General features: G+C 43.2%; 3 protein-coding genes across 4 annotated transcripts; 2 read left to right on the top strand and 1 right to left on the bottom strand.

The window, feature by feature from the left end:
• Nucleotides 1-33,168: 33,168 nt before the first annotated feature.
• XKR9 (XK related 9) lies at nucleotides 33,169-59,079 on the bottom strand. Its single transcript, XM_061604192.1, has 3 exons — nucleotides 58,820-59,079; nucleotides 35,805-36,019; nucleotides 33,169-33,794 (listed from the first exon to the last, which is right to left on the bottom strand). Exons 1-3 carry the CDS (start codon nucleotides 59,077-59,079, stop codon nucleotides 33,169-33,171), a joined length of 1,101 nt encoding a protein of 366 aa, XP_061460176.1.
• Nucleotides 59,080-66,828: 7,749 nt separating this feature from the next.
• Nucleotides 66,829-83,879, top strand: LACTB2 (lactamase beta 2). Of its 2 annotated transcripts, none has more exons than XM_061601131.1 (7): nucleotides 66,829-67,072; nucleotides 72,104-72,267; nucleotides 74,231-74,357; nucleotides 75,868-76,046; nucleotides 79,141-79,289; nucleotides 81,244-81,325; nucleotides 83,639-83,879. In XM_061601131.1, exons 1-7 carry the CDS (start codon nucleotides 66,951-66,953, stop codon nucleotides 83,680-83,682), a joined length of 867 nt encoding a protein of 288 aa, XP_061457115.1. In that variant the 5' UTR covers nucleotides 66,829-66,950; the 3' UTR covers nucleotides 83,683-83,879. The 2 variants fall into 2 exon arrangements, with proteins under 2 accessions (XP_061457115.1, XP_061457106.1); XM_061601122.1 differs by lacking the exon at nucleotides 66,829-67,072 and adding an exon at nucleotides 67,122-67,463.
• An 8,771-nt stretch (nucleotides 83,880-92,650) lies between these two features.
• On the top strand, nucleotides 92,651-122,931 carry TRAM1 (translocation associated membrane protein 1). Its single transcript, XM_061601109.1, has 11 exons — nucleotides 92,651-93,027; nucleotides 95,813-95,876; nucleotides 96,830-96,951; nucleotides 97,107-97,223; nucleotides 102,433-102,491; nucleotides 102,844-102,928; nucleotides 111,195-111,265; nucleotides 112,483-112,587; nucleotides 118,069-118,212; nucleotides 119,719-119,876; nucleotides 122,329-122,931. The coding sequence occupies exons 1-11, from the start codon at nucleotides 92,905-92,907 to the stop codon at nucleotides 122,400-122,402; spliced, it is 1,122 nt and encodes a 373-aa protein (XP_061457093.1). The 5' UTR covers nucleotides 92,651-92,904; the 3' UTR covers nucleotides 122,403-122,931.
• The last annotated feature ends 21,248 nt before the right edge of the window (nucleotides 122,932-144,179 follow it).

Genomic DNA, 144,179 nt, shown 5'->3' with positions numbered 1-144,179 from the left:
AGCTGACAAGCAGTGCCACCCCTGGACTATTGTAAGGCAGAAGGCAGGCATGTGAGAGCTGGCTGAAGGTAGACTGAGGTTAGTGGGTCACTCTAATGAACCAGCCTCCATTGCTATTAGGGCTAATGGGGCACTGTTCCACCAACTTTGGTCTGCAATCAGCCAGCCCCCACAAGCCTGTCTTCTTACTCCTTAGTCTCACTCTTCCTTAATCTCAGTGTTACCCTTGTAGAACTCAGTAGGAAGGGGGAGAAACCTAGAATTAGGTGGTTCTGCCTGTCAGTGTGTCTGGCTCCACCTACTGTTCATCTCCCCACCTTCTGTCCTACCATTCCCAACAGGCACCAGCCACCACTGCCAACAGCATCTGGAGGGACTCTGATTCCCCCTATCCCTGCATTAAGGACAGTAATCTTTGCATTAAAGGCAGCCTAAGAGTCTAACCTACTGCTCTGCAGGAGATGTAGCAGGTACTGAGGATGAGATATTGTTCACTGTTAACATTAAGCTCATTCCAGAACTCTATGTGTGGTTCATGCTCTGGCTCTTCTTTTAAAGCTAGGCCTCAGCTTACAATACCATTATTCTAGCAAAGGGAATGAAGGTACTGCGATTTTCCTGTTATTTTCTTGGCTTACCTGGTGTGGAGCCTCTGTAGGTTCAGAAATGCAGCACAGCTATTTGCAGTGTCACTCAGGATGCTAACTCCCAGTGCTTCTCCCGAGAAAATCTCATGTGGCTTCATGGGGAAGGACAAGTTGGCTCAGTTGTAGAGCATCTGCTTTGCATGTAGAAGGCCCCAGGTTCAAACTCTGCATCTTCAAGCAGGACAGGGAATGTCCCATGTGTGAAACCTTACAAAGCTGCTGCCAGTCAGTGCAGACAATACTGAGCTAGATGGCCCTTTGTAGGACAGCTTCTTATGTTCCTATGTCAGCTACATCTGACTGTGACAGTACCCTTTCTGCATAACAGGCCTCTTACCTCTCTGCCCTCTTTCATGCTTTCCTTTACAACCACTATTGTGCTAGACCGAAATTTCAGCCTACATTTCCAATAAAATTAGCTTGGCTTCCATTGATATACATCATAAGAATGGACCACAATTGGGGGGAGGGGGAACCAGTCCTGATCATGATTTATATAACATTTTGCTGTTCTCATCACATACGGATGTTTGGCAGTGAAATAAAAACGTTAACCACAGAACATTTGATTCAAGCCAAAGCTGGTTTGTAGCTCTCTGGGAAATGAATTTGCTGCTGAACTTGCAGGGGGCGGGGGTTTAAGCTGCCTTAATTCAGTCTTTCCTTTTATCACTGCAATGTTTCAGGGCAGTTTTTCATAAACCTAGACATGGGGTCCTTGAATGTCTGACTATCTAGTCTGTGCATCCAGCCACACACAGTGATGCGTGCATGCCCTCGTGTGCACTTTTGGCAAACTGCATCTTTATTAATCCAAGAACAAATTGAGTATTTGGGGGGGAACCCAAATACTGAATTTTTTCAATCCAAGAAACAAATATTCTTGTTGTTGGCTTGGTATAAACACTTTAGCTGCAGAAGATAATGCAGAGTTGATAAAAAAACAGCCTCACATTTTGACATTTTTTTTAAGTGACATGCATGACAGTCCAATCAACATCAGGTGGAGGCTGGTCTGGTAGAGCAAATGGGTGACCGGCTGATGTCTGCCTGCTTTCCTACTTGCAACCAGCCCAAGGTATTGCACTGGCTGCCAGCTTCCTCCTCCTTAGGCTCAGTGCTGCCTGCGGTAGAACCCAACAGAGAAAAGAATGGGGACAAAAGTAGAATTAGTTTACTTTGCATGTCACTGGGTCTGGCTCTGCCTGTCATTGGTTTTGGCACCACGTACTGTTTGCCTCCCTTCCTAATGGGCACTAGCCACCACTGATGCCATCCTTCCTCTCCTCGCATAACTATGGCAGTCGTTCACCCATATGAGGAGTGGTTGTACCTGAGTGGTAATAGAGCACATGTTCTGCATGTTGAAGGTCCAAGGTTCATATCCTAGCATCTCCAGTGAAACGGTTCTCAGGTAGCAAGGCTGAGAAAGATCCCTGCCGGCAACCTTAGAGAACTGCCAAACTAGACAGTACTGGACAAATGTTCTGACTCAGTATAAAGCACTTTCATCAGCTTCACCTGTTCATGAGATACTGAGCTGCGACGTTACTTTAGGACAGGTAGTGAACTTCAGAGGCTGAATACAGTTCTCCAGAGCTCTCTGTCTGCCCACCAGGATTCTGCCCAGGCCCTGCCTTTCACTGGCCCTACTCTGCACTCTCCATTACTGCTTTTACCTGGCTGGAATGTGTTCTTCAATCAGGGATGGGGAACCTTTGCCCTGCATACCTAACTAAGGATGGCATGGGTCCCCATTTGGCCCGTGATGTTGTTTTTATGCAAACTCCTGTAGGACAGGTAACCACACAGCTCCAAAGTGAGATCCCAATTGTTCCTTTGCTTCAAGTGAAATCCTGAGTGTTCCTTTGCAAGGAGGGCTCTCTAACAATACCAAGTACACATTTTCTACCTGCAGTAAGTGACGAGGGGAGAAAATTCATGAGACAAAATGTGCTGTCTTGTCAGGGAGATTCAGAATGTTAAGGTTGTTTCATGCTTCTGTACGTTTGGGTTACACATGATTTTATTCAGACTGGCAAACATTCGTTTTATTTTATCTATTTTTATTTTTTTTCATATTTTATTTTCATAAGAAGGACTTTTCTCCCACTTTTAATAGGGCTGTTATGGTCTGCCAGGGAAATTAGTCATTTGAAGTTTGTCTATGTTGTAGTTTAATCTGGGTGTGAATTAACCGCTCTTAATGTTAACTCTCTGTTACTTTCATACTGTTAAACTTTTGCTTTCTGATGGTCTGATGATTAGATGCAAATAAACAAATCTGATCTGACCTGACAGCAAGCCACACTGGGATCATCTGCACAAGGAAGTTTGCCTGGATGCTTGCCTGGACAGAAGATGGAGAGATAGGGTGTGTAGAGTGGCTACTAGCTGTGTAGCACAGTTTCTGTGTTCCTAATCTGCTCTGAAGGCAGCTGGTATAGCACAGTGGGGAGGAGAGCCTGGCTGGGAGTCCAGAGTCTGTGAGTTCAAATCCCTGCTCATGTCTCCTAGGTGTAAAGCGCCAGCTAAAGATCACCCCACAGTGAGTGGCTGAGGGGTTATGTGCCCTGCCACCTGTGCAGCCGTGGGCAAGCTGCATAGTCCCAAGAAGCCCAGTTGCCCCCCAGCTGGCAATTGCGGACAAGGAAGGGGCTGTCTTGTGCAGCTGTGGCAAGCTGAGCAGGCCCTAGCCAGCTGGGGAGGACTAGCCTTAGAGGGAGATAATGGTAAACTCCCTCTGAATACCACTTACCATAAAAACCCTATTCATAGGGTAGCCATAAGTCGGGATTGACTTGAAGGCAATCCGTTTTCATTCTGCTCTGAAGCCATCTTAAGATGGATATATTTTATATTCCTACTCACTTCTTTTGGTGCAGCATGGTAAAACTCATATACCTGAATCTATAGCCTTATTCAGACATTATCCTCTTGAGTAAGTAGAACATGCAATTAGGACAAGTGGGGGTGAGTGTGCTAGGTCCATCACCACCCTCTTGCCATCCCCACAATCTTCCATAAGTTAGAGAGTATCCATTTGCAGCAGAAAGCCTCCTGCACTAATGGAGGTTCCTTGTATGATGCAGAATCCTAATTTCACATGGTCCTGTATCACACAGGTAGCCTATGCTAGTAGAGCAGGCTCCCTCCTGCAGATGGTCACCCTCCAACTCATGGATGGATGATGGGCACATGGGTGCATGTTCTACTTATGAGGATAACGCCTGAGTATACTAATTAAGCTGATATATGACCCTGGGGATGAGTAGTGGATGGTTGTCTGATTCTTTCCACAGTTACAATTCTGCACATTTCTAGGGAGAAAAAAAACACCAGAAAATTATAACTGCAACCAAATTTAGCAACCAATTTCTGTGCCTTCAGTTGTCCAAAATAAAGCATCAGAATGGATTGGAGCTTTCAACAAGTAGGCCCATAGCTACATTTTGCTACTCAGACCTTTCTCCATTTCCTCTCAGGGAGCCCATTCATCATTGATGCTGACATATCTCTGGCCCCTACTGCAGCTGCCAGAGAGTTTTTGTCATTTTACGATAAATCTAATAGGAGTTGGACATGACACGCAATGAGGAATGAAGAGGCTTCGCTGCTTTAAAATGAGTTGCCGCGAGTGCCAGAGTGACATGCAGAAACAGAAGGGGCAGGAGGCGGGAAGAAAGACTGCAGAGACTTTCCAAGTTCCACGTAAGGAAATGTGCTGATTTTTTCCATTTAACAGAGTCCAAAGTATTTCTTCCCCCCTTTACTCTGATGCAGCTACTGCTACTGCAAAGAAATTTCGGGGGGAAATTGCCCTAAGAGAATAGAAAGAGCTTGAGGCCAGAGAACACATAAACAACAGCTCCTGAAGGGACTGTCAACAGCCTGGGAGACCTTTGGGGGCAGTCCCAGCTCCACCTTCTCTGCGGCTACTGAAGATCTGTGTGCCCTGAGCTAAGGCAGAAGAGGAGAAACCCAGTCGATGGAGCTAGTGCCATCTGCCTCTGAAATCCTGGTGAAGTTTAGACTTGTGGCTCCAATCCTGCCCTGCAGGGGTGGCGGACAGATTAAGATGGTCCACCCCTGGAGACTAATGGAATCCACAGGATTCCTGAATGCCCTGGGGGAGTTCCCAGTAAATAAAGCAGGTGACCCTGCTGAAGCTCTTGTCATGCTATGGAACAACGAGATGCATCAGGCTCTTAACTCGGTTGCCCCTGAGCGCCCTCTCCGGCATTGTGGAGCCCAGTTTGCAGCTTGGAACACTAGTGAACTAAGGGCAATGAAACAGGCTGGATGGCAGCTGGAGCACAAGTGGTGAAAGACGTGCTGTGAGGCTGATTGGGCATAAAACATCATATCTGTACCTACTGTGTGACAGCAAGGGTGGCAAAGAAGGCCCACTTCTCTGCCTCCATCGCATCCTCATCTAGCCATCCAATGGAGCTTTTATGTATTGTCAGGGGACGTCATCTCCAGGAAATGGAGTTTTAGACCTTTCAGAGCCCCACTGTGAATTGTTTGCAAGGCACTTTGAGGGTCAAGTTGCTTGCCTTCATAGCAATCTTCATGCCCCATCCACATCTACTGTAGTTGTCATGAGCCATGCTAGCCAGGGGTGGACTGACGCACAGGAAGGGGGGAGGAAGACTTGGACTGAGATGTCGTGGCCGGGGAAGGACCCAGCAAGGGGCAGGATGTCGAAGCAGCCCCCACTCCGGGTGTTGACAAGCCATCTCCTGCCATCCCAGACACCCCCCAACAGGGATCCCCCAAGACTGGCCCTTACTACTACTACTACTACTACTACTACTACTCCACCGCTAGACAGCTCTCCCCCCATGGAGGGAGAGGACAGGACTGACGCTGAGACTGCCTTCACCCAGGTCTGGGAGGCAGGCACAGAAAGAGATTCAACAAGCCCAGCTCAGCAGGAGTGTGCGCTTACGTGCCCGCCTCCAACCGTGACTCAGTGTACACACAAGCAGGGGACCACCCAGCCCTACTTGAGCTGGGCAAGGGCGAGGGTTAGTTGCTGAGTCAATGTCTTTATGCGACCACGTTGTGCCTAATTAGTCAGAGAGGGATGCTGAGTTCTGAATAAGCAGTAGGTAGACTCATGAAGCGCACTGAACTGAAACTTTCTCTTACTTCAATAAAAGAAAAAACTACAGCTGTGTCTGAGTCTGAGTTCCTTGAGTTCAGGCAGGACAGTAGTCCCCAGTAAAGTGCAACATCTGCTGCAACTTCTTGGGATTAGTTTCAGTTGATGCAGCCTGATGACGTGAACAAGGTGCTTGTGACAATGCGACCAGCAACATGTCCTCTCGACCCTTGCCCTTCTTGGCTGATTCAAGTTTGCCAAGGGGATTTGACCAAGGATCCAGGGTGTGGTCAACCCAGCTTTGCAGGAGGGAGTGGTCCCAGCTGCCCTGAAAGAGGAGGTGATCTGACTGCTCCTGAAAAAGCCCATCCTGGACCCATTGGTTTGTGACTTCCCAGCCACAAATATCCCCCTTTTAGGCAAGGTAGTTGAGAGGGTTGTATCGCAGCAATTGCAAGTACTCTTGAATAAAACAGATTATCTTGACCCGTTCCAATCTGGGTTCAGGCCTGGTTATGGGACTGACTCAGCCTTGGTTGCCCTGATGGATGATCTTTATTGAGAGGACAGGGGGAGTGCAACTCTATTATTCTTACTTGATCTCTCTGTGGCTTTTGGTACCATTGACCATGATTTCTTTCTGGACTCACTGTTTTACTGTGGTTTCAATCCTATCTCCAGGATCGTTTTTAGAGAATAGCATTGGGCGATTGTCTTTTGGCCCTCTGGCAGTTGTGCTGTGGGGTGCCACAGGGTATAATCATGTCCCCAATGCTGTTAAACATCTATATGAAGCCCTTGGGAGTGTTCATGTGAATTGGGAGAGGCGATTCAAGCCCTGGACTGGTGCCTGCACTCAGTGGAGGTCTGGATGAGGGCCAATAAAATGAGTCTGAATCCTAGCAAGACAGAGGCACTGTGGATTGATGGTTCCTGAGTTTGGACAATTGGTCAGTTGCCAGCTTTGGATGGGGTCGTACTCCCTCTAAAGGAGCAGGTTTATCATCTGGGGTGCTCCAGGATCCATCTTTGTCACTAGATATCCAAGTGGCCTCAGTGGCTAGGAGTGCCTTTTACCAGCTTTGGCTGGTAAAACAACTGTGGCCATTTCTGGACTGGGATAGCCTGACCATTGTTGTCTAAGCTACATTATGTAATGTGTTCTATGTGGGGCTGCCCTTGAGCTTGGTCCAGAAGCTGCAGCTGGTGCAAAATGCAGTGGCACGACTGCTCACTGTGGCAGGGTATTGCCAACATGTTACCCCGCTGCTGAAAGAATTGCATTAGCTGCCCATTAGCTACCGGGCCAAGTTCAAGGTGCTGGTTTTGGTGTACAAAGCCCTATACATAGAATCATAGAATCATAATATAGTAGAGTTGGAAGGGGCCTACAAGGCCATCGAGTCCAACCCCCTGCTCAATGCAGGAATCCAAATCAAAGCATTTTACATCTTAGGACCAGTATGCCTGAAAGATCGTCTCACCCGTTACATACCCAGTCGATCACTGCACTCTGCATTTGAGAGCCTCCTGCAGATACTGTCTTATCAGGAGGTCAATTCCGAACAACATAGGAGGAGGACCTTTAGTGTTGTGGCACCTACCCTTTGGAATTCCCTCCCCTTAAATATTAGACAGGCACCATCTCTGATATCTTTTTGGTGCCTACTGAAGACCATCTTTCATCAAGCCTTTTAAGTAGAAACCTTATCCCAGTCTACGTCTGTGTTGGAACTGCTTTTTAAGATGTTTTTAAACTTTTTTTAAAAGATGTTTTTAAAGATGTTTTGTTTTAAAAATGCTTTGTTTTTCAAAGATGCTTTGTTTCTATATGTTTTAAAGATGTTTTGTTTGAATATGTTTTGTTTGTTTGTTTTTAAGATATTTTAGAGTGTTAGTGTTTTTGTTTTCCCCTGGGATGCTTCTAGGAGGAAGGGCAGGATATAGATTTAATAAACAAACAAACAAATAATGTCAGCCTGGGAATATTTTATATCAGGTGTGGAGAACATTTGGCCCTCCAAATGTTACTGAACATCAGCTCCAGCAGGCATGGTCAATGACCAGGCATGGTGGGAGTTGCAGCTCAGCAACTTCAGGATCGCCAAAGGTTCCCCACACCTGTTCATATCATTTGTTTGTGTTAATTAGTTAAATTACATTGTTATTACATTTGTATTCATTGAGCTAGGCTCAATAAAATTCATTCAATGCACGCTTTCAAACGTTGGAAGTATTCAGCTATAAATGCACCTTTGTAACATTTGCACATTTGTGGTAGAATTGTCAGAAGGCTTATGATTTTGGGAAGCTGTCAGAACTATAATGGAAACTGCAATTCAATACTCACTTCAATATGCACTTCAATACTCGTCTTGTTATGGGATGTAAAAAGGCAGCGATTTCCATTCCCACATATCTTTGTCACAATCAGTGCTGGTTTTGTTCTGCTGTTGTTTCTGCCAAATACGACATTATTCATATTGCTGTCTGCTATTTAACATAATTTACATAAGTATTTATATAAGCTACACATTTAACATAATTATGTAATAATTTCCATACTATTTGTTTCAGTGCAAAAAACCCACAATTTATATGGGAGAGGGACCATCATCAATTTCACATCATTTGTGGATGAAACGACAACAGCAGCCAATACTCATCAGTATTCGCTGGATCGATTTCCATTCCGAACATGGGATGATTAAGTGAACATCAGCAATTTCTACTTCTGTTTCCATTTTCATTTAAATTCTACAACATCCCTAAACTTGTTTAATGTGATTGAAGAAAACATGCCTAACAACCTGAAATGTTAGTAGGAACAAAACTAGTACGGGTGTATAAATGAAAAAATCCACAAATCCTGTCTGGAGTGGATACTGAAATGGCAGAGATGGGCAAATTGACTGATTTAGTTCATAAGAGAAATGGAAGTGTTTGGATTGGTTCATTTGCAGTGAGATGGACCTGTCTATCAATTACTGGAGTATAAATGATAGAAATATACAACTCTTGAAATACACATTTCTGTAAATAATTGTTTACTTGCAAATGGTTGACTTTCTGTTTAAAAATAATGGTAATTGTAAATTTCCTTGACAGAAAGGTGGTATTGAAAATAAAGAGCTTGAATTTCCATTTTGTTGAAATTTGAATTGTTTTGTTCATCTCCATCTTTATACCATTGTAGAGTTTATTTATTCATTGTCTCTTTTGCTAATAAAATTTTACAAGCAACCTTTGGGGGGAAAACACCAAACAATACTTTTTCTTATGCCTTTTTTTAAAAACAAACAAACAAACCCTGACATAAATATTCCATCAAAGAGACTTTTATGTTTCTCAGTGGCAAGTCTCAAGTGACTTGAATGATATCGTGTTCAAACCTGTGGTATGATCCATTTTTACAGTAGATTTACTCTATCACAGTAACTAATCAGATTAGTACTACTTTTATGTCTGACAAGCTTTTAAAAGTTGAGAGTCATTAAAGAAGTTGCCTATAACAACAAAGGAACATGTGGTGCAGGGATTTGCTTTTCCAGGTAACTGCTTTTGCTAACTGCTTTGTCTCTGAAAACAGTTTTCAAAAGAAAATGCATTGTGTACGGCAGAACTCTGCTAGGCAGAACCTCTAAGAAAAATATGGGGGTCTGATTCCCATTATGCCACATTCCTAACAGAGAACAAGTTGAATGCTTTGGCAGCACTGTCAGGGCAAGGATGCTCACCTTTCCTTTCAGGAAGCAATGACACAAGTCCTAGCCCTCTTCAAGTGTGCAGATTCTGGATTAACAACACATGAAAGTGAACGGTGGGGACAAGCACTCTAGTTCTGCCCCTCCCACTGGTCATCATTCTCATTGCCCTCCAGGACTTGGAGGGCCAACAGTGTGAAGTAGGGAACCTTCTGTATTCAAATCAAAATCAAATCAAATCCTTTATTTATTTATTTGTTATTACACTTATTTATTTATTTTTTATTACACATGCCATTGCAATTGGAATATATACAGTAAAAACAATAAAAAGCAGATATACAGCTTAATCAAACGATCCTGCTAAAATTCTAGCATTTATGTAGGATACCGACCAATAAAGTGATATATCCAAAATCCATAATCATGAGAGAAATGGACAAGTAAAACTATCAACTAAAAAGGGAGTTGTGTCAGATTAAAACTCAAGGTACCATTGTAGATCTGGTTCTAATGGCACCTGCTAAAACTTTTGCAGACATTTCTGTCACCCTCTGCTCTTGGTCTGCAAGAAGAAAAACCACATAGAAGTTAACTGAACGCCCTGGGAAAGATGACAGCAGCGGGGTAATCAGCTCAATTCTTAAATCTCTATAGAAAGAGCAGAACAGCATTATGTGGGCTACTGTTTCAGCACTGCCGTCTCCGCATGGGCATACACGATTTTGCAGTGGAACTCTTTTAAAATGCCCTTCTAATAGGGTTGATGGTAGTATGTTCAATCTTGCTCTAGTAAAAGCTCTTCTATATTTAAGAATTATTAGATTTTGTAAATATGGTGCTGGGGAATTAAGATAACTAAGCAGGAAGCTGTTATACCATGGGCAGAAGTTCTTATAGCAGCCAAATTGCTTTTTGTTGTTCAATGTCATAGAGGCGCTGTTTAATTAGAACTCTTGCTTTACTAGCCCCTAAGATTAGTAATTGCTGTGGAGATAAACCATAAGAGCAAAGCCTTAAGATGACAGCCTTCATCCAGCTGTTCTCACGAGGGTCACACAGAACTTGAGAGATCAGACCGGTAGAAGTTCAATTTAGCTGCAGCCAATAATTGAATGTCCTCAGCCAGGCCTGCGAAGTAATAGAAGGAAGACCAGCTTCCATTCACAATAAAGCATTAGGAGGACAGCATGGAACAGGAAAAATTTGTTTAAGAAATGTAGACTGAACAACTTCCAGTGGTCTTAACCAAGTCTCAGCCCAGTATAGTTTGTTGTTGTTATGTGCCTCCAAGCTGACTGCGACTTATGGCGACCCTATGAATCAGCGACCTCCAAGAGCATCTGTCACGAACCACCCTGTTCAGATCTTGTAAGTTCAGGTCTGTGGCTTCCTTTATGGAATCAATCCATCTCTTGTTTGGCCTTCCTCTTTTTCTGCTCCCTTCTGTTTTTCCCAACATTATTGTCTTTTCTAGTGAATTATGTCTTCTCATTATGCGTCCAAAGTATGATAACCTCAGTTTCATCATTTTAGCTTCTAGTGACAGTTCTGGTTTAATTTGTTCTGACACCCAATTGTTTGTCTTTTTCATAGTCCATGGTATGCGTACAGCTCTCCTCCAGCACCACATTTCAAATGAGTTGATTTTTCTCTTACCTGCTTTTTTCACAGTCCAACTTTCACATCCATATGTAGAGATTGGGAATACCATAGGCTGAATGATCCTGACTTTAGTGTTCAGTGATACATCTTTAATTGTTCTAAAGGTTTAGCCTTAAAAACCTCAAATCTTGGAGGTATGAAATTGCCACCTTTTGTGCAAAAAAACCCGCATTAAGACTTTACAACTCTGCAGGGCTTTTCCAGCTACATTTTTCTGTTGGGCTAGCCCTGTTGATTGAAAAACTGTGCCCAGGTATTTAAAAACTCTAACTTGGCTGCTTGTCCAGAAACTATCTATGAGGCCTATAACGTTTAGAGAATATCATAACCTTAGTTTTGTTATGATTAACAACTAAGTATTCTTTTGGCAATAATCAGAAAATGCCCTCATCAGTCTTTTCAAGCCCACTCTTGTTTGAGAAAGAAGCACAGCAGCATCTGCATACAATAAGACAGAGATAGCTTTTGTAGCCAGTTTGGGGTCATGAAAGTCTGGAGATCTTAAATGCTCAACTATGTCATTAATATACAAATTGAACAATACAGAGGCCAAAATGCAGCTTTGTTTAACCCCTTTTGCCACCGAGACAGAATCAGTAAGATGTCCATCTATAGTACATAGCACCTTCAGCCAAGTATATTATATAAACACTTGATCAAAAAGAGGAGTCCTTTATCTATAGATGAGAGGGCTAAATTTTCCCAGAGTCTTGTACAAGAGATTGAATCGAATGCTGCCTTCAAGTCAATGAATGCTGCATATAATATGCCACCTGGTTTCCTTTTTGCATATTTATCAATTAAATTGTTAAGAATGAAGCAATGATCTATAGTAGATCTGCCCTGCCTGAACCCCGCTTGTTCATCAGCCAAAATAGCTTCCTCAGTTATCCAATCAGTTAATTTATCATGAAGTTGTTTTGCATAGAGTAGTAATTACACATAACAAACTGATTGGGTGATAATTGTCTGGGTCAGATTTGGATCCTTTTTTAAATATAGCAACAATTATGGCAGTATCCCCAACCTTGGGCATTAGCCCTGTTGAGTTAATAAATGAATATATAACTGCCAGCAGAGGACCCCATCAGTCACTGTTAGATTTTAAAAGTTCTGGTGTTATTGGTCCCAATGAATGGAAGCAGTACTATCAATCACTATTCCTTGACCATGGAATTGAGAGCCAAACACTGGATGTTCCAGAAAAATTACCAGATTGGCCGCCAGTTTCTGTAACCTTCTGTATTCATTAAAGTGCCTTGCTCATTTTAGAATGCTGGAAAATCTGGGTTCTAAAGGACCTGGAGAGCCTGCACAAGAAAAGCAGGCTCCTTGCTGCACACAGACACAGTAATGACAGTGGAGGGCATGGAGCTAGTGCACTTGTGCCTATTCAGTGGGAAGGGCCTTTTAACTGGTGGCTTCTACTCCACTGAGGTGTACCTTGCCACTTCATTCTTTTAGATGACAGGTAAGGATGCAGCTCTTCCACTGTTGTTTTCTGAAGTTGCTCTTTTATGTTATTGTAATTTTAATTTGGTATAGTTTTTATCAAGTTTGTATTTTTTGTTTTGTACACCACCCTGTGACCATAAGCTGCAAGGCAGCATATATAAATATTCATATAAAATAAATAAATTCCTTGAGATCATACACCAACTTGCTTGCACATTTTGCTTGAAATTATTGTATAATTCATATTTCAGTTTCAGTTATTAAGATTGCACCTGAATATTTTGATGACCTCCCACTGGCCTTTGTAGCCTAGTACATGTTCCCCTTCACCTATGCCCTATTTATATAAAATATCAGATTAATGGACAAGGGTTCTCTGTGCTTAATCATTTTCTGGAACATATGCATCACAAAAGACATCAGTTTGTCATGAACTCTCCCTTTCCCATCCACAACACCAACCCATTCTTGAATGAGGATGACTAAATATCCAAGACTTCATTCAAACATCACATATACCTCGGGCATGGGAGATGAGTCCTTGCCTGACAATGATGAGGACCTTTCTAAGCCCAACAACTTGATCTCAGTTGAACACCTATCTCTATCATCAAGATCCAGATGCCTAATTCCTGCGTTGAGCAGGGGGTTGGACTCGATGCCCTTATAGGCCCCTTCCAACTCTATTTTCTATGATTCTCTATGATTCTATGAACCCCATCAGTGCCAGGAAAGGTAGCAAAGGCAGAAAACTCAGTTTCAGGCACCTTGCAGAAGATACAGTATATATATTGGTATTTCAAAAATCCACACGGAACATTGAACTATAGGCCTATGTATCCACAGAAGCATGCCCACGGAGTCCTCCAGGAAGAATTGGAGTACAGGTGGCATCCAAGAGCCAGATACAAAAGGGATCAATCTGGCTCAGAATCGTGTTAGCGCAGCATCTTGCAACACACTTTGGTAGGAATAACTCAGCAGTGTCCTCCTAAGCTTGAAAATGAGCTATGGTTGTTGCTGGATAGGTTCCAGTCTAGAACTCCATGATGGTGAGTCAACACTTTCCTACATCCTGGAACTACTTGAACCCTATCCCTGAACCAGGGTGTGTAGACACATAGGTATGCCCACAGCTAAATCATTTTCTCATTGTGATGGGGTTATTTGAGAGCCTTTTCTGCCCTCCATGTACATTTGTTTGATATTCCCTGAAGCTCAGAGCATAGAAGTTTGGGGAAGGCCATAGCTCAGAGGAGGAACACATACCTTGCATGCAGGAAGTCCCAGTTTCAGTCTATGGTCTGGCCTTTCTTAGTAGGGTTACTATAAACTTCCATCTGAAACCCTGGAGAGCAGCTGCCAGTTATAGTAGACAATGTTGAGCTAGTTGGGCCAATAGTCTGACTCAATATCAAACAGCTTCCTAGTTGTAGTCTTACAGTTCTACAGAGAAGTATCAACTAGTTGTTGTTGTTGTTGTTCATGGCATTTATATGCCACCTTTCCTCCAAGGAACTCAGGGTGGTGTCCATGGTTCTCCCTCTTCATTTTATCCTCACAACAGATCTGTGACATTGGTTAGGCTGAGAGATTGTGACTGGCCCAAGGTCACCCAGCAAGCTCCATGGTTAGATGGGGATTTGAACCCTGGTCTCCCAGGTCCTAGATGAGCACTCTAACCACTATACCACACTGGCTCTCTGATGGCTATACACTACCTCCAGGTTATTTATTTATTTATTTATTAAATTTATATCCCACCTTTCCTCCCAGTAGGAGCCATGGGGAGCAGTAAGACAATTGCTGGGCAACTTGAGTGGGGGAGGGCTACTGTGCTCATGTGCTGCTTGTGCACTTCCTACGGTCATCTGATTGGCCACTGTGGGAAATAGGATGCTGGACTAGGTGGGGCTTTTGTCTGATCCAGCAGGGCTTTTTTATGTCCTTAATGGCTCCAACCAACTAATTAAAATAACTTTTGGGTATCAAAACTGATGAAGTCTTTGGTCATAAACATGTTTTACTAGAAGAGCAGAGCAATCCAAAAGCTGGGGAGCTGGGAGAAGGGAGGCCTGCAGAGGAGGAGCTGGCAGAAAGCCCTGTGGGATCCTCCTCCCACTCAGGAGCTGCTGAATGCTGGCTCTGCTGGGAGCCACGTGCGTGAGCCGGCCAGGAAGCGCCAGCTTCCACGAATCGGTCTCCCAGGGAGTAGGTGCCCCCTGTAGAGGCCCATTACAATTTTTACTGTGCCGGCCTTTCTCAGCAGATTGGGAGCAAGGGGAGAGCTCAGAACATGAGGAGGATCTTGTGTCAGCCCTCCCTCTGCAGCTCTGCTCCGCCATGCCCCTGGAATGCCCCATTTGGGGGCTTCTGCCAGTTTATGCCAGCCCCTCCATCCACTGGGCTGGACATCCTTACAGCTCCCTGGCGGTGGCATGGATCAGCTGCGGTGGAAGGCTGCTGCTGGCGAAGGCTAGTGGCACCAGGAGCCCACCAGTGCAGCTGGGGGTCCACGGAGGGCTGCTGCTGGTGAAGGCCAATGGATCCTCGTGGCACTGGGAGCCTGTCAGTGCACTGGGGGTCTGCGGCATCCAACTTCCCCCAGACTGGCGGAAAGGTAAATTGGATTGCTCCCTAAGCCTCTTTTGATTTTATATCCTGAAAATTAGTAAACAGTGAAAGGCTAAGATCACCTAGTGTTTTTACAAAATAATCTTTATTTATATGAAAATATTTTTATATATTTGTTTAAATATATATTTATATGTTTATATTTGTTTATATATTTGTTTAAATATATTTATATATTTGTTTAAAATGCATGTGTGCGTGTGCACACATACTTTATATTAAAATAGATATTCTACCTTTCAAGGAAAAATGCCCAGTCAATCACAATATCCTAAAATAAAATAAACATTACAAACTAAGATAAAGTATAATCAAACAATAAACCAACAACAACAACAATAAAAACAGCAGAGAAATAAGAGCAAAAAAAATAGTCAAAGGAAAACAAACTTTAAACTGGCCACTGTACTAATACAGTTTTCCATGTCCACTTAAAGGCATTCAATGAGGGGGATGAGCCAAACTCTCTGGAGAGAGTATTCCAAAAACTAAGTGCTATAATGAAAAAGACCCTTTCCTTCATCCCCAAACAAATGTCTTCTAAACTGCAAGAAACAGCTCCTGTTGCAGTAAACAGGAGGTTCTTTGCTATGCTAATTTCCAGCAGGAGGGGCCAATCCAAATCAAGGTCATAGTGGAGGTCAAAAAGTTAAAACCTCCCTACCCACACACTAAGGTCCTGATCCAGACTTGGGGGACCTGAACTGGAAATGTGTGTTTTTTAAAAGAAAAAATGTGCACTTAAGGGCATAAATATGGAGCTAATGTATCATCTAGTTTAGTCCGCATTCATCTCAATGGGCATTTGTCTAAAATAGAAATCTGACACTGATGCGTACTTCTTGTCAGACAAATTTTGATCAGAGTCCTTATGATAGGCATGCATGTGCATGCGGGAGCTTTCCAGTAAGTGCTTGGTTACAGCTAAACTTCGAGCCATCTTTTCTTGGCAGGGAGTAGTTATTTACAACAAGGCTTCTTTGATGTTCTAGCCATTGCAAACCACTCAATAAATGAATAAATCATTCTACCTCCCTCTGTGCATCAAGCCTTGTTTTTTTAAGAAAAAAAGGGGAATTAAGTGTTACAAGAAGTCTCTATCAGTATGTCAGTTTCATCAATATGGATATAGATAGATGTAGATAGGCACCCATTTTCATAATAAATCAAACTAGTTCAATAAGGAATAATATCTCATTGTCCCTTTCAAGCAAATTACAAAGTATTCAGTTTATCAAGTATATTTTTATCCCATCCTTCCTCCCCCAATTGATAGTGATAGTCATCCAGCATGCTCAAAGACTGGGCAAGCGCTTGAACCCAAGTTTTCCCAATTCAACACATTACGCAGGCTCTTACACTTGGTTTGCTGATAGACTTACACTTTCCTGTGAATATTCATTGATCAGGTAGCTCAAATGAGCCTCTTGAGTGATCAAATCAATTTGGCAACCCTCCACAACTCCTGCCACTGTCATGGAGTGCATAAGCAGGAATGCCAAGTAGCTCTTCCCCCAGGACACTTATCAGGGTAAGTATAGGATAGTTTGAAAGTATAGTGTACTAGGGACTAACCTCCTTCCCACTTGGATCACCAAAGCCCCCTCCCCCCATAGTGTGCCATAATTCTTCCCACTCCCTTCCCCATCACCACCACCACCACCCCAGGGGTCCCCAGAGCTCCCCTTCCCCTTCTCCCCACAACCCCCATCTCAGGGGTCCAAAGAGCTCTTCCTTCTTCCCCACCCCCAGGAGGTTCTAGACCTCCTTCTCCCTCACTGCCACCACCCCATGGGTTGCCAGAGTCCCTCTCCCCCCACCTCCACCACCCCAGGGGGTGCCAAACCTCCCCTCCCCTTTCCCCACTACCACCATCTGTAGAGGTGCCAGAACTCCCCTTTCCTAGCTGGCCTCCCACTCACCTAGTAAGGCCAAGCTCAGGGCCTCGTTGCATGGGCCCGCCATTATGCCAGGACTCATTGCCACCCACCACATGAGCCTGCCATTGCTCCTCCCCACTCCCAGGCAGCACCCTAAACCACCCGCCTCCACCACATACCTTCTTGCTGCAGCCCTCTTGCTGCAGCAGTTTGCCTCACCTTGCCTGCCTCACCTGTGTCATGCTACCTGTGAACGCTTCAGGACAGGCACACACCTGTGCAGAAGTGTTCACAGGTAGCATGATGCTTACAAAAATATAATATAGGTAGATAAGTTACCTAATAAGTTACTGTATACCTAACACTTGGACTATATTTGCTTCTGAAAATTAGGCTGGTCAGCTGGGAATTGCTCAGGCTGGACGGCTGGGATTGGGAGCACTGCAAGAGCATCCCTATTCTCTGAAATGAAAGCTGTCTGGATTTGAGTTCAGAAGCCTATGCAAAGCCATGCTTCTCTGTACCACAGCTTCCTTTAAGACACAGATGGGGAACCTGTGACCTTTGAGGTATTGTTACACTCCAACTCCCATCAGCCCCAGCCAACATGTCCAGTGGTCAGGGATGATAGGAGTTGTAGTCCAGCAACATCTGGGTTTTCCATCTTTGATCTACCATTTCTGAAAATCATTAGTACTGCTGCAACTCTCATCCAGACTACTCATGGCCCGCAAGATTGCCTGCAAACAGTTTCTAGACACTTATAGCAATTGGTTATAGCACACTGAATTTGCTTCTGGAAGTGTAAGTGAATAAATTGTGGCATGATGAGCCTCTTTCCTGAGAGGACCAATGACCAAACTGTTCTGGACTCTTTAAGTTATTTAGATCAGTCATAATCGCCATGGTGCTTAATATGTAAATGATGCTTTACTTTATCCCATTATCCTGCCCACAATGATGTGAAGTAAGTTAAACAAAGAGGTATTAAACTACCAAACTGGTTAATTTCTTTTTAAAAGGAGAGATGCCGAGGCACATGGAGAATGGATGGCAAAAACAGGAAAGGTCAATTTGGCAAAATATCTTGATTTGATGGAGCCTGGAAAATCTATCTGCCTCCGTCAGCCAGGATTAAAATTTTTGCTGACACTTTGGCTCCACTTAACTGATTTGTATTGTATCCATGGACAGTTTTTCCTCCTTAAGAGCCAATGTGGTGTAGTGGTTAGTGCTGGACTAGGACACCACAGCAGCTATGCTTTGATATTTGACAAGCTTCATCCAATCAGAAAGCCTAACAAGCCTGAACATTTCCTCCAATTCTGCCAAGAATAACTAAAAAGTTATAAACCAGGGTTGCTAACCCCTGTCCCAGGCGACTGTTCCAGCTCCCCAAGCAAATTTTTCTGCCCCCCTGAGATCCCACCATTTTTGATGGCAGCAGTGGGGGAAAGGAAGAGCAGACATAATGCTGGGGATATCTCTGCCCAGCTCAGTGTCCTGATGAGGATGCAAATTGCCTCCTTTCCAGTCCTTTGATGAATGGCGAGGGGACAATAACCCTCCACCTGAGCCTAGATCACTAGAAGAGGAAAAGGAGGGCTGTGTGCCTCTGTGTGTGCATGCCATCTATGTACGTGTGTGTGTGCACACAAGTGACAGTAGGGTGGCCACTCTCACCACTGGCATGTGGTCCCCACCGGGTTGGCCAAGGATAAATGCAGCCCTCAGGCCCCAAAAGGTTAGTGTCTCTTGCTTTACTGTGCAAAGTCACTCAACACATGAGTCATAATTTGTGCAGGGAGTGGTTTGCTGCAAAGGGCAAGTGGGGATTTAAAGAGATAAAAGACTGTCACCCCATAAACCAGAGTTCACACAATAAATAATGGCAGGCTTCGTGACACAGCAACAACCATCTGCTTTCAAAAGACGTGGATAAATTTCGTTTGGTGAAGGCATACTGTGGTTTAAACATCTGTAGAGGGACAAAAAAAATGTCCCCAAAGATCGGTACATAAAAGGACTCATTCTGCCTCATGGTATATGAGATGCTGACTGCACTGTGCCCCTTATTGGTTTTTGCTTAGAGCATAAAGTGTCACTAGCAATTGTTAATAAAGGTGGACTTGGCAGCAGACAAAAAGTTCTCAGAAGTCATGTGGAGATGACTATGCCGGCTGATCTCCAGCCTTCCTTTCCAAGAAGACCAGCTTTTGCTGTAGGCACCAAGTGCTGCTTTCCTCAGGATGGAGAGCTAGGAAGAGGGACACTGAAATTATTGCATGCATATCTTGTATGCATCCATCCCATGGCGAGAAGAGGAAGTCTGCTGGTTGGCTGTGGGAAGCCCAGCATCACTGAAATATTCTTAGGCATCTGCTGGGGCTTCTGTAAACCTTAGGCTTCACAACAAACATGCTGATATACCTCCCTCTTGTTTCTCAGTAATCTCATTCTGGCTACATAGCATCATAACCCAGCACCTAAGTAAGTTGATAGCTAAATAGAACCCTGCTGTACATAGGAAGTATGCCACTGAACACCAGTTGCTTGCTGGAGAAAAACACTGCAAGAGAGGCATTGCTTTCAGATCCTGCTTGTGAGCTTCTTGAGGACTCTTGGCTGTTGCCCACTGGTGAGAAACAGATTGATGGGTTGATTTAGCAGGGCTTTTTTAAAAAAAAATTCTCATGCACTTTTAAAAGGAACAAGCATTGCTTGAGTGGTTTTAAACAATACTAGGAAGCCAAACTATGGGGGCACAAGTCTTCACTAGGGATAGGCCAAGCTGTCAATTTTGGTTTCTCTCAGTTTCACAGTTGTTTAATCTTAAATAAAGTCCTCCATACTTCCACATTAATTTGTGATTTTTTTTAAGCTCATGAAAATTCATCAGCATTTAATGCGAATTTCTCCCTTTTTAGAAAGCAATTTCCCTAATATAATACATATTTGTTTGTCATTTTCACTATGCATTTACATGCATACCTTACCCCAGTATATGCATTTTTGTGCACATTACTTGGCTAGAGAGCTGCACTGCAAAATTCAGAGAAGTGCAGATTTCAAAGGATGGCTGGCGTATTGTTTTGATTGATTGTGGATTTGGTAGGTTCACCTTTCAATGCGAAATGAATCTGATTTCTCTTCCATCCCTAGTCTTCACACATATCCAGCCTGATGTAGCAGCCACAGAAGCAGCAGTAGCCACCCCTGAGATACATATAAAGGGAGTCTGAGCCATACTCATACTGGCTATAGTTCTTGGGAAGAAGAGAACCAAATACTGTAAGACTTCAAGGCTGTGGGCATACTACTCATTTTGAAAGCAGCCAGAATGATTTTTCGGGCTGATTTTGAAGCAACACTGCCCTCTGCTGGCCACATATCCCTTCCCCACTGTTGCACTCAGGACTGCCACAGCAAGGCATTGGGCCAATCATTGTTTCTGCCTCAGCCTGCAGCAAAGCGTTTCCATTGGCCACACCTGGAAGACAAAGGGGTTGATCTACCAATCAGTTGTCACACCTCCCTGAAGCTGAATTAAAAACAACAACACTGGAGCTGATCCAACAGGTTTCAAGAGTAAAAAGGGACAGAGTTTGACTAGCGTTGTGTGCCCCCAGTTTTTAGAAAAGAGAGGTCAACACACTGGAACCGGCACAATAGGAAGTGTGTCTCTAACCTAAATGGGGATTCAGTTGGGGGCTCTGTGATGTTCATGTATTAGTGTATATATGGTAAGTGCTGTTTGTATAGGAGATACATGGTAAGTGGAATGAAAGAGGAGGGGGGAGTGAATGGGCAGTAGAATGCTGGATGATTGGCTGAGTGTTTAGAATGGCTGAGGGTATAAATGGAAGGATGACAGTTAAATCTGGGTGGACGGTGAACGTGAGTGGGTTGTTTTGGTGGGTTTTTGAGAGGAGATTGGGTGGAGAGTTGGTGGATGTGAGGAGAGTGTGGAGTTCGGATTAATACTAAGATCAGTACCTCAGGAATAGATGAAACCATATGCTTAAGTGCCTTTATAAAGTAATCTTGTTATCTCTGTTATTTAATAAATATATTTGGTTTACCAAAGGCCTGATCCTTGGCTGGGGTTCCACAGACCAGAAGGGAGGGTAAGGTAAATACCAAGGCTGAAGGGTAACAAATGGTGGCAGCGGTGAAGAGAATAACACCACAAGTATTCAGAGCAAACCAGGATTATCTGCATTGATACAAAGGGATTGGGACAGCTTAAGCACGCAGTCACAGAGGTAACCTGATAGAGAGACTCAGGCAGAGTCTCTGGGAATACGGGTTATAGGACGTGACTGGTGGTGCTGCCTAGCAGGGGGATCTGGTGAGGTCTATGCTAGACCGGGAAGAGAAACCATAAAAAAAGGACAGTCCGGACTGGTGGAGTCCCTGGTGGTGCCTAGTGACAGGCAGTAACCACGAGCAGGTAGGAACCTGACAGGGAGAGCCAGGGAAGGGCGTCACAGGCTCTAGCACCAACCCCCTTCTAGTGCACAGCTCCCTCTCAATTGTTTTATAGCAGTCTGGGGAAGAAAAGGCTTTTTAGCTGCAACTGTCAGAGTGCAATTCTAGGGGTTTTTAACTTTTTAATCTTTTAATGTTTTCTGTCTATGTTTTATAAGGATTGTATTTGTGTTTTGGTTGTACATGGCCCAGAGTGGCAGACTAATCTCTGCCAGATGGGCGTCTAACAAATCTAATAAATAAATAAATAAACTGGAAGAGACAGGAAATGACTCCTGTTCACTGTTGGCACCAAGGCAACCAGATCTTCCAATGCAGATGAAGGCCCTTCCCATAAGTGCTGAGAGGTGGCTGATCTCAACAGGGGGTAACCTATAGGTTGCATACCAGCTCTTTGCAAATCTGTATTGCATAGCTATCCAAAACAACAACAGTCCTGAAGAAGTCACATTTCCTTATTTTTCTTTTTTTAAAAAAAGCTTGTAGAAGCAGTTCCCTATGTTCAGAATTATATTTGCTTAAACTTTTGACAGTCTACCACGAGGAAGTTATTTCTGCATTTAAAGTACACAAAAGTAGCCATAGCAAAGGTATTTGCGTACACATACACACATACAAAGCTAAATTCTTAGGGCCAAAAGTGACATAGTATGGAAGATCCATTACGCAACTGTTCAGATATGTTTTAAAGTCACTATGACATTTTGATTACAGCAGCAGCAGTGGTGTAGTGGGGGAGGAAGACGCAGGAGAGCATAGCTCCAGGACTTTTGAAAGAGTAAGAGTGATGATGTTCTCTAGAAGAGTGGCAGACTAATTGACAACTTGTCTTTGCTCTGGCAAGTGAATTAAGTTATAGTGAGGCTTTCAAATTTATTTGTGGCAGTTTAGCAGAAAGGAAATCAGAGAATGAATAAAACCATCAAGCAGATGCTAGGCGCTTCTGTCCTTTTCTTTTATGGGGTTCCACTTTCATGCTAATAGTTTAAATGGTAACACCTCTTTCCAATATCACTTGCATTTCTAATTAAAAGCTAAAAGTTGCATTTCAGCTGGCTGAAACTCTTTTGCTCAATATATTTTACTAGTTGCCGTCAGAAGCAAGCACCCTCAGTTTATTCCCAGATAAGGAAGCATAGGAGTGCAGCCATGCTGATCCTAATTGATTGGGCATTATACCTGGCAATAGCTTTTTTTCAGTGGGAAGATCAGAGGCTCCAAGGCCACTTTGTATCCAACTCTAAGGGCTGCCTAATTTGCCGTACAGTCCTATCTTGCACACAGGGTTGCCAGGCTCAGGGCCTGAGACTGATCCTGTATCTTTAGGAGAAGAGAAAGTCAGCCAAGTGCAGGTGTTCTTGCAACTCTGTAATAGGAAAAACCACAAGGTGGAATTCTCCCTTCCCCCTGCACAACTTTTAAAGATACAGGAGACCTCTTGGTTGCCAGGCCTGGCCTCCTGCACTTGGCAGGCTTTCTCTTCTCCTAAAGATACAGGATCAGTCTCAAGACCTGAACCTGGCAACCCTACTTGCACAGGATGCCATTTTAGCTGTTAAGGAGCAAGCAAGGATATATGCTGAAATGGCTACAGCAGGGATGGGAAACCTGTGGTCTTCCAGATGTTGTTGGACTATAGTTCCCATCATCTGACCATTGGCCATGTGGGCTGGGGCTGATAGAAACTGTAATCTAATAACATCTGGAGGGCTACAAGTTTCCCATTTCACAGCTAAAGTGTCAGAAAAGATAAAGACCAGGTTCTGTCTTGGTATGGCAAGATATATAGATAATACAAGGAGCCTTTGTATTCAGCACATAAATATTATTATTATTATTATTATTATTATTATTATTATTATTATTTACCCACCCTTCACCCTGAGGTCCCAGGGTGGGTTACAACAGTTTAAAATACATACTTAAAAGCAATTTAAAACAACTTAAAATCACAAACATAACAAAAAATAGTGTGGATCCTAAAAATATATCTCTCAAGTTGGAAAGGCCAGGGTAAAGAGGTGTGTCTTCAGCATTCACCAAAAACTGTATAGTGTAGTTGCCAGACACACCTCTGTGAGGAGGGAGCTCCACAACTTAGGGACTGCCACAGAAAATGCCCTCTCCTGGGCCACCAGCCTCCTCAGGCTTCTGAGGGCGGTGTCCCACCTAGAAATGTAGCTGCCCTATCTAACAAGGCAGTGGGACTACCAAGCGGGGTCCCTTTTCTACTGATCTTAACCCTCACATCCTCTCCTTAACACTCAAGAGGATCTGTAGGGAAGGGGGCAGCCTTTCAGATGTTTGGGCCCTAAGTCATTTAGGACTTTAAACACTAACATGAGCACCTTCAATTGAGCCCAGAAATGAACTGGCAACCAATGCAACTGTTTTAAAACAGGGGTGGTGTTAGCCATGGCTGCATTTTTAACCACTTGTTTCTGAGTTTCTGAGTCATCTTCAACGGCAGCTCCACGTAAAGTGCATTGCAGTAATCCCATCTAGAAGGTTCCAGAGCATGGACTACAGTGGCCATGTAATTTCTGTCCCAAAGGGACCATTGCTAGCAAACCAACTGGAACTCGGAAAAATCACTCCTGGCCATCGAGACTCCAGTGACAGTGTTGAATCCATGAGCATCCCCAAGCTGCAGTCCTATTTTTCAGGGAAGTACAACTCCATCCAGAACAGGCCGTTTCCCCACCTCCCGGGCATGAGAGCTCTGGATATATAACACCTCTGCTTTTTCAGGATTCACTCTCAATTATAACAAAGGACTTGACAAAGCATTCAAAATAATCTTCCACTGACTTCAGTCAGCTATCCTTAGGACTGATGTGAAAAGCACACGTGTCATAGAACAGCATCAATACCCAACAGTTGCTGTAAACCACCCAGAGAGCTTCGGCTATGGGGCAGTATATAAATGTAATAAATAAACAGTTATTTTGTGTTGCCTCATTAAAGTGCCTAATCATGGATGTCAGACTTCTATTCCTCCCTAAATATTTCTGTGCATTTTACTAACTGCTTCCTTTGTTAAGTGAATAAATGCATTCAGCAGAAAACGTAACAAACAACATTACTGTTGCACTTGCTCAAATCATAGCCACAGATTGTGACTGCAGATTTGAAAAGGCCAACCCAAACAATGTTCTAAATGTTATTCAGGGAATTGTTTTTCGCACACTCTGCCCCACCTGACTCTTATTCCCAGCGTTATGTAACTGTACAAGAAAGCACAAAAGCAAGGTCAGTTCCAGTGGCAGTTCAGATAAATATTCATATTGCAATAGGAAACAAGGAGGATTGACTTTATGGCAGTGTCTTCATTGTAAATGGCAATAACTGCTTTGTATACATCTGGCTAAACATTTAGGGGTGTGGGGGTGCAAATAATTCCCCTGCAGTTTAAATTAATGGTGATCACTACAGCTGGTATAGCACAGTGGGAAGGAGAGCCTGGTTGGGAGTCCAGAGTCTGTGAGTTCAAATCCCCGCTCATGTCTCCTGGGTGTTAAGGGCCAGCTGAAGATCACCCCCACAGTGAGTGGCTCAGGGGTTATGTGCCCTGCCACCTGTGCAGCCGTGGGCAAGCTGCACAGTCCCAAGGAGCCCAGTTGCCCCCCAGCTGGCAGTTGTGGACAAGGAAAGGGCTGGCTTGTGCAGCTGTGGCAAGCTGAGCAGGCCCTAGCCAGCTGGGGAGGACTAGCCTCAGAAGGAGGCAATGGTAAACCCCCTCTGACTACCGCTTACCATGAAAACTCTATTCATAGGTCAGCCAGAAGTTGGGATCGACTTGAAGGCAGTCCCCATTGCTTCCCCCATTGGAGTCTCATATCACAACCCTAGACTAGGGCCATAAATGCCTCATTAACAGTATTTAACCAGCACTGCAAATAGCTGGAGAGAAGCTTAATCTACTCTTCAGCTGCACTGTGTCCTCCTCCTTCTCCTCTTCTGGCTGCTGGTCCAGCCTTTGGGCCATTGTGATGGGAAAGGGCTGCAGCTCAGCAGCACAGAACTTGTTTCGCATGCAAAAGGTCTCAGGTTGCATCCCCAGCACCACCAGGCAAGGCTGGGAGAGACCCGTCTGCAATGCTAGAGAGCTGCTGCCAGTCAGTGTAAAGAATACTGAGCTAGATAGAGCAATGGTCTGTTTCAGCGTAAGACAGCTTCCTATGTTCCTGTGTACAGTATACACTAGGGTGTAGTCAGAAACCAGTACTGGTTAGGTGGTGTACTAATTATTTATTTAACTGCATTTGTATCCTGCCTTTCTTCCAAGCAGCTCAAGGCAATGTACGTGACTCGGTCTCTCCCCCACCCCACCCCCCACACTCATTTTATCATCACAACACCATGAAGCAGTTTAGGCTGAGACTGGCCCAAGGTCTCCAGTGACCTTCATAGCTGAGTGCGGATTTGAACCTGGTCTCCTTGGTCCTCCTTTCTAACACAAGATAGGTTAGGATCAAGATTATGGGGAAGCAGTTTCTTCCTTCCTAGCTATAAAAGCAGTTTGCTGATAAAAGACACTGATCTGAGAGTTTGCAGATTCTCGTTCATTGGGAGTTTTTCGGGAGTGTTCAAGGAAGCTGTAGGCCAGGGATGGGGAACCTTTGGCCTTCCTGGTGATGTTGGACTCCAGTTCCCATCAACCCAGCCAGCATGGCCAATAATCAGGGATGATGGGAGTGGTTGTTCAACAGCATCACTGTTCTGCATAGAACATTCTGCCTCTGGGTAAGAGGGCTAAGATTAGATGACCCATGAAGTTGTTTCCATTCTGGTATTGTTAACATTTCTGTGCCACTTTTCACTGTGCAAAGTGCCATGCAATTCTTATGGCAATGCGGGCCTAGGACCAGAGACGATGCTTGGCCCAAGCCCAGCTAATGAGCTTCATTCCTAAGGAGGGGTGCCTCCCATTGCAATACATTGTCAATAGTTGTGCACAGAAATGGTAGCTAACTAGTAATAGTTAAAAAATAATAATGATTCAGTCTTACACAGATTTATTAGCAGTTCCCTTGCAAACAATGGGAGATACATCTGCTCAAATAAGCTCAGTAATTAAGGGGAAATTTCCTTCCAGTTAATCACATTTGCCCTTTATTGCAAGTTTGTTATATCTGTCATATATTCCTACTTTCCTTCAGATGACTCAGTAAATTATTAATGTTGAAAAAATAGATTTCTATTTTTATACCAGAATATGGGGGGTAAACCTGGGTTTTCAGTATAAGTCTTGGGGAGAGGGAGAGAGATGCCTATTGTATCCGTAACTAGCACACAGCAGACCTCAACACTCCAAAGGTTCAAAGTGAACTTTACTCCTCCAGTGATCAACCTTTAGTACGCAGTCTTCATAAATTTTCCCCATTTATAGAGTGTTTTTGATGGCAGACAATTCTTTGCTGAAAGTTAAGTGCTCTTTTATATGAACATATAAAGCAGACTTTGGTTTGAATGAATACATTATTTTGACAAATGTTTATTGGAAAGCCAATTACAGCTTCATAAATCAGGGCTTTCTGTGGCACATCAGGTATGCTCACCAGTGCCACCAGATGTCACAGTTGAGAGCAGCAGGGTAGTTAAAATAATTTGGTGGGATCCTGCCCCTCATCCACAGCACTGACAGTAGTCAAAACAGGAAGAAATTGTTTATTATCTTTCATTTAACTTATTAAAATACTTATTGCAAGATGTCATGGCCATACTGGAGTGGGGATAGAGGATAACATTTGCTTTCAATCTGCAGTTAGATTAAAATGACAAGGTCAAGCACAATCTACTGGCTGACTGGCAATTGAATTTTAAGGGCTGCCCAGAATAGAAAGCGGAAGTGTTTGTGCATCTGTAATTGATTGAAATCTAAAGAAGTCTTTGTCATTTTATTTTCAAGATGGCCATTTTTTATTTGAAATGCTGCATTAATAATGTGAACATTTGTAGATTACTGCTTGGCCTCACATACATTGGTACTAATTTAGACACAAGCAGTTGACACGAGAAGGCTTAAACACATCTGATTCATACAAGATTATAGCCGTAGGGTTTATTCTAGGCAATGTTTATGGGAAGTGCCATTGTTACATTTTGCTGTAATTCTGCAGCTACTCAACTCTTATTTCTTTCAAAGAAGCCCTCATGTGGTGAAATAAAGATATAACATGACAGAATGACTGTCCTGCAAGATGGAGGCAGGGGCGAAGAGAGAGAACTGAAATCACACATACATTTTTAAGTACTTTAATTATTATTCAGGATCGTCACTGCATCTGTTAATAAGTGTTACTACTATTTCCCACTTCTCCATGAAATTAATAATACTGGATAAAAAAATTTCACAGGTGCCCATTTTACTTCCCTGCTATTCATAGGGTCGCCATAAGTCGGAATTGACTTGAAGGCAGTACATACTGAAATACTGTTGAAGTTTTAAAGGAAAAAGCAACTATCCAGTGAATTTAATAAAGTTTCCCTTACCTTGTCAGTTTCATGGGAGAACAGAGTGGGGAGAATAGCCCTACTCTGGATGACCAGATGTGCAGAAAATGAAGAATTTTATTCTTCAATTCACTCTAAAATAGGAGTAGCCAACATGGTGCTCTCTAGATATTGTTGGCCTCTGACCATTGGCCATGTTGGCTGGGGCCGATGGAAGTTTTAGTACAGCAACATCTGGAGGGCACAATGTTGGCTACCCCTGCTCTAAAGCTTGACATTAGCCATTGTTTTAAGGTTCTTCCACATGAAGTAGTGTGCAGGCAATTGGTGTCTGAAGGGGGAAAGTAATCACCACAAACCACAAGTGCATGGAGGCAGCAGTCAGAAACAACACAATGGCAGAGCTATTCTTGTTATCAACAGGTGTCTTTTTTTGTACAATAAACTATTGATCATACCTGTAGCTTCTGTTTCCCAGGGGATGAGAGCTAAACATCAATATGTAACCATTTGAACATCATCTAGTGAGCTAATGAGGTCTTTCCTCAATTTCACACATTTACAAAAGGCATATTCACTAATAGGCAAAAAACCTTGCGGTTTAAGAACGTACCTATAGTCAATAGATATTTCTATCAAACTTTAAAAAGCAGGGAAATTGGGCAGCTATAGTGAATGCACCGGGGAACAGGAGACCTGAACTCCTCTCTGAGATATTGGACTGCCCTACAAATCTGTGAAAATGCAAACACAATTTGGGTTGGTCTTTCACAGTTCAATCCACTTCCTGTGTAGCTTAGAAGAATTTGGTAACATGTGCCTCTGAGCATATGGTGAGTGGTAGCAACACCTGCCATCTCTAAAGATGGAGAATGATATTTTTGTATGTTTGTTGGTGTTCTTCTTACTTTGCTTCTTTCCTGTGTTACTAATGTTTCTACAGAGAATCTAATCTAGAAAATTTTATTTCCCTCATTATTCATCCTAGAAATCTGTATCAAATTTATTTTTATTAATTTCAAAGTCTTTTTATTGGTCAATGTCATATGATGGTGAAGACAGTCTTTTGTATTTCAAACTGGAGGTTATGTTCTATTTCTATTTTGGATGCATTAACAGTTGGATCTGAAACTGGAGTTTAATGTAAAATCAGACGGATTACAGTATGTTGCTACTTCAGCAATGACTCTAGCTGTTGGAAAAAAGAGGATGCATGTTTTCAGCCTGCTATGTTTAAACCACTTCATTTAAGGCAAGGTGGGCACGGTCAATTAAAAACATAGAGCACACCTAGAATTTGCTAGAATGTATTTCACCTCCCACTGTTGTATCCTCTGCAAACTGAGACACTCCTGATGCCCACTGGAGACTATTGTGCAGAATAGTCAGTGCCATTATTCCACAATTATTTTTGGACTTTTTTTAGTGTAAATTTTGCAAAGTGTTGCTGTACTTCACATATTCACAGAAATAGAAACAAAAGAAAATGATTTACTATAGGAAACTTCACTACAATTGCAAAGTAAATCAGACATATTTAAAGCGACCATCTGAACTATATCCACTATCTTAATAATGTTGCTTCCTCTCTGCTAAAACAAGATCAGCACAGCACATGTCTTGTTTGTGTTATTTGGGCTGATTGCAGGTGTTGCCACCACTCACCATATGCTCAGAGGCACATGTTACCAAATTCTTCCAAGCTACACAGCAAGTGGATTGGACTGTGAAAGACCAACCCAAATTGTGTTTGCATTTTCACAAATTTGTAGGGCAGTACAATATCTCAAAGAGGAGGTCAGGTCTCCTTCTCCCCTGGTGAATTCACTATAGCCTCCCAATTTCCCTGCTTTTTAAAGTTTAATAGAAATATTTGTTGGCTATAGGTATGTTCTTAAACCACAAGGTTTTTTGCCTATTAGTGAATTTCTCTGCTTTTTAATCCGGGAGGTAAGAAATGGGATCCTGTGCAAATTTGCTGTGAATGGATTTATCATTTGCATGCTTATTGAGTTCAGTGGGATTTACTATCAATTTGTTTGAATAGATATCTCCCCTCCTATAAAGTAAGACCTCAGAATGGCATGGGGGGTATTTTCAACTTAACACTGCGGAATGTGAAACATCCATGCTGACTATAGTATACAGCCACTCTCATGGCTGTATAATCAAAAGAATTAAAGAGAAAAGTATCTTGATGGAGACCTATCCTTTTAAAGAGTATATAGAACATCTTCAAGAAAATATAAAGCCAAACCAAATACAACACATATAATAAAATTACATACGTACAAACGCACATTATATCACAACGGAAAACTGCTCTGTACATAACATAATTCCAGGCAGAAAATGCCAGCCTGCCACAAACATGAAACTTTTACAGCACAGAAAAGCTATGTAGGGCTCAAGCTGTTTACATATTCATAGATCAAAACTACCATCACAGATTGTGCTATAAGAATACAAGAAACCATTGCACATTCTGGATTACTATTGCGATGAGTAACTGCCCAAAGCATTATTAATCAGCCGCACTCGTCAAGAAAAACACAATGTAGAACATCCATGCAATTAAGTCTTAGCATTAAGAAGCATGAATGAAGTTGTCAAGACTGAACCTGAAAGTGTTGCATGTTTTCCCTTGTTGAAGTTGCTGAAAAATGATCTAGCCACAGAACCTACCTGAATATCAAGAAAACCAAGCCTGCAATTCTATTAAATGTCCAAACATTCTTTTTACTGTGCATTCATGATTATTTGCCCTCTTGATGGTATTGAGGCAGCTATATGCAAGCCTGCTTTCAATACTGGTTGTGTCTGCAAAAGCTTCAAGGCAGGCATACTGCTTCATTTCCAATCAGTGTATATCCCCTAGCTTCCAGTTGAAACCTTATAACTTTTTATACCACAAATGTTCTGGGATATTTTTCATCCCCCTTCAGCTGTGCTATAGTGCAAGAGTGCCCTTCCAGATGGTAATAATGTGGTAGCATTGGGGAAGCATTGCAGAACAACTAATAAAGGAGAATGATAGTCCAGTATAAATCCATTACCAAAGCACTGTTATTGCACCAGTGGCATGTTGCAGAATACACTCCCAAACAAATACTAGACTCCACTATTATAGCAGTTGGACCTAATGAAGCGTCCAGAGCACGGTCTTGTCCTTATTTCTTGGATGAATTTCAGTCTGTGCAGCTTGAGGATGTTGACAAGATCCTTGGAATGGTGCAGGCGCCACGTCTGTGCTGGACCCTTGCCCCTCTTGGCTGGTGAAAGCTGGCAGGACCGGAACCGCCGTCTGGGCCAAGGAGGTGATAAATGCCTCTTTGAGAGAGGGAGTGGTCCCTGACTGCCTAAAAGAGGCAGTAGTGAGACCACTCCTGAAGAAAGCCTCCTTGGACCCAGATAATTTGAACAACTATAGACCTGTGGCGAATGTTCCGTTCCTGGGCAAGGTGCTGGAGCGGGTGGTTGCCGGCCAGCTCCAGGGGCTCTTGGATGACACTGATTATCTTGATCCATTTCAATCCGGTTTTAGGCCCGGTTTTGGTACCGAAACAGCCTTGGTCGCCCTGTATGATGACCTTTGTCGGGAGAGGGACAGGGGGAGTGTGACCCTGTTGATTCTCCTTGATCTCTCAGCTGCTTTTGATACCATCGACCATGGTATCCTTCTGGGAAGACTCATGGAGTTGGGAGTTGGGGGTACTGTCTGGCAGTGGCTTCGCTCCTACTTGGTGGGTCGTCACCAGAGAGTAGTGCTTGGGGAACATTATTCGACACCCTGGACTCTCCATTGTGGAGTCCCACAGGGATCGGTACTGTCCCCCATGCTCTTTAACATCTACATGAAGCCACTGGGTGCGGTCATCAGGAGTTTTGGGGTACGTTGTCATCAGTATGCTGATGACACACAACTCTATTTCTCCTTTTCATCCTCCTCAGGTGAGGCTGTTAACATACTAAACCGTTGCCTGGCCGCGATAATGGACTGGATGAGAGCGAACAAACTGAAGCTCAATCCAGACAAGACTGAGACGATGTTGGTGAGTCCTTCCCCTGCCCAGATGGTGGATGTTCATCCTGTTCTGGATGGGGTTACACTCCCCTTGAAGGAACAGGTTCGTAGCTTGGGAGTTCTTTTCAATCCTTCCTTGTCACTGGAGGCCCAGGTGGCCTCGGTGGCACGGAATGCTTTCTACCATCTTCGTTTGGTAGCCCAGCTACGTCCCTATCTGGACGGTGATGACCTCACCTCTGTTGTTCATGCTCTGGTAACTTCTAGATTGGACTACTGCAATGCGCTCTACGTTGGGCTGCCCTTGAAGATAATTCGGAAACTACAGCTAGTCCAGAATGCAGCAGCCAGACTGTTGACACGGACCAGAAGGTCCGCTCATATAACACCTGTTCTGGCTCGTCTGCACTGGCTCCCTATTTGTTTCTGGGCTAGATTCAAAGTGCTGGTTTTGACCTATAAAGCCTTACACGGCATGGGACCGCAATACCTGGTGGAACGCCTCTCCCAATATGAACCTACCAGTACACTGCGCTCAACATCTAAGGCCCTCCTCCGAGTGCCATCTCATCGAGAAGCTCGGAGGGTGGTGACTAGATCTAGGGCCTTTTCGGTGGTGGCCCCCGAATTGTGGAACAGTCTCCCTGATGAGGTGCGTCTGGCGCTGACGCTGCTATCCTTTCGGCGTCAGGTGAAAACCTTTTTATTCTCCCAGGCATTTTAAAGTGTATTTTAATCTGTTTTTAAAGTGTATTTTAACTGTACTTTTTATGTTGTATTATGATGCTGTTTGCTTTTTGTTGTTATTTGTTTGTTTTTGGTTTTTGACTTTATTGTGTTTATTGTAGTTATATATTGTGCTGTTTTTATCTTTTGTGTACACCGCCCAGAGAGCCGTCAGGCTTAGGGCGGTATATAAATGAAATAAAATAAATAAATAAATAAATAAATTTGCTACTGAATATGCATGTTTTTTTCTATTTTCAGATTGTATAAATACAGCTGTATGAATAGTAAATGAGAATCAAATGAATTTTTATTAAAAAGATAGAAATGAAATTTAAGCAGCAGCAGCAACGACAACAGGTAAGTGTCATGAGATTTATTGCATCAGGAATCCCATCATTCTACAGGTTTCTTTTCTTTCACCTCCTGGTCCATCAACTACATCTTGTGTGTAATAAATTCTAGGATGAAAAAACTGATAATAAACAAAAAGAAAAATAATACCCAGTACTAGGGTGATAACTGCAGTGATTACAGATGATAAAACTACTTTCCCATTAAACAATGACTTCCAGAACACACAAGCACCCAGTATAGCTAAGGTTATAAATACCCGAGCAGCATAATAAACAGACAGGGGGATTTTTGTCTTTTGTCCCTTGATATTAAAAAAGGTAAAAATAAGAATGATTCCCACAATAATCCTGTAGATAATTTCTGCTGCTTTAGATCTACAAAATGCTGTGTGTTGCTTCAGCACCCAACACATGCCCCCAAACCAAAGAAACCCAAGTAAAATGATAGAACTTTTGGTGCTCAGTATTGTGACCAGTGTGATGCTGAGTATCCAAGAAATCAAAGTGAACAGTTTATACAACAGATACATTATTTTGGATAGTATTACAGAGAATTTATTTTTATCAGGCAGGGATTTTCGTAGAGCTATCTGATAGTCCACAGTTGTACAGGAAATGCTGGTGAAAGACATAGCAATAGAAACATCTAAATAAAAGGAAACAAAGTTATTAGCTCTATGAGATAGATGTAGTAGGTTGGGGTTCCTTCTCGTTTACTCTTTCAGCAGAACTCTCATGGGAGGCAGAGCTCTCACCATCTTCTACATTATTGGAAACTGGATTGTCTTCACTGTCCTTGTCGAGCACTCCTGCTCACTACATGAAGAACCCACTGCTTCAGGAGGCTGAAGGAACCTCTTTGTACTACCTGCATCTTTCTGCAACTAGCTCTGTTGCTGTGCTTTGTGTTTTCTGTTCTGAGCCCCAGACAATTTTTTAAGACATTTTCATAAATACCCAAGTCAAGATACTTATATATACCTCACTTGTGCTGCAAAACTGGTTGGCCTACAAGGCAGCTGCTAGCCTTGGTCATGTGGTTACCACAGCTCTATATTTTGGGACAACAGTAATTTTCAAAAACAAAATTTACAAAAAAGCAGCAAGGGAAGAAGACTAAAGAAGAAGCTACAGCCTGGGAGACCCTGGGATATGGTGATACTGTATCTTTAAGACTAGTTACATCACTCCAACAGGGGGCCTACAGTGCTGAGGGAGGAAGTAGCTGAGGAGCAGTGCTGGATTTAAGAACAAGCCAAGTAAGCCATGGCATAGGGCCTCACATTTTGCAATAATGTGCATGCAATAATTCTTGCATGTGGCCCCCAGCTTTGCACACACATGCATGGATCTTTATAGGGGGCAGCAGCAGGGCCCCAACATCAACCTGCACCAGATCCAATAAATCATATCAGGTGGCCCTTTAAAGCTGACCACAGGGGGTGCGGCACCAAAGGCACTCCTCGCTCAGAGCACTATTTATGCCAGGGCCAGCCCTGGTCATCAGGCTACTTCACAGGAGCCAACAATTCCTGTGTTTATTTTTAACTGTGAGCAGCCCATTCTAGCCAACCTTGTAATATTAAGAATGTCATGCAGCGGGGTTGCTAAGTGGCTGCCCTGCCATTTTTTTCTTGGCTGTGGAGGTGAGTAGAATTAGGGCACTGGAAATGAAATGATCCCAAGCCATAGGTATGAAGTGGGAATACACACACACCCCCGCTCATATCAGAGATTTAGGACCACTCACAGTAAAAGGTTCCCATTTTTACATACCTCAGAGTCACAACATGCTGATTGATAAAATATTTTTGAAGTTAAAGTTGGATTAGAGGGAAAATGCATCAAAACACAAAATTCTGAGCTTTTGGAGAAGAAAAGAGCGTGCACCCAGATTTTTTTAAAAAGCAGGTGAAGCCAGCATAACTGCACATATATACATAGCCTATGTTGACATTTTCATTGAGCTATCTGTCTCTTTCCTGGTCAGTCACCACCAGTTCAGACCTCATCAGTGTACATGGCAAGTTAGAATGTTTGTGCCCATGTGCATTTGCCATTTTGTTGCCCATTTACTCAACTGCATGTTTGGTGTTTCTTCAAATCCATGTCTCCATGTTTCTTCATGTTTATCTCTATATCACTCATTGCTTCCTCAGTTCTCCGCTTCTTAGTCCATTGCTTACTGTCTTACTTTCTTTAGCGACTATCACCTTGCACCTCTGTCTCTCTCTCTCTCTTCCCCCTCCCTCCTCCACCCAAGCCCTTTCACATTTTATATATCACATCTCTCTTATTAACACCTTGCCTCATTTCTGTGTCTTTTCTGCCCTTTTCTTCAAGCCCCCTTCTCTACATTGTCATGTTCCTTTTTCTCAATTCATTGCCAATGCCTAGCCTATATTATTCCATTATCACTTTGTCTTTCGGCTTCATCCCCGTAGCTTCTCAACCTGCAGGAACATTCTTACAGCCCTCAGCCTGCTCTACAAATCTACTCACAGCCAAACTGACATCTTTGTCTTCAGACACAGAATGTGGATTTCATATATACTGGTAACTTTCTTTTCTAGACAAATTGAGATATTCATGAACATTCTGTGTCATCATATCAGCCAATCATTGTGAAAGGCTTCATCACCACATGCAGACTTACACTGACTGAAGGCAGAATTGTCAGATGTCATCAGGATGTAAATCTGAAGAATAAGCTGGGGTGTGCTTTCCAGAAACGCCTTAAATAGTCGGAGCATACTTATATCAGTCATTGCATCAATGGCTGTCTTATGAATGACGCTGGTGGGGCCATCAATCAATATATTTTCTTTTTTACATGTAGCCTGGTAGCAACATTTCAGTGCAAACCAATACCTACAAAAGAAAAACACACAATTTCCCATTTTGTTAGATTTAAGGCCAACCTAAGCATTACACAACTGATGTGTGTAACAATCTCATGGTGTTTGGGGGGAGGGGATGAAAAGTAGCCATGGAAAGCAGTGTGTTTGGGTGGAGGACTAGTGGGAGAGAGGAATGCTTATTTTTTTCTTCCAGCCATTTTTCTGCTCAACATACACCCTCCCCCAGCTAACCTTCTTTTCCCCTTTGAATTGTACAGTGGGAGAATGAAAGTGGAAGTTAATGTCACATGCACATCTGCTTGTCTTCCCTTCCCTTCCCATCCAGTGAGAGATGCTCAGGCACTTAAGAAGCATCTAAATGAAACGCAATTGCTGGCAGGGGCAGACTGAAATTATGGGTAGAGACACACTCACTGTTCTGCTGGTTCCAGTATGTCTCCTCCTCTCTTCTCAAAACAGGGGCCCGCTGCTTTTCACTGTAAAACCTGGTGGGATTAGCTCGAATGCGGGTTTTTTATTCGCTTCAACGAGATTTCTCAACTCAGCGGCAGATCAACCCATTCTCCCTCCAGGTGTGGCCAATGGACACACTTTACTGTAGGCAACTAGTGTGGTCACAGCCTATGTTTCATCTAAATCAGCCTTTCCCAACCTTTGGGTCCCCAGATGTTGCTAGATTACAGTTCCCATAATTCTTGCCCATGCTGGCTGGGGCTGATGGGAGTTGTAGTCCACCAACGAAGGCCCTCCTCCGGGTTCCGACTCATAGAGAAGCCTGGAGGATGGTGACAAGATCTAGGGCCTTCTCAGTGGTGGCCCCCGAACTGTGGAACAGTCTCCCTGAGGAGGTGCGCCTGGCGCCGACATTGTTTTCACTTTGGCGCCAGGTTAAAACCTTCCTCTTTTCCAAAGCATTTTAATTTAAGTTAATCTGATTTTCATATCTGTTGTACTGTTTTTAGATTGTTCTTATTTTATATGTTCCTACTGTATTATATTGTGTATTTTATTGTATTTCATGTGTTCACCGCCCAGAGAGCTATTGCTAGTCGGGCGGTATAAAAGTTTAATAAATAAAATAATAATAATAAAACTCAAAGGTTGGGAAAGGCTGAATGAAATACAAAATTATCAGAGAAATTATGAAATATTTAAGGGAAATTAGAATCTTTTTGGCAACTTAAAATAAAATAGTAAAAATAGTGCATCCCTGTGACAAATACTGGAGACTATGACACACATGCAAAGCCTTTCTCCACTGATGGCAACTTTTGTTCCTGTATCAGCATATCAATTTATATAGGATAATCAACTAGCTGAGGATTTGGTAGCATTCAAATTTCCATGTAAAGCTGTGCCTCCCCCGTGGAATCAAGCCATTTATTTAGTTAGTTAACATTATAACCAGCCTTTCATTTTTTAAAAAAAATCCACAGTAGTTTGCAATAACATTAAAATAACTTTTTTTTTAAAAAGCTGACATCAGAAAATCTTAGGTTCAGTCTCTGCTTCTGCAGTCCTGCTGGTAACAGCACATTGCACCTGTGCTTCCCTTTTTGTATATAGTACTGCCACAATCCAGTAATATAACTCCTTCTGCACAAGGGAGGCCCTCCAATAGCTGGCAGTGGCAGAACCAAAAGTTTCTGTATATACATGCAGAGTTCCATCTGTTACAGCCAGCACTGAAAACCTAATACACATGTTTGAAAATATGCCTTGATTCCTATGCTGTCTTTATAGTGAAAACCCCAAGTGGCATAAGCCTGCAATCCTATACCTTGCCTGATAGCACCATTGAACTCAATGAGACCTATTTCTGAATGTATACAGACGTGTACAGTCTCGTAATTCTTAGGACATACACATTTCTTGTGATGACATACATTTCATTAGTAGATAGTGGCAAATAAGGGACTAATGCATGCTAATGTTTTCTACAGCATTATATTCCACCACCACCCAGCCTCACTCTAAATAATGTGTCCTTAAGGCTATGAAGTAATTTCCTATCAAATAAAAACTAGACAGAATAATATACTAAGCATTTCATGACAGATTAATTCATTGCCTCATGAAGAGCTTTTGCTGCTCAAATTGTCTCTATTTTCTCTTGGGAGATGCAGATTTTATTCCCACTACCAAATCATGTCATACGTTCTCTGGCAAGGAGCTGGTATATCAATGAAGAAAAGATGTTCAGCCCTTGCCAAACCAAGTTTCAGCAAAATTATGTTAACCTAATTCCTAAGTTTTTGATTTGGACCTTTGTCTTCAAAACTGAGGTGTCTTCACTGAGCTACATTTGAGCATGAGACATGTTTTTGAAAATATACAGAGGCCCATTTGCTCATTCTGTGCATCAGAAATGTTTCACAAAGAAGCAACTGCACACAGACAAAAGAAAAAAGAAAGCTCCTCTTAAAGGGTTTTTTATTTTTTAAAAAAAATCAATCTCATTATTCTGCTATCTCAAAGTTGACAGGGCACTTGCTCGCTCCTCTTCAATTTGTTGTTTATAAAAGCTCTGCTTACAAGAACACATCCCAAGAAGTATAGATTCCCTTCTGGGAACCTCAGAATAATGTTTTGAGGTTCACATGCTGGCAGTTTTGTGGCAAGCTCCAATGTGCCCTACAGATGCCTTCTACCATTATTCTTGGATAGTTTTACACATAAATATCTTTCCATGAAACAACGAACCAATGATGGTGGCCTCCATATCTCTGGCTCACCTCACAGTGCTTTAGTGGAACACTGAAAATAACTTTTCTTCCTTAAAGTAGACTTGGGGAGCATCAGAATGGCTTCATTATTCTGATAAATAAATTGATGATTAACCCAAGGTAGAAGTTCTAGGCACAGAGTGCCTGAATTCTTCCAAATACATGACAATTGCACTGGATCTTCAATAGGACCTTACTGTTCACATTTTTACATATTGAAAAGAGACCTTGTGTTTGTCATAAGAGATGTCATCAGAGAGTGCCTTCCCCCACCCTCCACCCCCCGAAAAGCCTTCATAAGGAAGCTGCAGAAAGAACTGTAAGAGGGCTTTCTGCACTTTTGAATCTAGGTTGAAAAGTGTGTGTGTTGGGGTTGTTAGATACTAAGACCATTACTAATACCATTGGGGGCTATTTTGGGATGTGAAAGTATTAGATACTGTTAACTGACCTATTGGGAAGTTTTACGCTCACCTGAGTTTTTTGGTATATTTCAATCAAACTCTTAATTGTTGCATTGTCAGTATTATGTTATAGTGATTTTAAACTGTATATTATAGTTATTGTGCTGTTAGTGAACTATAGACTGCTTATTTTTTGTGAACCGCTTTGAGCACAATTATATTTGTGAAAAATGCAGCATATAAATAAACTATTTTTAAATTCCTTAGAATTTTAAAATTATTTATTTATTTATTTATATCCCACCCTTCCTCCCAGCAAGATCCTCCGTGGCGCAGAGTGGTAAGCGGCAGTAACGCAGCCAAAGCTCTGCTCACGGCCGGAGTTCGATTCCAACAGAAGGAGGAAGTCAAATCTCTGGCAAAAGGGGTCGAGGTCCACTCAGCCTTCCATCCATCCGTGGTCGGTAAAATGAGTACCCCGCATATGCTGGGGGGTAAAGAAATGCCGGGGAAGGAACTGGCAATCCCACCCCATATATACGGTCTGCCTAGTAAACGTCGCAAGACGTCACCCACTCGCACTACAAGTGCGGGGACACCTTTACCTTTACCTTCCTCCCAGCAGGAGCCCAGGGTGGCAAATCAAGTCCAAATTAAATGTGTTCAGAAATGCCTGCTGCTGCAACACAATGAATATCAATTTTAAATAAATTTTGTTCAATTAAATTAATTTTAATCAATTGATTGAATCTGCATAAATATGTCTATGATTAAAATAATAAAATGAAATGATTTTTTTAAAAGCTGGCTTTCTTTTATTTTAGATGGCGCATATATATATATGTCTCATAACAGCTACCATCTGAAAAGAGGCATTTCCTCCTGTATAACTGCCCAGGCAGAATATCTCTTCCAAAATGAGACTTGCCTGCTACAGTCTTTGTAAGAATGTAGATGTGGAAAATAAAAATAAAACAAATGTCAGTATTCAATTGTATGAGTAGAATCTAGTAGTTCATTAGATATGATCCTGCAACATTTCCATACAGAACACTCAAATAATATCAAATATATAATATTCTTAATATAATTTCATTAAAAAGACGGTCAAATATAAAATGCCAAATATAAATCATCAATCATCAAATGTATCATCTCAAAAGCCTGATGGGCAGCCAGCTCTAGAATCCATAGTAAATTATAGACAGGATTTGAAAAGGGACAATTTAGAACGATAATATTTTCACCTTCAAGAATGGTTCATGTATACAGTCACGCAAAGCAACAGGGCATATTTGTGTTATGGAAGCTTATGATAATTCACATGGTGACATGTGCCTCTGAGCATATAGTGAGTGGTGGCAACACCTGCCATCTCCAAAGATGGAGAATCTACAGAGATTCTAACCTAAACAATTATATTTCTCTCATTATTCATCCTAGAAATCTGTGTCAAATTTATTTTTATTAATTTCAAAGCCTTTTTATTGGTCAATGTCATATGATAGTGAAGACAGCCTTTTGTGTTTCAAACTGGAGGTTATGCTCTATTTTGGGCGCATTAATAGTTGAATCTAAAACTGCAGTTTGATGTAAAATCAGACTGATTACAATATGTTGTTACTTAAACAATTACTCTAGCTGTTGGAAAAAACAAACTTGCCCAAGATGCATGTGTTCAGCCTGCTATGCTTAAACTACTCCATTTAAGGAAAGGTGGGCATGGTCAATTAAAAACATAGAGCACACCTAGAATTTTGCTAGAATATATTTTACCTCCCATTGTTTTAACTTGTGCAAACTGAGATACTCCTCATGTACATTGGAAACTATTCTGCAGAACAGTCAGTACCATTATTCCACAACTCTTTTTGGAGCTTTTTTTTAGTGTTCCAAAGTGCTGCTGTACTTCACATATTCACAGAAAAAGTAGCAAAGGAAAATGCTTTATTATAGGAAACTTCACAAAAATTGCCAAGTAAATCAAATGTATTTAAAGTGACTATCTGAACTATATCAAGTGTTTTAATATTGTTGCTTCCTCCCTGCTAAAACAAGATCAGCACAGCACATGTCTTGTTTCTATTGTTTGGGCTGATTGCAGGTGTTGCCACCACTCACCATATGCTCAGAGGCACGTTACCAAATTCTTCCAAGCTACACAGCAAGTGGATTGAACTGTGAAAGACCAACCCAAATTGTGTTTGCATTTTGACAAATTTGTAGGGCAGTACAATATCCCAGAGAAGAGGTCAGGTCTCCTGCTACCCTGGTGCATTCACTATAGCTGCCCAATTTCCCTGCTTTTTAAAGTTTGATAGAAATATCTGTTGGCCTTAGGTACATTCTTAAACTGCAAGCTTTTTTGCCTATTAGTGAATTTCTCTGCTTTTTAATCCGGGAGGTAAGAAATGGGATCCTGTGCAGGTTTGCTGAGAATGGATTCATCATTTGCATGTTTATTGAGTTCAGTGGGATTTACTCCCCTGCAATCATACTTAGGATAGGTGAAACTGACCATGGGGAGGGAGGGAGGGAGTGGGCAGGGGAGGAGGAAGAAGGAAGTGGGGAAGGGAGGAAGAAGGGTGAGGAGAGGGGAAGGAGGGGAAAGGCAGGTCTGATAATTTGCATGCTTATTGAGTTCAGTGGGATTTACTCCCATGCAGTCATGGCTAGGATAGGTAAAACTGACCATGGGGGAGGAGAGAGTAGAGGGAAAGAGAAAGGAGAGGAGAGGGGAGCAGAAGGAGGCGGAGAGGGAAGGAGGGGATTGGAAGGGGAAGGGATGAAGGAAGGGGGAGGGAAGGGGCAAAATGGAGGTGATGGGAGGGAGGAGGAGGGGAGGGTAGGTTAGGGTTTTCATGGTAAGTGATATTCAGAAGTGGTTTACCATTGCCTTCCTCTGAGGCTGAGAGGCAGTGACTGGCCCAAGGTCACCCTGTGAGCTTCTTGGCTGTGTGGGGATTTGAACCCTGGTCTCCCAGGTTGTAGTCCTAGGCTAGGTAAAACTGACCATGGGGAAGAGGAGGGGGAGGGTGGAGGGGAGGGAAAGGAGGAGGGGGGAAGGAGGGGATTGGAAGGGGAAGGGGGAGGGAAGGGGCAAGAGGGAAGGGATAGGAGGAAGGAGGAGGGGACAGCAGATTTGATCATTTGCATGCTTATTGAGTTTAGTGGGATTTACTCCTGTGCAATCATGCTTAGCTTAGAATAGATGAAACTGACCTGGGGGAGGGGCAGGGTGGGAAGGAGGAGGACAGAAAGGGGGAGAAGAGGGGGAGGGGAGGAGATAGGATGGGTGGGCAATGGGCAGAGGGGAAGTCCCTTTCCTTTCCAACAGGAAAACATTGTGAACAGTAGCATTCTTTTTCAGGGTTTCCTCCACTTTTTTATTCTACAGCAGGCACATGTAGCCTCCCACCCAAATTTAAACCAAAGCTGTCCCTGGCCACATCCATACGAGACCTTTATTTCCCTTTAGATTGTCATGGCTTCTGCCAAAGAACCCTGGGAAATGTAGGGTGAAGGATGCTGAGAGTTGCTACAAGATGCCCTGTTCCACTTAACAGAGCTTCAGTTAGAGCAGCTGACTGTTAAACCACTCTGGCCACTGGAGCTCTGTCAGGGGAATAGGAGTCTCCTTTCAGCACCCTTCACAAACTACACTTCCCAGAATTCTTTGTGGGAAGGTCTGGTGTGGGTGTGGCCCCCTGATTAGCCAAGCCAAGCAGCTATGAGTCTGGCTTTTAGAACACTGACAGTTGGTTCTTACTGAGCATGCCTGACATTATCATTCCGTTCAATGCAAACTTTATTAAATTAATAAAAAATCAGGCAGGCATTTAAAAAAAATTTAAATTGCAGAAGATGCAGGTCAGAGTATGGGGCGAGGTCAATAATAGGATTACAGGTATTCTGTGAACATGGATCATTTTTAATGAATTTCAACAGATTATGAGAACTCTCAGAGAAAAAAGTCCAAACGTGGTCTGGTTTTTTTTTCTCTCTCTTTAGACTTTGAACTCTCTATTCTTTTTGACTGTTTTGTTTATTGCCATGAAAATTGAGAGGGTTGTTAAGCAAGCGTTTCTGAGTTCAGGACTATAAGTTTTGTAAGGTTTTGTTTTGAAATGAGCTTATGGGAAGCATCAGAATGGCATGGGGTTATTTTCGATTTAACATTGCAGACTGAAAAAATCCATGCTGACAATAGTATACAGCCACTCTCGTGGCTGTATAATCCAGTAACTACCAAATGTTTCATTATAGCTCTTTTCCCTGTTAGATCTTGTTCTATGACTGTCAAACTAGTGCTAGGCACTGTTAACAAACCGAAGGCCAAGCTCTAGGTTACTCTTCAGAATCACTTTTTTCTGCTTAACTCTTCCCTCCCCAACTGGCACCCCTAAAAATTGCCCCTCTCTATTGCAATTAGCCTTGAAAAGGAGCCTTCTACAGCATCCAGTACAAGGTTCAGCCATTGGATTTAATGCACAGAAGGAAGAGTATGGTATGGAATTGCTCGTGTATAGTCTCTCTGAGACACAGCTAAAAACGTGGGTACAGCTGTTGAACTGGGTGACAGAACTTCTTGGGGTGGCCAAATGGCTGGGCCTATCCCTTGAGCAGGTTTTATAACACATCTGATGATGATGTCATTTTTCTCCAAGGAAGTTACTTGTTGCTCTCCAAACAAGGATGAATACTCTTTTCACAGAACTTTTATTGCTGTCCTGAGAGAAACATTAGCAGCTGTGGAATAACAAACTAAAAATTCAAAGACCTGATCTCTGTTCCCTTGAGAATGCTTGCAGTGCAAACAGAAACTTGCAGTGCAGACAGAAACACGGCTTTGAATTTAATATTTAAAAACAAGAAACAAAATGTCTAGATAGAGCTGTTTTCTTGTGTTGTACTGACACATATTTCTCTTTCTGAATGGGAAAGCCCCTACAGCATTCTTAGCTTATAAAACAATCAAGAACACATCTGTATCCCAGATCGAGGCACCTGTGTAGTCCAGCATTTTCCAGAAAACCTATTTGAGTAAATCATTCTGTTACTCACACACACGCTCATCCACCTAAGCCTGTGGTTGACCAAGTTGTGTGTTGGGACAAACCTACATCATTATGTAAAAGCTCCCAAGTTCACAGCTGAGAAGCTTGATAAGGTATGAAGTGACCTTTGGACCTCTGGAAAGGATTATCACAAAGTAAAGCACTTACTGGATATCACTTGGCATTTACCTAGGGATAAATTGTTGGGTTGCATTTAGCTTCTGCTTCTTGACAGACATAGTGTTGCATGCCACCCCAACCTCCGAGTGGTGAGAGATTTCCAGGGATCCCTGCACTTGCCCAGGGTTTGGTCTCCTTGGAAAGAAGGTCAGCGGAATCTGTGGTGTCTTTATGAAATATGGTTTATTTATTTACACACATTCCAACCTGAGCGTAGTATGGAGGGGTTCAAGGCATCAGCAATCCAATAGATCTTGAATTTCCCTTATAGGAGGCACCCCAGAGTCATGGTGCAGAGAGCCAGTCTTTCTGCCTGCCTCCAGTCCCCAGCCTTTCCTCAGACTCACTCTACTCCAAACTCTCCTTGGCCTCAGGAAGGGGGGGGGCTCTTCTGAAGGGTTTCAATAACAATAAGATCTCCCTGACTCATTTGCCAGTTAATGGACACTTGATAGGCCCATTAACTCACCTGGCCACTCTATTAGACTAACAAAGGGAGATCTGGCCAGCAGAGCAGATTTCTCACCTCCAGGTGCAGGGTTCCAAATCAGAGGCTGTAGGGGACTCATACAAATCATCTATCTCAACCCCAAACCCATAACAATATAAATATAACCGGGCCTTGGGCCTTGTATTCATGCCAATTTAAATACATTAATTTTTTTTAAAAGTTTGACCAATATTTATTTGGTTTAGATGGGGGAAATATTTAAAAAGCAAAATAATAATAATAAATACTTCATATTTTAGTATATATTATTTTGCTTTGAATGCTTTAATACAATGATTCCCAACCTTTTTTTCCCATGGAACACTTGAAAATGGCTGATGGTATTGTCAGGCCATTTAATGGTTTGTCTGCCTATTGTAGGAATTGTAATGTGCAGTGCTAGACGCAGTATGATTTTTTAATTATATTTTTACAGACACACTGCAGACGTTATAGCTGTGTCCCACTCCAGGGATGACAGCTCTTCTGCTATCATGGAGAACGGTCTCAGGGAAGGAGAGCATCCAGCTGAGGGAGAGGAAAATGATCCCTTAGAAGGGACCCATTCCTTGGGGGATGAGCAGCTATCGTGCCGAGGATATATCTCCGGGGGATGGAGGGATTCTTGTAGTGGGTGATTCGATCATTAGGAACATAGACAGTGGGGTGTGTGATGGGTGTGCAGACTGCAAGGTGATTTGCCTGCCTGGTGCGAAGGTTGCGGATATCACCCGTCGTTTAGATAGTTTGGTAGACAGTGCTGGGGAGGAGTCAGTGGTCGTGGTGCACATTGGCACCAACGACATGGGGAAATGCAGCCGTGAGGTCCTGGAAGCAAAATTTAGGTTGCTAGGTAGGATGCTGAAAGCCAGGACCTCCAAGATGGCTTTCTCTGAAATGCTACCGGTTCCACGCACAGGACCAGTCAGACAGGCCCAGCTTTGCAGTCTCAATGCGTGGATGAGACAATGGTGTCGGGTGGAAGGGTTTGGATTTGTTAGGCACTGGGGAACATTTTGGGACAAGCTGGGCCTGTACAAAAGGGACGGGCTCCACTTGAACCAGACTGGAACCAGACTGCTGGCACTTAAAATTAAAAAGGTGGCAGAGCAGCTTTTAAACTGACTTAGGGGGGAAACCCGACAGGAGCTGAGGAAGGTCCGGTTCAGAATAAACCTCCCCCCTGGGATAAAGACCAAAGAAAATGACATTTTAAAAGGGGTAGGCCTAGAAGTAGGCATTGTGAGAGCAGGGGCACAGGATATCAATTCAGAAGGGCAAAATTACCACAGGCCAAACCACAAGTGCCAAAGACACTTGAAGAGAGACACTGCTTACAAGTGCCTGTACGCTAATGCTAGGAGCCTCCGAACCAAGATGGGAGAACTGGAGTGCTTGGTCTTAGAGAAGAGCATTGATATAGTGAGCATAACAGAGACCTGGTGGAATGAAGAAAAACAGTGGGATACAGTTATCCCTGGATATAAACTATATCGGAAGGACAGGGAAGGACGTATTGGTGGCGGAGTCGCTCTATACGTGAAAGAAGGCATTGAATCCAGCAAGCTCGAAACCCCCAAAGAGGCGGACTCCTCCACAGAATCGTTGTGGGTGGTGATACCATGCCCCAGAAGGGATTTAATACTGGGAACGATCTATAGTCCCCCTCATCAAAATGCTCAGGGAGACCTTGAGATGAGATATGAAATTGAGGAAGCATCCAAACTAGGAAATGTGGTAGTAATGGGTGACTTCAACTACCCGGACATAGACTGGCTGCATATGTGTTCCAGTCATGACAAAGAAGCAACATTTCTAGATATTCTAAATGACTATGCCCTAGACCAGTTGGTCATGGAACCGACCAGAGGGACGGCAACCCTGGACTTAATCCTCAGTGGGGACCGGGACCTGGTGCGAGATGTAAGTGTTGTTGAACCGATTGGGAGCAGTGACCATAGTGCTATTTATTTATTTATTTATTTTATTTCATTTTTAAACCGCCCATAGTGAATAGCTCTCTGGGCGGTGTACAAAAGATTAAAAGTACAGAAATACAAAATATCACAATAAATAAACTGAAACAAAGAGATTTAAAATTGTAACATTAAACGCATTAAAATGCCTGGGAGCATAGCCAGGTCTTAACCTGGCGCCGAAAAGATAGAAGCGTCGGCGCCAGGCGTATTTATTCGGGGAGGCTATTCCACAATTCTATTAAAGGCTATTAAATTAAACATACATGTAAATGGCCATCCACCCAATAGCATCCACCCAAGAGTTTTCAAAGAACTCAAATGTGAAATTGCTGATCTGCTAACTAAAATACGTAACTTGTTCCTCAGGTCCTCCTCCATGCCTGAGGACTGGAAAGTGGCAAATGTAACACCAATCTTCCAAAAGGGATCCAGAGGGGATCCCGGAAATTTCAGGCCAGTTAGCTTAACTTCTGTCCCTGGAAAACTGGTAGAAAGTATTATTAAAGCTAGATTAACTAAGCACATAGAACAAGCCTTGCTGAAGCAGAGCCAGCATGGCTTCTGCAAGGGAAAGTCCTGTCTCAGTAACCTATTAGAATTCTTTGAGAGTGTCAACAAGCATATAGATAGAGGTGATCCAGTGGACATAGTGTACTTAGACTTTCAAAAAGCTTTTGACAAGGTACTTCACCAAAGACTTCTGAGGAAGCTTAGCAGTCATGGAATAAGAGGAGAGGTCCTCTTGTGGATAAGGAATTGGTTAAGAAGCAGAAAGCAGAGAGTAGGAATAAATGGACAGTTCTCCCAATGGAGGGCTGTAGAAAGTGGAGTCCCTCAAGGATCGGTATTGGGACCTGTACTTTTCAACTTGTTCATTAATGACCTAGAATTAGGAGTGAGCAGTCAAGTGGCCAAGTTTGCTGACGATACTAAATTGTTCAGGGTTGTTAAAACAAAAAGTGTAAAATTATGCATATTGGAGCAAAAAATCTTAATTTCACATATACGCTCATGGGGTCTGAACTGGCGGTGACTGACCAGGAGAGAGACCTCGGAGTTGTAGTGAACAGCATGATGAAAAAGTCGACCCAGTGTGCGGCAGCTGTGAAAAAGGCAAATTCCATGCTAGCGATAATTAGGAAAGGTATTGAAAATAAAACAGCCGATATCATAATGCCGTTGTATAAATCTATGGTGCGGTCGCATTTGGAATACTGTGTACAGTTCTGGTCGCCTCATCTCAAAAAGGATATTATAGAGTTGGAAAAGGTTCAGATGAGGGCAACCAGAATGATCAGGGGGATGGAGCGACTCCCTTACGAGGAAAGGTTGCAGCATTTGGGGCTTTTTAGTTTAGAGAAAAGGTGGGTCAGAGGAGACATGATAGAAGTGTATAAAATTATGCATGGCATTGAGAAAGTGGATAGAGAAAAGTTTTTCTCCCTCTCTCATACTAATAGAACTCATGGACATTCAAAGAAGCTGAATGTTGGAAGATTCAGGACAGACAAAAGGAAGTACTTCTTTACTCAGCGCATAGTTAAACTATGGCATTTGCTCCCACAAGATGCAGTAATGGCCACCAGCTTGGATGGCTTTAAAAGAAGATTAGACAAATTCATGGAGGACAGGGCTATCAATGGCTACTAGCCATGATGGCTGTGCTCTGCCACCCTAGTCAGAGGCAGCATGCTTCTGAAAACCAGTTGCCGGAAGCCTCAGGAGGGGAGAGTGTTCTTGCACTCGGGTCCTGCTTGTGGGCTTCCCCCAGGCACCTGGTTGGCCACTGTGAGAACAGGATGCTGGACTAGATGGGCCACTGGCCTGATCCAGCAGGCTCTTCTTATGTTCTTATCACCTGATGAAGCTCATGGACCACTGGTGGTCCACAGACCATAGTTTGGGAACCTCAGATTTAATCAATTCATTAGTGCAGTGGGCCCATTCCTCTGTCTTCCCAGGATCATTTTGTTTTGCACCCAGCTGTACCTCCTTTCTCTTCATCATGTGACTTTCTCTGCTACTTCCTGTACTTCAGGGCTCAGGAACCTTGTTGAACTCCAACTTTCATCAGCCTCAGCCATGATGGTCAATGGTCAGGGATTATGGGAACTGAATCCACCAGTTTCTGGACTACAACATCTGAAGCACTAGAGGTTCCCCATTCCTGAGAGCAATGCTGATCTGTTCTCAGGATTGAGAGTTCCAGCCAGGCTCTGCAAACTCTTTCAATTTAGCCATGAAAAGGTGGTTTTGTAATCCAAAGCCTGTAAATTCAGAAGTCCTATTGAGTTTAATGAGGCTTACTCCCATAAGTGTGTATGGCAGGGATAGCCAATGTGATGCTGTCCATATCATGATGTTGGATTACAATTAGGGATGGAAAGATCTGTCAGTTTCGGTTGTCTCAGATTCTATTTTTTTCAGTCTTAAATTCAGTCCTCCACATTCCTGCAGCAATTTGCAATTTAAAAAAACAAATCCTCATGAAAATTCTCCATCATTTTAGTGCAAATTCCACCTAATAAACACATTTTTCTAGACAGTTTTGACGACAGTAATACCTCAGTTAACAAATCCTCCAGGAAAGAAGCTCCTTTTAACAAAGTCTTTTTGGGGGGAGGCATGGGGGGGGCACACACTCTGACATAGTCAGAATGTGGTTCCTTGTCTACTGGATTGTGGCTGCTGCAGACAGCTCTCCTACGTGTGGCTGGAATGGCATTCCTTGCCAGGTGGCACAGGCGCCTCAGCAGTAAACAGTGCTTCGGGTGCCCTGGAAGCACTGTTTACTGCAAACGCATCTGCTCCAGTGTAGGGGAGGATGGCACAGAGAGAGAGAGAGGGAGAGAAGAGAGAGAGACCAAGCACAGGGTAGTGGCTGCCCCTTGCCTGCCTGCTTGAGTGTACAGATAGAACTGTGCACAAAGCTTTACATTGCTATAGCAAGATGCTACACAATAAAAGAAAAAAAGCAAGGCAGGCATCCCTGGATGCATTTTGGACAAAGCCTTCAAGTGGTCTGGATGCAAGCTTACCTGACCTGGTTGTTTCATTTCACACATGTATGTTGTTAGTTTTGAATAAAAAGTTTGCTGAAATATGTTGAACTGCTCTTCTTTTTTGTGGTGTAGGAATGTATCCCTATTATTTCCATGTTATTCCTACTTCTGGTACCAAAGTTTCTGTTAAAGAAGTAAAGTCTAGGAATGCATGTGCTTTATTAACGGAGGTATTACTGTAACATACACATTTTTGCAAGCAATTTCTCACCATCTAATGCATTTTTGTATGCTGTTTTCACTCATATATCCATTTTTAAGCACACTTTCCCCTATCATATGCCTTTTTGTAAACATTGGTTGGTGAACTGCATCACAAAATTTGAATAAGTGCAAATTTCAAGGGATGGCTGTATTTTGGTTATATTGTTTTGGAAAGTGCACATTTGACAAATTCAACTTGAAATGAGAACTGAATCAGATTTCTCACCCATCCCTAGTAACAACTCTCATCATCTCTGGCTAGCATGACCAATGGTCAGGGGTGATGGGAGCTGTAGTCCAACAACATCTGGAGGGCACCACATTGACTATCCCAGGTGTATAGACTGCAGTCTTCAATTCTATTAATGGAGAAAGGGGGTGCTGTGGGGCAATTACAGCTCTGTAGAGAGCAATTACAGCAGGGGTGGGGAACTGGATCTGGCTAGCAGGCCATACCCTTATCCTTTCCATCTCACATGGACCAACTTTGACAGGTAGGCAGGACCACCCACCTGTCAGTCACCTGACATTATTACTATTATTATCATCAAATGTATCACTGACCCTTTACCAGGAAGTCCCAGAGTGGGTTGCAACGATTTAACATTCAGGATTAAAAACAGTTAAAGCATATCACTGTCACAGGAATATGGTGGGTCCTGAAGACACATATCATAGATGACATCATAATGATGTCAGGTGATAGACATCTGTCAAAGTTCAAAGGAGCATGCTATAACTTTCAATCAGCTGATTGTTGGTTACAACAGCCTCTTCTGAAGATGCGCTCTCAGCACCAATCAGCTTTTCCCCTCTTCAGTGCTGAGGGAAGTGTTTTGAATACAAACTGCTTCCCTAGAAAGAAAGAAAATGCTCCTTTTTTTCTTTCTGTTCCAGAGAAAGCAATTTTTTCTCTCTCTCCTGAGAAAATGGTGTTATGAGCATGGGGGTTGGAATGGATGGTTCCTGTGGGTCCCCTTCCAACCTCTGATTTGGAATCATATGCCTTGGGGACAGAAACTCACTCTGCTGGTCAGATGAGTCTCTCCTTTGTTAAGCAAATAGAGTGGCCAGATAAGATAATGGGCCTATCAGTTGCCCAGCAAAAGGACTCCTCCGATTGCGAAGTCTGATGCATCCGTCTCTACCACAAAAGGGAGAGTGGGTTCCACATGCTGTAGAATGGGTTCTGAGGCAAACTTTTGCTTCAGCCGTTCGAAGGCTTCCTGAGTGGCTTCTGTCTGACGGAATGGTCCTGTGCCCTTTAAGCAATCTGTGAGCGGGGTAGTCTGCTTGGAATAATGAGCTATGAAGCGGTGATAATAGTTGGCGAATTCTAGGAAACTCTGCAAATATTTCTTCGTCCTGGGAAGCTGCCAAGAGAGCACGCAATGGACCTTCGCAGGGTCCATTTCTACTCCTCTTGGAGAAATGCAATACCCCAAAAAGTCTATGGTGGTTAGATCAAACCCACATTTCTCCAACTTGGTGTAAAGGTGGTGCTCTTAGCTTCTGCAACACCGCGCGCACCTGGGCTTCGTGTTCTTCCTGGGAGTTCGAGTATATCAGGATATCATCCAGATACACCACCATAAAATGGTCCACAAAGTCCCTGAAGATGTCATTCATGAAATTCAGGAAGACTCCAGGCACCCCCGACAAGCCATAGGGCATCACTAGGTATTCAAACTGTCCATAGTGGGTCTTAAAGGCAGTCTTCCACTCATCCCCCTTGTGACGCCCTTCCCTGGCTCTCCCTGTCAGGTTCCTACCTGCTCGTGGTTACTGCCTGTCTCTAGGCACCACCAGGGACTCCACCAGTCCGGACTGTCCTTTTATATGGTTTCTCTCCCCGCTCTAGCACAGATCTCAACAGATCCCCCTGCTAGGCAGCACCACCAGTCACGTCCTATAACCAGTAGTCCCAGAGACTCTGCCTGAGTCTCCCTCAATTAGGTTACCTCTGTGACTGTGTGCTTAAGCTGTCCCAATCCCTTTGATTTACTCAGACTGCTTGTGGTGTTATTCTACCCTTCCCCGCTGCCACCATTTGTTATCCTTCAGCCTTGGTATTTTACCCCACCCTCCCTTCTGGTCTGTGAAACCCCAGCCAAGGATCAGGCCTTTGGTAAACCAAATAAGTATTTTATTATATAACAGAGATAACAAGATTTCTTTAAAAGGCACTTAAGCATATGGTTACATCTATTCCTGAGGTACTGGTCTTAGTATTAATCCGAACTCCACCCTCTCCTCTCAAAACCCACCAAAACAACCCTCTCAAGTCCACCAACGTCCACACACGTCCACACCACATCCAACCAGATTTACCTGACATTCTTCCTTTTATACTGTCAGCCATTTTAAACATTCAGCCAATCATCCAGCATTCTACTGCCCATTCACTCCCCCTTCCTCTTTCATTCTACTTACCATGTATCTTCTAAACAAACAGCACTTACCCTATTTACACTAATACAGGATCATCACACCCCTCTCTTATGCGCACCAGGTTGTAAGCCCCCCTCAAGTCTAATTTCGTGTAAATCTTGGCAGAGCGCACCGCTCCAACATCTCCCTGATGAGGGGTAAGGGGTAGCTACTGGGGATCGTGATTTGATTGAGGGCTCTATAATCATTACACGGACGTAGCTCTCCCCCCTTCTTCTTGACAAACAACAATGGTGCACCAGTGGGGGACTGCGACGGACGAATGAAGCCTCTTTTCAGATTGGAGTCCAGAAATTCTCGCAAGGCTGCCAACTCTGGCTCCGACAGCGAGTATATCCTACCGGCGGGGATGTGCGCCCCAGGCATTAAATTGATGGCGCAGTCATACGGGCGGTGGGGAGGCAACTGATCTGCTTCCTTTTTGTCGAATACATCTCGGAATTCTCCATATTTAGCAGGTAAGGTTATTTCCTCAGAGGGAAGTACTCCTGCCACTATTTCCGGTTCCCCAGAGGGCTGGCAATGTTGATGACAGTAGGTGGAGGTAAAAACCACCACAGCTTCGTCCCAAAAGATGGTGTGGTTGTGCTGGACCAACCAGGGCATTCCCAGTACTACCAGGAAATCAGAGCTTGGAAAAGTTACTTTTTTGAACTACAACTCCCATCAGCCCCAGCCAGCATGGCCACTGGATTGGGCTGATGGGAGTCGTAGTTCAAAAAAGTAACTTTTCCAAGCTCTGCGGGAAATGCAGTAAGGACACCAGGTAGAATGACATTTCCTCCCAATGCCCCAGGATTTCCACCTTCAAGATCTCTGTCGCCCTTGTCACCCCGCCTGATTTTAAGGGTCTTCCATCGATGGTTTCCATGGCCAACAGTTGGTTCAGCTCTCTGGTTGGGACAGCATGTTTTCACAAAAAGTCAATGTCTGTGAAACAAGAGGAGGCCCCACTGTCAATCATAGCTTGGGCCTGGAAGCCTTGCCCTGAGGGCAAGGTGAACCAGATAGGTAGCAGTAGAGCGCCTTGAGACGGGAGAGAACATTGTGGAGGCCTGGCATTGGCACTACCTTCCAACTCTTCGGCCTTCACAAGAGCTGGGATGTATAGTTTTCTGGTGGCTGGGTTTTTCCAGCCTTGGCCCCACAATTCCGGGCCAGGTGTACGGCTTTCCCGCAGTACAGACACAGTCCTTCTCTCCATCATTTCTCCTTCTCCTCTTCTGACAGGCACGGCCTGGCTCCCCCAATCTGCATGGGCTCTTCCCTCAAAGGAGTCGGGGCTCCCACGCTGGGTGCAGAGTGCACACGGGGAAGAAGGACAGGTGCCTGAGCGCGCAAGGGTTCCATCCTTCGTTCCAGCTTTCTCCCCTCCAGGCAGCTGTCTATTTGCAAACTCAGTTGGATCAAACCTCTCAGCGTGTCGGGGGGCGTAGAGTGCACCAGCTCATCCAAGACTTCTGAATTAAGTCCATTTCTGTAAAAGTACATCAAAGCGGGATCATTGTAATCCGTTTCTTGGGACAAGACGCAAAAGGTGTTAGTGTACGCCCCCACTGAGCCTCTTCCCTGCCTTAGGGTTCCCAGTTGGCGGGCCACTGTTTCCTTCCACTGCGGATCACGAAACATCTCAGACATCACGTTCTTGAAGGCATCAAACTGTCGCAGTACCGGGTCATTGCGAATCAAGTACGGGGTAGCCCATTTGGCCACCTCTCCTTCCAGAAGGCTAATGATGAACGCTACCTTTGTGTCATCGGTCAGGAACTCTGCGTGTCTCACATGGATGCACAACTCACACTGGGCTAAGAATGTAGCGAACTGGTCACTTTGGCCCCCATAACATGCAGGGAGCCCCACCGGAGACTTGATGGGGGTCACCACCGCTCCGGGCGGTGCGGCTTGGATCTGGGCAATCAGTGCTCGAAGATTCTGATTGTCCACTTGCAAGGCTTGAGTGGCTGTTTGAAGGGTCTGGTTCTTGGTTTGCAGGACTTGTGTAACCGCTCGGAGATTCTGGAGATCAGCATACAAGGTTTCCACGGTGACTGGGATTCCTCTGACAGCTCCGTTCGCATCCATGTCATCCGCCATGGGAACAGGCACGAGGTGGGAGTGTGGCTGAATCAAACTGTCCTGTTCAGAGCGGGATTCACGAGGCTGAGATGAGGGTGCAATCAATTCTTGTTTTATTACAGTAATCGATACATCAAAGGCAGCGCGCTTCATAGGAAACCCTATGCTAACTCACTACAATTCCCTAACTACACTCTAGACATGCTCTGCAATGTGTGGAAGGAGTTGATTCAGTGCCCAATTCTGAATGCGGTAGACTTAAATAGGGAAGGTCTTTGAGCGTAACCTCTCACTCCTGCGCACACATGCCCTCTGCCCCGTCCGCTTCTGCAGACATCGTGTGTGCGGTGAAGGGGGCGAAGATCCAAAGCCTCATCCGACAGAAGAGGTTCCTTATCGGCAGGCTGGGAAGCAGCAGGCAGGAAAGCGTTGGGCGTCTCTAGGACCCTGCGTGTTGAAGGAGGAGTTACTGCTTTCTCAGGAGCATCCCTTAACGGTCCCAGGGGTGTGCTTGGAGGCTGAGGGCTGTCTCCTCAGAGGGCAGGGCTCTCCGTGGGAACTGATGGGGCGGCAAGCTCGCTCTCCTCCTCAAGGTCGGGACTAGCCTCAACAACAACTGGAACGTCCATGCTTTCTAACTGCTGTGGCACCTGAAACTCATGCCTTCCCCCTCCCCGCTCCTCATGAGAGGACCTGGGCTCAGCATGTGGGAGTGAATTCCATAGTTTAACTATGTGTCGCATGAAAAAGTACTTTCTTTTGTCTGTCCTGAACCTTCCAAGATTCAGCTTCATTGAATGTCCACAAGTTTTAGTGTTATGAGATCGGATCATTCCATTGCTTCAGTGCACTGTGGTTGTGGCCCTTCTTCCCCATTAAACAGGAAACCCCCCAAAATAAGTAGAGATTTCCAAACAGCTGTGCCTAGTGCTAAGCCCCAAAATGTTGATAAAGTCCACAAGGCTCATATCTTCAATCATTCGACAAGTGGCACATTATTTTGAAGATTTGAAAGACATAATATTGTTTGAAGGAAAAACACTGCACAAATGCCTAGCCTGCACGATCCAGAACTCTGCCTGCACCACAAGTGACAGTATAGTGTCATTCTCCCTTACATACACCATATTAGGAATCTGCAGTTTGCCAATTAATTTATTCACATGTTTGATATTACACATTCAGTTTCCATAGTAATTATTAAGCAGCCAGTTGCTCACTGCTTGTACAAACTGTGCTCATTTTGATAGAAATCATAATGAAAAAGATAGAAAATGTATGGCATTTGTCTTCTTAAAATGACCAAGAAATATTTTAATTACATGTTTGGGAAGGAAGGAATTCCCAGAGTGGTTTAATAGTTAGTCCCTCTTTCTAGAGAACTCTAGAAATTGTAGCTCTGTGAAGGAAATTGGGGTCTCCTAATGACTCTCAGCACCCTTCGCAAACTACACTTCCCAGGTTTCTTTGGGGGAAGCCATGACTGCTTAAAGTGGAATAATAGTGGAATAAATGTACAATGTGAATGTAGCCTAGGTATACTTTGGATTGTAGTCCCAAACATATATCGTACACAACACCCATTAAAAACCCATTACAAGCACATTTTCTCCAATGAATCCTGGGAACTGTAGTGTCTCCCTCACAGAGCTAGACTCCCCAGTATCTTTAACAAACTACGGTTCCCATGATTCTCAGGAGAAAATATTGTGCTTTCAATGAGCTTTCAATATACTCAGTATACGCAAACTCAGTATTCCAATGCTCTCAAATACTCAGTATTAAAATACTCATATTCAATTTGTTCTTCAGGAGGGTTATTCTAAATAACTTCTTATTATTCTAAATAACTTTTATTCTAGTTATTCTAAATAACTCAATCAATTTTCCAATACATTTTTGATCCCTCTTTTATATTACTAATCTAAGCAGCTCATCCTTTTGCTCTACCTTTCATTTGGCTTGCCACAAGCAATATACGTCCCTGCCATAGCAATCTTTTCTGTTTTTCAGTTCATTTTCCTCTCAGCAGTTGTATAAGAAGTCCAGGTTTCACAAAGCAAAATAGACATATTTTGTCATGGATTTAAAATCAACCTCCCGACTAAAAAAACTGAAACTCTTCCTACACTAAAAGAAAACTGGCACTGATTTAGGTAATGAGAATGACAATAGGTGCTTCCTAGTGGTCACTAAGTCTAGAAATGTGCCTACACCTTTATCCTTAAAAATCGCTCCATGGACTCCTTTACAATCTGTGGTACATTTCACCTTGTAGGGTATTCAAGTGAGACAGATGCACATTTGACAAGCATCGTCTACGTGCAATAACATGTGGGTTACAACCTATGTGCATTATTATAGTTGAATCTATTATATAGTACATTTCAGTCAAGAGCTGTGTGTCATCCCCAATGAAGTAAATTTGAACCATACAGAAGGGCAAGATTCCACTCATAGCAGATTGTGGATGAAATTCTGTTAAAGAAATCAGAGCCTTGCTCTCTAGCACTGTTAACCCAAAATCATGGCATGCACTTAAAACATAAATGAAATATAAAAACATAAATGAGGGCCTTTGGATTAAGTCTGTTTACCGTTACGATATTCTCAAGCTTGTTGTCACCTTCATAAAGTCAGAAACCTTCAGCCAATTAAAATAAATACTCATGAACAAATTAATTTGCAAATAGCAATGAGAATTATGGTAGCTTCCAGGCTGTCGCTATTTTCGAGTGGGATTCAGTCACATACTGGCAAATTCAGTTTGCACAATTGGGAGGTATCACACAACAAAACTACTTCCCCCAAAGATTGGACTTTTGCAATAAGGAAAATGTTGGGGAAATGCACTGGAATGTGTGGGTGGGATAATACTTGATTTGGCACAACGTCATCTAACCTACCCATAAACAAATCAGGATGAATGTTCAATGAACACATTGTCTGGAAGCTCCTTTTATTAGCTTATGCATCGTTTAGAAAAGTAAGGTTTATGGAGCCTTCCAACATGTCCCATCATGAAATACAGAAGAGCCCTCATTTTCCTGCTGTAGCACCACATCAATCTAATCCTCCTTTTTACTGTGTAAAGCAGTTCCATGTGTGAGAACGTCTGATGAACCATATAAACTTGGGTGTCATTTGGAGAAAGAAAATTACACCAGAGAGGTTCAAGTAAGTAGCACAGTCACTTCAGAGAACTTAACATTTTCTTGCAAAAAATCTCATCCTGTTTTTCTACCAGCCAGGTTCTTCCGCCTTGTTTTTCATTCTTCGATCACCAGCTTGATCTATGGTGCAGCCTTCCCCTTCATGATTACTTACCCAGCTTTTAACATGCTTGCTCCAAGTTCAAGGGTTAGGATCATGGCCCTCTCCAGATATTGTTGGACTCTGACTTCCATCAGCCCCAGCCAACATGGCTGATGGACAGGGATGAAATCTAACAACATTTGAGGGTCACAGGATCTTCACTTCTGTCTTAGATCATAAACTGTGCTAGTGGTGACTGACTCCCTTGACTAGATACAATATGATAAGAAATAATGCTAAATATCAATGTGTCCCATTGCTCCTCTGGAAATTTACATGAATAAAAGGAAATCTCTACATTACTTAACATTATTTTTGCTGGACAAAAAATATAGATCACAGCCTCATGATAATCGCCTTGTGGTAACTAAGAGGCAGGCGTTTTTGCTGATAGCATTAGCATTGTGGAATGCTATTCCTGCTGAAAGGTGGGAAGCCCCTTCAGTACTGGCATTCCACTGGTTCTTGAAGATGGACCAGTTCAGACAAGCATTCTCCTGATCTGAACCTCCTGATCTAATTGTTTTAAATGCTGTTTTAACTGTATTAATTGTTACACAGTTTTACACTGTTCTCACCTTCTCATTCCTTTGGAACACTCCCTTACAAGGCTGCTGCTTCCATCAGCCTGTTGCCTTCTCAGACCACGTCCTTCTCCTGTCCTATATCTCTGTTTCTTCTACTCATCCTTCTTCCTGCCCTGCCTCTCTCTAGGATCAAGTAACTCAGCTAGCAGAAGCCAGCAACCCCTTCTACCCTTGTGCCCATTTGAAATTTCAACCAATCACCATCATCCATATCCCCATGAAAGGTCATCTAGTCATTGCATAACAAATGTAGACATATGTTCAAATTGTGATGCTTACCTTGTAAATATTCCACCAGGTACCAAATGTAATAGAAAAATCCATCTCAGGCTGTCAGCATTGTCTTCTTTAAACCAAGTGTAACTGAAAAACTGGACAACTGTTGATGAAAGAAGTCCTGTGGCCAATGTCAAGATACACCAGAGATACTGCCCCTCGCAGAAATAATTCTTTGCTACCCAAAGATCTGCTCCAACATCAGCTATGTAAACCACAATTCCAAGAACCATCATAGCAAACTCTCGCTTAGTAAATCTCATTTTCTTCATTGATCGTTTCATCTCAGGTCAGAAGTAAAACATGCCATTTCTTAGCGCATTGGATACTAAGAAATTGTGTGTGTTTATATCACTCGAAGGGAAACTGGTGTATTTTTGCTGGAGTGGCAAATCAAACCAAAGTAACATGCCTGAGTATATTATTAATTCTGTTTCATTACTAAAAATCATTTGGGGTTGTTTCCATATGTCCTTTGAATGGCATTGGTAAAGTTAATTCTTCTTGATGGGTTCTGAAAAGAATAAATAATATGTAACTAGGTGATTCAGAAGAGCATAAAAATCTCTTATCAGCAACATAAATAATTACTATGGCAGCCAACTGTGCAATAATGTCCTTTGGATGTTTAACTGTGCTCAATGAGGCTTACTACTAGATAACTGTACATAGGATTGCTAATCTACTAATTAGTTAATCTATTGAAAACATTTAAATTAAGTAAAAATGCATCCCTTATTAATAGGGAACACACATTTTTAAAAAACAAATGCAATAATTTTTAATATAAGTATTTGTTTAAAAAATGCATATGACAGGCAATATCCTAGAAACGCATTCCCTGTTCTCTCCCAGGGGTGGAGGTGTGGAGATGACACATCTAAAAACAAAGGGTTGTATCCAGTGCTGTGCCATTGGGGTTACACAGGTCAACAGGACTACCATTTCCCTTCCTCCACCTGCACATCCTAAGATCTGCTCCAGAGGGTTCCCCAACCCTCCAGAGATGATTTAGAGGGCATACAGGAGTCTGGAGAGGACAGAAGAGGAAGTTCCATTGTGTACACGAAAGCCTCTTGAACCAGAGTAGCTATAGTGGTGAATTCAGCCCTAAGAAAGTATGCTTTGTTCTTCAAAACTAGTTTTAGTCATATACAGATGTATGCAGACTTATGGTGCAAAACCATGCATATTTTCTGGAAAATAAGACCCATCATATCCAGAGATCTATTCTACAGTTAAGCATGCAGAAGATTGCAGCTGCAATTAATGAATGAATCAAATTAAAACTCATTTTACTAATCAACTTTCTTTAATCAGATGACTGCCTTAATTATTATTTCACCGAGTTCTTTCCTCTTTTCAACAGTATAAATAATTATTTTACCAAGTTCAGCTTGTTTGACATTCCAGATATTGAGTACATGTAGCAAGAATCAAGTTTTAATGAGTGAATTTCACTCCACAGAATATTATGGACCCAAACAAGATCACCAGCATGTATCATGAGTGAGCTCAATGTCCAGCTGGGGTGCAGGCCAATGGCCCATATTGGGCACTCCCAGTGGGGTAGAGGCAAAACTGCACCATGGAAGAAGGTCGAGAGCTGTATATGGGGTGTCTGTCTCATACTTTGCCCTGGATCTGTGGCAAAATTGTCAAAAAGATTGGCAGTAATGTATTTTCTTTCTTTCAAAGGCTGCACTCTCGGGAGGGGTGCTGTTGTAGTTGTTGCTTACCTGTTTATTATTTGTTTCTTTTTTCTGTATCTACTTGGATTTTCAAAATCTGAATAAAAATTATTACAAAAAAATTAAGTCATTGTTCCAAGCATATTACTTAATTTAACTTAGAGGACCTTTCCAAGTGAAAATTCTTTCCTGTATAGCAATATTCATGGCACATTAGTAATGACAGCCATATGAACCAATATCCCCACATATCAAAATGGTGCAAGTTTGGCCTTGTTGTGAGAAGCCGCAAGAGACCATAGCCTAAAAGGGGGTGAGAATGCAGTGTGCTGAGGTAAGAATCCCAGTATACCAACAATTTAAATTACTGCTTTGAATGCTGGTTAAAAGAGGTCCCCCCACTACAAAATAATTTGTTGCCTGTGTGATTTGGGGACAAAAATATTTGCTGTTTGTGTGCATTCCCCTCAAGTTAATTACACCATAATACACCATGGAATAGCCCAGAGATTATTTATTCCCAGATATGTAATATCTTGTCATTAATTGCCATTGCCAGTATTATGACTGCTTGCCCCACCCAGACTTAGAGGGCTGAGCTGCTGCAGTGTCCTCAACACTTGCACAACTCTATGTGAAATTCTGACAAACATACATACTAATTTTTTTTCTAGAAAACTATCTTCCTTAATCTCTACATATAAAGACTCTTCAAAGAGACACTGTCAGATCCTGCTGAAGGCACACTTACAGCACAATCCTAACCCTATCTACTCAGAAGTAAGTCCGACTGAATTCAATGGGACATACTCCCAGGTAAGTGGGGTTAGGATGGCAGTGTTATCTGTTGGACAATTTGACTGGCATTCTAAAACATAGGTCTAAGCATGTCACAATCTCTCTCATGCTATTAGTGTGTGTGTGTGTAATAGGAAATGGAAAATGGCCATTTTGAAATTGTGTGTGTTATTTCTACCCAAATGTTAGTTTGACATAAGCATTACCTAAATGCAGGGAATGAAGCAAGCACTTTGAAAATGCCTTTAGTGTGGATTTTTCACCTCCCACTTACAGTAACATCTTCCACAATGTGGAGAGCATTTACTGATAATCAGCATGAAGAAGCGTATTTCTTACTATTCCATACAAAAAAACTGTTTTTCTTTCTGAAATAAATGGAAACATATATACTTAGACTTCAGGAGACCATAATATAACAGTTCTAAAACCCACAGAAATGCTTGTTCTTCACTTGCCTTAAAACCATTGAAATCAGTGGGACACATCTGCTTTTAAGAGTAAATCTGGTGGTTTCTAAATTATCATTCTGAAACTTACCAGATATTGTAAAGTGGTATCACTTAGATTTTTTTTAAAAATTGCTGGCAGCACCACTGTCATAAAAAGGCTTACCTTAAAACTTGCCCGATATATAAAAATGCCAATAGAAAATCCATAGTCAAAGAGGTGCCTTGAAAGTCTGATATTGTTCACAGTTGTACTGTGATCCTTTGCAATCAACAACCAGGAAAAGGTAAAGGGTGTGGTGCATAATGTAAACGAAAACTCCAATCTCCTGTGGGCCATGTGATCTAATTAATGATCTTCTAGCTATGTGGATTGTCATTGCTTGAACTGAATCAGTTATCCTTTTTTCTAAATCATTTTATTTTATTTTAATTACCTGTGATCACTTTCATAAAGCCCTGCAAGATATATTAATCACTTCTTTCTTCATATGTTTTGTTCCACGTAGTTAAATAACAAACAAGTGCTTTGTATTTAGTGGTGAAAAGTGGTACCAACTACAACATGTTGCTGTGTGAACTGGAGTCCTCTCTGTTCAGGATTGTAGCCATTCCACTCCATGGAGCGAAAATGTTCCAGCCATTTGTAATATTACCTGGATGGAGCAGGGTGGTAGTAAGGCGGCATGAAGGGAGCAGTGCTGGATTGGCACCACCAGCGCATCTTTGCATCTCTGCCACACCACATAGGCTGCTACTGGCTCCTACTGGGAGGAAGGGTGGGATATAAATCTAATAACTAAATAATACTGTGAAGATCATGTGGATGGATCTAGATTGGCTAGAAGGCCTGGGGCACCAGTTACCATGGCCTGAGAATCAATGAGAATTGGGAGTGAAAGCTAACCAACACAATAAAATAAATCTACATTTGATTTTCCCTTTAGGTGGCACGAACAATCTTTGCTGCTGTGCAATCTAAAAAAGCTAACATTATTTTTCGGGATCTCTTCTTCATTTTTCTCACACGCCTCAATGTCCATTGGCGATCACTCATGGCCAAGTCAGATTGTCTTCCAAGATAATTTGGCTGAAAGAGGCTTGTGCATGAATTTGTTTTATGTGGGGAGATCGGCGCACAACGATCAACACACAATCTTGACAGAAAAAGGCTTTGATCCAATGACATGGATACGACGACGATTGGAAGTCTTTTATCTGCTGAAGCCTTCATCTGCCTTCACAGCCATTGTAACATACGCATTGTTATCCTCTGCCTGTTCTGCCGTTGAGGACATTCTTTTATCGTTCTTTGTCTGGTTCTTCTCCCTTAACCTTACCGCCATGGGTGACCCTGCTGGGAGTACATTACTCCTGATGGCATCGCTCATAGGGTTCACTGGAACACGCAAGCCCACTCACCACTACAAGGTGACGATCCAGCGAGTGGAATGCCTCAATGTATTTCCCCCTAAAGTAAATAATCTTCAGTATGTTTTGAATAAAAATACAAAACTGCACTTTAAGTGAGAGAATCGGAAAAAGAGGGTATGATTTTAACCATGTTAACTGAGCTGGCAAAATTGCTAACACTTCAGAAGTATCTCCAGGGTTTCAACTGACAACTGTTTGCTGCGAAAAGGGGAGAAGATGGCCAACAGGTCTTAAAAAAAGAGACTACAGTCTACAGGAGAGTTAAAAAGATACTTTAATCCTATTGATCTCAATGGGAGCCAAATAAACATAACTGTGCTCAGGACTGTATATGTAAATAAGCTCAGAAGACTGCATCCTTTGCTTTGTAAATACACAGTATCATCTACATCTGGTGATTTGAGCTAAGAACTATGTACCAATTTTGTTCTGACAGAACTTGTAATTGTCTTCAGTCGGTGTTGTTGCTGCCATCTACAGACCAAATATGTCTTAACAACCTTCTCAAAACTACTACTGTATATACTTTGGAAAGTTACTTGTCTGATTGCTGTGCATCTGGACACATATCAATATACCATGTCCTCCATTGCAAAGCAGCAGCCCTCAGCTTTACCAGAAAAGGAAGGAGAAAGGCAGCTCCTAGGTGAGTGGGCATGAAATGAGAGGCAGTGGCACAGTCTTACAATGTCAGAAGGTCTGATCCTGTAGGAGGTCACCAGAAGAAGCGCTCTCTGTGTCCACATTCAGGCAGCAGGTGCTTGAAAAGTGCATTCTAGAAACAAAATGGAATATAGCATCCCAGTAAAAAGCACTTTAGATCAATGATAGTGTGAGACAGGGACAATATGGGGATGGCATCGTATGTACAGCACCCCCAAAATTTGCCTGTGTCCTACACTGAATGCACATTAACACACAGTGTGTACACGGGATTTTTCACCTCTTCTATGTGACGTCTTTTCAGGTACCTGACGGGAGCTTTCATGTCTCCTCTCAACCTTCTCTGTTCCATGCTACATATATCCAGTTCCTTCAAGCTCTCCTCAAAAGGCTTGTTTTCCATGCCCCTGAATCCTAGTAACCCTGAGGTGACTATATATCCATCTTAACACATTAATGCACATTAGGTCTGGCTAGTGCAGAACACAGAGGAACTATTACTTACCATTAAGTAATTTCCAGTGAAGTAATTGCCATGATTTTGCCTGTAAAAACACTTTCAGAAGATCAATCTTACATAAAATAATTACACAAAATCTTACATAAGATAATTGTATATTACATAAATAATACATAATGATTCTGATACCCTGCCTTGTATGTGGGTGATGCCATTTTGACAAAATGTGTGCTAGCACAGAAAGACTTGAATCAGAAATGGAGAGCATGATAAGAAAGCTAAATCAGCTAGTTCTTTCCATGGAATTCTTCCAGGCATGTCCGCCAGCCTAGTTTCAATTTTGATATGAAATTGGCTGCAAGTTTTTGTGAATAAAAGTGACATGAAATCAGGCCTAGAATGACAAGAATGTTAAGAGTTATTATATGCCTGGACCTAAAAGGAACAATTACTCCCAAAGTCTGTGAGCCTATTCCCGTGACATCAGGTGTGATTTTCAGTTAGCCTAAGCTGACTTCTAGTCATGTGATTGGATGAAGGGGTTGTGTGAAGGTGCAGACATGCACAACTATCAACCTGGTCCAGATCTTGGCATGCCTCTCTTGAAAAGCCATGCTCAGCAGCTCAGCAGTGGCATTCCAAAAGCTGATCCAAGCTGAGTTCAAGACCTGCCATCAGCATGTACGCAAGGGTCAGTCCAAGGCAGCTGTATGTGGAAGTTAGCACAGGCTGGCTGAACATCATAGAAGCCATAAGATGAGAAGGCAATGGAAAGAAGACACCCTTATTTGCCCCCTTCAGGATCCAGAATCCTTTTGCTTTCTCATATCTAATTTTCTACATACACATGAACCTGCCCGGCCCTTAAGGTCAGCAGCAGTGGCCCCACTGTCTGTCCCATCCACTCAGAGAGATCAGCACAAGAGACTGGGCCTCATCAGTGGTGACACCCAGAATATGAAACTCCCTGCTAGTGGAGATAATGGGGCTGCTCTCCATATTAGCTAGTTGCATTGCACATTATTGTCTATGACAGGCAGGAGCTCAGGGCATGCCCTTGTTGTTGTTTTTATATCAGCCAAATGGGTTTTCTTCATTGTTGCCATCTGACTTGTGCCTCTGTGGCAGGTGTGGGGAACCTTTGGTCCTCTAGTTGAACTAAACTTCCCATAGTCCCTGGCCATTGGCCATGCTTGCTGGGACTGATGGGAGTTGTAGTTCAGCAGCATATGGAGGCCCCAGAGTTTCCCACATCTGTCCTATGGGGATGCTGGTTGGTATATTACATTTATATTTTGCCTTTCTTCTGTCTTGGAAGCCAGGGCAGTGTACACAAGGCTTCTAGATGCTTACTCATCCAGGCACTGACCACATCCAGACTTGCTTAGCTTCAGCAACATAGTGACCTGAGATTTGTTGAGCCATATGTTGTTGGTGTCACCATTTACAGTTTAGGGAGATAAGTGGTTCACAAAGCAAAACACAGGGACCTTCTCAGCATCCCATTAAAGAAATGCATTCTTGTCAATATAAAATCAGTTTGTGACTCTTTTCTAAGTATTCATTGTCAGCAAAATCTGTTGCTAACTCTTGAAAAGTTTTTCTGTTCCTAGATTCAGAAACATTCACAGGGGAAAACCTGCAATCATCTATCATGGAAAAAGAACAAAAAGTCTTGTGGCAACAAATTAACAAATAGAGCTATTAACGTATAGAGCTAACCATCTGGAAATTAATACAGTACTGGGGCAATTTAAGTAGGAAATGTATGAAAGTGTAATCATATTTTTGTTGTTTCCTCTGTTCAGTGGAGCAAAGTTTTGTGTTTTGTTTTTTTTAAAGGCTATATCGTGGGGACACTGCAAAAAAACCCCAAAATCCTAATTACAGACACAATACAATTCGGTGCCTTAGTTGGAATGTTCCCCGCTGTCAAACGCGTAACTGTAAACAAACCCCGCGCGGGGGCGTGTCTTGTTTGTGGATTCGTAGCCAGAGTCACACGCTGTGGCCAACTTCCGAATTGACTTTCAACGCCATTTTTTGTTCACCTCCAGAACTGAAAAATGAGAGACATCTGAGCTTTTAGTGTACCTGTAATTTGGCAGAAATGTGATATCCCTCCCCCGCCCCCCCCGCCCAGGAAAAGTACCTACAAAGCAGGCAGGATTTAGGTGTTTTGTATCGGCGACTTTCGGATGGAAATCCAAAGCAGACTCAACTCCAACTCTGACCTGTGTAATATATAGTGCCCTACATTGTAGGGCTGTCAAAGTCACTTAATCCCAGCCATATCTCCCCTCTCCACCCTGCAATATGGCGGTAATGTGACTGTATTGGAAATAGGAGGACCATTTTCTAAACGTTTAAAAACTTTTTTTTAAAATCATGTGGTGTTTTTTTTTAAAAAAAAGATCATGTTAGAAAATGTATGAACTTGCTGCTGGGTGGACACGTTGCGACACAATTTGAAATATCCTTAAATCCTAAGGTTTCTCACAGTTCTCACTTCCGCCCAGGGGAAAGGGAGGAATGGCGTCAAAGGGAACCCGGAAGCTCCGCTTCCAGCACTAACCCTTTCAAAAAATTATTTTCTCTATGGTGTGGGCAACTTCGTCGCTTGAAGTCCAGCCGTGAAGATGGTGTCTGTGCTGCCGCGGGTGGAGAGGCTGTCGTCACGAGTGGTGCGTGTGCTGGGCTGCAACCCGGGGCCCATGACCTTACAGGGCACCAACACCTACTTGGTGGGGACTGGTCCCAGGTACGCAACAACCACACTGGCCTCTTCAGAAAGGGCTGGGGGAGAAAGGCGGCTGTGGGCAGGAACCGAAGGTCATATAAGCTAATTTATATACTGAGTCAGATCATTGGTCCATCTAGCTCAGCATTCTCTACACCAGGATTTCAGACAGGAGTCTCTCCTAGTCCTTTCTGGAGACGCCTGGGATTGAACCTGGGACCTTTTGCATGCAGGACAGATGCTCTACCGCCGAGCTACAGCCCTCCCCAACCGCTTGCCTTGCAGCCCTTTCCCCCTTCATCGCCCCCAGTGCTGAAGTAGCGATTTGCAGCATAGCTGGCTTCGGACGACCCTTTCCTAGGCAGCGCTTCTCTGCCCATAATAGCTACGTGGGCAGGCAAAAATTCAACAGGTGGGTATTCTTCCTCTCCAGAGTGGGGATATGTATTGCGAGCTCCCCATGATTCACATGGGAGGGGCCATGGTTCAGTGGGTGCAGCACATGTGACCATATGTTGCATACAGAAGGTCCAAAGTTCAATCCCTGGCATCCCCAGGTAGGTCTGGCAAAGATCCATGACCAAAACTCTGGAGAGTACTGAGATAATTGGACCAATTGTGTGATATGATACAAAGCATCGATAGATGTTTCACATGTTGTGAAAGGCACAGGAGACCTACCTATTGCCTTTGTTTTTTGAAAAGTGAGCCATTTAGGGCCAATGTGGTTTAAACAGTAAGAGGTACAACCAGGTAAAAACAGAAAACATTGTGTTTTATTTTAGAGTGTTTCCAGGGCCATTCAGAACCAGTTTTTTTCTCTATATGTTTGGCATCCACCTACACACCATACATTTAAAGCACATGACTTCTTCCCCTGTAAGAATCCTGGGAACTCTAGTTTGTTAAAGAGTGCTGAAAATTGTAGCTCTGTGAGGTGTAAACCACTGTTCCCAGGATTCTTTGGGGGAAGTCATGTACTTTAAATGTATGGTGTGTAGGGTTGCCAGTTCAAGAACCATCCCAAAACCTGAGATGTCATGGGGCGGGCCCTAGTGATGTCATGGGGTGGGCCCTAGTGATGTCATGGGGTGGGCCCTAGTGACATCATAAAGCATGATACATTATCAACCACAGTTACTTGGAGCATACTAGTCAAACAAAAAAAATGCCTTTCCTGTCCAAAACACCTTCTCTCAACTTCTGTGCAAGAATCAAGTAAATTCTTTGCAAACTTCAAGAGATGGACACCTAGGGATATTGGGAGGGGTGTGTGGAGAGGGGGAGAGAGAGAGAGAGAGAGAGGTTCTCTCAAGGACACATCTGTCCTGTTTACTTGCCGCCCTGGGCTCCTGCTTGGAGGAAGGGCAGGATGTAATAATAATAATAATAATAATAATAATAAATGAACATTAACACTAGCTCCACCAAATCATATAAATTAATGAATTATTTAAATCACTCATTGCATCTTAGAGGAATACAGGAGCATGAAATATGGTCTATCCAGATAATAAAACAAATCTCTTGCACAAATACCTAGAAGTTCAGATTTGATGAAGCTCAAAGTACTGCAGGAATTATTTTAGATAACTATGATAATCCTTAGGAGAAATAGTTCTTCCACTATACACACCACGTTGTACATTCCCATTACCCTCTGCTTAAGCCAATAACATTTTTCTAAATCCTGTGATGTTAAAATCTAAAGCTCTCCTCCTTCTAGTCTAGCACCGGAAAGCACACCAGGGCAGTTGTTCCACAGAGTCTACAAACCTATAATAATTATAGATATGCCATGCATTAATTAGTGCATGGTGTGTGCACATCACCAGCGGCATCTTAAGGCAAAAGGAGGGGCCATGTACCTGAGCCTCAGGGTATGAGGTGCAGTCAATGAAGGGGGGGCAGAGGGAGCTGCCTGCCACCAAGTCAAACCATTGGGTACATCTATCTCTGTACTGCCTACACTGACTGGCAGCAGCTCTCCTGCATTTCAGGCAGGGAGTCTTCCCCGGCCCCACCTTGAGATGAACCTGGGGCCTTCTACATGCAAAGCAGGTGCTCTCCCCACTCAGCCACAGTCCTTCCCCAGGGAGGGTAGGCAGTTCCGGAGGGGGGAGAGGATCCCAGGGGAGGCTCAAGGCATGTTTGAGGGAGAAGGGAAACTGGGGGAAGGGGGGCTCTTTTGGCAGGAGCCCAAACTGAAGTCAACCTGCAAGAAGGTGTGGCATGAGGGGGTGCCCACCTGCATTGACCCAAGTGTGCAATGAGGGTTTGGTTCAGTTTTGTTTTTTGGGACGGGGAGGTGGGAGACTATTAGAGGGTGGTTAATCCAGCCAGAGCCCTGTCAGTCCTGGGGAGGGAGCAGCACCAGGGATCAAGGGTGGCTCTCTAGTCCTCATGGAGGATGGTGGGTTAAGAACCTAAGAAGAGCCCTGCAGTGCTGGATCAGGCCAACGTGGGCTCATCCAGTCCAGCACATCCTCTTCTCACAGTGGCTGACCAGCTGCGGGGCCCCTGCGCTCCCCTTCTGCAATCAGCGGCAGGATAGCAGGGCAGAAGCTTCAGAGCCGCCCACCATTCTCCCGCTTCACCTACCTTTCTCTCTGCTGTTTTGTGCAGCGCACGCAGGTTTGCCATCAATTAAGATGGCGGCCGAGGTTTCCCTAAGGGGCTGAAGCCTCTGCCTCCATCTTGGTTGATGGCAGCAATACGAGCGTCTAGCACACATGCTAGTAAGTAGAGCGGAGGAATGGCAGGGGGCTTGGGATCTCCTGCCCTGTGGCCAGCCCTGCTGGGTGGCCATGCCACACCACGCCAAAAACCGGAGATCCAGGGACAGGGTGTGGTCTGGCCGGGGAGCCAGAAAACACCCCCGAAGCTGGAGACTCTGGCCAAAAACTGGAGACCTGATAACTTTAATGGTGTATATGCAGCACACATGTTCCCATTGGTTTCAGTCATGGATATTCATTGCTATTCCACCATTTGCTGTCCACATCCGTGGGCAGAGCTTGATGGAATTTATCCAGAGTGATTTTTTGTCCCCTCCTGTATATCACTCCTTCTCCACACGCTACTTTTTTTTCTGTTCTGGGCATGTGTGCAAGTGTTTCTATGCCTGTGTGTACACATAGAAAGGATACAAAAGTAATCATTACCACCCTTAGTTATAATGTAATGGGCACAATGGAAGCTTGTGCTTTTGCGGGGAAGAGCAATATTCATTTTCATTTGCTTTTTATTTTTATTTTTAATTCTGAAGTTTTGCACAAGGACAATATTTACCTAAGTTATCATAGAATCATAGAGTTGGAAGGGGGCTATAAGGCCATCAAGTCCAACCCCCTGCTCAATACAGGAATCCAAATTAAAGCATACCTGACAGGTGGCTGTCCAGCTGCCTCTTGAAGGCCTCCAGTGCTGGAGAGGTAATTGGTTCCATGTCATACCGCTCTAATAATTAGGAAGTTTTTCCTGATGTTCAGCTGAAATCTGTCTTCCTCTAACTTGAGCCCATTATTCCGTGTCCTGCACTCTGGAATGATTGAGAAGAGATCCTGGCCCTTCTCTGTGTGGCAACCTTTCAAGTGCTTGAACAGTGCTATCATGATAAAGATGTCTTGCACAAGATCTCTGTATTGTTATTATTTTTTAAAGCCTGATGTATGTATAATAGTCTCTATGGTAATCCCCCACATGTACTGCGTGGAGATTTTTGAGTGAGACTAGCTCTTCCTAACCAGGTTGTTGAAATTTAAAGGTGCTTTCAGCATACAACAGTTGGTGAAAAAAGGATAGTCATATTATTTGGTCTATTGGAAACAATATGGCTAGGTTATGCTCAGGTAAAGAGCAAACAGAAATAAAAGTGTTGCATTAGAGTGGCCACTGAAATGTCATCACACATGTGACAAACAGCCCACCAAAAACTGCCCTAGCAAGCTTCTACACCAACAGTAACTGCAGGTGTAAAACAGGTTGTTTTTACTCATCAGATTTTCTGCAGTGAGGAAAAATCTGGATTTTAAAAAGGGAGAGTTGACATTTTGATGTTGCCACCACCATGTAGATGCTGCAGAAAACTTGTGTGCATGAGCAACATCAGTTCCGCAATAAACTGCCACCTAGAAGCACCCTTTATTTTGTTGTAATTTTTTCCATTTGAGAGCTGAGAAGATCCCTAACAATGCAATCCTAAACATTACTCAAGAGTAAGTCCCACTAAGACTTACTCCCAGGTCAGTGGATATAGGATTGCAGCCTTAATATAATGTTTGGAGACTATTAATGTAAGACAATTTCAGGTTCTGCTTCTCCAGAACCTTTCCTTATGTACTTTGGGGTCTCCTGCCAGGATCTCCTTTTTATACACAAAACCAGACTTGCTTGGAAGCTTGCTTAACCTAATCCTTCCTTCTTTCTCCCCGGGTCTCAAATTTTCTCCTTATACACATGGTTCTCCCTCTAATTTACAGCTGTACTTTTCTGTCCACCTGCCAGGTTCTGCAGCTTTCCCATTTCTCCACGTTCTCTATTCTTCTGTTCACAAAGGATTGTTTTCCTTATCTTTCTCCCCATGGTGTAGTGCAATGGTCTTCAGCAGGTGGGATGGGACCTGCTGCTGGGTCTCAGGTTGACCTCAGGTCATGACAGCAGCACTACCAGCATACAAATACATGGTAAAAAATTAAGAAGTAGGTCCCAAATGCACGTTTGGGCAAAAGGTGGGTCTTGGGTCTGAAAAAACTGAAGACAACTGCTGTAGTGAGTCCTTGTCATTTCTTTCTTTGAGGCTCATTACATTATCAAATCAATTTTTGAAAGGAAGAGAAGGTGAGAATTTGAAGTCCTCTGTGTAGTTGTCTACAGGATTCGTCTTTGTAAAAGGTGCTGTGATGTTCTGGAGTAAGAAAATGTTGCTTTCCATGTCATGCAAGACTTTTGTACCATGTTTCAAAGGTAGATCACTGTCAGCATTGCTTTTCATTAATCATACTTTGGCTTTTGTAGTTATATGTTTCTTTGGGGGGGCTTCTTTTAATATAGAAGGATCCTTATTGACACAGGAGAACCAGCTGTCCCTGAATATATTAGTTGTTTGAAACAAGCACTCAATGATTTCAGCATATCAATCCAAGAAATTTTGGTAACACACTGGCATCATGATCACACTGGAGGAATATCTGATATTTGTAAAAACATTCCCACTAGTAAGTAGTTTCATTATGTTTGTTGTTTGAAACATCTGTATTCTGCTTTTATATAAAATGTATTCAGGCTATTTTTCAGTATGTTAATCTGATGGTGCTTTGAGAAGCTGTTAAATAGCGGAAAGATAAAGAAGGAAGACCATTGGAAGTATTACATACCAATATTGAATAAGATATAAGCTGCTAAACTCTCACTTTTGGCAATTAACTATTACAGATTTTATCATTTACTTCATTGTTTTATATATGGTTAGCCAAACATAAATCTGGCAAGGTAACTATTCCAATATTATAAAGGACATTAGTCTGTATCTGTATTGGATTTGAAATTGTTTTTATATATGTTTTTAGAGTTGGTGTTTTTATTGCTAATCGCTTTGGGATGTTTCATGAGAAATGCTTCATAAATGGAATGAAATAAGTAAGACCACTTCGCTATGTTTGTACAGTTTGAAACTTTAATTTGTTTTAAATAGACTTGATTCCTTGCAAGTAAATTCTCTGCATGCTTACTCATAAAAATGGGACTCCTTTCACTGGTTGCTTTGTGGGTTATTATAATGATACAGATGGCCCCAGTCATGTGTGTGTCCGCATTTGTTATCTGTCAACCTTGTTTGCCCCATGTGCAGTTCATCACTACTGATGTATGCCATTCTCTTCAACCCAAATGAAAAGCATATAGAGAAAGTTGAGGTCAGTGCCTTGCTAGGTAGCCACTGCTGCCATCACCTTTCATCTTACCACAAACTTACAGAGTAAGAAGAAAAACATCAAGAGAAAGTGTAGGGGCATAGAGGCTAAGCTGAAAGCAAGCTGTATGTCTTTACAGCTGGAACAGCATGGAAGTTAAGGCAGAAGCTTAACTTACAATGTGAGGTCAATTCTTTCTACAGCATGGATTTGGATGACCCTTAACTTTCCCGTTAAATCAAAGGAGTTTTTTTAAAAAAAATTCTTGAAGATGTGGGGGGGACCTCAAAACATTTTCTTTAAGTTTCAAAATTGCCTGGGAGGGAGTGATCTTGCAAGCACTAGTGATAGGTGCCTTTCACAGCCACATTTTCTCCATTCAGCTAAACCACTCAAAAAAACCCATCTCTGCTGAACTGGATAGCTTTTAGAGCTCTTTGTTTGCAAAGCAAGCAAGACTGTCTCTGCCATTCTGATAATAACATATGTCTTCCAACTTAGCCTGTAGCCCCTTCTCACCACATCAAACCAGGGAGCTTCAAAACCAGTCAATAGTGCAGCACAAGAACCTGCTGTACCTCAAGGGGCTTCAGGAACTGTGGTGTGCATATAGTATACAACGCCTGCAATCTGGAGGATGCACTCAGGACTGTCATGTGCACAGTTGGGGCTGTCTCCAGTTCTTGATGGAAAAGAAAGAAGCTCGGTACTCTTCCTCTCATGGCCATGCCTTTGTGAAGATTTGCTTTTTAGCCACAGATGAATTTCTGTTCAGATGGGCTGCACAGATGTTCATACAGATGTTCTTCTATAAGAAAGTGAAACATCATTGCATATTTCTTTACCCTTCCATAAAAGAGAGCAAGAGCCTCCTGAACACATGGGGCTTCAGATTGTGGGCCCAAGTATTTAAATGACAGCTGTCATGTCCCAAAGATTGCTCCGCACATCCCCTTATATCTCCAGGCCCTGTGAGCCACCAATTCATTTGCTTCTGCTCCTATAAAGATCTGCTGATGCACTCTATATCCTTATTTCACTCCAGAATGTTTTGTTAGTGAATAAGAGCCATTTATATGATATATTCTGCAAAACAATGTCAACAAGCAAAGTTGCATTTTCAGAAGCAATTATCACTTTAAATAAAGAAATGCTGTCTTTTTATTTCTATGTTCAATAAAGATATTGGGGGGGGGTTCCAGAAGGTTTTTAATGTGTAACTAAGCTGCTGTTAAAACATACTTAATACTATATTCCCTTTTAAAACTAGCTTCTGAATACTGCATAAGTAAACTTCCACGTAACCCACATTGTGAAGAAGTAATAGGAGATGGAAAGCAAATGTATGCCTACCTGAAGGATGGAGAAGTTTTAAAGACAGAGGGAGCTACACTGAGGTAAATATTAACTTTTGCACATTGACTACTCTATGGAGGTTTTCTCCTGCATGTGCAAAATGTTAATATTGGTTTGTGTATTTTATTATTACATTATCTGTTATATATCTTAGAAAGTTGTTTGTTCTCTATGCATCTGGACATCTGGTAAGAGAGCTTCACCAAATTTTGCACGATGGTTCCTGAGATGAAGGAGCAGGTTTTGTCTGTGTTTGCCACTTTGAATCAAGATGGTGGACTGAACCTTTTGAAACCGAACTGATTTTAACCACTGATTTCAAAACTGCATTGATTTTGTTGTTGTTGGGGGGGGGATCTTAGAATTCCTGAGTAATGCTGGGCATTACTAGTGGAAGTTATACAGTATATAAAGTCACACAGAGATTGGTTTGGGGCTGTGAACTTACACATATACTTTGTGTAATCATCAGAGCTCACACACAGAGCTTGGAACCTTTGGTGATATCATGTATTTCTAGTCCAGGAACGGGCAGCAGGTAGATCTGAATCTACAGGTGGATCTCTGGGTGATTTACAGTAGATTAACAAGTATTTCTGTCTCCCAGTTGTTTAACAATAGCAATTGCACTGCTGAAATTAAGAAAGGTAGGTGTTACTCAGAGTGGATTTTTGTGTGCAGAAGGACTGTGTACTTCATTCAGTTCTGGTACTCAAAAACAAGTTGTATCCTTCTGCAACATATGTCACTTTTTAGCCCTGGGGTAAGGAACCTGTGGTTTTCCAGCTGTTGTTGGACTTGAATTCCCATCAGCCCCAGACAGTGTAGCTGAGACTGATGCATCTGCTCCGATTATTCATTGAAATATCGGATCTGACTTTGGATGGCACATGCAGCCCTTAGTGATATCTTGTTAGGATTTTTGTAATGTGTTCTACATGACACTGATTTTTGAAAACTCCAGACTGCTGATCAGAGCCAGTTATAAGGAGCGGGTGACTCCATTGTTATAAGAACTTAACTGGCTCCTGATACGTTTTCTACACACAATTAAAAGTTAATACCTTTAAAGTTATTACCTGGGACCAGATCATGGGGCAGGGTGCCTTCTCCTATATAAACCTGTCTGGGTTACTAGGTCTTCAGGAGAGAGCTTTCTCTGTATCCCACAAGCATCAGAAGTGCATTTAGCAGGAGCACAAGACAAGGCCATCTCAGTAGCTGCACCTAGGCTTTAGAACTCCTGAGAGAAGCGCATGTAGCCCTATATGTGTTAGCTTCCTGAAGATATTGAAAACTTCTGTTTCAACAGGTCTTGCTTAGATGATTCTATCTGTAGATTATTTTAAAAGCTTCTATTTAAATTTCTTTTCAATTTTTGTCGATATACTTTTAATTTGCTCTTGCCCTTAATAGCTGTGTGTGTATCATGCTTTTATTTCATTTCCTAATGTGTCTTTATATTTGTTGTTAAACACCTGAATACTTTATTGTAGAAAAGGCAGGTATGAATTTAATAAATAAAGTCTGCACTTTTCTGTCATTCTGCAGGGTATTGTATACCCCTGGACATACAGATGATCATATGGCTTTACATCTCTTGGAAGAAAATGCTATATTTTCTGGTGACTGTATTTTAGGAGAAGGAACAGCCGTGTTTGAAGATCTTTATGATTACATGAAATCATTGGAAACGTTGCTGGAAATGAAAGCTGATTTAATTTACCCGGGTTAGTGGCACATTTGGCCTGAATAATTAACACATCAGTTCTTGTCCTTCTCACTGCCAGGACTGCTGTTCAGAATCCCTAATGCTGTGCATAGCTAGAACCCTCTGGACCCTTTGTTGATTGTTATCTTCCATGGTAGGTTACAGCAGGGATAAGGAAGGTCCCCTGTGTCTGCTGAATCCTGTTTACAAGGTGTTTTTGTAATGCTTTCCTGTTCATAATAAGCTGGAGTTGTAGCCTGAACTTGCACTGCATTTGACTTGTGGGTTTCCTAAAAAAAGGCTTGTGTATTGCTGGAGTGCATCCTTGATTTGTGGGCACTGTAGTTCTGTTGCAAATTGTTTAGGGCTCTGTGCAGCTAAGCAGTTCCATTAGCACAAGGATTTCTGGCTGCGCAATGGAACTTCCCCTCCCTCTCATCTCCCCGTGCACCCCCCTAAATCTGTTCTGAGGGTTACCACAACCCTCCAGAGCGGATTTGGGGAGGGTGTGAAGAGTATATAGGGAAAAGAGAGGGACGGAAGGTTCCATTGCACTAACAGAACTACTTCAGTGGATGCCGCCCAGGGCTTCCTCATATCTATTGACCATTACTGAGCTGTTAACTTAAAAGAGAATAGTCAAAAGGAGGGGATGCATTGTGATGCAATACCCCTGTGAATCCTTGTTGAATGAAATGTATGAACTCAGATGGTCTAAACTTGTTTGGATAACTTTTTGTGGTCTTTGTTGACAAACTTAATACAAAGGAAATGCTCTACCATTAAAATCTCTGAAATGCTTGAGTTACTGAGGACAAAAGAAGAAGGGCCGTGCTGGATCTGGCTAGTGGCCCATTAGTCCAGCATCCCGTTCTCACAGTGGCCAACCAGATGCCTAGGAGAAACCCGCAAGCAGGACCTGTGCGCAACATGCTGCATGATTCCCGTAGTCTATTCTAACCTAACTTAAGGATAGTTGTGAAGACAAACATGGGATAAAGCCATAAATTAAGTTGCACCAGGTTCAGTGGAACCACAAAAGCCTGCAAGGAACTACAGAATGCTGGCATAATTTGGAGAGAAAGAGATTAAATCTTTTTCTGCTGGCAATTTTTCTGCTCCAAATTTACTTTTTAGGTTTCCAGGCTCACTTTTTCCTTTGCACCCAGAACATCACAGGGAAATGCAGGTAGTATATGGTTACTGTAGGTGTGGAGAGGGTTAAACTCCCACGCATCCCGCTTCTTCTCTCAAAGCTGTTTTTCACTGAAAACAAAAGGCAGTTGGTGTTTCCTCACATTCTTGTGTGTGATGTAGTTTCCTTCTTACTTCAATACTACTGACATGCTGATGATACTCAGCTCTACCTCTGTACCCTTGCTCTTTCATCCTCCATCCAATCCCACATCTCCCAACTCCCTCTTTGATTATTTTGGTTGGATACTTCAACAGCTCAGTCTATGGTGTGACTGCACTTGGAACACTGTATACAGTTCTAGTTGCCGCACCTCAAAAAGGTTATTGTAGAACTGGAAAAGGTGCAGAAAAAGGCAACCAAAATGATGAATGGGCTAGAACAGCTTCCCTATCAGGAACAGTTACAACATTTGGGGCTTTTTAGTTTGGGGAAAAAAGCAAGCAAGGCGTATACGATTATGCATGGTGTAGAGAAAGTGGGTAGGAAGGAGGTTTTCTCCTCTCATAAAGCTGGAACAGAATACTGGAAGATTCAGGAAATACAAAAGGAAGTTCTTCACACAGTGTATAATTAGACTGTGGAATTCACTGCCCCAGGATATAGTGATGACTACCAACTTGAATAGCTTTAAAAGGGATTTAGATAAATTCATGGAAGATAAGGCATACTAGCAATGGTGGCTGAGTACTACCATTAGTCTTAGAGGTAGTGTGCCTGTGAATACTAGTTGCAGGGAAGTACACCCAGGGAGAGTGCTGTTGTGCTCGTTCCTGCTTGCCAGCTTTCCGTAGGCATCTGCCTCTAACATCTTCAACCCTCTAAAGCAGGGGTTCCCAAACTGTGGTCCACAGACCAGTGGTGGTCAGCACACATCATTCAGGTGGTCCATGGTGTGTCTGTAAAAACACAATTAAAAAGAATGCAACATCTAGTCCAGCACATTACAATTGCTATAATAGGCAGAAAAATAATTAAATAATCTGCCAAGACCTTCAGCCATTTTCAAGTGGTCATGGGGAAATGGTTTGGGAACCACTGATCTAAAGCTCTCCTCCTCCCTAACAATGTTGCCATTTTCCCTTTGCTGCCCCTTAGGCCTTGAACTGCCTCCCAGAATGCCTCTGGGCAATCACCTTCCTTAAGTTCCTCCTCAAATCTCCCCATTCCAGGAAGCCTTCAGAACATCCCCTTGTCCCTATAACTAAGCCAAAGTATGTGCAGTTGAAGTAATCATGTATTCTTCCTCTGCCTACTCCTACCTCCACTGTCCCCTTCCTCTGTTGTTACCCTGTGTTTGCCTTAGTTTTGAAGTCCATTGGGGTAGGAACCTGCCATACCTGTTTTTTGTAAAGCACCATGTACATAGATGACATATTAGAACTTCCTAGTTAATCATGTGTGTACTACTAATGAGCTAAGTTGTAAAAAAATCCTTTGGCCACTAGAGGGCATTCATTTTTCTTCACATTCTGTTTTCAGAATTCAGTGCTTAAAAATTAATATAGAGATGCTAAAAGTTATCGTGGGGTATCTGACAATCTCATACCTGGAGTGGAGCTATTGAAATCAATAGACATTGTTTCAATAGGTGCATCATCAGATGCCACCCAGAAATGGGAAATCAGTAATATCCAGAGATATTAACATGAAGGTCATATCTGTTCTAAAAATTAAAATATGCTTTGAAATTTTGGTGTGGAGGTAGGATGAGAGGTTATTAATACTTCTGAACTCATATATTTAGACCCATTACAAAATTAGAGACTAGACCCATATGCAGTAGATATGCTGCTTACTTTGAACATCTTAATAAATAAAATAATCTCTCATTCTGCAGTAGCACGTATCAGCATGTTATTTTTTCCCCAGTATTATTGTTGTTGTTGTTATATTTTACTACTTTTTTTTCTTATAGGACATGGCCCAGTAGTCAAAGAGGCAAGAGCTAAAATTCAAGAATACATTTCTCACCGAAATGCACGTGAACAGCAAATCTTAAATGTCTTGAAAGAGAATGCTGGGAAATCACTTACATTGGGGGAACTTGTGAAAATTGTATACAAGGTAGCTCTCTAGCAGACGCTTTTACTTTTTAATTGGGAATACATATTTAATTTTGCTGAAGTAAAAGCAGTGGCAATAGAATAGTGCAGAAACGACACAGTTTCCGTGACGAGGAAAAAATGGGAGGGGGGGTTCACCGCAGCAAGGCATATTGGAAGCTCCTCTGTGTCCAAACTTCCTTGCTTTGTTGGGACATTAGGGCTTCATTCTTTTTCTTTTTTTGGCAAATTCTTTTCCAGAAAAGTAGGTTTTCAAACTCTAGCATTTTAAAAAATACAAAATGCGAAGCAACAGATAACACTATGCCAGATGTACAAAAGCTTCAAACTTGCAGATTGGAAATTCAGACTCAGTACAATATGCTGGCGTTACAATAATGTGACCAAACAGATACATGAGCAGAAATATTAGAAACCTAGAAACCATCTCCGCTATCTTTTCGGCGCCTTTTGAAGACTTTCCTCTTTCAACAAGCCTTTTAAGTTGAGACCTATCCCAGTCTGTGTCTGTGTTAGAATTGCTTTTGATATGTTTTCTTTAATAATATGTTTTAACCCTTTTTTTAAAAAAAAATCTTTTTTAAAGCTTTTTTTTAAAAAAAGTTTTTACCGTTGTTTTGTTTTAATGTATTTTAAGGTCTTTTTATGATGTTTTAAAGTGTTTTCAGCGTTTCTATTTGCCGCCCTGGGCTCCTGCTGGGAGGAAGGGCGGGATATAAATCAAATAATCAAATAAATAAATAAATAAGCCTCCCTAGCAGCTGCCTTATATCTAGTTCACAGCATTTGTCTGTCTGGCCTGGTATTGTCCACACTGGCTGACAGTGGCTCTCCAGGCCTTCAGGCAGGGTTTTTCCCAGCCCTAACTAGAGATGTCGGGGATTGAACCTGGGACTTCCTGCATGCAAATTATGTGCTCGACCTATGAGGTTGGGCCATCTGTTGAACACCAGGCTATTCGTAGCCTATCGGCCATTACCAGTAAAAGGCCAGGGAAGAAAACCGGAACCTCAGTCGTGTCTTAATAAAGCAACTGTAATTACAGGAAGAATAAGTTTGCATAGATCAGAGTTCAGACACACACACACCAAAGAAGGTTATTTGAGACAGTAACATTAACACTGAAAGAGGTGTGCAATGCTATGAACACAAATCTGAAGTGCCAAATGATAAAGGTGTGTTTAATTACAGGATAATTGGGGGGGGGATAATACAATGACAATAACCAGAATCCAAAGAATCATGTAATTAGTTCTCTGAGCCCAAAGGGACTTAAGGTTGGCTTGTTTTTCATACCTTCCCATCTCCCTGAGTCTTTGATCGCTAAATCCTTCTGAAACTGAGGGAAACCTTTAAGTAGCAATTCATGATCTGACATGGAGATCAGTTATTCAGAGAAAAAATGTAAAAAATTATATATTGGGCTAACAGAAGCCTCTTGTGTGAGCCTAAGCATTTTTTTCTATCCATGCCGATGAATATAGGAATAAGCAGTGCTTTTTTGTGTGTGATGGTACTCACTGGTATGGAGCACTGTCACCTCTCTTTTTGCTGTCCATAGCACTTTTGTCACAATATGACTACTGGCACCTCAATTTTTACCCCCCAAAAAAGCATTGGGAATAGCTACTGCAATAATACTACTTTTATTTTTGTCAAGAATTTGGAAATCCCCAAAAGTGCTTTTATTTATTCAGCTTTGGCTCTGTTCCTTTCTTTAACTTGGTATTAGTGTGCTTGTGTACCTTTTTTTAAAAACCCTGATGGAAATTACATTACCTTGTAACTTACCATGTACTGTACATGTAAAATGTTGCCATTTTAACAGTGCAATCCTAGACATCTCAGCTCAGAAATAAATCTCTTTTTTCCATAATGGGGCATACTTCCAAGTAGTGTGTATAGAATTGCAGCCTAAAAGTGTCATATGTATGTTTTTAATTTTTTAACTATAGGACACACCTGAACACTTGCACAGAGCTGCAGAAATTAACCTCACACATCACTTGAAGAAACTAGAAAAAGAAGGAAAAGTGTGTAAGTGGCTTTGTCTTTAACACACATCTGTTGTATTCTTACAATATCAGATCCAGAATTTTTCTATATGTAGGTCAGAGGTGGGCAGAAGGTAGACCAATATCTGCTGGTAGATCTCCCAAGTGATTTGTAATAAGATCAGCAAGAATTCTGACTACCAGCTGTTTAACAATAGTAGTAACAAAAAGACTCCCCCTAAATTAAGCTGGTGCGATGAAGAAAGCTTTGGGGGAAGGAGGAGAAAACTAGCAGGACTCTCCTGGCACTGAAAACAACTTCCAGGCTGAGTGTGATCTCAGAGGCACCCTGTTCCCTCATTCTAAGACTGTGTCCCTCCACCCCAGCACCACTATTTTGGACCCGATTGGCTGGTGGATCTCAGGACACTAGTAAAAGTAGATCCTGCAGTCCTGAAGTCTGCCAACATGCCCATGGTTCTAGGCCAGTGGTGGGGAACCTCCAGCCCGCAGACATCAATAGGCTCAATAGGTCACTAGTCCTGCCCCCTCTATTGCATCCTTGTCACCTGTTCCTGCTGCCTTTCATGTATGCATTGGGGGAGGGGGGAGGTCAGAAACAGGCAACCTGCTGTATGCATGCACAGTGAGACTCCCTGCTTGATTTATATCCCATCATAAACATATCAACAACAACAACAGGTTTAATAGCAACACTCATGTGATACTATGAGGTTTGATACAAAAAGAGTTTATTAATTTGGCACAAAGGACTGCGGTTGATTTTTTTAAAATTGTGAATAACCTTACTAGGCTCTCTAGATCCTAGTTTTTCTTTTAAAACATAGCTGAGATTTAAATCAGAAGTGGGGAACCTTTGGCCCACCAGTTGTTACTGAACTACAACTCCCATCATCCCTGGCCATTGGCTGTGCTTGCTGGAGTTGATGGGAGTTGTATTTAAAGATACATCTGGAGGACCAAACATTCCCTGCCCCTCTTTTAAATGGACATGGATGGGAATAGTTAGATTGTAGTATAATGCAGCTGTTTGTCACACCGATGAGATTTTTTCTTTTAATGCAGAAATTCTTTGCTTGAATTAAGAGACCCAAGTATGCAGAGAGCACATGAGGGGGGGATTTCAAGGGATGCAATAGATCTGCCCATACAAACATACAAATTATTTATTTAAATCAGGGGTGGCAAACAGTGTTGGACACAAGGATTGCATTGACTGTCAGTCACCTCCCTGAGGGCCACATGCTAGTGGTGGGTGTGGCTAATGTGTATGTGCATGAGCACACACTCACTACACATACAACACACACACAGAGCACACATGCACACTCCCCATATACATAGCACTCACCCTTGTCACACTTGCTGGCACTGTGTTCTGTGTGCTCACATATGCAGTCATAAACTTGTAGGTACATACACTTGCATAGACAAGCACACAACACTCTTCCTCTCCCAAATAAGGAAGGCTCTTACGAAAATGCTTTCTTTCACTCTTCGTCTCCAAAAAGCAAGCAGGGGCCTTTATCTCCCAGTCTCAATGCTGTGGTGCTAGTGCTGAAACCAGGAGATAATTGCAAGAGCTGATGGGCCACTTCCCACAGTTTGCCAGACCAGATCTGGGTTGCTGATTAACCACACCTGATTTAAATAATTTATATCCCACTTTATCAAAATAAATCCAAAGTGACTTGCAGGATAAAAAGCACAAAATACAAATTACAGGGTTATATAAAATGCAGTTCCACAGTTACGCAGATCCATTGCCTCCATTGACCGTTCATTTTTGGTAGCATTCTTAGATTGTGGGTGCTCTGCATCAAAACGAAGTCCAAGAGAAGTCACTGTATCATATATAATTATAGAACATCTTGGAATTTTAAAATTAAGCTTCATGCTATTTAAAAAAACAGCTTTGAATTTTTAATAGAGGATCACTTGTCAAAATATTTAAACATCTCACTCTGATATACAAATAGATGTCATAATGGCCTTTTTAAAAATCATCATCATCATCACAGTTTATTTGTATGCCGCCTTTCCATAGGAATCTATGCTCAAGGCAGCTCACACTATGAAAAAAAAGTTACATAATTCAATCAGTTGCAAAACAAAATTCAAATAGTCAAACAGTAAGTTAAAGAAAACATCTGATTAAGAAATATATAATAAAAAATAAAAAATGTTCATATTCCCATACTAAAAGAAAACATTTGAGATTAAAGATGCGCTTTTAATCATTTTCTACTTAATGGCTTGTGTTACAAACTTTCAACGTGTTTTAAATGGTAACTTTTTCAGATGCAAGTTGTTTAATCTTCTTCTTCTTTTACAGCTTGTGAAAATTCTCCTAATTTCAGGTGGAAAAGCAGTTTATAGATATGACACAAGAATAAGTATGATGCTGATGTACATGTGCCTATCCCACTATAGAAGCACTGAAATGTCAGAACAGTGATTTTTTTTTTCTTGGCAAAAGATATTTTGAGTACTTCTATACAGTAAGAATGAATTCATTAAAGTTATTTAATTCTGTTTTTCAGCAAAATGAATAAGTACAATTGTTCACATACAAACTACTGTGTGTTCTTTTCTGAAATATCAATACCTCATGAGTAACTACAAACAGAAAAAATATAAGGTGCTTATTATATTCCCTAATATTTATATCTCACATACACATATACACCTATATTATCCATAGTTCAGGTGGCTAAATAAGAACTGGCTACAGAGTTCCTACCCACAAGCAGTAGTGGTGGCAAATTCAGAAGTGCATGGTCTCTTCATGTTAGTCACAGCCTTTGCTACTAGGCTGAGAATGAGATTCCTGTTAATGCCTTCACCCACAACAGATGTCCCTAGGAGCCAATAAGCATGAAAGGAGAGAGTGTTAGCTACTGAGAAGACTCTTCTCAGTGGCTGACTCAATTTTTTTCACTCTGATTGGCTCCAATCATCAAGAAAGGACAAGGGAGCATGTTCAAAGACTCTTCTCAGTGGCTAACACTGATTAGCTTGTAGGATGCTAGAGACACAGGGACCCTGCTGGAACCCTACTCGCAAAAAAGTAAGTGGTCTAAGACCCCAGACCATTACACTTCTGCCCACAAGATTCCAACAGGTAAGCCTGTGTCAGTTGAGCCTGAAGATACTTCACTGAGAAGGCTGCCCCCTGCAGTTTGGTAGTTCACCACATGGGGGAGCTGCACATAGATCAAGCAGCTCAGACGTGTAATAACAAGGTTTGCTATGAGTAACCAGATGAGGACTCACACTTATGAACCATTTTATGTTGGTATACAAAACAACTTTGGGCCAGGATAGCTAAGAGATTGCCTCAGTCCCTAATATATTGGGTCAGTTATTGTGGTCATTGGGGAGGTACTTTTGCTGCTGCCGCATGCCCCAGCTCCACTTCATGGTATAACAGAACAGGGCCTTCAGTGTGGTAGCACCTGCACTACGGAAATCCCTTCTAGTTACCACTAGATAATTGTTAACCCTACTGAAAATGTTTTTATTTAGACAGGCCTTCCAAGAGGGGCGATCCTAGCCATGTCAGCTCTATGAAATAGCAGAACAAGATGTGATACTGCTTTATTATATGTTATAATTATTTTGCCTTTTGTTCACTTCTTTGAATTTTTTTAAAAATACGAAGTAATTACTACATTATTTGAATAAATCAGTGTGTGGGGAGCCTTTGACCCTCCAGATGTTGCTGAACTACAGCTCCTGTCATCCCTGCCAAAAGTTCCCCACATTTAGAACAAAGAAATATAATTCAAGCATTATTCCAGAACATTTTTTTCTTTAGCATCAGCCTTAGTGCTTCATATTTTTTTACTGTGATTTTTAAAAAAAAGATATTAAGCATGGGGGGGCAGTGGGCAAAGAATGGTAGAATCAGAATAGTAGAGCTGGAAGGGGACTATAAGGCCATCAAGTTCAACCGCCTGCTCAATGCAGGAATGCTACAGATTTAGATTGTAGAGAGGTATAAATGCTAGAAGTAGCAGCGTGGTGTAACTGGGTTCAATGTCTCTTCAAACTTAGTGGAAAACATTCAGTATTGCTTTGAGAGAAGCCCGCTAGGGACTAGTTCTAGCCATGTAGGCTCCATATCAGCCATGTTGACTGGTGGGAAGGCCACTGTGGGCCGATCTGCCTTTGCACACGGGAGAAATCAGATACACTGAACAGCTTATCTGGCCATCTGGATATGCCATTGGAGGGAAGTAAACCATCAGCTGTGAAATCTTAGGGAAAGCACATAGGATGCTGCCTTACAGCATCTAGGTCCATCTAAGTATTACAATGGTTCTGTTGGGTTTCAGACTGGAGACATTTCTAGCCCATTGAAAGGGACTGAACCCGGACCTTTTGCATTCAAAGCAGATGCTCTGTAAGTAAGCCATGCATTGGTTTTATTTAACTTTCACCATCACTCCTTCTAACAGTGAATGAAAGTACTATATTCCCCTGAGAAACTAGGGAAGTATCGGCATGTTTGGAGAAAAATCCAGGTTTGTAGAAGTACAAAAACACTTTTAAAAAATCTAAGATGGGAGCCTAACCTCCCCTGGAATGGAAATGGACTGCCTTCAAGTTGATCCCGACTTATGGTGACCCTATGAATAGGGTTTTCATGGTAAGCGGTATTCAGAGGAGGTTTACCATTGCCTCCCTCTGAGGCTAGTCCTCCCCAGCTGGCTAGGGCCTGCTCAGCTTGCCACAGCTGCACAAGACAGCCCCTTCCTTGTCCACAACTGCCAGCTGGGGGGCAACTGGGCTCCTTGGGACTGTGCAGCTTGCCCACGGCTGCAAAGGTGGCAGGGCACGTAACCCCTGAGCCACTCACTGTGGGGGTGATCTTTAGCTGGCCCTTGACACCCAGGAGACATGAGTGGGGATTTGAACTCACAGACTCTGGACTCCCAGCCAGGCTCTCCTCCCCACTGTGCTATACCAGCTGTAACCTCCCCTAGCCCCATGCAAAAAAAAAAGTCAGTCCAATGAAGACAGCTTGCTCAGCCACAGAATACAGAATAACAGAAAAGGAAATTGGAATATTGGCATGGCGCAGGGCCCATCCAAAAAGATTAATGGCAAGGCTGCCACATACCATAACAGGTGCTCCATGAAGTATTTGGGCACCAATTTATTTGGGGCTTTATAAGTCAGGATCAACACCTTGAATTGGGCTCAGAAGAGAATAACAGACAGCCCAGCTCATGGACAATAGGAACGTGACTCTGACTTGGCATGCTGCTCAGTAGAAGCATTCTGCAGCTTTCCAGGCCAGGAACAGCCATAGCTGGAAATAAGCACTCCTAGCCACAAAGGCAACTTGCAACTCCATTGACAAGCTGGATGTCAAGTGTGTCCCTCAGACATCACACCTGCTCCTTCAAGGTGAATGCAGCCCTGTCCAGAACTGCTTTTCTTCCCACTTCCTGAACACAGGAACCACCCACCAACAGTGCCGCCCTCTAATCAAGATTCAGTTTATTGTCCAGTATCCAGCTGGACAGTGGTACGGCTTCTGCACTACCTTACCGAATGCACAGGGAACAGAGAAAAAAATCTTCACACATTTGTATTTAAAAACAGAAACTCCACCCTCCCCACACCAAAAATAGTTCTTGAGACAGTTAAGGCATATATAATTAACTGACACCTGCATCCTCCCCCTTCCCCACCACGCCTTTCCAAGAAAGGCTGCAGCAGACACCTATATTTTCCATGGTTGAAGGGGCTAAAAAAGACCTGGCTACAAAGTTTCTACCCACAAACAGTAGCGTGGTGGCAAATTCAAAAGCGCAAGGTCTCTTTATATTAGTCACAGCCTGTGCTACTGGGTTGAGAATGAGATTCCTGTTAATGCCTTCACCCACAACAAACATCCCTAGAAGCCAATAAGCATGAAAGGGGCGGGTGTTAGCTACTGAGAACAGTCTTCTCAGTGGCTGACTCACTTCCTTTCACTGATTGGCTCCAATCAGCAGGAAAGGACAAGTGGCATGTTAAAAGACGTCTTCTCAGTGGCTAACACTGGTTCAGCTTCTGCACTGGCTTACCCGATTCATAGGGAATAGAAAAAGAAATCTTCACACATTTGTGTTTAAAAACAAACTCTGCCCTCTCCTGCATAAAAAATGGTTCTTGATGTAGTCAAGGCTAGGGTTGCCAGGTCTCCGGCTTTCTGCCGGAGTCTCCGGCAAAAGGAGGCCATCTCCGGCCTCCGGCAATACTTTATTTAAAAAGGTGGATCTCCGGTTTTTCATTGGCCCCCTCAGCCACGCATGCGTGATTGACGCACGCATACGTTGGGCTGTGGAGGGCCGCCTTCCCAGCGTTCACGCCCTTTGTCAGTCACACACAGGCAGGCCACCGCTGCAGAGACTGCACGAGGAGGACTTCCGACTTGAGCAGCCGCAGCCTCGGGACCCCCCCAGCAGCAGCCCCTGCCCGCTAGTGAGCGGTACACAGGCAGTTGCAGCTGCAGCAGCAGCCACACTGCCCACCACCAGCCAGCGCCCACACACAACTACTACAGGTGAGGGGTGCTGGATGTGGAGCCCCCGCCCGCAGCCGCCTGGCTGAGCATCGTGAGGGCAGCCTCTTGGTGGCCCGCGTGCCACGTCTGCTGCCACATCCTGACATGGGCTCCGTCCAGCCGCCGCCCCTGGGACCCCCCCCAGCAGCAGCCCCCGCGGGAGTCGGGAGTCTCGACGGAGCGGTTGCTAGAAGACGGCGTCTGAGCCAGCCAGCCTGGCAGCCCCTGAGCCGTGAAGAGGCGGTGGCAGCAAGGCTGGGCCGGCTCCTTCTTAGGCGCCCAGCCCCGGAGCCAGTTCCCCTGCTCCAGAAAGGGCGGCCGGCGTCTTCACCCATTCTGCTGTGGGCGCTGCGGCTGGCCGGCAGCAGCTGCGAATCGGGCCCCCAGCCTGAGCCCCATCGCGGCCGCTGCCGCCCAGTGGCACCCACAGCAGGAGGGGTGAAGACGCCGGCCGCCCTTTCTGGAGCAGGGGAACCGGCTCCGGGCCTAAGAAGGAGCCTGAAAGGGCGGCCGGCGGCTTCACCCCTCCTGCTGTGGGCGCCGCTGGGCAGCAGCAGCCGCGATGGGGCTCAGCAGTCTCTGGCTGGGGGGGGGCATCGCGGCCGCTGCCACCCAGCGGCGCCCACAGCAGGAGGGGTGAAGCTGCCGGCTGTCCTTTTCGGAGCAGGGGAACCGGCTCCCGGGGCTAAGAAGGAGCCGGCCCGGCCTGCCCTCCATGGCTCCTGCTGAGGCTGCGTAGGCCCCGTCTCCTAGCAACCGCTGCCGAGACGGGGCCCACGCGGCCTGTCAGTCTCAGCAGTCTCTGGCTGGGGGGGCCCATCGCGGCTGCTGCTGCCCAGCGGCGCCCACAGCAGGAGGGGTGAAGCCACCGGCCGTCCTTCTTGGAGCAGGGGAACCTGCATTTCCATTCATTTCTGTGCTTTGCAGTGTATTGGAGGAAGGCTATAGGTAACTTCTAAACTAGATTATTGTTGGCCACAGACTAAACCTTCAAATGCCAATAAAAATGCAGTATAATATAATAATCTGGGATTAAGATGTTGTGTTGAATACCTGTTGAATGGGGAAGCTGATCTCAAAACTTGGCATTTCTGTAACATCTAAAGCAAGTTGATGGCAATATAGTTGGTGTAAAAAGGTGACTTGCTGTTTTTAAACTTCCTGTAAGTGTATTCATTGGCCTGTTCTGTAAAAGTCTAAATAAAGGTAGCTTTATATACTATTTTCTGTATTCTGCATTTACTGTTAAATAAAAAGCCCTTTATACCTGTTATTCGCCTACCAAAACCACATGGTCTGACACAAACTAGAATTTTCACTCCCAGCCATAATCATACATTGAAAAGACACCAGAAATCTCATGTTGTGTTTAATTACTCCTCAAAACATTTTAGTTGACCTCTCATACCTAACAGTGGAGTCATTAATCTATAGTATGTATCCTGAATGAGGCTTGGGAAGGGTTTGTGTGAAGGGGTATAGTTTTAAATGTGCAAAAATATTTTAACACTGATCTCCAATAAGGTGGTTTATTTGTTTTTTACCAGTGCCTTTTGAAAGTGTACACGTTTCTTTATAGGTAGGACTGCAAACATATTGGAAATCTTAATTTAATCATAGTTCCTAGGAAGCTGCCATTTGTCCATCTAACTCTTGTCTACAGCAGTGTTCTTCAACCTTGGGTCCCCAGGTGTTTGTTTATTTATTATTTGATTTATATCCCGCCCTTCCTCCTAGCAGGAGCCCGCCAGATGTTGTAGGACTACAACTCTCATCATCCCCAGCCAACTTGCTAATGGGTATGGATGATGGGACTTGTAGTCCAACTACATCTGCAGACTCAAGGCTTCAGACCCAACAAGTAGTTGATGGTAGTTTTCCAGTGTTTCAAATAGGTTCTTAGCTGTACTGAGAGATACTGGAAACTGAACCTGGGCCCTTCTGCATTTAAAACGTGCTCTTGCTGAGCTTACAGCCCTACTCACCACCCCATCAGATTTTGCATATGGGTAAAAAACTTTCTGAAGCAAGAAGACTCCTTTTTAGGGGAAGCATATGTGTTGGAGTAGGCAGCCCTGTCTCCCTGGGCTCCTGCGGGAGGAAGGGCAGGGTATAAATTAAGTAAATAATAGTTCATGGTAAGAAAAGGGGAATGTCTCTAAAGACTTCACTTGTCATCTTCAGTTTTTAGGTACTTGCATTAAATCTCTTAATCTGCTCATCTAGTAGGGTCACCTTTTTTAAGCAGTCAAACTGCATAGTCATGTAAAGAGAACAAGGCCAACTTTGTACAGTGGTGCTTATTCCCAGTAAGTGGGTGTAGAGTTGCAGGCTGAAGTATTTTTGCTGCATTAAACTTGAAAATACAATTTATTTTATTTATGTGTATTGTATCCCACTCATCATAGACCTCTAAGCAGCAACCAAATCTTAAAATCCATTAAGAGCAATTAAAACATATCCAGCAATGAGAACAGACAAAACAGCAGTAAACGTCACATACTCATAAAAGCCTGAGCAAAGAGGTGTGGTTTTTCCTGGTGCTGAAACGCCAATGTACTCTTGGATGTGGCTTAGTTTCCATTGGACAATGAGCCCCCAGTTCTCTAAGCTGTTTGGATGCACTATTCAAATGTTTTAAATGTACAAAGTAGAAAAAGAAATCCAAATAAAACTAAAGGATCAAAATTAGTTTTTAAAATTTGGGGGAATGTTTCACCTAAAAGGTGGCAGAAGGCAGGCCTTCCTAAAGTGGACTTTCCAAAGGCAGGGAACCACCACTACACAAAAAGCTTTCTTCATTTGCTACCTGCTGCACTACAAGCAGCAGAGGGATATGTGAAGAGGAAGGTGGATGGGCAGATGTATCCAAGAGCATCTAACATGTTCTAGGTTGGATTTGGAGAGGGGGAAGGGCAGATAGTCTTATCAGCTTCAACTGGTGTGCATCAAACTTGTATGCCCACACCAGTATTAAGCTGGCAAATTCTAGGGTGTCCTTACAACAGACTGTTAAGATAGATTTGTTCTCATACTGGAAAGAGTGAATGCAGAAACACTGAGGTGATATTTTAGCCAGGAACTTTACTCCTCACACTTAGTCACTATGCTACCTTGTTCATCCCCCTCTTCACCCCTTTTCTGTATTACTTTGGAAGTAGTCCTTACTTCCTTACTCCTCAGGCCCAATTTGCTACAGTAGGTTTTACTTCATCAGGAATGAGTTGCACACTGTTCAGTAGCATCGGAATAACAGTTATAAAGCTGACTGATTGATTCCACATAAATACCAACCACCACCACCCATGAGAGTATGCTGCAGTCATTAAAATGACCAACAGGGTCCAGTCACAGGCATAGGTAATTTTATATTAAAATAAATTGTTATGTGCCTTCAAGTCAATTATGACTTATGGCGACCCTATGAATTAGTGACCAACAGCATCTGTCGTGAACCACCCTATTCAGATCTTGTAAGTTCAGGTCTGTGGCTTCCTTTATGGAATCAATCCATGTCTTAGTTTTTCCCAGCATTATTATCTTTTCTAGTGAATCAGGTCTTCTCATGATGTGTCCAAAGTATGATAACCTCAGTTTCATCATTTTAGCTTCTAGTGATAGTTCTGGTTTAATTTGTTCTGACACCCAATTATTTGTCTGTTTTGCCTAGAATGCCCTCCCTTGTCCTTAACATGGCTGCAACCATATCTACGCAGAAGTAAGTCCTATAGAGTTCTATGGGGCTTAGTTCCTTAATAAGCATGCTTACAGTTGCTGCCTTCAGGGGCATCCATCTGTGCTCCCATCTAACATCTCTGCAACACTAAGCTCCTTTCTTCCAATAATGGCCTGGCCTGTGGGCACATAAACCCTTCTTGCCAGAAGCAAGTAAGCTAGATTAAATGTTCCCTAAAGGCGTTGAACTGTGACCTGGCAGACCAGGGTTCGAATCCCCACACAGCCATGAAGCTCACTGGGTAACCTTGGGCCAGTCACTGCCTCTCAGACTCAGAGGAAGGCAATTCAGAGCTTGGAAAAGTTACTTTTTTAAACTACAACTCCCATCAGCTCAATCCAGTGGCCATGCTGACTGGGGCTGATGGGAGTTGTAGTTCAAAAAAGTAAGTAAACCACCTCTGTCTGAATACTGCTTATCATGAAGACCCTATCTGGGATCAACTTGAAGACAGTCCATTTCCATTTTGCATCACCCTAAGCTTGTGAGAAAGAATGACCTTGTCACTTCAGATGGACCTAGGAACACCCTATTTTAGGTAAGATTTCTATTTTAGTCTCCAGAGAATTTTTTTTTGAATGGTATGCTCCAAGCAACTGTGGTTGATACAATGTATCATGTTTAATGATGTCACTAGGGCCCGCCCTATGACATCACTAGGGCCCGCCCCCATTTTCTCAGGTTTTTGAATGGTTCCGACTTGGCAACTCTAGTCAAGGCATATATAATTAACTGACACTTACATCTCACCCCTTCCCCACCACGCGGCTCCAAGGAAGGATGCTGCAGACACGTTGCGCTTTTTCAGTAACAAACGGAGATAACTAAATGTATGCAGACTTTTTTACATGTGACCATAGACTTTATCATAATCGATCGAAATCGATTTTTTCCTACCTCTATGACTCTGGCCTGTCTCTGTGATTGGCTGGGCGCCCTTTTCGAACGTCGGCGAGGGGTGCGCGAAGAGCTTGAACGCGAACCTCCCACTTCAATGGTCGCGTCGTCACGTAACCAATCCACAGCGAGTTCCAGACTTAGCCCACCCGGGCAGAAGGTGGCGCTCTCACTGTCTTCTATCACCTCCTCTCTATCTTTCCGGGAGGAGAACGACAGAGGAGACGACGAGTTGCGGTTACGAACGCTGGTGTTGGAGAGTCGTCGGAGGAGGAGACGAAGTTGGGCGGAGCGGTTTCCTGGACGTCCTCCCCCTCCCGGGGCGCCGCAGCAGAGAGCGCGAGCGTGGCTGTGGTGGCTGGAGCAGGGGCGGAGGAAGCGCTCGCCGCGCTGTACTCTGCCCGCCATGGCGATCCGCAAGAAGAGTAACAAAAACCCTCCCGTGCTCAGCCACGAGTTCATTGTGCAGAACCACGCGGACATTGTCTCCTGCATGGCCATGGTCTTCCTGCTGGGGCTCATGTTCGAGGTGAGAGGCGTTTCAGGGAGGGCCCCCAGCCTTCGAGCACGACCGGAGAGGGGGGTGAGCGAAGAGAGAGGACCCCAAGAGGGCGGATGAGGTGGAGGCAGAGGGTAGCTGGCTAGGAGTTATCTAGTTTCTCCCTATACAAAAAAGTTGTGGGGTTTCCATGCTTGCTTCCTCCCGGCCCCAGGAAGAAGAAAACTAGTTATAGGACGTGGACTAGCTTCTAGTCCCTGCTGTCGCCGCAAGTAATGCTTTCCACGCCCCCTTCTTGTTATACGGGAGTCGAAAAAGAGTGTGCACTTCTGCTTTTGGGTGTGTATGTGTATGTATATATATAAGGGGGGAGGGCGAGAGGGAGAAATATGTAGCGTGCGTATGTGTATACTAAATGTACACATACACACACCCATTCATCCTTTTCCAAATACTGCCTGAAACATCTAGTAACGAAGTGGAGACCTTGAGCCTTCCTGATCGTAAACGTGCCACGGTGGTGTTAGAAAGGGCCAGTGTCCTGCGTGGAGAAAAGAGTCTTGAGTTCGTGCGGTAGTAGACGGCCTCCACGAGCAACCCTCCCCCTCCGGGTAAACATCTGGCAGGCTTCTCTGGTTTTTTGGTCGTTCCTCGAGCCTTCTACTTCGGTGGAGAGAGAGAGAGAGAGAGAGAGAGAGTTGGAGTCAGCAGGTCCTTGTGTCAAGGGTGGGGGTGGAGAGACAGGCTGATATGTCTGTGTCGGCGTCAGCAATTGCTCTTGTGGGTTTGCGTGAGGAGCAGCTGGTAACCTGAATGGTGCATCATCCTGCCAGCAGCAGCCGCCCGTCCCCAGCAGATGTGGCTGTTTCGATCCTCAAGCCTCCTTCAGTCTACCGGGCCTGAAATCTCTCTCTCCCCCCCCGGTTTCTTTTTGTGAAGCCGGGTGGGTTTCACACCCACTTCAGCACTGTCCGAAATGTAGTGTCCTGGCGGAACTGCAGCGCTTAACAGCCTTACTGGGGAGTAAGCCCCATTGAGCACAGCGGGGCTTACCTCCGAGTAAGCATGCATGTGGCGGTTGCAGTGTTGTAGCTCGGCCTTTGCTGCCCTCCCGTGTGCCAGAACCGGAGCAACCTCCGCAGTATTGTGTTTTCGGGGTGTGTGTTTTTGCAAAAGCGCCTCTGCCTCGCGCGCCTCCCTCCCTTCCTCCAGGGTGTACGCTTGCCTGGTTGCCGAGTTGTTTCTGGTCTCGGCAAGGTTACGTGGCACTCGAAGCAGGAGCACTGTGGGGAAGGGCGGGGAGATTCTACGTTTTGGAGAAGCGGGGGGGGGAGAGAACGCGTGTAGAGATGGATTTGGCTTGAGTTGCCAGGACTAAGGGGAGGAGAGAGGGCGCGCTGTCCTTTGTGTGCGACGGGCAGGACTACAAGCCCCATGGGGCGCTGCGGCAAGCGGCTCCTCCCCGCCTCTGGGCTCCAGGGAAGGTGAACTGGACGGCGACGTGTACATAGAGAGCCCCACGATCCGCCTTCGGTGGTTCCGGACATCTCAGTATGGTGACCGCTTGCAGTAGATAAGAGGGGATTGCCTGGCGCGCCTCTGGAGAGCTGGTGTGACACGTGCCAAAGTGCATGTCATGATTCGTGATTCAGGGTTAGAATCTGCAGAGGAAGGGAACGCTGGCCTTAAAAGAGTGACATGACTTCTCAGCTCCACAGCCTAAGAGAAGAGCAGTGTGGGGAATGGGGGCATAGCATAGAAGACTTATGGGTTCAACCCTAAGCAAGTTTAAGTGGGGCTGTTCCAGGGTAAAGGATATGGACGATATCCCTTTAAGACTGGGTTGAAACCCACTTCAAAAACAGCTAACTCAAGTTCTCATGGCACTTTGGAGAAAAGTAGCATGAGTAGATCCAGTTCTAAAAGGAGTGGAATTAGCAACTTAACTTTATCTAAAGAGTAAGTATGCAAATGTCTTTCTAAAATATTCCATTTCCATACTATTAACTTAGTTGATGGTTTTCCTTGAGTTATGTTAATACAATGTCTAGCAGTTTTCTTTTTTTTAAGCAAGAGATTGTAGAAGCTGCTGTCTTTCCCATAACAGCTTGCTCATAAGCGGTGTCCTGAAGCAAATTTAGCCAGAAATGAGAACTTGGGAACAGCTGTTTAAAACGTGGCTTGTTTAGTTACTAGTTGTCCCCAATACTTAGACAGCAGGGCTGTCCATAGTGCATTTGCTTTAGTTATCTGGACAGCCACAGGCTTGTAAGTAGCCAGTCACCTGGTCTGCTGTGACAAGTAAAAACTGCCTTCAGATAGCCGGGCAAGGAAGCTTACAAACATTGGTTCAACAATCAACAGTGGTATACATGGGCAAGAAGGGGGGGGAACGAAATGTATGGGTTTTTATTTGTAATCCTCTAGGGTAAAAATTCTTTCTAGAGTAGTTCTGTTCTTTCTATTTGTAATCCTGGGTTACTGGGTATATTGTTGAAATAGTAAAGAATTATAATCAGTGTTCAAGTTTGATGATCTTTCATATAATTTTGCTCAGTGGGATATCATGCTATTGTTAATTACTGTTCTACTGTAAAGAGCCATATTTTTGTTTCTTCTCTGCTTGTTTACTCGGATGTAAGTCTGCTATGAAGTATGACTGTGATCCTAACCTCACCTACTTAGAGTAAGCCCCGTTGAATTCACTTGGATTTATTTTATTGTTAGGATGTGTCATTAGCATGCTTAGGATTTCATCCTTGGTGTGTCTTTTGCAGTTTCTTTTTTTAAAAAAGTGGGTTCTGTTTCATTTCAGGTTACAGCAAAAGCAGCTGTTGTCTTTGTTACACTTCAGTACAATGTTACAATTCCTGCCACAGGTAAACATCTAATAGATATTTAGGCACTTGTCCTGGGTAGTCAATAGAATGCTCATAATCTGCTCATACATTGTCATATCATCTAGTGAGCTCGTCCTAATACCTGCACTAGCAAATACCACCTTAAGATGTAATATACCAAATGTTATGCTAGTGCAGTGGCACAAAAATGAATTACATGAAAAACACCAGTACAAATGTTACTTATCAATAGGCCAGTTAACCAGTAATGATGTACACTTTGTGGCCTGTGAGCTAGATTGGATATGCCACCAAGTCATGGCTTGATGCAAAGTGAATTAACCTTTAAAGGCCCTAGAATTTTCCTTCCCCCCCCCTTCCCATCAGGTACCATTATTTCATTCCTGATTTGCAGAAAACCATTGCCTTCCTATCAGGCAACATATGGATTGCACTAAGAATTGGAAACAGTGGCTTGGTCTTTATTTCCAGTTCTAGTTTGCAGGACAAGCACAAACAATAGTTTGCCATTTTAACAAAATGACAAGCTGTTGCTAACCACAACCCGGGGGGGGACGACGACTATGGAGTGCTAGGGGAAGAGGGAACCGCACAAATCCAAGGGTGCTACGTGGTTTGTTAATGTAGGACCAAGCCATGAGTTTAGATTAGGATGAAAACTGTTTTCTTTTCTTTGCCGCTCTTTAAGCTAAATAAGATTTTTAATCTGGTGGCTGAAATCATAAGATATGAGTTGTTCAATATTTTCCTGTATAGATTGTCATTTAGACTTCTGTTTGTGTTAAGTAATGCTGTGTACTAGTTAGTGCAGAAGCAAATAACAAACTACCCCTTGTAATCTTCATTGAATTAGATTCAACTCCAGTTTCTTATCTTTAGTTCCAAGTGTAAACTGGAGGGGGGTTAAAATAAATTTATTTTTAAGATTAAAATACATTTATTTTTAGTGTTGCTATCTTTTTTTCTCTTAGAGAAACAGTCTACTGAAACAGTCGCATTGTATCACTATGGTATCAAAGATCTGGCTACTGTTTTCTTCTACATGCTGGTGGCAATAATCATACATGCTATTATTCAAGAATACGTGTTAGATGTAAGTATTGTCAGGATAATAAGTTGCTATAGTGAGAGTTAATTGCTAGCATGGATGCATTGTCAGCTTGAGTCTTAAGATTTAGCTTGGCATGACAAATAACTTTTTATCAAAGCTGTTAGGCAGATCAATAACAGAAATGACTTTTCTTTTAGAAAATTAACAGGCGAATGCACTTTTCCAAAACAAAGCACAGCAAGTTCAATGAATCCGGACAACTCAGTGCATTCTACCTTTTCTCCTGTGTCTGGGGAACAAGCATTCTTGTTTCTGTGAGTATCTCTCTTCTATATGCTTTGGCTGCAATCCTACACCACTTACCTGGGAATAAGCCCCTGAGTAGACATGAATAGAATTGCGCTGTTAGGGTAAAAGAATGATTTGAAAATCTGAACTGTAACAGATTTATCTCAAAAATAGTAAAACTTCAAGCTACTCTAGCTGGGATCACCAGCAGATCTTTTCCAACCCCCAAAATGCAGAGCTGTGGAAATCTCCTTGCTCTGAGGTACTTTGAAGCTGATGAGTACTACTCAGAGTCTCCAACTTGCTTCTTCTATTTTCTCCATCTCCTTCCGGGAACCTAGAAGTGGACAGGAGCTTAGCGCTCCCCATCAATGTTCAGCTGTTGTGATTTAGCTTTTGTGCATTGGGTCGAGGAGAACATTATTCCTCTACCCTGCTTGGGTTTCTTGTTAACACAGATTCTATTTCTTTCTACATAGGCAAATTGAGAACACTAACCTTTTGGACTCCTATCTTAGTACATGGGGGCCATTTATACTTCCATTTTATTCTGAGTGGGAGTGGAGTGGTTAGAGACTCAGTGTTGCACTGTAGTATCTTCCAAAGGAGTTACGTGTTGGCAGATGGCAGAACTCGCTTGTTTTCTGGATGGGAAAGGTTGGGGAAACTAATATTGCACTAGTAGTTGATATTTCATGTTGGCTGCCTTACATGGGGGAAGGTTTTCTGATACATGGCTCCTTACTCTAAGTTGTAAAAATCCAGTCCTAGAACACTGAGAAACTTCCATCCCTGATACAATGTTCTTGCTGTTCTGGAACCCTTTCTGAGAAAAGGGTGTAGTGTGAGAGGGGTGCTAGACTTATGTGATGGTAGGAACTTGGCAGGCCCTGTGGTTGAGCCTAGGAAGCAGGAGTGGCCAGCAAGGAGGGGCAGTAGCATTTACCTGTTCTCACTGCAGTAGTGGAGCTTGGGCTTGCTGGGAGGAGTGGGAGGATTGGTGCAGTGCAGAGGCCCCAGTCTCCCTGTCACCTCGCCCCCTCCTGGTAAGCAGCAGTGATGCCAGTGTTAGGATGCCAGGCAAGTGCAGGAGTCACTTGATTGTAAAAAACCTCTAAGCTGTTTACAAAGACATTAAAATTATCAATAAAACACTCTAAGTTTGCTTACTTGGTTTTAAAAGTAAGTAAAACATTTTTAAAGCAATTTAAACATCAACAAAAAAATTTAAAAATCAGTATCTATGTGTCTGGATAGGATTTGCCTAAACAAAAAAGTTTTAAGCAGGTGCGGAGAAGAATACAGCGAAGGTGTTTGCCTGATGCCAATTGTCAAGGAGTTCCAAAGAGTAGGAGCTGCCATACTAAAAGAACGATTTCTTACACTTGTGGAATGGATATTATGTGGCACCTGTAACAGTGCCTGTTCCGCAGATCAAATGCTTGAGTGGGCACATATGGGGTAAGGCGGTCCCACAAGTAAGCTCTCTTAGCTGTACAAAGGAATTTGTAATGATTGGTGTACCGCCCTCCCCGCTGCTCAACAGTCTCCCTTCCTGAGCTAGCTGGGGTAGTCTCGGGGTTGGTGTTAGAGTCCCCTCGGCTTGTGGTGTTGGGTGACTTCAACATCCATACCGAGACTGCTCTGTCGGGAGTGGCTCAGGATTTCATGGCAACCATGGGTCTGTCCCAAGTATTATCTGGCCCCACACATGTCGCTGGTCACACTTTGGACCTTGTTTTCTGTGTTGGATGGGATGATGGTGATCTTGGTGTGGAGGAACTTTCTATAGTTCCGTTGTCATGGACAGATCACTACCTGGTTGGGTTTAGACTCACTGGGACTCAGAACCTCTGCAGGGGTGGGGGACCGATTAGGATGGTCCGCCCCAGGAGGCTGATGGATCAGGATGGTTTTCTGATGGCTCTTGGAGATTTTCCTGTCACTGCGGCAGGTGATTCTCTCGAAGCCCTGGTTGACCTCTGGAATGGGGAAATGACCAGGGCGGTGGACACGATTGCTCCTGAGCGTCCCCTCTTATGGAGTGGAGCCAAACCAGCTCCCTGTTTTACCAGGGAGCTGGCAGCAATGAAACGAATAAGACGGGGACTTGAGCGACGTTGGCCTACTCCATGGCAGTGCGGGCTAAGAAGAAACTTTTCTTTTCTGCCACCATTGCGTCGAGTGGTCAGGGGTCTTTTAAACTCTGGCCCCCAGGAGGGTAATATAGACCACTCAACAGCCTGCTGTCAAGAATTTGCACAGCACTTTGCAGATAAAGTCGCTCAGATTCACTCCGACTTGGACGCTAAAATTGATACAGTCTCAGGGGATGTAACTTTGGGTCCTGCTTGTCCAATAATAATGGATTCCTTTCAATTTGTACAGCCCGAGGATGTGGACAAGATCCTTGGAGAGGCGAGAGCCACCACATGTCTGCTGGATCCTTGCCCTTCCTGGCTCATCAAAAGTGCCAGAGGGGGACTGGCCAAGTGGGTGAGGGGAGTAGTTCATGCCTCTTTACAACAGGACAGAATTCCATCGTGCCTAAAAGAGGCAGTTGTACGGCCTTTGTTGAAAAAGCCCTCCCTGGATCCCTCCATAATGGGAAATTATCGGCCAGTCTCCAACATTCCATTTTTGGGCAAGGTAATAGAGCATGTGGTGGCTGCCCAGCTCCAGAGATTCTTGGATGAAACGGATTATCTGGATCCATTTCAGTCTGGTTTCAGGCCTGGTTACGGGACAGAGACAGCTTTGGTCGCCTTGGTGGATGACCTTCGCAGAGAGCTAGACAGGGGGAGTGTGTCCTTGTTAGTTCTACTGGACCTCTCAGCGGCTTTCGATACCATCAACCATGGTATCCTTCTGGACCGCCTTGCTGGGATGGGACTTGGGGGCACTGTGTTACGATGGTTCCATTCCTTTCTGGAGGGACGAACTCAGAAGGTGGTGCTGGGGGACTCCTGTTCGATTCCTTGGCTGTTGACCTATGGGGTCCCTCAGGGTTCAGTTTTGTCCCCCATGTTATTTAACATCCATATGAAACTGCTGGAAGAGGTTGTCCGGGGGTTTGGGGTTCTGTGCCATCAGTATGCGGATGACACCCAACTCTATTTCTCCTTTATAATAATAAATAATAAAATTTTATTTTTAAGTCGCCTATCTGGCCGAGTGAACGGCCACTCTAGGCGACGTACAACAACATAGCAAAATACAATATAAAAACAAGAGGAACACTGTGAATAGTTCTCTAAATCCCTCTTCCAGTTAAAACAACATTAAAACTGACCCACCCCAGAGATATTGTAGGCCTGCCTGAATAGCCAGGTCTTCAATGCTTGGTGGAAAACCGCCAAGGAGGGGGCATGACGCAGATCGAAAGGGAGGGAATTCCAGAGGGTGGGGGCCACAATCGAAAATGCCCTCTCTCTGGTCCGCACCAGCCTTGCTGTTTTGACCGGTGGGACCGAGAGAAGGTCTTGCGTGGCTGATCTTGTCAGGCAGCATAATTGGTGATGCTGGAGGTGCTCCTTCAAATAAACTGGGCCAAAACCGTATAGGGCTTTAAAGGTCAATACCAACACCTTGAATTGGGCCCGGTAGACAACTGGCAGCCAGTGTAGATCTTCTAACACTGGGGTGATATGGTCACGACGGCGGCTGTTCTTTATCAAACGAGCCGCCGCATTCTGTATCAGTTGTAATTTCCGGAACGTTTTCAAGGGTAACCCCACGTAGAGCGCATTACAGTAGTCTGAGCGAGAGGAGACTAGGGCATGTATCACACGTGGGAGCAGGTGGGAAGGAAGGTAGGGTTGCAGTCTCCGTATCAGATGAAGTTGATACCACGCTGCCCGGCTCACTGCCAAAACCTGAGCCTCCATGGACAGCTGGGAGTCAAGAATGACCCCAAGGCTGCAAACCTGGTCTTTCAGGGGCAACTGTACCCCATTCAACACCAGGTCTATATCCCCCAACCTTCTCTTGTCTCCCACGAGTAATACCTCGGTCTTATCGGGGTTCAGCTTCAGCCTATTCCTTCCCATCCATCCACTTACGGATTCCAGGCACTTGGACATGGTATCCACAGCCAACTCTGGTGAGGACTTAAACGAGGGATAGAGCTGAGTGTCATCCTTTCCACCTAAAGCTAAGGAACCTGTCCTGATCCTGAACCAGTGCCTGGCATCAGTGATGGACTGGATGAGGGCGAACAAATTGAAACTAAATCCAGACAAGACAGAGGTGCTCCTGGTCAGTCAAAGGGCAGATCAGGGAATAGGGATTCAGCCTGTGCTGGATGGGGTTACACTCCCCCTGAAGACACAGGGTCGCAGTTTGGGTGTGCTCCTGGACTCAGCTCTGAACTTGGAGGCCCAGGTCTCGGCTGTGGCCAGGAGTGCCTTTGCCCATTTAAGAGTAGTGTGCCAGCTGCGCCCATTCCTGGAAATGCCTGATTTGACTACAGTGATGCATGCCTTAGTTACATCACGTTTAGATTACTGTAACGTGCTCTATGTGGGGCTGCCTTTGAAGACTGTTCGGAAACTTAAACTGGTACGAAGAGCTGCAGCCAGAGTATTAACGGGCTGGTTATAGGGACCATACAACTCCCTTGTTACAACAGCTCCACTGGCTGCCAGTTTGTTTCCGGTCACAATTCAAAGTGCTGGTTTTGACCTTTAAAGCCCTATACGGCCCAGGTCCAGGCTATCTGTCAGACCGTATCTCCCTATACGAGCCTGCCTGGGCCCTGAGATCTTCAGGAGAGGCCCTTCTCTCAGTCCCAAAACCCTCGCAAGTGCAATTGGTGGGGACGCGAGATAGGGCCTTCTCAGTGGCTGCTCCTAGGTTCTCGAACTCCCATCCTAGGGAGGCAAAAATGGCCCTCTCCTTGCCATCCTTCCGTCAGCAAGTAAAGACTTTTTTATTCCGACAGGCTTTTGGGATGGAAGGTGTTTAGGATTGGGCTTTACAAGGCTTGTTTTATTGTTTTATATTTTTATTTGTATTATTTTAAATTGTTTTTAGATTTTTAAGTGCCTTTTAAGGTTTTAAGGTTGTGCATAGTTTAATGGTATTTTAATTGTATGTTTTTCTGTGTTTTTAACTACATGAGTTGTATTTGTAAGCTGTGCTGAGTTCCAGTTTGGAAAAAGGGTGGGGTAAAAATAAAGTTTCAATTCAATTCAATTTAGGCCTGTATCAAGTAACAGTACTTCTTGTTTTCAGGAGAATTATGTATCTGATCCAACATCGCTGTGGAGGGACTATCCGCATACATCAATGCCGTGAGTTTATTTTACTACATTTGCGGGGTGGCTTATGTGTTGAATAGTTTTTTTTAACTTATCCCATACTATTAAATGAACTAATAACTTGCTTTTTTATTCAAAATAAAATTTAAAAGTGTTAAACTATATCATACTTGTATGATATAAAAGCATGCTGTCCTGACCTTCTGATGCCAGTTCCAGGCATGTTGTTCTTATACAACAATCTGTGGCCAGTAGTTTCCATCACGTCATTAGTTCTCTCTGGCAAACATTTCAGATGTGACTCCATTGTAACACATCAAACAAGGTCTTTTTCAGGAGATATTTCATTATCTTTGACCTTTCACTCTTCCATGCTGCATTCTAGGTTTCAAATGAAATTTTTTTACATCGCTCAGCTGGCATACTGGTTCCATGCCTTTCCAGAACTCTATTTCCAAAAAACAAAAAAAGTAAGTCCACCTTTAATTTCATGTTCAGAAGCCTGTAAAAAGGAAAATCTTGATTAGCTGGAAAGTAGGAAAGAAAATTGAACTCTTCCAATTACACCCTGGGTTGGCGAGGCTCATTTGACAACAAGAACTCCAGCCTTGAGTGTCATCCAGTCCTGTGGAATGCTCTGCCACTAGAGATTCAGCCGGCACCTTCTGTTCTGACTTTTATATGCTTGCTGAAAACTTTGTCACCAGCCATATGCAGGCAGTTGAAAAGATCTTTCTGCAATAGTTAGTTGATGATTTCCTATTTTAAATCTTTATATGGTTTTATTGTGTGTGTATATATATGCCTTGCAAAAGTAATCGAACCCCTGATCAATGCTCTCATATTAGTGAATTACAAATAGTACATTGTAATTTTGTTCTGTATGGTATTTTATTTTGAAACACTGAAACTCAAAATCAAATACTGTAAGGTGACATTGGTTTTATGTTTTATTTATTATTTATTTATTATTTGATTTATATCCCATCCTTCCTCCCAGAAGGAGCCCAGGGCCGCAAACAAAAGCGCTAAAAACACATCAAAACATCAGAAAAACAGACCTTAAAATACATTAAAACAAAACAACTTTAAAAACATTTTTTTTAAGCTTTAAAAACCACTTTTAAAAAGGGTTAAAAAACATTGTTGTTTTTAAAAAAAATTAAAAGCAAATCCAACACAGACGCAGACTGGGATAGGTCTCAACTTAAAAGGCTTGTTGAAAGAGGAAAGTCTTCAAAAGGCACTGAAAAGATAACAGAGATGGCACCTGCCTAACATTTAAGGGGAGGGAATTCCACAGGGTAGGTCCGTTTCCTATGTTGTGCAGAACAGACCACCTGATAAGATGGTATCTGCAGGAGGCGCTCACCTGCAAAGCGCAGTGATCGACTGGGTATATAAGGATAAGACGGTCTTTCAGGTATCCTGGTCCCAAGCTGTATATGGCTTTGTACACCAAAACTAGAACCTTGAACTTGGCCCGGTAGCAAATGGGCAGCCAGTGAAATTCTTTCAGCAGCGGGGTGACATGTTGGCGATACCTTGCCCCAGTGAACAGTCTTGCAGCCGCATTTTGCACCAGCTGCAGCTTCCAGACCAACCTCAAGTGCAGCCCCACATAGAGCGCATTACAGTAATCCAGCCTGGAGGTTACCAGTGCATGGACAAGAGTGGTCAGGCTATCCCAGTCCAGAAACAGCCGCAGCTGTCTTACCCGCCAAAACTGGTAAAAGGCACTCCTAGCCACGGAGGTCATCAGGGCCTCTAGCAACAAAGATGGATCCAGGAGCACACATAGATCATGGACCTGCTCTTTCAGAGGGAGTACGACCCCATCCAAAGCAGGAAACTGACCAATTATCCAAACTCGGGAACCACCAACCCACAGTGCCTCTGCCTTGCTAGGATTCAGAGTCAGTTTATTGGCCCTCATCTGCCCACCATCGAGTCCAGTCAGTCGAGTCCAGGGCTTGCACGGCCTCTCCCGATTCATATGTTACAGAGAAATAGAACTGGGTATCGTCAGCGTATTGCTGACACCTTGCCCCAAACCTCCTGGTGACTCCTCCCAAGGGCTTCATATAGATGTTAAACAGCATGGGGGACAAGATGGTACCCTGTGGCACCCCACAGCACAACTGCCAGGGCGCCAAAAGACAGTCACCCAATGCTGTTCTCTTAAAGTGACCCTGGAGATAGGATCGGAACTACTGTAAAACAGTGCCTCCAATACCCATCTCACCAAGTCAGCCCAGACAGATACCATGGTCGATGGGATCAAAAGCTGCTGAGAGATCAAGTAAGAATAACAGGGTTGCACTTTTCCTGTCCTCCTTCTGATAAAGGTCATCCATCAGGGCGAACAAGGCCAATTCAGTCCCATTACCAGGCCTGAACCCAGACTGGGATGGGCCAAGATAATCTGTTTCATCCAAGAGTACTTGCAACTGCTGCACCACAACCCTCTCAATCACCTTCCCTAAAAAGGGGGTATTTGCAACCAGTTGGTAGTTGTCATAAACCAATGGGTCCAGGGTGGTCTTTTTCAGGAGTGGTCGGATCACCGCCTTTTTCAAGGTGCGTGGAACCACTTCCCTCCAGTGATGCATTGACCACACCCTGGATCCACTCTTTCAGACCCCCTTGGCAAGCTTTAATAAGCCAAGAAGGGCAAGGGCTGAGAGGACACATTGCTGGCCGCATAATCACAAGCACCTTGTCTATGTCATCAAGCCGCATCAACTGAAACCGTTCCCAAGGAGTTGCAACCTCATTGGGGACTGTGATGTTCCTATATATTAGTGTATATATGGTAAGTGCTGGTTGTTTAGAGTATACATGGTAAGTAGTGAAAGAGGAGGGGGAGTGAATGGGCAATAGAATGCTTGATGATTGGCTGAATGTTTAAAATGGCTGACAGTATAAATGAAAGGATGACAGGTAAATCTGGGTGGATGTGAGGTGGTGAATTGTGGAATCTGGGGGGAGAAGAGAAAGAGTGGATTGCTTGGTGGGGTTTGAGAGAGTTGTTTGCCAGGAGAGCGTGAAGAAGGAGGGAGGTGGAGTTCGGATTAGTATTGAGTAAAACCATATGCTTATGTGCCTTAAGAAAAAATCTTGTTAATCTTGTTAGCTTTGTCATCTGTAATAAATACTTAATTTGGTTTACCAAAGGCCTGATCCTTGGCTGGGGTTTCACAGACCAGAAGGGAGGGTAAGGTAATGACCAAGGCTGAAGGGGAACTGTAACAAATGGTGGCAGCGGTGAAGAGAATAGCAATACCAGTATTCAGAGTCTCTGGGAATACTAGTATTGGGACGTTACTGGTGGTTGCCTAGCAGGGGGATCTGTTGAGATCTGTGCTAGAGCGGGGAGAGAAATAAGAGAGAGCGGTCCAGACTGGTGGAGTCCCTGGTGGTGCCTAGAGACAGGCAGTAACCACGAGCAGGTAGGAACCTGACAGGGAGAGCCAGGGAAGGACGCCTCACAGGGACTACAGTAGATGTGGGTGGGGCGTCAAGACTGGTACAGAGGCAACCAACTTTACATTTAAAGTGTCTTGCAAACAATTCACAGTGGGCTTCAAAGGGTCTAAAACTCCATTTCCTGGAGATGATGTCAACAGACCCCTGACAATACGGAAAAGCTCCACTGGACGGCTACTTGAGGATGCGATGGAGGCAGACAAGTGGGCCTTCTTCGCCGCCCTCACCACCACACAGTAGGCACGGTTATGATGTTTTACTCGTGCCTGATCAGCCCCACAGCACGTCCTTTGCTACTTGCACTCTAGCCATCATCCAACCTGTTTCATTGCCCTTAACTCACCGGTGTACCAAGGTGCAAACCAGGCTCCACAATACTGGAAAGGGCACTCAGGGGCAACTGTGTCGAGAGCCTAACGTGCCTCACTGTTCCACAGCATGACAAGGGCTTCAGCAGGGTCACCTTTTCTATCTACTGGGAACTCCCCCAGAGCATTCAGGAATCCTGTGGATTCCATTGGGCTCCAGAGACAGACCATCTTAATTTGTCCACCACCCCTGCAGGAAAGGATCAGAGCCATAAGTCTAAACTTCCCCAAGAAGTGATCTGACCATGACAAATGGGTGACATCCACACACACCCATCTCCAGACCACCCCTTCCTCCTTCTGGAGCAAAAACCAAGTCAAGGGTGTGCTCTGCCCTATGTGTTGGGCCAGTGACAACTTGAGACAGCCCCATGGTCATCATGGAGGCCATGAAGTCCTGAGTTGGAACACTAGAGGCAACCTCCACATGGACATTGAAATCACCCAGCACTATTGTTCTGGGCTCCTCCAACACCACAGCCAAGATGGCCTCCGCCAGCTTGGTCAGAGAAGCTGCCAGGCAGCAGCGTGGACAGGACACCAGCAGCAACCCTAGTTTCCTGGTGACAGAGATGGAAGTGCTGTAGACCACAGCAGCTCCTTCCCCCTTCTCCCCCATTCCTGCAGCCTGTGCTGGTGTTGCACCGAGTATCCAGATGGGCAAAGCTGGGTCAGATCAACTCCTCCCAGCTCACCCACCTAGGTCTTGGTAATGCACACCAAATCGGCACCTTCATCCACAATCGTGTCATGGATGCGAGTGGTCTTATTGTGTACCAATCTGGTGTTAAACAACAACACACACAGGCCAGTGGGCACAGCAGATGAGCAGCAAGGAACCCATCCATGAGAGGAGTGGCAGCAAGGAACAAGGTGTAGAAAGCCTTTCCCTCGTCTTCTATGGTAATTCACCACCTCCCCATGGCTATACTTCCCTCTACCTGTGATCACTGAAATTGGGGTGGCATCACCCATGTCCCTCCTTACTAAGAATCCTCCTAAACACCTAATATGGACCCAACAAGAGCCCACCAACAAAACCTGCCTGAGCCAATTATCCCAGTAGGCCTCTGCAAGAATTGTGAACAGTCATACCCATTCAAACCTTTTCCCACAAGATCCATTTACTCCCTCTCCTGTCTCACACCCAGGGAGGGCCAGCCTTCTGCCAGTTACAGACTCTCATTCTGAAGGCATCTGGTGACTTTTTCCTATCATTCAGTTCATTGCACAGGCTCTCAACCCTGTGCAGGAACTACACATGCACCACACGCCCTCCCCACTACCAATCTCCTCTAGATTGGTTTAACAGAAAACAAATTAAAAAGAAAAAGAAAATAAATAAAAGGTAATAGAAAGGGGGTAGCGCCTTCGCTCTTGGGACTCCCCAAGGGGCAACCCCCTTTGGTGTCACCCAAGCACAGCTGGACTTTTATGTCTCCTGCCCCGGCCAGCAGCTGATGCAAGAGGCTGCAAGATTGACTGCAGCCTCTCTCTGGAGCCAGGGTCAGGCAGGGGGTCCCAGTCCTTGCAGCACTTACCAAAAACTTCAGTTATCTCGAGGGACAGCAACCTAAAGGAGTGAGCAGCAAGCACCGAGATGCTCAGATACTCACTCCCAGGGCAGGTCTTCTTCAGGCCCCTAGTGCTGCAGCTGTTTGGAAATGTTTGTAAGAAACATAAAAAAATGAAGCATGTTGCTTGCACAAGTGTTTTATTTAATCCCAACACATTAATATTTGGTAGAGCCACGTTTCACTGCAATAACAGCATTAAGTCCTTTGGGATAGGTATGTACCAGCTTTGCACACAGTGTCGGGGGGATTTTGGCCCATTCTTCTTGGCAGATTCGCTCCAGGTCCTTCAGGTTGGTTGGACATTGCTTGTGGACCGCAATTTTTAAAGAGCACCACAGATTCTCAATAGGATTGACATCAGGACTTTGACTGGGCCACTGTAGGACTTTCAACTTTTTCTTCATGAGCCACTCCCATGTTGCTTTGGCCTTGTGCTTGGGATCATTGTCCTGCTGAAAAGTGAATTTCCTCCCAAGCTTCAGTTTTTTAGTGGAATGAAGCAGGATCTCTTGCAGTATTTCCCTGTATTTTGCTCCATCCATTCTTCCTTCCATTTTAACAAGATGCCCAGTCCCTGCTGATGGGAAGCATCCCCACAGCATGCTGTTGCTACCACCATACTTCACTGTAGGGATGGTGTGTCTTGAGGCATGAGCAGCGTTAGGTTTGCGCCACACACAGTGCTTTGAGTTTTGGCCAAAAAGCTCTATCTTGGTCTCATCTGACCACAAATCCTTTTCCCACATTGCAGCTGGGGCACTGTCATGCTTTCTGACAAACTCCAGACGTGCTTTCAGATGGTACTTTTTGGGTAACGGCTTCTTTCTTGCCATCCTCCCATGCAGGCCAGTATTATGCAGAGCTCTTGATGTGGTTGACTGGTGCACCATTACTCCACTCCCAGCCACTGAACTCTGTAGCTCCTTCAAAGTGATGGTTGGCCTCTCTGTGGCTTCTCTCACAAGTCTCCTTTGTTGAGCATTGAGTTTTGAGGACCAGCCTTTTCTTGGCAGTGCCTGGGTGGTGTGACGCAGGTTCCACTTCCTGATTATTGATCCAAGTGTGCTCACTGGGATATCCAAACACTTGGAAATTATTTTGCACCCTTTTCCTAATCTATGCATTTGTATTACGTTGTCTCTCACTTCTGTAGAATGCTCTTTGGTCTTCATTTTCTTTCAGATCCACAGCCAGACCAATGATCCTTCAACAGTGGGGGTTTTATCCTGATAATGGGGTAGCAACTTTAATAGTTCACAGGTGGAGGCCAATGGTAAGGTAACTGTGTCCTCGATAGGGCGGTTTCTTTTGTCTGTGTAAACTGGGGTCTTCCACAGCACAGAGGTTGAATACTTATGCAAGCAACATGTTTCAGTTTTTTGTTTCTTACAAACATTTCCCAACATAAATCCAATGTCACCTTACAATAATTGATTTTGAGTTTCAGTGTTTCCAAAAAAAAATCATACAGAATGAAATTACAATGTACCATTTGCGATTCAGTAATTTGAGAGCATTGGTAAGGGGCCTGATTACTCTTGCAAGGCACTGTATATATGTTTAATTTTTTTATGAATAGCAGTATCTAAATATTTTTATAAATAAGCAAAGAAAAGCAAACACTTTGCTGGTGGTAGTGTTTTAAGCAAGCACGTTGTTGCATAGTTCTGTGTCTTTTAACGTTAGTAGTGTTCTTATGCACTGCATGTAGGCCTGAAGTTGGGGAAGACTTCTACAAATTACCTCTCCAAGGAACTTGGTTTATATCTGGATGCATTCCTCTTCTTTCCTTGCCATGAAAGTAGATTAGGTGATAAGGTTTTCTTTTTTAATGATTAGGATGCAATCCTTACCTGGGAACGCTTACCTGGGAACAAGTCCCAATGAACTCAAAGGAAATTACTTATGAATAGGCATGCATAGGAGTTTCCCATTAAATTGGAAAAAATAAACTGTATCTGGGAAACTTACAGAGCAATCCAACACAGCAGAGGCCAGCAGGAGTGGAGCCAGTAGAAGGGGCCACCACACCCTACCTCTGTCCAGGAGCCCTGCGTAGGGGAGCACGCTGGCTGCACTGGCAGAGCTCAGCAGAAGGAAAAGAAATCTATGTTTCCTTCTGCCGCCCTTTCTCCCAGCATAGCATCTGCTGGGAATTGAGCATGCAGGACGGAACCTCATAGGGCCAGGATGCGGTGTAAGTCCCCCTGTCATTAGTTCTGCCTTGACCTCCCCTGAATGCCCCTTTTTAGGGCCTTGCTCTGGCCTCGGTTGCGCTAGCCAAGTCTCAGTTGCGCCCGGGTGGTGGCGAAGTTCTCCAGCTGCACCCGGGTGGGAAACTTGTAACCAGCACAGCACAGCTGCACCAACACCCTTCTTCCTCCACTGCAGCTATGCCGCATCCTGAATCTCCTTAGTCCAGTGTAACTACCAGAAGGATTGCGCCCTTAGTTGTTGAACTGCAAACTTTTGAAGGCTTTGCTGCTGCCCTGAAAAACTAAAAAATGGTGAGGGTGAGACCCAGCACTAAACCACAGTTTAGCATGAATGGGGAGCAGCAAGACTCATGCACTCCCTATCCTACAGCAGAGTCATAAAGAGGATATCTGACAGTTTCATTTCCTGTTTCAACCAACCACAATTCTTCTTCCCCCTTTGCACATTCCACTATCTGTCAGCTCTGGTTTCTGATGATCTCAATAGAAAGCAAAACAGAACTGTAATATAAACGTGGACAATTTTCACCATTACAATCAGCTTATTAGCATTCAGAAATTTCTGGGTAACTTAGCAGCTACCAGGGAAATACAGTGAGATTCTTCTCGTTTCCTGCTAACAAAAAATAATTTTCTGCTTGGTTGAACAGTTCCTGGTTTGAATTGTAATAAGAGTAATTTGGACATTATGTCCTTAAAGATGGCAGGTTAGCAAACAGTGAATAAGGTCTTGTATGGCGGCAATATCAGTGTGTGATTTTTACTATTTCATCAGGAGGATGGATGTTGCTATATCCAGAGCAACAGTAATACATTTAATTGCTCCTTAAGTGGAGATGTTTCTCAACTTTGGAACCTGAACATGGGGAACTGGGGACTGCATATTGTAGAAATCTTATTTGTATTTGCAATTATCTGTTTTTATTCTTTCTTTTTGCATGAATAAATTCAAAGATCAGCTACTAAAACAGTGTAGTGTAAGACAAACAAGGATTATGCTGATTGGGTAATACCTAGAAATTGGTTAATACATTTAAAATAATGAGAATTTCCTGCCAAATTGATAATGTTGTGGCTTTTTCATAGGAAGACATCCCTCGCCAGCTTGTTTACATTGGACTCTATCTTTTCCATATCACTGGAGCGTATCTGTTAAAGTAAGTGACATACATATTTTGCTGTCATGCTGAGCTCTGTAGAGGGAGCAGGGGGGTACAAATACAATAAATAATTTTTAAAAATTAATAGTAAACACATGGTGAATGTCCACTAACTGGGTTCCAACATAACTTACCTGCAAAGTGGCTCAGAAGTCTACTAACTTAAAGGGAGAAGTTTCATGGCAATAATTCAGTGCTCAAGGAAATGTGTTTCCTGGCCTTCTTGAAAATGAATGTATTAGACAAGCTCATACTTGAATGTGGGCTGTAGAGTTTATCTTGAATGTGCACATCCACTTTATTTTCATATCCTGGGTAGATTACAAGATATCTTTTGTATTTCTCCCCCTCCTTTGAAATCAAGTGTGGGGAATCAAGCAAGGTACTTGAACTTCAAATGTGGAATTAAGCTGTAAGCCCATGCTTCAATTTGAACTCCCTTTTTTAATCAAATCTCTCATTGTGGTGTATTTTTACACATTTCATTGTTCCCTTGAAAAGTGGACACTTAAAATCAAGAGGTTCCTTGAATGTGAATGCCAAATCAAGACCAGCAGAATTAGAGTTGCAATACAATTGCCACCAAATACACTTCCCCCAAATCTCCATAAAAGAGTCATGTTATCACTATTTGGCAGAAGGGCAATAAAGACAGCCAGGTAGGCCTCCCTCAGGAAAGTGTTCCGTAATTGTGACACCACAGCTGAGGCAACCTATCTTGCCTGCCCTTAAACTCTACCTTGAATGGCTGGGGAACCAAGAGACAGGTGTCAGATTTTCATTCTGATAATCTCTGTCATTGATGGATCTATCATGCTATATATATCTGCCACCCTAGTCAGAGGCAGCATGCTTCTGAAAACCAGTTGCTGGAAGCCTCAGGAGGGGAGAGTGTTCTTACACTCGAGTCCTGCTTGCGGGCTTCCCCCAGGCACCTGGTTGGCCACTGTGAGAACAGGATGCTGGACTAGATGGGCCACTGGCCTGATCCAGCAGGCTCTTCTTATGTTCTTAGAATGTGTCTTTATTTGTAGGCCCTTTTCAAAACAGACCTAGGAGTCTGATTTGGTATTCAGACCTGAGTTGTCGGAATTGAGCCCTGAATATGTGTGCCAAATTTCATTGATGTAATGTCAAATGAGGGGGTTTAATCAAAGACCTTGTGTCATTCTTGTCAATCAGCAACCTTTTTGCTTCCCTTTTTGTTTTTATAGTTTGACCCATCTTGGCCTTGTTCTTCTTGTGTCACATTACTTTGTGGAATTTCTGTTCCACATTTCCAGACTCTTTTACTTCAGTGATGAAAAATATCAGAAAGGGTAAGTACTTTACAGTGATTACTTCTCACCTTTAAAAATCTGTCTGGAAATAGAATTTCTGGTTAACACTTGTATGCAGGGCCTGATTAAGCTGAGGAGGGCCCCTAGGCTGATTGGTGTTTAGGGGCCCCTTCTCTTAGGCACACATGCGTGCCATCAACCAAGATGGCGGCAGAGGCTTCAGCCCCTTAGGGAAACCTCAGCCGCCATCTTGATTGATGGCAAACCGCAAAAAACAGCAGAGAAAAAGGTAAGTAAAGCGGGGGGATGGCGGGCAGTTCGGAAGCTCTTGTCCCATGATCCGCGGCTCCTGTCCTGCTTCCGCGGATCACGGAAGGAGAGCGGAGGGCCGTCTGTAGCTTCAGGGGCCCTCAGGCCAGTGCCCTACATCCCCCAAGAGCTCCGGGCCCCTAGGCTTCAGCCTATTAAGCCTAATGGATAATCCGGCCCTGCTTGTATGTGTACAGTTAACGTTGGACCATTTCAGCAAATGCTCCTTGCTTTTATATAAATTAAAAGAGCATCCTACAAAAATGTCCTTACTACTATTATACATTCTTGGTCCAAAATAAAACTAAAATCAGAAGGAACGTGGTAGGGAGCCTCCACTACATTGGAACCCCTAATGTTGTGTATATCTTGTTTTAACATTATAAGTTGATTATAGTACCATCTATTATCAGGTTCTGCACATGACCAATATTTATGTTAGGAATTCTTGATGCTTATTATGTACTTATTGAGTCATCATCTGTGGCAAAAGCAGGGGAGTTAGGTTTTTGATGGCTGTATATTCTTTTATGTCATGCAGTACTCGCGGTCGGAGACTGCAATTAATGTATACTTCAATGCTTACAAAAATTAATAAAAAATTAAAACAAAAAAACCTAGAATGCTGCAAGAAAACACCTGGCTGATTACTGCAGTTCAGTACATCAATTTTGTTCTGACCTAATTATGCAGCTCTTGGTCACATGCACCTCTCTCCCAGATTTTCTTTTGTTCTGATCATTTGCATAGGTACCCCGACTGCCTTGACCAGCCACCTCCTGCCCTGTATGGCTCAGTGCACTTGATGTATTTATTTTGATTGATTGATTATTTGATTTATATCGCGCCCTTCCTCCCAGCAGGAGCCCAGAGAGGCAAAAAAAGCATTAAAAACACATTAAAACATCATAAAAACGGACTTTAACATAAATTAAAACAAAACATCTTTAAAAACTTTTTTTTAAAAAAAGCTTTCACAACATCTTTTTTTTTTAAGGGTAAAAACATTTTTTTTTTAAAAAGGGTTAAAAACATATTAAAAAGCATTTCCAACACAAACTGGGATAAGGTCTCAACTTAAAAGGCTTGTTGAAAGAGAAAGGTCTTCAGTAGGCACCGAAAAGATAACAGAAATGGTGCCTGTCTAACATTTAAGGGGAGGGAGTTCCCCAGGGTAGGTGCCACCACACTAAAAGTCCATTTCCTATGTTGTGCAGAACGGAACTCCTGATAAGATGGTATCTGCAGGAGGACCTCACCTGCATAGTGGTCAACTGGGTATATAAGGGATAAGACGGTCTTTCAGGTATCCTGGTCCCAAGCTGTATAGGGCTTTGTACATCAAAACTAGACACTTGAATTTGGCCCAGTAGCAAATGGGCAGCCAGTGCAATTCTTTCAGCAGCGGGATGACATGTTGGCAATACCCTGCTCCAGTGAGCAGTCTCGCCACCGCATTTTGCACCACCTGCAGCTTCCAGACCAACCTCAAGTGCAGCTCCACATAGAGCACATTACAGTAGTCCAGCTGGGAGGTTACCAGTGCACGGCTATCCCGGTCCAGAAACGGCTGCTGCTGTCTTACCAGTTGAAAGGCACTCCTAGCCGCTGAGGTCACCTGGACCTGTAGTGACAAAAATGGTTCCAGGAGCACCCCAGAACTACGGACCCGCTCTTTCAGAGGGAGTACGACCCCATCCAAAGCAGACAACTGACCAATTATCTGAACTCGGGAACCACCAATGCATAGCACCTCCATCTTGCTAGGATTCAGACCCAGTTTATTGGCCCTCATGCAGCCCACCACCGAGTCCAAGCAGCGGTCAAGGACTTGCACGGCCTCTCCTGATTTAGATGTTACAGAGAAATAGAGCTGGGTATTGTCAGCGTACTGCTGACACCTTGCCCCAAATCTCCTGATGACCGCTCCCAAAGGCTTCATATATGTTAAACAGCATGAGGGACAAGATGACACCCTGCGGCACCCCACAGCACAACTGCCAGGGGGCTGAAAGACAATCACCCAATGCTGAAAAGGTCTGAAAACGACCCTGGAGATAGGATTTGAACCACTGTAAAACAGTGCCTCTGATACCCATCTCACCAAGTCTGCCCAGAAGAATACCATGGTCAATGGGATCAAAAGCCAGTCAGAGATCAAGTAAGAATAACAGGGTCGCACTCCCCTTGTCTTTCTCCCGATAAAGTTTGTCCATCAGGGCAACCAAGGCCGATTCAGTCCCATAACCAGGCCTGAACCCAGACTGGAATGGGTCAAGATAATCTGTTTCATCCAAGAGTACTTGCAATTGCTGCGCCACAGCCCTCTCAATCACCTTCCCTAAAAAGGGGTATTTGTGACCGGTCAGTAATTGTCGCAAACCAGTGGGTCCACGGTGGGCTTTTTCAGGAGTGGTCAGATCACCACCTCTTTCAGGGCAGCTGGAACCACTCCCTCCTGCAATGATGCGTTGACCATACCCTGGATCCACTCGGTCAAACCCCTCGGCAAGCTTTAATAAGCCAAGAAGGTCAAGGGTCGAGAGAACACATTGCTGGCCACATCATCACAAGCACCTTGTCTACGTCATAAGGCCGCATCCACTGAAACCGTTCCCAAGAATTTGCAGGACTACAGTAGATGTGGATAGGGCATGAAGACTGCTAAGGAGGCGAGCAACTTTACCCTCAAAGTGCCTTGCAAACAATTCACAGTGGGCTTCAAAGGGTCTAAAACGCCATTTCCTGGAGTTGATGTCAACAGACCCCTGACAAAAGAAAAGCTCCGCTGGACGGCTACTTGAGGATGTGATGGAGGCAGACAAGTGGGCCTTCTTCGCAGCCCTCACTGCCACACAGTAGGCACAGTTAGGATGTTTTATTTGTGCCCTATCAGCCCCACAGCACATTTTTCACCACTTGCGCTCTAGCCATCATCCAGCCTGTTTCATTCCCCTTAACTCACTGGTGTACCACAGTGCAAACCGGGCTCCACAGTGCCAGAGAGGGCATTCAGGCAACCGTATCAAGAGCCTGATGCACCTCACTGTTCCACAGCATGACAAGGTCTTCAACAGGGTCACCTGCTATATCTACTGGCAACTCCCCCAGAGCATTCAGGAATCCTGTGGATTCCATTAATATCTGAGGGCGAATCATCTTAATCTGCCCACCCGCCCTGCAGGGAAGGATCAGAGCCATAAGTCTAAACTTCCCCAAGAAGTGATCTGACCATGACAAAGGGGTGACATTCACCCCACCATCTCTAGATCACCCCTTCTTCCATCTGGAGCAAAAACCAAGTCAAAGGTCTGCCCTGCCTTAAGTGTTGGGCTGGTGACAACTTGGGACAACCCCATGGTCATCATGGAGGCCATGAAGTCCCGAGCTGGAACACTAGAGGCAGCCTCAGCATGGACATTGAAATCACCTGGGACTATCATTCTGGACTCCTCCAATACCACAGCCGAGATGGCCTCCGCCAGCTTGGTCAGAGAAGCTGCCAGGCAGCAGGGTGGACAAGACACCAGCAGCAACCCTAGTTTCCTGTCTCCTTGGCCTGACACCAGGTGCAGCCCTAAGACATTGGTTTCCTGGTGACAGAGATGGAAGTTCTGTAGACCACAGCAACTCCCCCCCCCATCCCTGCAGCCTGTGCTGGTGTTGTACCGAGTATCCAGGTGGGCAAAGCTGGGTCAGATCAACTCCTCCCAGCTCACCCACCCAGGTCTTGGTAATGCACACCAAATCGGCACTTTTATCCACAATCAAGTCACGGATGAGTGTGGTCTTATTGTGTACCAACCTGGCGTTAAACGACACACACAGGCCAGTGGGCACAGCAGATGAGCAACAAGGAACCCATCCTTGAGAGGAGTGGCAGCAAGGAACAAGGTGTAGAAAGCCTTTCCCTCGTCTTCTATGGTAATTCACCACCTCCCCATGGCTATACTTCCCTCTACCTGTGATCACTGAAATTGTGATGGTATCAACCATGTTCTTCTTTACTAAGACTCCTTCGAAACACCTGATATGGACCCAACAAACAAAACCTATGGGCCCACCAACAAAACCTATCTGAGCCAATTATCCCAGTAGGCCTCTGCGAGAATTGGGAACAGTCATACCCATTCAAACTTTTTCACACGGACACATCTATTTCCCCTCCTGTCTCACACCCAGGGAGGGCCAGCCTTCTGCCAGTTACAGACTCTCATTCTGAAGGCATCTGGCAACGTTCTCATATCATTCACTTCACTGCACAGGCTCTCACCCTGTGCAGGAACTACACATGAGCCACATGTCCTCCCCACTGCCAACCCCGCCCCCCAAGATTGGTTGGGAAAAAAGAAAAAAATAGAAGAGGGTAGCACCCTCGCCCTTGGGGCTCCTCAAGGGCAGCCAAGCTTTTATGCCTCCTGATGCAGCCAGGAGCTAATGCAAGAGGCTGCTCAATTAACTGCAGCCTCTTTCTGGAGCCAGGGTCAGGCAGGGGGTCCCAGTCCTTTCAGCACTTAACAGGGACTTCAGCTGTCTCAAAATACAGCCACCCAAAGGAGCAAGCGGCAAGTACCCAGATGCTCAGATACTCACTCCCAGGGCAGGTCTTCTTCAGTCCCCCTAGTGTTGCAGCTGTTCCACTTTAGCCGGATATATGCCTACTTTGCCTCTCTGCTATAAGGCCAACTTGGTGTTCAGTCCTAGAGCCTTCATTATCTCCAGTACAACTATAAAATTGCTAAGCACACAGAAATTATCAATTATTTCTTGAAATCTGTGTGCATTCAGATGCACCTTCAAAGCTCTCCCCACCTGCAGTGGTCCCATTAGTTTTGACGGAAGGCCTCAACCCGTCCATAAAGGGGTGGGGGGAGTATATGCACATGGAACAACTCCTTCAGTTGAAATGAATGTGGAAGCCATTTGAGGCTGGAAAGCTTCATGCGCTTTTCTGAATCCTCAGAGATGACAGAAGTGTGTCAAAACTATGCCAGAGCTCCACCACCTTGTTTGCTGCTAGAATGACTCTGTGGATGTGCCAGAAAGGGCAATTAATAGACCATGCTTGAAAAAGAAGGCGGTTTTTTGGCCCACACCACCCTAATGTGTCATATCTGCCTCTGTACTACTTACAGCCTTTATTTCAATCAGTGGATTGTATTCTGGTGAGATGCTGTAATAAGATGTTAACATCTGGTCTCTTTTCTCTAGGTTTTCACTCTGGGCAGTTCTTTTTGTTTTGGGAAGACTTCTGACCTTGATTCTTTCTGTCCTTACTGTTGGATTTGGCCTTGCTAGAGCAGAGAATCAAACATTGGATTTTAGTACTGGGAACTTCAATGTGCTGCCAATCAGGTATATTTAAGATTCATGGAGGATATGTGATTAGCCATGATAGCTAAACAGAAACTTCATATTCAGAGGCAGTGAAACTTTGAATGTGAGTTACTGGGAGACCTCTACTTGTGGGCTCCCCAAAAGTACCTGATGGGCTTCTGTTTGAAAGAAATGCTGCATTAGATGAACGACTGACTCTTTCATTGTTACGATGCTTTAAAATCGGAGCTTCATGTGAACTAGACTTATTTGAATAGTCTGCTTCAGCATGAACTTGCTTTACGTAGAACTTGTACAATGCCCAGTTAATGGGCATTTGTGTAAACCAGGGGTGGGAAACCTTTTTTCCAGCCGAAGAGCCACATTCCCTCACAGGCAAACTTCCAGGGGCTGCAGAGGCAAAAGTGGGCAGAACAATTGATGTGCTCTTACATTTTGTATTTCTCACACACGCACCCTGTATTTTCACAGTTTAGAGACACATGCCAGCTAGACCAAAGCATTTGTGGGGGACACAGAGCAGGGCTAGGGCCTGGTAGAGGGCTGGAGGACCACATTCAGTTCCTGGTATAAACCGTTCCTTCTGTGCTGCATTAAGATATGTAAGGATGGATTTAGATAATAAGTTGACTTGTATAACTACAACAATATTAAATAAGAGCTTCCCTTTCGTTCATGTGTCGCTCACGTGTTTGCATTTTAGTGTTTGTGCCCAAGTGTTTGCATTTTAGAAGCTCAGAAATTTTGAGCTACCCCCCAGAAAAACATGCTATTAAAGTCTGGTATGTGCTGCCTATCTTGTCAGGAAAAGTTTCTTTTTTTGTAGCTCAAACGTCAGTCCTTAAATTCAACACTTGAACACTTTGTCCACCTGATATTGTTGGTGTCACTCCTTCACATTGAGGGTGGCTGTTTAGGTCTATCTGTGATGACGAGAAACTTTCAAAAGCATCCCACAAGCATTTGGGCTCACTTTCAGGATGAGTTTGTCTGTGGATCAACTTCTGGTTACACAATACTATGGCTATATTTATAGTTCTTGGAAGGATGCTGTTACAGTGGTCAGCAGATCATGATCTATCTAGCCACATAGTGCATGTCACTGATAACTAAAAACAAATTATCTTCACTTTATCTAGATTGAAGTACAAAATGTACAGTGAGAAGTTGCCCTCAGAATACAAGACTAAATGTGTCATCTTCCCAGTCAGAGAATTACATGTTATCTTCTCTGTCATAATAGCATAGTTTGGTTATTGCATAGGAAAGGGAGGGTTTGCCAGTATGGTGCTTTCGGAACATACTTTTCAGTCGATGCATTCCTGTTGTATTATTATCATGGTAAATTCCTGAAGCTTTGCTGTGCTACCATTAAACCTAATCTCTCTGGGCTTCTAATGTACTTTCCCAAACAACAAGGAAATTAAAGGCTTAATAAATGGCCAAGAAACATCTGCCCAGTGGGAACTGTGCTTGTCATTTCTGGATCTTCAGGAATCCTAATAATCTGTCTTCTATTTGTAGAATCAGTGTGCTGGCATCCATCTGTTTGACACAAGCCTTTATGATGTGGAAGTTCATCAATTTCCAGCTGAGAAGGTGGAGAGAACATTCTTTACCTCCCCAACCAGTGAAAAAGAAGTTCATAACAACGAAAAGCAAGCCCTCCAAAAAAGAAAGAGGTTTGTATTTCAAATGCGTAATTCCGTACATTTTTGGTAGAAAAGAAAACAAGTTGCAGAATGCATTTAGGAAGCTGGTAACCAGTGAGGTTTAACCTGATACCAAGTTCCCTGAATTCAAGGAAGGTGGTATTAATTCATTATGTAACCAAATATTGGTGAGACAGATTTATAGGAAGATAAAATTAGCTCTAAATGTAACATCAGATGTATATGCTATGTTTGGCCTAGTTAGATTCGTAACTGGCTGCAGCAAAACTAAGAGTTATATTGACCAAAGTATTTTTTTACTAGTGAAATGTCTAGATTAATCTAGCATCCTGCTTTTTGACTGGAATCCCTAGGCAGTTCACAACATTTTGTGAAATAAAACGTTTCCGTTAAAAATCTTGGCGGGACTAACTAAAACAATGAAAGAAAAGGTATCCATAAGAAAAGAGATTGGGTTGGAAAGACGAGGAGAGAACAGGTTGAAAAACAGAACTTTGAAACACTGAATTAAATGGACAGAAAACACCAACACAAACCAACAAGTCCAGATGAAGACTATTTAAGTCCTCTGAACATGCAGAGGACAGCAGTAGAAGGAGCAATTCTAAGCTGATGCCCTCCCTCTTAATATCTTGCTTCGCTTTAGCCCATTGTACCTGTGGGTACTTTTATCTTAATTTTAGAATGAACAAAATATGTTCCTGAAGTTTATTTGCAAAGAGACTACAGTATATATTATTGTTACTGGAGAGCTTTATTGTTTAGAATTTTTATAATTGCATTGTAAACTGACTTGGGATGAAAATTTATGAAGAGCAAAACACAGAAAATGTTTTGAAGGGCAGTAAAAGGGTAACCAAGAAGTGCCCTCCAGATTTTACAAATCTTATCAGGAAACGTTTCTTTTTTTGTAGCTCAAATGTCAGTCCTTGTAGCTGGTGTTTTGTTTTGTTTTGGAAGACTAAACTAAAATTATCTCCTTCCCTTCTCATTTTAATCTGAACCAGCATTATTTACTGCCAGAGCCCAGCCCAAGAACATGTGAAAAAGTGCTTTTTGACCATTTGCAGTCTTGAATAGATGTCAGCCTCTATGCAAAAGCCATTGCAGGCTATTTTCTGTTAAGACAGCTGCAGTTTCTGCAGCAAATACAAACAGCTTACTGGATTTCATGGTGACATCCACACGGTACATTTAAAGCAGTCTTATACCATTTGAACAGTCATGGTTGCCTCCAAAGAATTCTGGGAATTGCAGTTAGTTAATGCTCTCCTAACAACTCTCAGCATCCTTTACAAACTGCAGTTCCTGGGATGGGGTGGGGACATTTGGCGGGAAGCTTTAGATGTATAGTGTGAGTGTGACCAACATCTCATATTTTCCTAGTACTCTGTCTGTGGAAGGAGCTCTTCTCTTGTTTTTTCTTTTCATTTATCTTCCCCTTCCCCTGTGTGAGTGACTATATTTGCAGAGTGTAGACAATCCACTAACCTGAGCAGTGATCTGAATTTACTGAGTCTTGTTTCAGTGCAAAACGGATGCAAACAGAGCTCTCTACAAACAAAGCAAGACATTTCAGACTTTCTGGTTATTTGGGTTTTTTAGCACTGGTTTTGTTGGAAGACTTTCATTGCTCTTTTCTTTGACTCTGAAATTTACATTATATATTATTGTTACTGGAGGGTTTTATTGTTTAGAATTTTTATAATTGCATTGTAAACTGGCTTGGGATGAAAATTTATGAAAAGCAAAAAACGGAAAATGTTGTGAAGGGCAGTAAAAAGTAACCAAGATGTGCCCTCCAGATTTTACAAATCCCATTATCTCTGACGGTTGAGCAAAGTGGCTGGGGTTGATGGGAGTTGCACCACAGTGGCTAATCCCTGCTGTAAATAGCTGCTACATTGTAGGGCTTTACCTATTTAGCAATCCAGGTTTATTTTTTATTTATTATATTTATATTCCACTTTTCCTACCAGGAGCTCATGGTAACATACAGGGACCCCCTTCTTTTATCCTCACAACAACTTTGTGAAGTAGGATAAAAGTGACTGGCTCACAGTCACCCACTAAACCTCATGGCTGACTAGGGATTTGAACCTCTAAGCCTCCTTAATTGTAGGCTAACATGCCAATCATTGTAGGAGCCCTCTGTAACTGTTTTCACATAGTATGGCATTCCTACCAAGCACAGGATAAAATTGTAACTATTTGTCCTAAGCCACTCTGAGAAATGTTAATTATATACCTATATGACCAGGAAGAAAGTGGTCTGTCTGGACATAATCTTACTAGATGTATTCTAGAGCTATCGGAAATGGGATGCTGAACAAGAGCGTACTTTTGCTTTTGTCTAGCAGGGGTTGTCTTTAAGTTTTGCTTTTTACTAAATGAATAAAAATAAGTTTTCTATATACAGTACCTTTAAAAGAGCTAACTACATGTGTGTTCTTATTTTTAGAAAATGGAATAAATGGAACATTAACCTCAAATGGAGCAGACTCTCCTCGCAGCAGGAAAGAAAAATCCTCTTAAAACTGAACTTTATTAAGTTAATTGACTAATATCCCCAAAGAGAACTGCTTTTTACTTTGGAAAGTCCTTCAGCACCAGAGTTCCTATTGTTAACAAAAAATAAATAAAATTAATGCTTTTTGGTTATTGCTACCATAATTTTTTGTGCAACTTTTTAAACTGTTTTAACTGCAAAAGGGGGCCACAATATTTTTTTAATATCTCTGAAAATGTTTTAAGTAGTCGTTGGAATCCGGTTGCCAAAAATCAGTGATACAATCTGCCATTCCTTCCAGCTTTACAGTGATGAATTGTCCATTCCAAAATGATAGTAGGAGGTTCCTATTGAAAGAAAACGAACATTTCAGTAAAGAAAAAGTAATGCCGTATCTTTTTTTAGATATTCTCTAACGCTTAGCTGTATATTATCTTGATTTTACAGTTCAGAAAATAATTTGTAAAGCACCAAAGTAATAATTGTTGTTTTGTAGATAATCTCTACAATGATTCAAGAAATTCCCTTATTAAAACACTGATGGACTGATTGAAATGTTGCTGTGTATGTATGTTGACCAGGAAGGTTCTGTGTATATTGAGATCAAAACTTCATCAATGTGTCTTGATAGCCAGTGACAAAGCAGTGTTAGTGCTTATGTACATATTGATTGCAGCTGAACAGTTCTTCACTTGTCATCAGCCTGGTTCACATGTCACACTAAGCCAAACAGTGGCTTAGCACAAATTACAAATGCGCAGGCTCCCAACAAAGATTGTGGTCATTTTACTCCTCCCTGGTTGTTTTTATACTGCGTTATTCTGAGCTAATCCATAGTTTGGCTTAGTGTGTCATCTGAATCTGGGCTCAGAGTTTCTCTCTCTCAAGACTAACCATGAGCCTGGATTTAGACAACACACTAAGCCGAACTGATTGGGGGAGAGGGGGAACAGTTGTGACTCCTTTCCAACCATCATGTCTTTCTTCCAAGCCCTATTCAAGTGTTCACCTGAATGCATGCTGAAAAAGGAGTGGGGATGCACACACTAGGCCCATTCTCCCCCCGCCCCCAGCTGCAGCCTCAAACCTTTGCACTTTGGGTAGAAGGTCTGAAGAGGAATTCTTGTGTGTTCAGCTGTGAATATGCTTCAAATTCTTGCCCGATTGTGGGAATGCTTCTAAACATGTTCAGCTGAACATGATTAGAATCCTTCAATACAAAGGGGGGATAGGACTGGCAGAGGCAAGAATGTTGGGGCAGGGCTAGCACATGGGCCCCATGCACACTATCTCCCCACACTTGCACTGCCTGAGTTCTTTGAATGTCCAAATAAGGTTCCAGTGTTGCTCCTTCCTTGCATTCAACCACCCTGTTTTTCTGGGTATCAAATTAACTTCCAGTGCAGCCAGCAAGCGTCTAGTTCCCCTCTGCTGATATTACCAACATAGCATGCAGTTAGAAGCAGGTCATGAAATGCCCAGGTACATGCTGCAAACAAAAGCTAGATGTGTAGGAAGGTGATCAGAGTATATCGCTGCTTAAGAGAGAATTCTAAGTGCAGGGAAAACGGGGGCAGATGAGAGCACAGTGCTGTTCCTGTGTGTTCACTATGTTCAATGTGGTATTTTACTCAAGATTATTCCTGGTCCTTGTACTTTGGGGAGGTAAGCAGAAGGCATCTGTATTTTTACTGTAAGGATGTAGATAAGAGTATGACATGTGAAAAAGCATTTAGAATAAACAACTGTGAGATTCAAACAGCTTTTCTAAGATCAGATTATTAGTGGGCTAAATATATTCCTTCATAAGGAATATGAGGAACATCTTGGCTATATAAAGCTTCTTAACTTTCCATAATGTCCCAGGGTGGGTTACAATAAGATAATTAAAACAGGTTAAACAGTTTATGCAATTACAAAAGCAAAACAATTTCAAACAAAAGCACCGCAGTATGGATTAAACAAAACAGATGAGTTGGGTCCCACAAAAAATGACGGTGGCAGAGGCTGAATAATGATGATGCTAGATACACCTCTCTTGGGAGAGAGTTCCACAATATAGGGGCTGCCACAGAGGGAGGGTTTTCCCAGGCTGCAGTTCCCTGTAATACTGAGGGTGGCAAAGACAGCCCTCTCCCTGCCAGTCTTGATTCCCAGAAAGACCTGTAGAGATGCAGGTGATCTTTCAGATATTTGGAGCCTAAGTAATTTAGGGCAGGGCAGGAGAACCCTTGGCCCTCCAGATGTTGGACTCCAGTTCCCATCAGCTGCAGCCAGCACAGGCTATGATTAGGGAGGATGGGAACTGTAGTACAGCAACATCTGGAGGGCCAAAGGTTCCCAGCCCCGGTTTAGGGCTTTAAACACCAAAGGAAGCACCTTGCATTGGGCCTGGAAACAAACTGAGCCAGTACAACAGTTTTGAAAGGGGGCTATACAATCTCTAAGTGGAACCTGGTCGCCGCATTTTGGACCAGTTATAAGTGTATATACAGGGCAGAACAGACGGAAGCTACCTGGAGCCCAAAAGAGTTTGTACTGACTCTTCATAAAGAAGCATTGTGATTATTGTCATAGTTTTCCTTAATGCAGTCAACTGATGGAACTAGAAGAGGACTACAAATGCATCAATTGAGTGTTTCCATGTCAAATAACAGCACATCTCTAAATACTGTCCATAATTCCATCCTTTTAGCTAACTTCCTTTATTCATAGATTTGTGTAGGGATCAATTCATCCTGAGCAGGATATGTAATGTCTTCCTGTTGAGAATCCTACAATCAGCTTTGATCTTTGGCGGTACGGAGTTGCACTAGGAGCCCTGGAGCAGCTCCTAGCTTTTATCTTTGATTAGGGAACAAGCTCCCATCTCTCACCACAGCCTCTTTGAGTTTTGCTTAGAAGAACCATTTAGGTTTTTAAAAGTGTATCGGTGATAACGGTCAAATTATCTAACATAAAAAAATTCAATCTTCAGAAGTGTTCTGGGTTCCACAGAAAGAACTATCAGCATCCAAAATGTTAAATATTCAGAACAGTGTGGTTGACTCTTGCTCTCTTCTGTGGTTTTACTGTCTTGTTCTTGGCTACAGATGGTGCCAATTAATCCTTTTCCCCATGAGGTGGTGATCAACATGCCCACCGAATGATTGTTTTTTCTGGGACATCTATCTTTCCAAGCACCTTACGCTCCCAAGGTGCTTCCCTTGTGCCAATGTGCTCTTAAAACCGTGCTTCATTCCAGCTGGAATTAGTAGTCTGTGTAGAATGTTTCCTTACATGGAGTTACATTGTACAGTTGAATTACATTGTTCATTTTTGTTGCCTGTAAGCATAAATCTTAGTTGCTTTAAGCTTTGCTTTTCGGCCTGAAGTGGAGCTTTGCAAAGATTCAGATGTTCTCATACCACAAAACGGTTCCAATGCCTTACGGTAGTTTGGTCCTAGAAAATGGAGATCACACCAGATTAAGCTTCTGGAAGACATTTCCAAGATGTATTGGGAATAAGCATTTGCTATTGTTCCTTTGGAACCGTATATGCATAATAAATTGTTAAACAGAGTGCCTCCTTTCAATTTTGCCTTGGAACGGGATGCCTTTGTATAATCAGCAGAAGCTGGCAGTTTCCCATATTTTAGGGAAGCAGGTTTTAAATCAATTTGGGGGTTTAACTTAAATCTACTCTGGTAGCATATGGTATGATAGGATGGCGGGTGCTTGACTGCCAGGGAGTGCAACTGGTAGTAGCATCAACAACTGTCACTTCCTTTCCTTTGAATAATGGGTGAAAAGCTACATATTCTAGCAGTGTCCTTGAATGACTCGTGTCTTCAGAGAAGCTCTTTCTGTAGCAAGCAGCACAGAAAGAGCCTGATCTGATTGCAGGTTTCAAAGAGTGCCCAAAACACAGTTTTGAGCCTCCCCTTGGGCAATTCCCCCCCCCTTATCACCTTCTAGTGTGAGCTCTTCGAAGACTTGTGTGCAGATGAGCAATGGCATGTTTGGAGTGTGATGGACAAAAGGAACATCTTTCAGAATGTACATTTGAGGGTTCAACATGGGCTTCTGCGCTTGGTTACATGTTATACCTGCCAAGTGAAAAGCAGTTAGATGTAGCCAAGCTCTCTTGCTTGAGAATGCAGAGAAAGCTGGAGTCTCCTGTCGGCAAATACATGAAAGCTGGGAGCCACTGGTCATTTTTCTCTGTTGTACAACCCCTCAATGCTTAGCTACTAATTTTCCCTGGAAGGGGAAGGAGCAGAGAAACTTAGCACCTCAGCAGAAATTGAGAGGGAGGGAGAAGGCCATTATGGTCCTTTCTCAGTAGCTCTTCAGAATTCTCAGCAGGCAGAGCTTGGCTACATGTGGCTGCTTTTTATGTGACAAATGCACTGCATATCCATAACTCATCTCTTACACACTCAAAACATATCTCTATGCTGTAGCTGATGTGAAACTAATAGCCTTCATGAATGTTGGGGTGATATTTCAGACGTATGACAACCCTGTAAAGTAGGCTAGGTTAAGATACAGTGATACACCATCCTGCAAATGTTGTCAGTTATCAGGGATTTAAACTTGTGTATCACACTGCCAAATCTTATACTCCAGCGCAGGAATAACCAAAGTGGTGTCCTCCAGATATTGTTAGACTACAATGCATGTCATCTCTGACCCTTGGCCATGCTGGCTGGGGCTGATGGGAAATGGACTCCCAACAGCATCTGGGAGCACCACATTGGCTTCCCACACAATTAAGCTACGCTGTAGGAAGCTGGTGTAAAGCATTCCATCGCTAATTGGGGGTGGGGGACTGGATCGAAATATATGAGAGGCAGCAGATGAGCTGCTATACTAAAAGGAAGCAAGATGAGAAGCTGGTTCTTTCAAACAACGGCTGCTTTGTTTTATACTACTTTCTTTTTTTCTTGCTAACAATTGTCCCAGTGCCTTCCATTCAATCATCAGCCTTTTGCCTCTTTTCAAAATCTATTTTAGGATGCAATATATTTCAGAGATTAGTATATTTGTCAATAGCTATAGAAAGAAGAAAGATAAAAAAATAACTGTAGAAACAAGGAACTTCGCTATAGCTGTGATGGTGTTCACAGGTGGGATCTACAACAAAATGTTGCAGTGTGGATTGCTCCTGTATAGAATTCCAGGCACTCCATTCCATTCCCCCTCCTCCATTCCAGTCTTCTGCTTTTCTCTCCCAACCTGCCTGTCAGCATTCCATGTCTATTGAGTATCCTCTGTCCTCGTTGGGCTGTTCACCTCCTTAGAGTTGTTTTCCTAAATACTTTTTTGTATTTCTGCAAACATGAACATTCACACAAGTATGTTGAAGTTCTCTCTTGTGTATGGATGGTGCTATTTGGCTATTTAAAGATCACTGGGATCTCTGCTAGTATATAAAGGTAAAGGTGTCCCCGCACTTGTAGTGCGAGTCGTTTCCAACTCTTCTTAGGGTGACGTCTTGTGACGTTTACTAGGCAGACCGTATATATGGGGTGGGATTGCCAGTTCTTTCCCCGGCTTTTCTTTACCCCCCAGCATATGCCGGGTACTCATTTTACCGACCATGGATGGATGGAAGGCTGAGTGGACCTCGACCCCTTTTACCGGAGATTCGACTTCCTCCTTCCATTGGAATTGAACTCCGGCCATGACCAGAGCTTCGGCTGCGTTACTGCCACTTACCACTCTGCGCCACGGAGGATCTGCTAGTATATAGGGGTGGTGAAAATATACTTTAAAGATATCTGAAAATGTCTGTCCTGGAGAGAGACTCAAAATCCCCCTCCCCCTTCACTTTCACACAGTGAACGTCTAGTTCAGTTTGGTCTTTATTTTGATAAGCAATCACTAGAGAAAAAGTTGTGATGTCATAAGCATGTTAGCCAATGGAGGGTATTTTTAGTCTACTGTTCCCAGAGAAACTTTTAAATTATATTTTATTTAAAACTGTAACACAACATTCTTGCTCCTCTAGCTATTGAAAAAATAATTGAAGCAATTATGGCACTGACACTGAAATATAAGAGTTAGGAGAGATCCCCACTGGACATTTAAATTCACACTTTCTAAAGTGTGACTTTCTTCAGATCACTGAGCTCTGCTTAATTTACATTTCACTCAAATGTCTGACTAATTTAGCATAGTTAGCATTTCTTGTTAGGAAATATTCACCTTTATATTACGTTAGTTTTATATAAAGCCAGTCAGGATCCATAACTATTGTATGATGAATATTAGGCAGGCGCCATCTCTGCTATCTTTTTGGCGCCTTTTGAAGACTTTCCTCTTTCAACAAGCCTTTTAAGTTGAGACCTATCCCAGTCTGCATCTGTGTCAGAATTGTTTAATATGTTTTTTAATAATGGTTTTAACCCTTTTTATGGTTGTTTTTTAAAATGTTTTTAAAGCTGTTTTGTTTAATGTATTTTAAGATCTGTTTTTATGATGTTTTAAAGTGTTTCAGTGCTTTGTTTGCCGCCCTGGGCTCCTGCTGGGAGGAAGGGCGGGATACAAATTAAATAAATAAATAATAAATATGATAACTTATGCCACTTCTCCAAATGCTTTAGTTATAAAAACAACTGAATAAAAATTCTACAGTTTAAAAATACAAATTATATGGCAATAAGGATAATAGTTACAAGACCACACAGTGCAGGAGCTACACTCATGCAATTAGAATGTCTGACTGACTAAAATCTGTGAGATTTATGAATAAATTGCTAAGTGCTCCTATTGTACAAGAAAGAGAAACAGTTCCTCTTGGAGATTTGCCAAACTGTTTGCTTTCCTTTTTTTAGTAAGTTGAGACAAGACATAAATATAAAAGATCTTGTTTTATTTATGAGTTTGTAATTATTTATTTATTTATTTATTTATTAAATTTATTAGTCGCCCATCCGGCTGGTTGTCCAGCCACTCTGGGCGACGTACAAGATAAAAAAACAACACATTAAAACGTTAAAATTTAAAACCATAACAGTAAAAACCTAACCCACCCCAAAAGCCTGCCTGAAGAGCATTTATTTGTGTGTTCTCTTATGCAATTTTGCTCTATTAAATGTTTAGCGAAGTAAAATTAAGCTGCAATACCTAAGCACCACCAACAGCAGGATTACTAACCTCCAAAGGCCAACCTAAGATGTATGTTTTCCTTTCTTTCTAACAGCTGGGAGCAAAGGACTTCCTGTAGGAAACTTTTCTAGAGTCTCTGAACAGATGCTGTGATATCTATCCTTGTCCTCATAGATGTCTGTGTATTCATGGCTGACTGGAAATTTTTAATGGAAACAAGAATAAGCTCTCTGAATTCATGTTGACCATATTATGCCTCCTAGAACATTTATTTCAGAAGAATTGGTTCGTATAATTCTCCCCCCCAAAAAAAATTTTTTACAGGATCTCAGATGCTTTGATAGTGTTTCCTTCCATTGAAAATGAACCTCTCACCAGTTTAGGCTTGTGCACAGGTATCTGTACATGTATACAGTTTGTTCATGTACTATGCTGTGCTGTAGAGACTGCATATGTGGCATCTGCCTTTCTCATAGTTACAGTATTTGATGTGCTCACAATAAAATTATTTTAAAATGTTATAGTGTTTATCACCACCTGCACTGAAAATCAGTGTTAGCTTTTACCTCCTAAGAGGCAATCATTTTGCCTTTATTCCGGGGCATCATCTTTTTCTCCTTAAGCCACATAATGTAGCAGTACATTAACTGACTAGGGTTAAAATTATTTCAACGACCAGAGCTAAACAAATTAGACAATGGTGATATGTAGTGTTGAGAAATTGCATATTACTGAATCTGCCAAGACTTATTTATTTTAAATACAAACAGGGCCACCCCTACCATTAGGCGGAGTGAGGTGACTGCCTCAGGTGGCAGAAGCTGGGAGGTGGTGGTGGCAGCACCCTGGCTGTTCCTCCTAAGCCCTTCAGCCAGTCCTCTGTTGGAGGACAGAGCTGTGTACATGCTACACTGCCTGCCCTGGCCCCACTAAACTAGCCTGCTGCCTCAGGTGCAGTGTGCACCACTATCCCATCACCATTGTTGAAATCAGATTCAAAATGTCGCCTCAGGCAGCAAAATGTCTTGGGCCAGCTACGAATACAGAGGTAACACCGACCTATAATGCAGAGCACAGGACTCATATAGTGGGACAAACACACTTGTTCACCTGCTTCAATTCTCTTTGATGCTGCAGAATAGCAACCTGAGACTGCAATCCTAAACACCCAAGAAAATAAGCCTTCTTGAAGATAGTGGGCATGGATTCCAAGTTACATAGGTTTGCACTAAAAGCCTCGTTAAAATAATGGGACACAGAGTCTCTCCATTCTTTAGATAGATGGTTGTGAATGAAGCAGAGATTAATCCAATATAGAACTGAGGAGCAGATCACAATTAATTCTGAGTTAAATATGGTGCGGTGGGAGGGAAACTGGATCACCAGTGAGCTAGGTTCTGAAGTGCAATGGCTGCTACATGAACACAGTGGCATAGCCTTCTATGCTGTGCCTCTATCAAAAGTCAAGAACAGCCAATGCACCATCGGCACAGATGAGGAGAAACAGGGTGCAATGGGCAGGATGGTAGATTACCCCTCTTCAGGCCATACTGAAGGTATCTCAGTTACTGTGGTGTCTTTGGGTGGTGCAATCCTATATGCCTAATATTTGGTGGGAAGAAATTCAGAACTGAACCTTCCCACTTTCCCCACACAGCTACCATACTGTAGATACATTGTGAGGCAGCACAACAAAAATTTATTTATTTATTTATTTTGGTTTAACAAAATGCATATGCCACTTACTAGATGAAAAAGACCTCTAAGTGATTTGCAGTAAACAGTCTAAAACAGTCATTTTAATTGTTTTTAACACCAATAAAATCAGTAATTATAAAACACTTATTAAAACCATTTATGAAGCTTATATGTTAAAGTTACATGGTTAGGCAGGCTTGCTGGGGGAAAAAAGTTTTTAGCAGGAGCCAAAAACAGTACAATGAAAGTGCCTGTCTAATATCAATGGGCAAGGAGTTCCAATGCTGCAACATGAAAGGACCAATTTTGGGCAAGTGTGGAAGAAATGTTATCAGGCAACAGTTCTGCACATCTGTGCTGTCAAGTGGGCACATATGTGGTGAGGCAAATGTCTCTGGGACTGGATAGCTGGGCTCAGTTTCTGTGAGTAGGGGCAACACTGGCTCTGTATTCCCTAAGGTCCCCTAGAACCTCTTTTTTTTTAAGGGTGTGTGTAAACTTCAAATTGTCAAAAATAACTTAAGGTAAAATCTCAATACTATTTACTCTTAAATAGTAATTCTCTCTCTATGCTATTGCTATAGGAATACATGAAGTGACCTTAAACCAAGTCAGACCCATAGCTTGGAAAAGTTACGTTTTTGAACTACAACTCCCATCAGCCCCAGCCAGCATGGCCACTGGATTGGGCTGATGGGAGTTGTAGTTCAAAAAAGTAACTTTTCCAAGCTCTGGGACTCAGACCATTGGTGCATCTAGCTCCATAGTGTCTACCCTTGATTAGCAGCAGCTCTCCAGGGTTCCAGAGGGAGATTTTCTTCAGCCCTACATGGTGATGGCAGGGTTTGAACCTGGAACCTTCTACATGCAAAACGTGCTATGCCACTCAGCTACCGCCATTTGTGAACAAATGGTGTCAAGGCCAGAGCTGTGTCCTTGAGAGATTGTGAAAATTCCATCCTCAATGGTGCAAAAGATTTTGACTTTGAAAATGTTACACGTAACGCAGATGTGTGCTTAAAACATGCCTGAACAAATCAAAAGGTTGTTAGCATAGCTACAGCTTTCAGACAAGGTTGTTTCCCCAAAAAATCAGGGATGTGAGGAAACTATTCACTCTCTTTTTCCAGGCTGATTGTAACAGTGACCTTTCACTTTTCTTTTCTTTTTAGTTTGGAACACACACAAAAATGCATCCCTGCTCAGTTGGTGTTTTGACACATATTTCTGAACCTCTGGTCCTGAATGCTCAATATTAAGCTGCCATTCTGGTTAAAAGAAATTCATCCAGTGCAAGATTAGGCAGTTCATCAATCAATCAATAATCTATACTTAATTTGAGCAGGGCCTAGCCTTGGAACCTTGCAAAGTGAGATGAGAACACTTCTTCCTCATTACACCACCATCCACTCTTGATATGGTCTGAAGCTGGTTTCAGATTCTGGATTAAGCAGGAACCCTTACTAGTCCTACCCATGGTTAATACTGCAGTCAATAATTAGAGTTAACAGTTAACTGTGATTATGTTCCAGAAGGAAGGAGAGGAGAGAGGAGAGAGCATGATCCTGTGGCCCACTCTTGCTTGGTTAACCATGGTTAAGCAATTGGCAGAATTGTATCTACACTGACTCCTAGGCTGACCTTGTAAGGGTGCATAGCATTCTGCCCATTAAAATGCTGCTTATGTAATAATAATTACATTGAGCTACATTTGCATTAACATTGTTCTGTCTGCTTGTGTGGCATATTTTATGGTGTATTGACATACTGTCTGAAATTGCCTGTCAAAGTTACATGGATATTATTTTACTAAGCATATGAACTGGTTTGTACTACTTGCTGACTGTGTGTGCAGAAACTTATCTATTTCATGCAGCAGCTGTTTTTCATTCAGCAGATGTTATTAAAAGTTCATTCTATCACTTGCTCAGAATCTTGAAAGACAGAGTAAAAGGGACCACATAGAGTACAGGACCCAAAGGCTGCAGACATCAGGCTTCAAACCAGCAGAAATTGAAATTGATTTTCATTTGATTATGGAATCAGACTTTGCTGCAGAATAATAAACATCATTTGGGGGAAATCTGGATATTTTTAAAACCTGCATGCATTTTAAAAAATGGGTACACCTCTGCTTAACAATAAAATGAGCTGTGAGTGAATTACAACTTGTAATTTACAAGCTAGATAAATGTTGCTAAAACAGCATGGATCACTGAAATAGGCATCAAAATGAACACTAGGGGGGGTCAGAAGTTTAGTTCCAGGGGGAACATAGGTGATGAGGTTATTATGAAGTACTGTAAGGTTATCTTTTCAGGATTAAAAGCAAATCTTTTAATTTCTCAATCTTGAGAGAGACTCATAAAAGTATGTGTGGTGTGAAGAATGTATGGGGGGATATATCTTTGTCCTCCCTCCTCTTATAATACTAGAATTTCAGAGTCATCAGATGAAATTGATTATCAGTACATTCAGGACAGACAGATCTATCAATGGCTATTAGCCATGACAAGTTGGCCACTGTACCAAAATTTTACAGAGTGGAGTGCTTCTAATTCAGGATTCTAGCAACTCCATTCCATTCTCTGTCCCATTTTTGTCCCCACGCCACTCTACCCCCAAGCAGTCATACAGCATCTGTGGCCACTGCACATGTTTAATCCTCAACAGGTTTTGATTTTTTTGGGGGGGTTACCCTTTTAGGTTCTTTTTCATCAAGATTTTTGTATAGTTCTGCAAACCTTGGGGATACCTTCCCCTTGTGTGAGGACAGTTTGACATGAACATCAGAAATAGAAAGGGGGCGTTATGTGCCTTCAAGTCAGTTATGACTTATGGCAACCCTATGAATCAGCGACCTCCAATAGTCAGAACTGGTTTAAATTTCCTACTCTTGGTTTAAATTTACCTTCAGTTTCTCTAATCTTTTGGAATAGGGCTCTTGTTTTACCTTTTTTGTTGTTCTCTTCTATTTCTATACAATAACTATTGTAATTAGGGTTGCCAGGTTCCCCTTGCACAACTTTTAAAGATACAGAAGACCTCTTGGTTGCCAGGCCTGGCCTTCAAGAGGCCTTCTGTATCTTTAAAAGTTGTACAGGGGAAGGGAGAATTCCACCTTGTGGTTTTTCCCATTACAGAGTTGCAACAACACCTGCACTTGGGTGACTTTCTCTTCTCCTAAAGATACAGGATCAGTCTCAGGCCATGAACCTGGCAACCCTAACTGTAATATTTATCTTTGTCCCTATGTACTAGTTTCTGTATTATTGCATTTAGGGTTCCAACTGTGTTTCTATCTCCTTTTGTTTTTGCATGCCTTCTATCTTTAACCATTTAAAGAGTTTCTTCAGTCATCCATTGAGGTCTTTCTCTCTTTTTAACTAGAGATATTGTCTTTGTGCATTATTCCCTGGTTGGCCACTGTGAGAACAGGATGTTGGACTAGATGGGCCACTGGCCTGATCCAGCAGGCTCTTCTTATGTTCCCAGATTATGTCTCTGACTTCAATCCATAGTTGTTCTTGTTCTCTATCAACTAACTTTAATGCCTCAAATCTGTTCCTTATTTGATTTTATATTCTTCTGGGATGTTATTTAAATTGTATTTTGGCATTATGATTGCTTTGTTGTTGTTCTTTAGCTTTACTCTGATTTTTGATACAACCAGTTCATGATCTGTACCACAGTCTGCTCCTGGTCTTGTTTTCACAGAAAGTATGGAACTTCTCCATCTTCTGCTACCAATTATATAATCAATTTGATTCATATATTGACCATTTGGTGATGTCCACGTGTACAGTTCTTTTTGGTTGCTCAAAAAATGTGCGTTTGCAAGAAAAAATTGTTTGCTTCACATAAATAGAGGGATTGCTGGCTAAATGGAACCTCCATGTCAGAGGTAATATGTCACTGAACACCTACTTCACCAGGAGCGGGGTGCTGTTGGGAGTCTAAGACAGGGAGATTGCAAACAGAAATGCTGACTGAGAAGATGATCCCATAGACATAAAGCACCTTAAAACCCGCATTTTGAATTCATGTAATAATTGAAAAGCTGTAGAACACAATATGCAGATGAGTACATTAGTATTGCAGCAAAGGAAACAAGAGCCTTCTTGTGCGAGTCTTGCAGCAAAAGTAACAGGAGTTTTGTTCAAACTTTAAAACTAACACATTTATTGTGGCACAAGTCAGAGCCCATTTTACCAGATGCATGATGGTAAATATATCAGAGTACAGAGAAATATACATTTTTATATGTCTAAAAAGCCAAGCAATGAAAGGAGCAGCAGGAGGATGTCATATTATTGTGCAGGGCACAAATTAATACAAGATCCAATCAAACAGAAGCAACATCCAAACAGTGTGGGTGCAATCTAGTCCCAACTAGAAGCTATTGATAATGAATTAGCAAAACAATATGAACAGTATAAAAAGCAACAGTGTAAAAAAGAGGGAGATTACTTTCTGAAAGGAGCAAGCCACTCCCAGGCTTGATTGAGTCCAAGGCTGAGGGCATACTAGTCACTTCAAAAGCAGCAAGAATGTTTTTTCTGGCTGTGTTTTGAAGTACCTCTGCCCTCGGCTGGACACACCTCCCTTCCCCACTGCTGACTTCAGATCTTTCAGGAGCACCCACAGCAAAGTGTTGGATCAATCACTGCCTCTGCCTGAGCCTACAGCAGATATTTTCCATTGTCCATGTGATGTCCCTGTATTTTAATATCTGTAAATATGGTAAGTGCGGGTTTATTAAGCAATATATGGTAAGTGACTGAGTGAGAGGGGGGAGTACATGGGCTAGAATGCTGGAGAATGTTGGATGATTATTGGCTGAGTGTTTGAATGGCTGAAGGTATAAATGAGAGGATGACAGTTGAGTTGGGGTGGGAGTTGTGGGGGAGTTGTGAGAGTCGTTAGTGGAGAGTTATTTGGATGAGTTGGTTGGCAGAGTTCTGAGGGAGGCTTGGATTGTATTTGGCTGATATTTAGGCAAATTATATATGACCAGAAACATAAAGAGTGACACTGTATGAAACCATACGCTTGTTAAATCTACCTTACATAATCTTGTTATTTCCTGGTGTTTATAAATATTTTATTGGTTTACCAAAAGCCTGATCCTTGGCTGGGGTTGATACAGACCAGAAGGGTAGGCAGGGTAATACCAAAGGCTGGAGAGAAACAGTATCAAATGGTGGCAGCGGTGAAGAGAGAGATATTGTAACATCGTCAAGCATATAGAGCAACCCAGGGCTGTATACTTTATAGACAAAGTACAGGGGGGTTGTGGACGGCAAGGGCACTCAGACACATAGTAACAAGAAGCCAGAAGGAGAATAAAGGTGAAGTCTCAGGCAGTATTGTTTACAGGAAGTGGCTGGTAGTGCTGCCTAGCAGTGGGATCTTGTGAGATCTGTGCTAGAGCATGTGAGAGAACAAATAAAAAACGAGATCCTGACAGGTGGTGGCCCTGGTGGGAGTATCACAAGTAGAGCCAGCTGTGGGATCATCACATGTGGTGGCTGTGGCAGTGGGATACAAACAAAAGGAGAGTCCGGATACGAGCAAAAGAGAGTCCTAAAAAGTGGTGTGACTGTGAAAGGAATAACAAATAAAGATTACTTGTGAGTGTGTGGTAAAAGTGTCTGAGCTCTAAGAAACATGGCTGAGTTCATGAAAATGTCAGTCAATCTACATGTCAGAAGGGCATTGTTGGCAGATGATGGCATACTACACATTAGAAGATATTAAGGAGATCAGCCTTTTGATAGCATAGTTATCAGAGCATGGAGGTTTGGTCCCATTATACCCCTGTTTGAGTAGATAAAGAAAACGAGTTGGAAGGTGTTAGTTCCTGGGTTTGTCTCCTCATTTCATGGCCCATTGTTGCTTGTGCATAGCTGTTTCTGGATAGGGAAGATCTGTGAGAGACAACAAGGCTGATTGGTGTATTCCCCAGCTCTTTCCTGAATCAATCAGCTGGGGAATGGGGAGAGGAAGGACACAATGGGTAGAGTTCCCATCACACACCTTCCCCACCACCGTAACTGGGGCTGGCAATCCTGCTTCCCTCATGGGCGGAGGGATCACAAATGAAGTGGGGCAGAAAGTGCACAGGAAGAGTCATTACCGTGCACCTTCCCCGCCATGTAAATCACTCTCCCCACAGCCTGCTAAATAGATGTGGGGTGAAGTTGGGCAGCCCATGCAGGGGTGCAGGGAAGGCTTGTGGGTCACATGCTCTGGAAGGGTCATGGGTTCCCCACCTTGGAAGTAGAGTCAAATTTTAAAAGGCCTCTATTTTTAAAAGGGTTGTAATTACAGATTAATATGCCCATATCTACAATAAAACCATTGTAAATGCTAACAATGAAATCATGGTAGTAGCTGGGGAAGACACAATACTATAAGAGCTAAACCTCTTCCCAGCAATTTCCTTTTTACTGTGGGATAGGAAAGGAAAACAGAAGCTTAGGTAAGGGAGTTAATCCTCCTCCAGACAATGCTATCTTAGCAGGCATCTAATGAAGTGAAGTGGGCTTTCCCCAGGGTGCTCCCTTTTCCCCAATATATAAAGAGATCTCCTTGGAAAAAGAAGGTGGTAAGTATACCCTCCCTCTTTTGTCTAAAAAATTATCTCCAGTCTGATAATATATCCTGATATCAGCACCTTCCCAATGTTTGCTTGCTTATTCATTTAAAATATTAATATCCCACCTTTCAGTCCCATACAGTTGCAGCATGTGGCTTAATTCAGTTGCTTAAAAAATATATTGTGTTCTAATGAGGATGCCCATTATTCCGTTAGCACCTTTCATAAGGTTAGCTTCATTTGAAGTTGTTGAGTATGGAAGGAAGGGACTGTAGTTTTTTAAAGGATTAGGCAGTAGGTGATGAGAAAGTCTTCTGCCTAAGATCCTGGAGAGGCATTACAATAAAAAATAATGGACTAGAACTAGATGGACAAATAGTGTGACCTGGTATATGTCACTTCCTGTGTTGAGCTTCCTATGCCTGGATCCATGGGGCTGAAGAACTAAGACCAAATCCTTACAAACAGCATAGACCTGTGTCTGGACCAGGGATGGAGAACCTATGGCCCTCCAGATGTTGTTGGACTCCAACTTCCATCAACTCCAGCCAGCATACCCAATGGTTAGGAATGATGAAAGTTGGGGTTGTATTCAGTGTTAGTCCTACCCACAGTAGACATATTGAAATGAATGAACATGACTAACTGAAGTCCATTCATTCCAGTGGGTCTACTCTGAGGAACACTTAGTTGGATGCAGCCCATGGAGTCCAACAGTATTTGGAGGGCCATGGGATCCCAACGCCTTGTCTAGATTGTACAACTTTAGACTAAATAACCTTTCTCCTTAAATTGTAGGATGAATATAAAACTCCTATCAGCCCCAGCCAGCATGGCTACCTTGGGCCATTCAATCACTGTCTGTCAGCCTAACCTATCTCACGGGGTTGTTGTGAGGATAAAATGAAAGGGAAACCATGTATGCCACTTTGAACTCCTTGGAGGAAAGGTGGGCTATAAATTTGGCCCCAGGTTCCCCACCTCCAATATATATTACCGACATAACTTCAAACACGACTTACTGGGTGGTTCCTGCCCTCCACGTTCCTCCTGACTCTAGTAAACTCTGTCTCCCCACCATCTTCATAAGACATTAAGCAGATGTACTTACCAGCAGTTACATCCCTATTTTTTGTTGTCGATTCTGTTTCTCTCTCACACACACACCTCTCACACACACGTGTGCAACCTGCCAACTTCAGTGAGGCTTTCTGCCTTTTTTATTCTTGAAAGTGCCATTTGTGTATGTAAACAGTCACATTTCTTTTCTTTCTTTTGTAAGGAGTGTTTTTTTTTTTCAGAATAAGCTTCAGAACTGCTTCAGTGAGTGGTGAGGGGTTTTATTGTTTCACAAGCACCAGCCAATCAGTGCTGTGCACAGCCAGCTGCGGCTACTTCAGAACTGGTAGAACTGCTTTTTCCTGGTCTCAGCCCTGCAGAGGATTAGATATGCACAACAAGAAGGTGGTGAGAGCAGCAGCTACTTTTTCATATACTTCCATCCTCACCCCTAGTTTTCTTTGTGCAGAAATATTGTGGAGGGTGGGGGGAGAGAGAGAGAGACAGAGGCCTAGTTCTTTTACGCAAACCCCCACCTGCAGTATGACGTGCTATTGTTCCAAAAGTGGTTTGCCACCTGGGACAAAATGAACTGTGGGTTGTTTTATGTGTATTACAAAGGTGAGTATGGATGTGTAAATGGTTGGGATTGTACACTGATGTTTTGTTGTTCTATGGGGAATAATTTGCACTTGAGTGACAGGGATGCTGTAGGCACACTAGTCACTTGAAAAGCAGCCGGAAGTCAATGGTAAACCACCTCTGAATACCGCTTACCATGAAAACCCTATTCATAGGGTCACCATAAGTCGGGATTGACTTGAAGGCACTCCCCCCCCCCATGGTCACACCTCTGTTCTCTACTGCTGACTTCAGACCTTGCAGGGCCGCCCACAGTAAAGTGTTGGGCCAATAACTGTCTCTGCCTGAACCTGCAACTAAGTGTTTCCATTGGCCACACCCAGAAGACAAATGGGTTGATCTACCAATCAATTGCAAAACCTCTCTGAAGCTGAATTGTTTGAAAAAAGCACTCAAGCTGATCCAAGGAGGTTTTAGAGTAAAAAGGGGCAGAGTTTGACTAGCGTCGTGTGCCCCCGTTTTCAGAAGAGAGAGATGGAGATGAACTGGAACCGGCACAAGAGGTGGGCAATCTGTGGCTCTCCAGATATTGTTGGACTCCATCTCCCATCAGCCTGAGCCAGCCTGGCCAATGGTCAGGGATGATGTAGTCCAAAATTATCCGGAGGGCCACAAGTTCTCTGCTTTACACAGAAAGACATATTTATGATAAAGAAAATGTAAACGTGACTGTTCATAGTTTAGATATTGAAACAGTATTGCAAACACTGCTACAGTTGAATATTTTGGAACAGAGAAGAAAATGCATTTTAACTAGTGGCTTTAATTTGAACATCATGCCACTAAGACTGGTTTTGCATTTGGAGTTTTAGATTTTGATTGGCTTTTCTTCTTAAATATTTCATTTTAAATATAATATCAAGAGGATATCTCACACCTAATAACCACCTACCGAGGAGGTGATAGAAACTGAGTTCTATGGCAAATAATTTTATTAAATGAATTGATGACATTAAAACTGTATACAGTAGGGCCCTGCTTTACAGCGCTTCGCTTTACAGCATTCCGCTAATGCAGCGGTTGTCAATTGCAGAAAGGCCCCCCTCTTACAGCGCTTGTTCCGCTTTTACAGCGTTTTTTTGCCATCGGGTGCCATTTTGGTCAATGTTAGTCAGTGGGTTCCGCTTTACAGTGGTTTTCGCTTTACAGCGGGGGTCCGGAACGTAACCCGCTGTATGAGTGGGGCCCTACTGTAGTATTTTTTAAAAGACATAGAGTGGTGGCAACAAAACATATGAGATGATGTTGGCAAGGAAAGGGGGTAGTCACTGAAGTGCCCTACCTGGATTGGCTATCAGGAAAAATAAGGGAGCCAGTGTGGTGTAGTGGTTAGAGTGTTGGACTACGACCTGGAAGACCAGGGTTCGAATCCCCACACAGCCATGAGGCAAACTGGGTGACCTTGGGCCAGTCACTGCCTCTCAACCTCAGAGGAAGGCAATGGTGAACCCCCTCTGAATACCGCTTACCATGAAAACCCTATTCATAGGGATCGACTTGAAGGCAGACCAATAGGCAGTGGATAAGTGAAGGGTTGCTATCAATTTAACCAAACTATGTCATTTTGTTTTCTAAGGACTAGGCCTAAGTGAACTTCAGGTTCTTCTCATTTTTGCATTTCTATGAATCTTTCTGCTAGTCATAAGCCTTCAGTTTGCCAACATACCTGTGTGCTTCATGACATTTTCTGGATTGTGGGTAGCAATACAGTTGATAAAATCAGTAGCATAAAGGCAAATTCAGAAGTGCAGGGTTCCTTCATGATGGTCACAGCCATGTCACCTCACAGCCTGACCCCTTTTAAGATTATACAGCCTTCTAAGATCAGGTTGTTATTAAGTTCTAAGATCTGGCCAGGCTTGAATACTGCTTTCTGCTTCTCTATCACTGTCGCCATCTGACTGTCCTTTCTCACAGTCAGAGATATTGCTTGAATTATGGAAGTCAGTTTGTCTCCTACTGCTACCAAACTACTTGATGATGTACATGAGATGCTATCATTAGCATTCATTGTCTCTTTTGCAATTCTCATTCTTCACAATTTGTTTTGGCTTTTTGAAGAAGGAACTAATAAAGGCTTGCTTGCAATTGACACTCATTGGGGCCTGAATAACTGATTCAGAACACCCTACAGCAATAAAGAAAAACATAAACTTTTCTAAGATTGCTGGGTGCGCAGGCTTCCCCTCCCTCTCTCTTTCTCTGGGGGCTTTTTTTGTTGCTGGGCTAAGACAAAGCCTGTTTTTCCTAAATGAAGAAATTCATACAGCAGAAGATCCCAGACTGAATTCCCAGGTAGGGCTGGGAGAGACACTCTTGTCTGAAACCCTGGAGAGTGGCTGCCAGTCAGTATAGACAATACTGAATTAAGCAGGCCATTTTGCATAGAAATTTGTAACCTTTTGAACTTTTTCCCTTTTTTCCACCCCCTTCTCCTGTCTCCCTGTGTCAGCCTCTCCTCCTTCCACAAATACCTAGAATGTTAGAAAAAGAGTGGTGTTTTAGCCTATTCAGGCATCATTATGCTGTAAGATAAGGAACTTCCCTTGCTGAGTTCCCCGTCTTGGCTGTCATGCTCAAAGTAACTGCATTTGGGCAGAGTTTACGAGTTTTAGGAGGAAATTTAAGCATGGAAATTCCTAATGCTCAACTCTGCACCCACCCACACATTCTTAGGCATATTCATTTGCATTTCACCTTACCATGCATGACACAACACACACACATCAAACATCATTAAAAGCTGAAACAGCATCACACACACAAAATCTCCTCAGGTGTATTTTTTTTCTCTCTTTTCCTCTTCCTGCCTTACTCCTGGCTTTGGGATGGAACAAAACCACACATCTCCCCCCCCTTTTTTTTTGCTGCTAGATTGAGAATGAGATCCTTGTTAATGCCTTCTCCCACAATAACAGATGTCCCTAGAAGCCAGTCAGCATGAAAGTTGATTAGCTACTGAGAAGAGTATTTTTATTCTAATTGACTCCAATCAGCAGAAAAACACAAGGAAGCATGTCAGAAGACTCTTCTCAGTGGTCAACACACTTCCCTTTCATGCTGATTGGCTTGTAGGATGCTAGACACACAGGGACGCTGCTGGGACCTGGCTCCCAAAAAACCAAGGAGGGTTTAGACCCCTCCCCCTGAGACCCTGGGCAACCACATCCTTGGATAAAATGATGTAGCCAACCTTCTGTCTGGACCTTCTGCCATCCTAAAAGGACAAGCTGCTTTTGGGGGTTGGGGTGGAATGAGAGCCCACTTGTCAGTAATAAAAATATGGATGTGCTGCTGGAATATGCTGTTGCTTTTCAGCATGTTTCACTGCAGGTTGAATGGATGTGGAGAATCCCCTTCTAGGAATATTAACCTTGGTTTCCTGTGAGTTTGCTTACATCTTTATTCCTATTGTTCCACATTCCCTATTTTCCCAAATAGTAGGCAATTTTGGAGAAGCTTTTCAGGAGAAGGCTACAGTGGAGATTTATACAGCTTTTATGTTATCTGTTTGTTTACAGATATGCAGGTTGAGCTGGTACTTGCAAGCAACCAGGGGCAGGTGGCACTAGTCCCAAAATAACAACAGCACCTGAGGCCCAGGATAATGTCTGAGAGCCAGCTCCAAGACTTATCTTCTTCTTCCTTCCTTCCCTCCCTTCCACTCGCCCTCCCACTAACCAAAGTCCAAACTGGACTTTGCAGTTCCCATATTAACAGATGGGCATGATGTTCCAAGTTAGCTTTTTAAACAAAAGACAGTTTTATGGCCCACTTAATTACCTGCTGAACTTCTCCCACTGAAATCAATTAGCGATGGGTGAACTTCCCTCAGCTTAATTTGGAACCATCTCACTATTTACAAGCTTTCTTGGCAAGCGTTCAGAAAAAGCTTGTCTTGTTTTCCCAAGGTTCTCTCCCAACTCATAATGCTGGTGCATTCATGCTGATGGTGCAGCATCCATGCACCTTGTTATATTGTTCCCTGGAATTTGGAACTCTCAGAACCAGCCATACATGCCTCCCCCCTTTCCAAAGCAAGCATACCTGGAAATAAGAGAGGGGTTTGGATCTGAAGGAGGGGATAGAAAGACCCTACTATGTTTGTAAGAAACCATGGAGAGATCTGATTTTAAAAGAGCATACTTGTCAAGCAAGACACTGCTTGGTTCACAGCAGTCACTGTTCTATTTAGAAGAACGGGTTAGTATTAAATCACTTCTGTGCATGGCTTTAATCCCATCTACCAAATTCTGATGATGCTTGTGTTTGGCAACATCACCAAAATCAGTAGGCCTAAAAGTGCATAAACTGCAGCTGGATTATGCCCACTTTTTGTAACCGGGTTCTGCTAAGGAAGGTATAATACTAAACTTTGGGCATGATCCAGTTAAGTTAAACACTTTGAGTACTATTGAATTAAATCTCTCCCACTGAAATGAGGAATATGTGGGTTGATCATCAGCATGTTTATTCAGAAACCCTATTTGGTTTAATGGGATTCACTCCCTAATGCTTTATAGCTTCTGAATAGAAACAGATCGATTCAGAAACAAGTCCCATTGAGTTAAATGGGTCTTACTCCCAGGTACGTCTGCATGAGACTGCAATCTAAAATACTTAATTTTAGCTGGATTGTTCCCTTCATTTATTCAATGCATTTATTATGTTAACACCTTTCTATGACCACTCACCTTTTCCTACCTG

Source organism: Rhineura floridana, chromosome 1, assembly GCF_030035675.1.
Source record: "Rhineura floridana isolate rRhiFlo1 chromosome 1, rRhiFlo1.hap2, whole genome shotgun sequence".
In the NCBI taxonomy this organism is placed as follows: Eukaryota; Metazoa; Chordata; class Lepidosauria; order Squamata; family Rhineuridae; genus Rhineura; species Rhineura floridana.
This window is presented reverse-complemented; position numbering and strand designations above follow the sequence as displayed.

Coding starts and splice junctions, on each gene's coding strand:
- XKR9 (XM_061604192.1), bottom strand. CDS start 59,079: ATGAGATTTACTAAGCGAGAGTTTGCTATGATGGTTCTTGGAATTGTG. Junction 36,020..58,819: donor CCTGGTGGAATATTTACAAG/GTAAGCATCACA, acceptor TTTCTTTTGTAG/GTATTGGTTTGCACTGAAAT. Junction 33,795..35,804: donor CAATTCTGCCTTCAGTCAGT/GTAAGTCTGCAT, acceptor CCTTTTATTTAG/ATGTTTCTATTGCTATGTCT.
- LACTB2 (XM_061601122.1), top strand. CDS start 67,279: ATGCAGGACAGATGCTCTACCGCCGAGCTACAGCCCTCCCCAACCGCT. Junction 72,268..74,230: donor TTGTAAAAACATTCCCACTA/GTAAGTAGTTTC, acceptor TTTTAAAACTAG/CTTCTGAATACTGCATAAGT. Junction 79,290..81,243: donor TTGTGAAAATTGTATACAAG/GTAGCTCTCTAG, acceptor TTTTAACTATAG/GACACACCTGAACACTTGCA.
- TRAM1 (XM_061601109.1), top strand. CDS start 92,905: ATGGCGATCCGCAAGAAGAGTAACAAAAACCCTCCCGTGCTCAGCCAC. Junction 96,952..97,106: donor TTCAAGAATACGTGTTAGAT/GTAAGTATTGTC, acceptor CTTTTCTTTTAG/AAAATTAACAGGCGAATGCA. Junction 118,213..119,718: donor TTCAATGTGCTGCCAATCAG/GTATATTTAAGA, acceptor TTCTATTTGTAG/AATCAGTGTGCTGGCATCCA.